This window comes from Schistocerca americana, chromosome 1 (genome assembly GCF_021461395.2).
Source record: "Schistocerca americana isolate TAMUIC-IGC-003095 chromosome 1, iqSchAmer2.1, whole genome shotgun sequence".
Taxonomy (NCBI): Eukaryota; Metazoa; Arthropoda; class Insecta; order Orthoptera; family Acrididae; genus Schistocerca; species Schistocerca americana.
The window spans coordinates 418,400,102-418,544,280 of record NC_060119.1 but is presented as its reverse complement, the minus strand read 5'-3'; the positions used below and the strand labels follow the sequence as shown (position 1 = coordinate 418,544,280).

The window sequence follows — 144,179 nt, the reverse complement described above, 5'->3', positions numbered from 1 at the left end:
CGAAAGATTTTTGCAAACACTTCTTATAATTATAGTAAGAATATATATTCTGTTATCACCTGTGTCACTTTAAGCCGTGTCAGTACGAGTGATTCGTGTAAAATCGGATCTTGCGTACGTTTTACGTGGAATTTTCTACCCCTGCGTCGTGGCAACGCTAAAACTTTGACTAAACAAATGGAGGACCGCTAATTACACGTATTTTTCTGCCTTAGTACAAAACTTTAACCGATTCGCACAAGTCTGAAACATAGAAGTAGCGCGCGTAAAATCCGAATGAAGCTGAATTTTTGAAAGTGAGTATCGTAAGAATGCGTTTTTTATTTACATGATTCACTTTAAACCGTTTCCGCGCATTCAACTCACGTAAGTACGAATTTTACGTGCTATATTTTGCTCGACTTTAAACCATTGTATCTCGACAACGGATAAATATCATTAGATAAAACAAGAATTCGTTTTGACTTTATCTATTTATCTGCCTTCGTGCAAAGTTTGAACTGATTCATACAGATTTCATGTATAGAAGTCATGCTCTTCAAAAACCTCCAGAAAAACGCGTTTTTTGCACCTAAAGGCCAAAAGTTGACCGAATCAGTCTCGCTCCAATCCAGAGTTATTTTAGGATGACTATTTTTGCGCGCAAAATTCGATCGGTGCACATTCAAACCGTGCCATTAGCAGAGCTTAATTTCAACCCAATTAAAATCTTTTGGATAAGGATTTAATCGATTCGCAGATTTTGCCTGGATGCAAACTCCGGTTCGTCCTTCAAATGCTTAATTTACTGTAACGTAGCTATAGTAAGATAGATATTAGAATAGCTGTATAAATGGACGCTGGTCCGGGCTAAACTAAAAACGTTTTACTCCATGTTTGTAGCCAAATAACAACCGAACACTGAGACTCCCCCCAAACCGCTATTCTGCGCGCGGCCTTTTCATGCAGAACACAGGCCAGCAGGTTACTAAGTCTCTAAGGAGCCTAGTCAGATTTTACTTGTGGCTGTTCACAACTAAATAAGCGGGTAAGTAATATACTTTTAACTATAATTATTATCATGTTTAAACATTTCGACAAACGAACTAACATACTGACTAAGACGATGCAGACACACAACATACAGGGTGACGATTATTGAACTATATGAATTAAACCGTCATAACTTCTCAAGGTTTGCGTTAGGACGCTCAAACAGCACGGCTGGCCGCGGGGCATGATGTGAATTAGTATGCGCATAGTTTAATTTGATTGGTTCGTCAATAGGCAAAACTGGTGCATTTGAGGGACTGAGAATCCGCATTTTGCGATCGAGCAGTCTCTTCACCTCAACGGGTGCAATGTCCAGTCACGGAAAAATCGGTGCGATATTCCTAGACGGTACCGTGTCTACCGAACGGTACATGAAGGCTTTCTGAGATGATTTCATCCCCATTATTGAAAGAGACCCTAGTTTGACAAGATATGGTTCACGCAAGACGGAGCTCGAGCCCATCGAAGCAGCAGAGTGTTTGATGTCCTGGAGGAGCAGTCTGGGGACCGCATTCTGTCTCTGGGTACCTAGAGGCCACTGACATGGGCTTCGATTGGCCGCCATATTCTCTGGCGCTGAACACATGCGACTCCTTTTTATGGAGCTATATTAAAGACGGGGTGTAAAGCAACAACCCCAAAACCATTGCTGATCTGGAAACGGCCATTCAAGAGGTCATCGACAGCATCGATGTGCCGTCACTGCAGTGGGTCATACAGAATTTCGTTATCCGTCTGCGCCATATCATCGCCAATGATGGCAGGCAAATCGGACATGTCATGACCTAAATCCGAATATCTGTAGTGACGTTTACATGTCGAATAAAGTTTGTGCACGCCGTAGTTTGTAACTAATTTACCCTTCTTTTCATATAGTTCAATAATTGTCAACCTGTATTAACTCCACTCTTGTCGATTGACTGACATAGATGATTGCGAGTTGCATGACGACTAGCAATTGACACTTGACTTTGGACGCGAAGCCTATTTAAAGAAGCGCATACGACAGGTACTACAAAACGTTAAAATACCAAGATGTTGTGTTTTAGATATTAACATAAAAAATTGAAATACTATAGACTATAGATTTACGTTAGGCACAGACGTTATTGCAGCTAACAAAAGGCTGAAAGTCCTTCAAATTAATATAAATAATAGCTCTGTTTTATAAGGCGGAAGGTTTTTTCGCTAGCTAGAATTTACAAAGCCCGCCAAGATTTTTTTGGAAACTTAAATTTACTAACTTGAATATTACGTACACTAACCCTTTGTTCTAGAAAAATATTTACTTTTGTGATACGAAAAATTAGGCTACAGAACGATTACATTTTAAAGTTCGAGCATTTTTGAATACGATAATTTTGAAGGCGATCAACTTTTGAATCAAACGATTTTCAGAAAAGGTAATACGTTCTCTACAAAGACGGGGATGAGGGCTTTTAAACATGACAAGTCAACGTTGAAACAGTTATTATTGTGATAGAATTTTGAAGTGCACCTGTTTTACATGATTCTAAAATTGTGATTTTTTCTTTAAGTGAAATGTTCGAATATAAACCAATTATACCATTAGCTTCAGTACTTCGAAGACTATACCGTGTGTAATAAAGCTTAGCAAAATCTAGCATAATAAGAATTTAGTAATTTTGTGCAATAATAGCATATGCATTATCCGTAGAAAATATATGGGCCAAGAAACAAAAAGTTTACTTATGGCGTGGAATGTAGGAAGTCGAACTACTCGACTTTGGAACATTTCAATCTGTTGTACGCCATTAGATTGAGGAACAGGGGAATGCTCCACACATTTCGCTTCGCCTAATCTACTTCTTTATGAGCATTTAATGCTTCGGTGAAATGTATTTAATTATGGAACCAGCTGCCGTATACTAACTACACTCATCATTGAACGGAACCACTGAATGTTTTCGTATGAGTTATGGAATTGCTGAGCTGATAACTCGCACATTGATGGGGCGCTGAAATTCTGTAAAAGGAAAGGAACTACCCGTAGTCACGTTACTGGCATTTAGCGGCGTAGTTTTCGCCCACGTACTAAAGGGAAAAGAACAATTCTCTGAAACCGCTGCTCATCCGACTCGAAGAAACACGTTTCGCTCATCTCTGACGTCGACGGGTGTCTGACACGGAAATAATTGCAAAGAAGAAAAATTGAGAAATGTTTTTCTGCAAGCTCTTTCAAGGTCTAAGTTAGTCAAGCGATAGACATCTCGACTGCCTCTGAGAAGTCACCGATGATAAAACAGTAAGTCTGTGAAAAGCACCGATTGAAATATCTGTGCGCTGGGCGGGTGACCGAGCGGTTCTAGGCGCTACAGTCTGGAACCGAGCAACCGTTACGCTCGCAGGTTCGAATCCTGTCTCGGGCATGGATGTGTGTGATGTCCTTAGGTTTGTTAGGTTTAAGTAGTTCCAAGTTCTAGGGGACTGATGACCTCAGAAGTTAAGTCCCATAGTGCTCAAAGCCATTTCAAATATCTGTTGCATAACTCAAAAACAGGTCTTGGTAATCACAACTAAACCTCAAGCAAATAACAACTTCTACGCAGACTTAGTGTCACCAGATCCTCCGTAATTCCAAGACGTGTAAACTTACTCAAAAGAAGTGTAATAAATGACGTGTGTTCCGCAAAGGAAGGTTCTATATATCTTCTGGTGTAAATTAACGCTGTAGAAGCCTTCCTCTAAATGTAGTAATATCGAACGTCCAGCGAACAGTTGCTTCATGTTTCCTTCACATCTAAGGTACGTTACGTTTTTTTGCCATGCAGCGAGTCTGCGAAAGAAGCAGTCTGGTAGTTCTTTTCTTAATACTGTCAGTGCTGATCGACATGGACTTGTCGCTCACCTATACGTCGCTTTCGTAAAGTTGCACAGCCTGAAGTGCTAAATAGTTTCTGCAGTAAGCATTCCATTTATTCAGCCTCGCAGTATTATGTAGAATGCAAGGGAAGCGATCAACTAGTTTCTCGCAGTTCGTCATCTTGCAGTTCGCGTCAAATTTCACGTTTCTTCCTCTATGAATGTACTGTAAGTATGGACGTCATACACGATGATAACACAGAGTACTTCAAACATCAGTATTTGAACTCGACGACCGTTTCCTTAGTTTCCTTTCATGAGAAAAATGAAAGAGGGTAATTCAGAGTATCGCGGCGGAAATTCCGGTTATTATTGGGATGCGGTAGATGTATAAAGGACGAATCTGTTACCTAACTAGGAATTATATGTAGATCACGTCAAAAGGTAACGTGATTACGCAACATTATGGCCACTATTTGCAAGTTGCTTCATCAGAATATATAGGGTGTTAATAAATTGGTGTCCAGAAATGTAGTTATGTGTTCCTGAGAGCAAAACATTGCTAAAAGCCAATACGAACATCCGAAAAAAAACCTTCGTCTTCGTTTGTGAATTACGGAAGGAATTCCCTGTAGTGACCCTGATTGCGTAACGCATCAAGAGCCTCTATTTTTACTTACATTTTTCTATACAGGTGGTATGGGCATTAATTTCAGGTCTGTTTGATTGTCTTTTGCCCTTATTTATCTCCGAATTTTTATTGGGAAAAACGTACCCACAGTTTCTTATAAATAAGATGCTTTATTTACTAGATAATTTACTTGTAGAAGTCACCCAACGGTGTGGTTCATGCACACTAGTGCCCACCTCATTTTAAGCAGTGGACGATGTTTCGATAATCATTCCCACAATCAATGGACTGGTGGAGAGGGATCCATTGTATGGCTTGCACGAGCAACGTCAGTTTTAAATACGACGGATTTTAACCTATGGGGACATTTGAAGTCCTTGATGTATTCAACTCTTGTACCTAATATCGATGTTCCGAGAAAATGAACCCAAAATGGATTTGACCAAATACGATGCACTCCAGGAATTTTCAACAGAGTACGGCAAAGCATGGAACGCATGGTCAGAGAGTGTATCGAACCATTTTTGTAAACGTACTCGTTAAATGCAAAACTTGTAACGTTAACCTAAACTTTGGCGTTGCCTAAGGAATGATTTTCGGACTTAAACTCATACGGACTTTTGTACTGTTATGGCTTCAGAAACGCGTCCGATATATTTATGGACATCCATTTATAAACACGTTGTATAATTATCTTGTTGAAGGTCACGTGCATTGTTGGCTGCAATGGTGATTCAGCATTTTAGAATGAGACACAGTCTACAATTCAGAAGATCTTTGTGGAAACTAATTACGATCACTTGAGACTGCGAACATACATTAACACCAAGCTGTCAGCGTTTGTCCGAAAATTTCTTTAAAATAGTGACGGGTTTTAACGAAATGTGCAGGGTACGTTGAAACTTATTCATAATTGTTTATGGCTGACAATTAATGCAAGAGACATGCCTGATTCTGGTAGATTGACGGCCATTTGCAAGAAGAAGAGGCTATGGCACAGACGTAAGAATCTAACGACCCTCCAATTTCTCTTTCTATACACTGTATAAGGGAACGTTGCTTGCGCAGAAAGGCGTTAGCATCTCTGCTTATATCTAGGTTGTCCCCTGTACGCAAGGGTCGACATGCCACGATGGGAAGTTTCCTGAACATGTCACAGTTGCATTAAAATTGCTGTTATGACCGGGTCGCTGACTCTGAGGACTTCAGTAAAACATAGTGGCAACTGTCAGCACGTCTCATACGCTACTGGTTTTAACACAAGGTTTATAGGTATTCTATTCACAAAAAACCTACATTAGCTGTTAACAGAAAGAGGGTAGCGGAGAACGGCACAGCTAAAAACGAAAAATACGGTGTCTTTTGTGACCTGGACAAATACAAGCAGATACTGAGGACGCAGATGTGGGTTTTGAGGAAGTTCTGTGGCGCGATGGCCAGCTGAGACGAGAAAACTCGTTCAACTTTGGGAACTACTTCACTGGCAATAGTTCCTTTTTGCGAAACGTTCATTTTTACTCGTTCACCGTTCCATTTTTATCTAATTGTGTGCTATATGGGTTTTAGATTAATTTCCCGAAAAAATGTCAAGTACGTACACATATTACTTCTGCACGGTAAATTCGTAGATTACCTAATGTAGACAGAGTGTTTACTTAGTTGTCCCTAACTGAATGTTTTCAGAGAGCATCACATTAGTTAGGACACGTGTTGGGTCAGTGAACGAAAGATAGGCGGAGAGAGCCCAGGACAAGATGAACGAAATTACGAATTACGGTTAACCTGTTCACGGCCCAGCACGAACAACCCTAATCGTCATTCACTTTCGAGGGAAGCTCTTAGTCGTAGCAAGTACAGTGTTTTGGTTTTCAGTCAGTTTACAGAGCAGAAAAATGTTCATGTTTGTATGGACATTACTAGCATGAAATAACTGGAACTAAACTGTCACATGTCACACCAATATTAATACTTTTTTGTACATTAACTACGGATCAAAGTGTGGGACTGCATAGGAAGTGAAGATTTATTTGGAAAATTAACGACTTGCGACACACGAACTGCGTACTAAGATTACAAGGTTTGTGTCAGCAACGGCGACAACTACATAAATATGCTGGGAGATAGTCGAAACTCCAAGAAGTGAAAAGAAACAAGACTTTTCTTAAAAAAAAAGAAAAGAAATCATGACGACACAGCAAGCATCAGTGCTTAAAATCAAGAAGATAACCAGTTTTTGATCAGTCAGCAGCTGAAAAGCGTCCCAAGGTACATGCATGGACTCAATCATCAATTATTTGAGAATGAGAACATCTGAGCGAACACAGGCAGCTTTTAACAGACGAGACTGAAACAATTACGAAAATCAACAAATCCGTAAATCACCGATTAATGTACTTAAAAGATGAATTTTACACGCAATTGTATTTAAAAAGAAACTACAAATTCACTACTAGTTCAATCCTGATAATTTAACGAAAACTTCTGTCGTTTAACTTACTCCGGCAAAGGGCAGGAAATTGTTACCCATGAAAGTCGCACTGAATGTCTCGTCTGCTAAAATACTAGTTTCTGTCCCAACGGTATAAAATACGACTCCTTTAATAGGTATGTGTATTTTGATTGAAAAAATTTTGGAAAAGATTTCTTGTACGGGGTTACTCAAAAAGATCTAAAGATACTTTCAAATGCTAGTAAAAATATTCGGAATGAGGTAAGGTATTGTGTGATTACATGTACAGAATCAGCAACACACGCAGCACACATTCAGTCCGTAGCCCAGTTCGACACACACTCGTTACAAAGCATTCACATCGATATCAGTCACAGCTGCCATGATACGCCTTTTTATCTTGTTTTTCAATACCTAATCGTATATGGATTGTATGATAGGTGCGGACTCGTTAACTGTGATCCTCAATTTCCTATGCACTGCATTTGTGGACTCGCTCCTGCAGAACTCCAGCACTAAAAGTACTGAAATTTTGAGCTCAGTTCCCTTGCTTGCAGACAATAACAATGAACTTTTTCAGCACACAAGTTATTGTTTTGTTTTAACATACAGGGCAAAAAAGTCATCAATGACCAAACAGCCTGTGCAACAAAGCACTATTCAATACTCTAAACGAAATATCAGACAATACCAAATAAAACACACACACACACACACACACACACACACACACACACGCTCGCAGAATTAAAACAGACGGAACAGATTCAAGGTTCCCGGACGTCAAACCAAAACAAAACAGTAAAGAAACGACAGTCGAAAGCGCAGCAGAAATACAAGTCTGTGCAGAGAAAAATGTGTCCTGTCGACAACAACATACAAGAAACAGTGTTCGCAAATGACCAGGAGAAAAGATGAGTAAACACTGGCAAAATACAAATAATAAGCCACGAATAACGAACTACATCAAATACTTCTCCATATCTAAACTTTTACAGATGTCCACAGGTCAGCTCAACTACACAGAAACAACAAAACGTCATTCAGCAAAAAAAAAAAAAAAGCCACAGCTGAGGACAAGCCACATATTGCAATGGTAAGGACAAAAACGGGCATATGCCATGATTTTTGCGGAACGTGGGTTTTAAATGTTGCATTGTAAACAAAAATTCAATGCAGACGATAGCCTAACAACTCTCATATTTGAAGATGACATGGAGTACTAATTTAAACCTGTGGGTGATTTCGGTTGGCAGCTGCAGGACATGTCCAGAGTAAAAAAATGGTAAAGTGTTTACATAATTTAACAACAAAATATAAGGTAACGTTTTTCTAGCCTCAACAAAATCTGTAAGTGTGTATTTCGCAAAAATAAAAGAAAAGATAAAAAACACTGCGGATGCCATAGCTGACGTGAAGCAGAACCCGTCCTTAATCCTTTTGAGTCATCAGTCTTCTGACTGGTTTGATGCGGTCCGCCACGAATTCTTCTCCTGTGCCAACCTTTTCTTCTCAGCGTAGCAATTGCACCCTACGTCCTGAATTATGTACTAGATGTATTTCAAGCTCTTTCTGCCCCTACAGTTTTTTTCCTCTACAGCTCCCGCTAATACCATGGAAGTTATTTTCTGATTTCTTAGCAGATGTGTTATCATCCTGTCGCTTCTTCTTGTCAGTGTTTTCCAGTCCACCTAATTTTCAACATTCTTCTGTGGCACCACATCTCTAATGCTTCGATTTCCTTTCGGTTTTCTTACAGTCTATATTTCACTACCACACAACGCTTTGCTCAGAAATTTCGTCCTCAAATTAAGGCCTATGTCTGATAGTAGTAGAGTTCTTTTGGACAGGAATTCCTTCTTGGCCTGTGTTAGTCTGCTTTTTATGTCCTCATTGCAGGTCGTGTAATTTTTCTTCACTTTCACTGAGGATAGCAATGTCATCAGCGACTCTTATCATTGATATCCTTTCATCTTGATTCTTTATTTTATTTCCGTGGTTGCTTCTTCGACGTATAGACTGAACAGTAGGGGTAAAAGACTGCATCCCTTTCTTACACCCTTTTTAATCCGAGCACTTCGTTCTTGGTTTCCACTCCTATTGTTTCCTCTTGCTTCTTATACGTATTTTGTATTACCCACTTTCCCTGTAGCTTGTCTCTATTTTCCTCAGAATTTGAAACATCTTGCGTCATTTGACGTTGTCGAACGCCTTTTCCAGGTCAACAAATCCTATGAACGTGACTCGATTTTTCTTTAGTCTTGCTTCCATTAGCAACCGCAACGTCAGAATTGCTTCTCCGGTGCCGTTATCTTTCCTAAAGCTTTACTGGTCGTTATCTAATAGATCCTAAATTTGATTTATCGTCCTTTTGAATATTATTCAAACTCGACGAGTGAACTGTTAAGCTGATTGTGCGATAATTCTCACACCTGACGGCTCTTGCTATTTTCGGAATTGTGTGGATGATGTTTTTCCGAAAGTCAGATAGTATATCGCCAGACTCATACATTCTACACACCTCAGTGAATAGTCGTTTTGTTGACACTTTCCCAAGTATCTTAGAAATTCTGAGGGAATGTTATCTATTCTTTCTGTCTTTTTGGTCTCAGGTCTTCCAAAGCTCTTTTAAATACTGAATCTAGCACTAGATCTCCTATCTTTTCAACTCCACTGATTATAACACTAGATCCCCTATCTTTTCTATTATCAACTCCCATTTCTTCTTCTGTCACGTCACGAAACAACTCTTCCCCCTCATAAAGACGTTTAATGTACTCTTTCCACTTATCTGCACTCTCTTGAGCATTTAACAGTAGACTTCCAATTGCACTCTTAATGTTAACATCCTTGCTATCAGTTTCACCGAAGGTTGATTTCACTTTGCTATATGCTGAGACAGTGCTTCCGACAATCATTTCTTTTTCGATTTCTTCACATTTTTTGTGGCATTTTCACCTTAACTTCCATGTACTTCCTATTTATTTCATTCCTAAATGGCTTGCATCTCTGTATTCCTGAATTTTCCTGAACATTTCTGTACTTTCTTCCATCGATCAACTGAAGTATTTCTTCTGTTACCTATGGCTTCTTCGCATTTACTTTCTTTCTACTTGTATTTTTCTTTCCAACGTCTGTGAGCGCTGTTTTTAGAGATGACCATTCCTCTTTAACTGAACTACCTACTGAGCTATTCCTTATCGCGATAGAGAATTCCAAACGTACCTCTTCATTTCTTTGTGCTTCCATACCCCACTTCTTTACTCACTGATACTTCCTGACTAGTCTTATAACCTTCAGCCTACTCTTCATGACTACCAAATTATGATTTGAGTCTATATATACTCTTGGGTACGTCTCACAATCCAGTATCTGATTTCACAATCTCTACCTGATATTGCTGTAATCTAACTGAGTTTTTCCCCTATTGCCCTGCTTTTGTGTGTGTGTGTGTGATCCTATGGAACTTAACTGCCAAGGTCATCAGTCCCTAAGCTTACATACTGCTTAACCTAAATTATCCTAAGGACAAACACACACACCCATGCCCGAGGGAGGAATCGAATCTCCGCCGGGACCAGCCGCACAGTCCATGACTGCAGTGCGTTAAACCGCTCGGCTAATCCCGCGCAGCTGTCCTGCTTTTCCCAAGTATACTTCCTCCCCCTTTGATTCTTGAAAAGAGTATTCACTATCATTAGCCGAAATTTATTACAGAGCTGAATTAGTCTTTCCCCTCTCTCCTTCCTAGTACCAAGCTCTTTTCTCCTATAACCCGTCTTCTACTCCGCGTATAACCGCATTCCAGTCCCACTTAACTATTAGATTTTCGTCTCCCTTAACGTATTGAATTACCCGTTCAATATCCTCATATACTTTCTCTATCACTTTGTCTTCACCTTGCGGCATCGGCATGTACATCTGAACTGTCGATGTAGGTGTTGATTTGCTGTTGATTTTGATGAGAACAACCCATCACTGAACAGTAACTCACTCTCTGTCGTATCTTCTTATTCATAACGAATCCTGCTCTCGTTATACGATTATCTGCTGCTGTTGCTATTACCCTACTGTCGTCTGACCAGAAATCCCTGTCTTCTTTTCATTTCACTTACTGATCCCTATTATATCGAGACTGAGCATTAGCATTTACCTTTTCAGATTTTCTGGTTTCTTTAAAACGTTCAAATTTCTGATATTCCATGCCTGACTCGCACAACGTTATCCTTTCATTGGTTATTCAATATTTTTATCATGGTTACCTCCCTCTTGGCAGTCCTCTCCCAGAGATTCTAATGGAAGACCAATCAGAAATCTTTTGCAATGGAAAGATCATGACACTTTCTGAATTACAGACCACAAGTCCTGTTGATACACATTATATGCCTTCAATGCAGTGGTTTCCATTGCCTTCTGCATCCCCAGGCCGTTTATCATTGCTGATTCTTCCGCGTTTTAGGGGCAGTTTCCCTTCCCAAGGGCAAGAGAGTGCTCTGAAACTCTGTCCGCTTCTCCGCCCTCTTTGACATGGCCGTTGGCTGCGTGAGGCCGATTTCTTATGCAGGAAGTGTTCAGCTGCCATCGCTGATGATTTTTATTCTAAATTTAAGCAGTGGCAGGGGTCGAACCCGTTACCGAGATCGTTTTAATTACTAACCAAAGACTCTACTTTTACCCTACAATAAAAAACAAAGAGCTATCGCTAGTCAGGCGTTGCCCTTAAGTGTTCCCAAATACACTCCCAAGGCAATAGACTCCATAGGTATATAATTTTTTGTTTAATTGGAAATTTGTGGTAAGGTCTTGTGGGTACAAACTACTGAGGTCATCGGTCCCTAAGCTTACACACTACTTGAGCTAACTTAAACTAATTTACGCTAAGGATAACCCACGCCCGAGAGAGGACTCGAACCTCTGACGGGGGGAGCCGCGCGCACCGTGACAAGACGCCTCAGACCGTTTGTTTAGTTATTTAGTAGTTTATAGATGGTTATAATTAGTAAACGTAAAAAATGAAAATTCTATAAAGTAGAATGTTATAAAAATGTGGAAATGGTAAACTAAAATAAGTTTGTATATTACCTGACGCTACTTCGGCTAAAAGAATCTTTCTTCACGAAATGGTGCAACTGGAGTTTTCTTGTCCAGTGCCATTGGCGTTTTCTACCTCCAACAACAACGTCTAAAATATCTGCAGCAAACGCATACTACACTGCTAATGCCTCAATGACTGCAGCTTTGCATGAATCAGCCAGTCTCTTTCTTTCCTCACAGTTGCAAATTAGGTCTCTTTGGATTCGATCTGATGCTGTGTGGAACGTCACACTGAGCCTGGTACTCCTCAAGGAGGGGGTTTATGAAAACATTGCAAAAATCATTTGCAAATAACGTACAGCACCTCGTTTTGCTTCAAGAGCGTTGTGAGGGTTTTGCAGGTACCACCAGAAATAAAGTTCCACTTTCTCCCCATCTTCAAAGATGTAGTCGATGCTGATTTCCTTGAACCATGTAAGCGCATATTTTGCGAGGGAAAGGGGACAACCATCCGGACACAGAAGGACCTGAGATTCAATAACGTCAGGTCTGAGATTCAATAATGTCAGGTTTTACACAGAGGTAATAGCTGTGATCATTTGTGTCAGTCGCCGAACGCCATACAACGACGTGCACGTGGGGAATGTGTCTCCAGAAGGCGACAGTCAGCGCAAAGTGGGGAGTCTGTCAATCGGACAGTAAGGAGTCAGTGTCTCGTGGCACATTTTTTTGGGTGACTGGATACCACTCACCCACTAGGTGGCCGGCAGAAAGTGGTGGTGTACGGTTTTCCACAGTCGTGGCCTATTGACAGTTGGATACTTGGTTTCTACAACATTAAGCATGATTGCCCGCAGAAGGGTGGTGTAAAATCATTGCCTATGGCGGGCGGGTTGTTGGAAGATTCGAGGTCACATAACTGTATTCCAGAGTAAAAGTCTATACACGGGAAAACTGTCGTGACGTGCTCCACTGATACTTGCGGGACAAGAGAGACTGGCATCAGGACCTTCAATAGACGACTTGTAAGATAGGCATGTCGTCTCGTCCGTCATTTCCACATATTTCTCATACAAAGAGCAGCTGCCTGTGCCCAGACGTTAACCAGTGACAGCTCCCCATCACGTAGGTGGAGGGTGAGAACGTCCTAAAGTACTTTAAATACTCGTTTTGGGGAGAGGAAATAACTGAAGGCTGTCTGAAGTCTTCGACCTAACACTGCCAGTGACTGATTTTTGACGACATGTAAATGTTCAGGTATTCCACAGGTTGCAGATGGTTCAAGTTTCGGAGCAGGTTCTTATGTACTATTATAGGTACAGTCTATAATAAGTGTTGATAGTTCGCATAGTTGTTCTGCACACATACTTTGTAAATGTGACTCCGAAATATCTCAGTTTAGTAACTGGCGAGAGGAGGCCGTCAAGATCCAGCCCAAGATTGTGTCCAATATACAGCGCTGTCCACTTACTGATGTAGAAAAGGCTGCCTCAACCTGTTCATATTGGTCGATCCAGTTTAGTATGCTGAAGACTTCATCACTGGAACAAAACGGCAGTAGCAGGTCGTCGACATACGCCCTATAGTGGAAGGTGATGTCTCACAGAGTGATGTCAGATAGCCTGTGGTTGAAACCCAAGAGGAGAATCTCGAGCACGACTGCATGAAGGTAGATAGAAAGGGGCAACTTTTCATAGATACTGAAGCCTGTTGACCTGGACCTGAGAGGTGGTTGTTGCCAGAAGGCGCTGCAAGGTGTCGATGAGCCTCAGCGAAAATCCCATGTGGTCCATCAACTGTAGAGGAAGTTATGGTGCACTCTATCGAAGACCACTCTCGGGTGGGATGCCTAAGCGATTGTTATTAAGTCCCTACGATTTTGACGATATGTGAAGGTTCAGGAAATCGATGGAGAACATCAACCCTCCCAGGTGGCACGACTAAGCGATTGCTATTAAGCCCCTACAGTTTTGACGACATGTGAAGATTCAGATATTCCACAAGTTGCAGCTGGTTCAACTTCCAGAGCAGGTTCTGGCACACCATCACAGGTACAATCTGTAGTAACTGTTGATAGTTTGTCGTGGCTATTCTGTACACTTCATTCCCCTTGGACGTCCTTCTCAGTTGAGGATAATTGGCAGAATTTTCGTAATGTGGTCTGCCAAAAGCCTGACGAAGATTTTGTAGTTGGCATTCAACATTGTAAGTGGCCGACAGTCATTCACTGATTGTCCTCCCAATGATTGTCCTGTACCGATATGAGAAGTCCACTGACTAAGGTAGGTGGTACGGTGCAATCGAGGGACATGAGTTTTCAGAACACTGTAACCCTGTGGAGCATCATGATGTCACGGAAGGTCTTGTAAAACTCGACTGATAATCCATTGGGCCGTAGAGACTTATTGATTGTACTCAGATGAGACTTCCTCTATTTATTCCATCGCTGTTACCATGCCGATAGTGCATGTCATCTGTTGTAATCCTTCCACTGTGACCTTGCCAACTACGTTTCATTTCTGCTAAACATGACGAAAATGATCTACCATGGCTTTCACTATCGTTTTTCGGGTCATACAGGAGCTACCGTTTCACGTCGTAAGGCGTATGATTAAAAGTCAGTGGTGTTGGTATACGTCCAGCACAATGAGGTGCATGGTGGGTACCTCCGTGGCCTTTTGGTAGTGTGATCATGAGCAGACTATGGTGCCTTTTAATCGGCATTTCCTCAACGACATTATGTGTGCCTTGATTTGGTGTCGTTCTTGTTGTCTGTCTGGCGATGGAGGTACAGTTCAAGTGGTTCAAATGGCTCTGAACACTATGGGACTCAACTTCTAAGGTCATCAGTCCCCTAGAACTTAGAACTACTTGAACCTAACTAGCCTAAGGACATCACACATATCCATGCCCGAGGCAGGATTCCAAACTGCCACCGTAGCGGTCGCGCGGTTCCAGATTGTAGCGCCTAGAACCGCTCGGCCAGCCCGGCCGGCGGAGGTACAGTGCTGGGGTCAATGAACACTGTGTAGTAGATAGCCATCAACAACTATTGCCACACAGATATGTCCTTGTGTAAGCGCATAAGTGTCTTGCGGATTGCCAGTTTGTTGCAGAAAAGCTATCATGCCGAAGTCGAGTGGTATCGAGACTGATGTCATTCACAGTTGGCCCATGTTGCAGCTACTCACCGACGGGAGTCCAAGTCTTCGTGGTGTGTAACACTCACCTTCAAGAAGCTGTTTCTATGCCAGACTCGCTGGCTATGGAGATGCATCGTGCAGATGTAGCCAGCCACTGTGATTAGAGAAGGCCAGAGGCCATTATTCGGAGGCCAGAGAACCTGTGTAAGATCTTGTGACATGTATATGTCATCCAACTGAATCACCAAATGGCTAGTAGGATGTATGTTTCTCACCTGTTGCACAAGTGAACACTGAATCTCCATACCCACTTCCAGACAAGGAGTATGGTGCTGCATTTGGTACTTGAGGTGAAGGATGCAATTAAAATCGCCAGCAAAGGCGCTGCGTTTGTGCTGTTCTAGGAAAAGGGAAGTGATGTCAGTGGAGTAGAATGTTTCCTGGTCACGATATGTGCTGGTGCCTGACGGGCAAAACATTAATGAATTGGGTCTAAAGTGCCATGACTGTTAATTGTAGTGTAGAGATACTTTATGCCAGTGGCTTCGACACTATCATGCTCTAAAATCTCACATCAGTGTCGTTGGGACAACCAGGAATCTTGCACATTGTGTAACCATAAAAGTTCAGGAATGCGTTCATTCTTCTTGAAAAAATGGAAAGTTGGGCCCTATGACAGGTATTCTTTCTTTCAGCAACTGGATCTTATCAGGAGAGCTAACCATGTTGATATTTCATCGTTGCCAGGTAGTAAGACTGGTTGAGAAATGGATGGGCAGGGGTATCCATGGTGATGGTGGAGAGAAGCAGACATCGTGAGTGACATCACACCCCACTAACCAAGGCCCTCCCAGTAATGTTAAGATCTCAGTGAGCCCTGGATCAGGATGCTGCCTGGTGTCGACATCCTCAGACTTTGATTTGGGGCGTGGATGTCTGTTCACGGTCCATTAAGGTCATGGCGGTTGATCGGAAGGGACCGAGCGGCATCGCAGCCTGCACTGGAACCTTCCTGCTCATCACTATCGCCACAGAAGTCTGGCAGACGGACACCACCCGCCCTGCCATCTGTTCTCCAGGGACTGAGACATTGGCAATGATGTCAGCTTCATAGTTGGTGTCTTGCAGGATGAGTTCTCCTTCCTCCTGTGAGTGGTAGCTGCCGTGTTCCGACATGCAACACCGCTTCTGGCGTTTCGGTGAACGTTAGTGGTGGGATAAGGCGGGGTATTGAGGACACCATTGATATTAATTTAATTAATTAGCATATCAGTTTGATATAAAAAGTGTCCTCATACTCCTATAACCCAATTGCTACTTCACCATTCCCTGTGCCAAAGTTAGATTCCTTAAAGGATAGTCCAGATCATTTTTCCTCCTTCTGTGAGACTTGTGAATATTTCTGCTATTCTCAAACTCAGATGCATTATTGATAATAAATTTCATAAGCCACTTGGTTATGAGACGGTGGTTCATATTATCAGGAGATTAAAGAGATACCTGCAGGATGTACAGTGAACTACAGACATAATTCTTATTACTTTATTTTGTGCTATGAATACTTTTTCCCTAGGCGGGCAGTTGCTCAAGAATATTATCCCTAAGTCCCCAGAGAATGAAAATATGCAACAAATGCTGTCTTACTAACTTCTATAACCCCAAAGTTGTAAATACTTACGGCAAAAGTAGCGAAACCAGTTTAAGTTTTCATAAGTATGCACTTTGAAGAACTTACAATTTTCTACCCTGTTTCTTATTATTGATGGTATACTATGTTAACGAGAATGAAGCTAGCAGGCTGGCTATAGTCTGATGCATTTAACATATTAAGAGTATTTAGTTTCTTTGTCGAGTGATTAGAGAACCATTTTGGTATATGTATTAGAACGATGAGGGTGTTGATACACAAATGAACGTTACGATATGAATGCGCAGGCTACTATTCCCCTCTACTACTCATACCATTCCGGTGAATGTTTTAGTGTGTTTCTACTTGCAGTGTGAGTGTGCTCACCTTATTTACGTCCTCTTGGGCGACACTAATGTGACGCCATAACGTGACTAGATCGTGGTGAATCCTTACCGAAAATCGACGCTTTTAGGAACCACTTTACTCGACCAAAAGCACTCGATCTCAAGCACTTTTTAATGTGCCATGACGCAGCACTGCTGACGCCCAAGTTTACCAGTTTAGATTCACAGTCAGTTAATTATTGAAAGGTTATATATGAGTCACAATTTTATTGAGAGGTTAGTCACGTTATTATTGCAAGATTACGGAATGATATACTGCTGCGAGGTTACACTAAATGGCCTGCACCTCAACAGGTATGGGAAGGGGAGGTTGGCAAAGCTTATAGGTGACAGCATAGGTGGGGTGGGTGGGATCACTCATGGGAAAATTCATGCAGTAGTGGGTGTTAGAGCTGCACCTTTTTTAGATTGAAGTCAGCTGATAGGTATTCCTGCTTAAGGGAAGTCTCCCTAACAAAGGAACCACTTTTGACAAAGCTTAGGTATCCGAGTAATGAGGGAATTAGTATATTTCATCAAAATATACAAGGTATTAGAGATAGTGAACTGCTTATAGATGGTGACTCTGAAATAATTGGTATATCTGAACACTTCTTAAATAAGGAGATAATTCAGAGGCTTCCTTTACCAGGATACAGGTTGGCTGGCAGCTTTTCGAGGAGCTCTTTGCGGTGTGGGTGAGTAGCCATGTATGTGAAAAACGGCATCCCATTTGAGTCAATTGATGTTTCAAAGTACTGCATTGAAAAGGTGTTTGAATGTTGTGCAGGTGTGGTTAAATTTAACGGAGCTAAACTTCTAACTGTTGTTATTTATAGATCCCCAGACTCCGATTTCACAACATTTTTGCTAAAGCTAGAGAAGGTTCTTGGTTCACTTTATAGGAAATACAAAAAGTTAGTTATATGTGGTGACTTCAATATTAATTGTATAAGTGATTGTGCAAGGAAGAGAATGCTGGTAGACCTCCTTAATTCATATAATCTTATGCAAACCGTATTCTTTCCAACGAGAGTGCAAGGGAACAGTAGAACAACCATAGACAACATTTTTGTTCATTCCTCATTACTAGAAGGGCATTCTGTTAGCAAAATGGTGAATGGCCTTTCAGATCATGATGCACAAATTTTACCTCTATAAGATTTTTGTGCTGCAACACGTGTTAAATATAGTAATCAGCTGTATAGGAAAGTTGATCCAGTTGCTGTAGAGACCTTTGTAAACCTTATCAAGGAACAAGAGTAGCAAGATGTTTATAGCGCTGATACAGTAGACGATAAATATAATGCGTTTCTCAAGACTTTTCTCGTGCTCTTTGAAAGTTACTTTCCGTTAGAACGTTCAAAACAGGGTACTAGCACAAACAGGCAGCCTGGGTGGCTGACTAGAGGGATAAGAATAGCTTGTAGAACAAAGTGGCAGTTATATCAAAACGTTAGAAACAGTCAAAATATAAATGCAGCAGCCCATTACAAACAGTATTGTAAGGTACTTAAAAATGTTATTAGGAAGGCAAAAAGTATGTGGTATGCAGATAGAATAGCTAAGTCTCAGGATAAAATTAAAACCATATGGTCAGTCGTAAAGGAAGTGGCTGGTCTGCAGAGACAGGTCGAGGATATAGAATCAGTGCATAGTGGGAATGTCCGTGTTACTGATAAGTCGCATATATGTACAGTATTTAATAATCACTTTCTGAATATAGCAGGTGAACTAAATAGAAACCTAGTCCCAACAGGGAATCATATAGCGCTCTTAGAAAAAAGTGTTCCGAGACTGTTACCTGAAATGCTCCTCCATGATACTGACAAGAGGGAGATTGAGTTAATAATTAAATCACTAAAGACCAAGAACTCTCATGGATATGACGGGGTATCTAGCTGAAGTATTGTTCTATGTATGTTAGCCCAGTACTTAGCCATATCTGTAACTTTTCCTTTAGGGGTGGTCGGTTTCCTGACCGATTAAAGTACCTCTTGTCGACCCCTATTCAATAGTCTGGGAATTCTGACATTGCCCTCACAGTATATATTTTCATTAATGTCGTTTGTTGTTAGCAATATTAGCCTATTCCCAAGAGTTAGCTGCTTTCACTCAGTTAATACTAGGCAGAAATCAAATCTGCATGTGGAATGCACTTCCTTGACTCTTGTGCAGAAAGGAGTGCAGTATTCTGCTGCATCCATTTTCAATAAGCTACCACAAGAACTCAAAAATCTTAGCAGTAGCCCAAACTCTTTTAAGTCTAAACTGAAGAGTTTCCTCATGACTCACTCCTTCTACTCTGTCGAGGAGCTCCTGGAAGAGCTAAAAAATTAAGCAAATTCCAGTGTTACATTGTTGATTTTCTTTATTTAAACTTACGACTTGTCACCTGAATACGTTTTTTTATATTTCATTTTATCTGTTTCTAATATCGTGTTATAATTTCATGTATTGACTCGTTCCATGACCATGGAGACTTCTCCTTAATTTGGTCCCACGGAACAATAAATAAATAAATAAATAAATTTTACTGTTGGTAGGTTACACTGAATGTGAATGTTATAAATGAAATTTTTTCTGTTGGGAGGTTACAAGGAAGAGAGCGAGATCCTGGCTGCCGACATCATCATCATCATCCACTTTTAGATCGTAAGTAGCACGGTCTACGTGAAACTTATATACGACACTAAATGCAACAGGGTTCTTCGAGACACTAAGCTAGGACTCTGCTTCTGCCATGCACACAGAAATGCAAGCAACGTTGAGCCTCACCATGTCAGACTGGGACTGTCGGCTATATGCATATTTTAACTACTCTTCGAACGCCCAGTGGTAGACGCCGTAGCGGCACTCCGCACCTACAGTACAGCAGATGAACATGTGACCGAAAAGAAGGCCCAATTTAAGATGTATCCAGTCCTCAATAGGACCTTTGTACCTCCTAGTAGGAAGCTGCTGGGTCACAGTTATTTACGACAGCCAACCTAATACGTGTTCCAGATGCGACAGGGAAGGTCACCTACATTCCGAGTGTCTCCAACGTCGGATCAACAAATTCTACCGCACGACATGGCAACTCCACCAACATCAACAATCCTTCCAGTAATTTAAGCGGCAGTGCTCACAACGTCTCCATTTGTCCAGACACAACAGACTGACGTTGCGGCACTGGAACCAAGCTCTGTAGACTGGAGTCTGGCCAGTCAGCGTGGCCAATGGCAGAACACCTTAGAACGCCATTGATACCACGAAGCACTACAGCCATCGCCAATAGCAAGATGACGATGTTTTAGTCATTGCCATAATATGACACAGATACAAAAAAGTGGGTTAGTATTGGGGTAAATTAGGTACGAGGACACTTGCAATTCTGGAGTAAGGGTGAAGCTGATGCAGTTCGCTTTGTTGCCAATTTTTTTCATGATATCATCTCTCCTTAAGAGTCCCCCCCCCCCCCCCCCCCCACTACCTCTCTGTGCGGCTTAGATGAGGCTATGTTTCACTGATGATGTCATTTGATGACATCATGGGCTTTTCATTCTTCCCCTCCCCCACTTGAAAATTGGTCGGAAAAATTGCTCAGTCTGTTCTGAGATGTTGGTGTGGGAGGACATAAGGTAATTTATTTTCTTAATTATGTGTGTTATCCTGTCGGAAAATTTTCTATATTTCAGCATTTTTGAACATAATAAAAATAATAATATACTCATTATTTATAAAAATTCAATTTGCATATCGCTGGTGTAGAAGGATGTAGTGTACTGTCGTCATTTTTGGAATACTGAAGCAGTCTAACTATGACATCAGGATCCAAGATGACCGACCTAGAATACTGGCACAGTCTAACTTCCCTCCTCCTATTGTCAGGAAATTCATAAATTGGGGAAATTAAACTTTTTCTTCTTCCTGTGAAAGATGGGAGTTGGAGGTGGATAATTACCACTGATCAAGTGCTAGAGAGTAGCTCTAGACAGTCTTATCAATAACTGCTGGATGTAGAGGGATATTTTCGCTACTAGTCTAGCACTATAGAATTACACCAGCCAGTCTAGTCACTAGCCTTATGTGGGAAGGATGGGTAATAATATTAACAGGACATAAAACTATCACTGAAGTGATCTACAAGTGAACAGCTGCGGGGAGGGACATAAGTATGGGTAATAATATTAGGACAGCTACCCACTCTCTCCTGTCCCCCCCCCCCCCCCCCTACCCACGCACCAACTATATATAGCACTCCCGCAGCAATAGCATTGGGAAATGAAACACACTTATACCTATTTATGAGTTGCATGTCGCATCTTAGCCAACAGAAATATGGGAAATTTTTGTACGATTTTTTTTTTGTGAGTGTAGTGCTCATTATCTTATTTGAACACAGCATCTCAAGACGCAAAAGTTGACCAGCCACTTCCAGTTTAGTGCAATGACATCCATCAAGCGTACTGTGTACCTGAAGAGCCGACGGGTCTGAACATTTCTCCGAATCCCACAAGAGGATCGGCTGTGGCTTCTAGTCGGCCGAAGTCTAATGGCCACTCCTGCCCTGGCCACGGCACACTGCGAGACAAGCAGGCACAGTTTGAACATATAGTTCTAACTGCAATTCCATCCCTGACAGAGACTCCACAGTTTAAAAAAAATCCGCATTACTCAAACCGAAATGGAGATGTTGTTGTTCGTATACCTCCAATTTCTCACGCAAAATGTAAATCCCACCCTTTTATACGAATTATTTTCGAATACAGAAGAAATTTTAGCGTACATGCGTTTTACTGCGTTAAAGTACTATTATTTGTTGTGAAAATCCTATGCAACAGTATGGTATAGGGTATATTTCCTCTAAGTATTCTTTCATCTGGTGAAAAAAATCTGTTCTTATCAGCTTAACATCAGTTATGGCCTGCAGCGCAGAACTAGAATATTAAACTCAATTTTGGCCCATGATGGAATGCTACGAGCATGCTGTAACTGTGTCACAGGATGCCTCATCACTTTCGAACTCTCTTAAGGAAACTGATTGTCTCGTGACCTACGAAGTTTCACGAGGTAACCAAACATCAACGTACAGTAGACATAAATATCATATTAATACTATGTATCACTTTATAAATTCGGTGATACCGCTGATTTTGTTACGATGGCCATCTCTCTCTGTGTACGTGGGAGATTGAAATTTCATTAAAAGATTTCACTGCAACGAAAAAGCGCTTGATTACTGCTCCTACTCGTGAATCGCATCCATGATACTCGCACTCCCTTCCACCTACCTGGCAGCATGTCATTGCTAGCAAAGTGATTGACTAATCAATGAAACTGGTCATGAGAGTCCCCTTGCAAAGTGAGTAACTTCTTTCCTGCAGTTGGACTACACTCACCAGGTATCCATTACAGATGTTTTTGTGCCACCACTGGGGGTTTCCCACAGTCTAGGTAGTAACTTCATCCAGTTCCAAAATTGGTGGTAAGTGTCATCAGATAGCTGAATGTATCGAACGCTAATTACGTTTTGTTTGTTGGCCGCCTTGTCTTGCAGGTTGAAGTAAGTCACTTTGAATACCGGTATACTGCTCCCGAATTAATACTGCCGAGACTTGGTCTTCTCCCCACCAACGTCGCCTCTGCCCCTCTCCCACTGCCGCCACTGTCACACGCGAACAGCTGCCACCAACATCACCAGGTCGCGGACCACCATCCATACTTTGGGGTCTTACTGCTCCCAGCTAGAAGCAATTGCTCAGAGTGCTAGGAACGTGTTAATGATTTTAGACTCACAAAACTTGTCCTATCCCTCTCAGAAGGAGTGGGCACTTAAATGTTCAAGGTGTTCAACAATATGCTTATCCTCCTGCCACCTGCGAACTCAATCATTCTGGGGTGTGTTTTCGAAATATGCCAGAAACGCTGACACAGTGAAAAAATAGCGAAATACGTAGCTGCTGATCACCCCATTCCATACCTGTACGAGCCTGCAGACATGGGTTTCCCTGAGAATACAGAACAGTAGAAGCGTTCCTATTGGCTTCCACTAAATTAGTGACAACTCAAATGGGAATCTATGGAGAGAAGACGAGGTTCTTTCAAGCAACATTATTGAGAAAATTTAGAGAGCTGACATTTGAAGCTGCCTGCAGAAGGATTCTACTCAGCATACATTTTCTCCTTTATCATATTTCACGAAGATAAGATGTGAGAAATTAGCACTGATGTGCATGCTTATAGATAGTCGTTTTTTTCCTCGCTCTATGTGTGAGTGAAATAGGAAAGGAAATAACTAGTAGTGGTACAGGGTACCCTCCGCCACGCAACATGTGATGGTTTGCGAAGTATGCACATACATGTAGATCTAAATTTAGAGTACATTTTAAGATGTTAGTCCATCCATTTATAGGCTCACAAAACTCCCAGAAGTATGTTGTCTTCTACTTAAAAAGTTGAAACTTCTGTTAGTGATTGTCTTTCTGTAAAATCCTTCGTATTAGCCCCTAATTTTCTCATCTTAGAAGAAGCGGTATGGTTTCGTCAGATTATCTCTTACCTGCCATATTCTCACGAATCTTCCAGTCTTCGAAATATATTATCTGAATCCACCTGATTTCGACCAGTAAGAGATGTCCACGGGCAAGTCACACACCCTTGCTAATTCTCTCAAAATCCCGTCACATTCCAACATTCCAACTGCACTGTTCAATTAGTTAGAAGGCTGTCTATTCCTCCACCAGACTAGGTAGAGAGCTATCACAACGAGAAAAATAGCACACTAACGTACAGGAGGAAAGTCACAGCCATGCAGAGTATGCATGGATTGTACAATGAAATTCAGAAGTATAACACCTACAATTTATCCCCCTATATGCATTGTAATCCCCTTTATCGTATTCCTATGGTTGACACGCTAGAAATACGACTGCTTAATAGTGTCAGAGACTTAGACGATAGCATTGAATCATTTACACTGGTGCAACAGGCTCTCACCTCCACTCATAATTCACAACTACTGCAGGAGTATGGGGAGATTTGAGACTTAATCACAGCATAGCTCATTTTTTTTATCACCACCTGCTGTTTGATGGTGGACTAACAATGATACTGTATTCCTTCTAGAGCAGAATGTATCCACATGGGTAGTAGGTACCGGTTGTGCGAGTTATTTATTTGGATGTAAGCTCAGTACATACTCCCTTGTATTATATGTATTGTATTATGTTGAACTGGGGACCTAGGAACGACGGAGAGGCTTCGTCCCACTGTAGTCCCCAGTGGTTCACAAACCCACAACAGACCACAGCAGTCCACCCACACCCTCACCGCCGATCTACACCGAACCCAGGGTTACTGTGCAGTTCGGCGCTTCAGTGGACCCTCCCCCCATCCCCCCCCCCCCCCCGTCCGCCATCGCCCCCCACCCCTCCCCGCCGCGCCCCGGTAACGTCTTAGACCAGATGAAAATAAATAGTGTAATCCCAATGTTGGCGTGGCAGACTACTTATGGTGTACACGTACGTGGAGACAGTGTTTGCGCATCAATCGCGGACAAAGTGTAACAGAGGCGGAATGAAGGTAACCAGTCCGCATTCGCCGAGGCAGATGGAAAACCGCCCTAAAAACCTTCTACAGGCTGGCCGGCACACCGGACCTCGACACAAATCCGCCTGGCGGATTCGTGCTGGGGTCTACTTACTCACTTACTCAGCAATTGTGCGTCGATAGCCAATTAACAAAGTATAAGCTAGACCAAGTCAATGTCAACGTTCCCTCCAGCAACAGCAATCATTTTAATACCTCCCACACCTTGATCCGAAATGAAAGCGCTATATCTACGTGATGTTCGGTCACTCGCCACCTACACAGTCATTTCTTAGTGTGCGGATAACATCTCCTTAAAAATCCAGGCAGATGAATTTGAACCAGATATTTTCTCCTGCTTACCTCATCGACTTGTCAATTATTAGTGTTTGGATTGCTTCCCTTAAGATTCCAGCAAATTAATCTGACCTAACAAGTGCGTTCTACTTCATCTCGCTCCAGATGCTTACTGGTAGGCTTTTCATGGCAGGTAATGCTTTCGATGAAAGTGTATAGGATATCTGGTCCTGTTAAGGACAAATGGATTTACTTATGTTCAAGACAAAAATGGTTGAAATGGATGTGAGCACTATGGGACTTAACATCTGAGGTCTTAGAACTACTTAAACCTAACTACCCTAAGGACATCACATACATCCATGCCCGAGGCAGGATTCGAACCTGCGACCATAGCGGTCGCGCGGTTCCAGACTGAGCGCCTAGAACCGCTCGGTCACACTGGCCGGCTGTTCAAGACAACCACCAACTCCAGCACAGGTGTTTCGGCATGCTTACAACAATTCCGTCACCTACAAACATCCCACATCTAAAACAAATACACTTTAAGCGGCCGTACAGCGCATGATGGAGGCTACATCACACCAGTATTATCGATTACTCTTCTGAAACAATCTCACAAGCTGATTGAGTAAAAAAATATTATATACTTCGTTAACCACCCTAATCCACCCTACGTTGCCGAGAGAAATACGTCGCCTCTTGGAGAGATTTATTTTTACATCACATATTCGACTGGAGTATGCCGCCCTACATGAGCCTAGCAGCATCCACACGGTTCTTTCGTTTGGCGGATCCGTCATGTAACACGAACGGATGTGGGCTCAGGAGTTCACCATAGCCTATCATATAACCGCAAACGGGTCTATGTATGTTAATTTCGGGGTAGCGGCTGGCAATGGCTTGAGGGCTATGGTGGAAATGGGGAGTGTGTGGTGGGGCCTCATCATGCAGCATCTGTAATGGTTATCTGACGAATGTAATCCGACTGCAAGAAAAAAAGAATTACTGACCTCGCAAATGGACTCTCATGATTAATTTAAGTAATAAGTCAATTTGACAGCAATGATGTGCTGCCAGGTGAGTGGAAGCCAGCGTGTGAGTACCACAGATATGATTCGCGAGTTGTAGCGGTAATCAGGCGCTTTTATCTTGCAACAGGTTCTTTTAACGAAATTTGAATCTTCCACCTACACGGAGAGAGATGCTCACCGTTATGAAATCAGCTATGTTTCCGAATTTGTAAAGTGATTAGTATTATTAACGTCGCATTTACAACTCCTCTGTGCTGCTATTTCTCTACCTTAAGAGACTTCATAGGTGACGACTACTTGGTGACCTTAAGAGATTTCTAAAGAGAGGAGACATCCTGTGACAGAGGTATAGCATGATTTTAGCTCTCTGTCATGAGCCAAAAATGAGTGTAATATTCTAGTCCTGTGTTACAGGACATAAAAACCATTAAGCTGATAAGAACGGATTGTTTTTTATCTGATGAGAGCCAGCACCGTACCACTGCACAGGATTTTCGCAACAAGTAACGGAACTTTAGTGAGGTGAAAATGGGTGTATGATCCAATTTCTTCTCTCTACGAAAATAGCTAGTATAAAAGGGAGGAATCTGCATTTCGTGTGACGTTTTAGATTGGGTAAAGTGGATTTTTTTCAACTGGGGAGTCTGTGTGAGGGGTGGAATTGCGATAGAGCTATATGTCAAACCCGCACCCACTTGTCTCATGGTTGCCACGGCCAGAGGCGGGCGTGGTCACGAGGCTGCGGCTGATCAGAAGCCACGGCTTGACCTCTAAAGACTGGCAGATACAAAGAAAGGCTCTGAACTGTCAGTTCTCCAGGTGCGCTAGACTGTCATTTTTTTCGTCTTGATATGCTGTGTTGAAGTAAGATAAAAGACACTACACTCACAGAAAATATCGTACGATTTATTTCCCATGTTTCTGTAGGCTAGGCTATGACTTGCGATTGATGAATAGGCGTAAGTGTGTTTCATTCGCCAACGCTGTTGCTACAGGAGTCCTATATATAGAAGTAAGGTTTTGTAGCCGCAATGGGACAGTGGGTAACTCTCTCGTAGATCAGTAGTAGGCTACTCGCCTGTACTTCAGTGATAGTTTTCTGTCTTAGTAATATTAATACCCATCCTTTCCACATATGGTTATCAGCTAGATTGGCTGGTGAATTCTCTAATGCTAGATTAATAGCGAACATATCCTCTCTACAACCAATAGCTATTGATGAGACTGGAAAGAAGTACATTCCAGCGCTCATCAATCGTAACTACGCCTTACCAACTCCCGTGCTTCACAGCCAGAAAAAAAAATTATTTCAGACCAATTGCTGGATTTTTTGACAGTAAGAGGAGGGAGGTTAGAGTACTCCAGAATTGTAGGTCGGCCTTCTTTGATTGTGATGTTCAACAATGAAAAATCCAGACTGGACTGTAACAATATTATGAAAAGGATAGTTACTAATAACCATATAACGGATAGGTAGAACAAAAAGACTGTCAGAAAATGAACTTTCAGCCAACAAGACCTTCATCGGAGATAGAACATACATACAAACACAAATGCAGCTCACACACACATGACTGCAGTCTCTGGCGGCTGAGGCCACACTTCAAGCAGCAACACATGATAGGAGTCGCAATCTGGTTGTGAGGGAAAGGAAGAGGCTGGGGTGTGGAAGTGGAGGGACAGCAGGGTAGGAGTGGGGGATTGTAAAGTGTTGCTTGTGGGAGCATACAGGGATGAGGTGGAGAGAGGGTAGGGTAGCTAGGTGCATTCGAGAGGATAGACAGGGGACAAAGGAGGGTTAGTGGAAAAGGAGAGAGTTAAAAACATGTGGGTGTGTTGGTAGAATAGAGGGAAGAATTTCCACCTGCACAATTCAGAGAAGATGGTGTTGGAAGGATTCAGATGTTTCAGGCTGTGAATCAGTCATTGAAATGAAGAATGTTGTGTTAGGCAGTATGCTCAGCGATGGGGGGTCCAGCTGTTTCTTGGCCATAGTTTGTCGTTGGCTATTCAACCGAACAGACAGCTTATTGGTTGTCAAGCCAACATAGCATGCAACACAATGGTTGCAGCTTTGCTTGTAGGTCACATATATGGTTTCACAGCTAGCCCTGCCTTTAATGAAGTAGGTGGTGGTGGCAGGATGTATGGGACAGGTCTTGCATCTAGGTCTATTGCAGGGATATGAGTCATGAGGCAAGGAATTGGGAGCAGGAGTTGTGTAATGATAGATGAGGATATTGTGTAGGTTTTTTAAGTGGTGGAATACCACTGTGGGAGGGATTTGAAGGATAGTGGATACACAATCCTCATTTCAGAGTACGACAGGAGGTAGTCGAAATCTTGGCAGAGAATGTGATTTAGTTGCTTCAGTCTTGGGTGATACTGAGTCACTAGGGGAATGCTCTTTTGTGACCAGACAGTGGGACTTTGGGAGGTGGTGGGTGATGGAGAAATAAGGCACAGAAGATATGTTTTTGTACAAGTTTGAGAGGGTAATTACAGTCTGTGGATGCCCCAGTGGGACCCTCAATGTATTTCGAGAGGGACTGCTCATCACTATGATGAGTGGCCACAGGTGGATAGGCTGTATGGAAGAGACTTCTTGGTATGGAATGTGTGGCAGCTGTCAAAGAGGAGATATTGCTGGTGGTTGGTAGGTTTGATATGGATGGAAGTTCTAAAGTAGTTATTTTCGAGGTGGTGGTCAACATCAAAGAAGGTGGCTTGTTGGTTAAGGTAGGACTAGGTGAAGCGAATGGCAGAGAAGGTGTTGGGATTCTGGAGGAGTGTCGATACAATGTCCTCACCCTCGATGAAGATGTCATCAATGAATCTGCACCAGGTTAGTGGTTTGGAATTCTGGGTATTTAGGAAGGATTTCTCTTGATGACCCATGAATACGATGGTACCATGCGAGTACCCATACCCCTACATTGAATTTGTTTGTAGGTAATGGCTTCAAAGGAAAGCTAATTTTGGGTACGAATGTCATGTGATTGTGATGCCATAGTTAGACTGCGCCAACATTTCGAAGGTGATGAAATAAAGAGAATATACTACATCCTTCCACACCAGCGATATGCATATTCAAATTTTTACAAGTAATTATTATATTATTATTATTATTATTATGTCTGAAAATGATGAAATAAAGAAAATTTTCCTACAGGATAATATCCAAAATAAAGAAAACAAGCTACCTTATGTCCTTCCACATCAACAGCTCAGTACAGACAGAGTGATTTTTCGCTCCAGTTTCCAAGTGAGAGAGGGCAGGGGAGGTGTTGGAGAGGAGAGAGAAATAGCCTATGATATTATCTGGTGAGGTCATCAGTGTCACTTTACTACATCTACCCCATAACATACAGGATGTGATGGTGTGACACACCCACTAAGAAATAACTGTGTAGGTGGTGAATGATCGAAAATCCCAAAGATATATCGACTTCAATTGGGATCGAGGTGTGAGAGATACTAAGATGATAGCTGTTTCTGGAGGAAACATTGACATTGACTATGTCTAGTTTGTACTTGGTTAATTGGCACTCAATGTACAATATCTGAATAGTCGAGTATGTACTGGACTTGCTTCTAAATAAATAACTAGCACTACACTTATGTACACTATCTATGTGGATACATTCTGCTCTAAAAGGAGTACAGTATAATGGTTAGTCAACTGTTGAACAGCATGTGGCGGTAAAAAATGAGCTATGTTGTAGTTTGCAGTAGCTCTGAATTATGTGTGGAGGTGTGAGTCTGTTGCACCAATGTAAATAACTCAATGGATAGTGTGTTGGAAGCTCTGTGCTATGGTTAGAGTCGTATTATGGAGCCATGTTCCGTTTGAAAAAAGGTGATATATTTCTCACAACACACAATGACATCATCGAAGTCTCTGATACCATTACGCTGTCGTTTTTCTAACGTAGCAATCATAGAAAAACAAATAAAGGAGACTAGGATGTATATAGTGGGATAAATTGTAGCTCTTATATTTCTGAATTTCTTTGTGCAGTCCACATATACTCGCATGACTGTGACTTTCCCCTATCATCGTGATAACTCTCTACCTAGTCAGTGAGAGGTGGAGGACTAGACAGCGTTCTATCTAATTGAACAGCGCTGTTGGAACATGATGAGTTTTCGAGACAATTAGCAAGGATCTGTGACTTGGCGGTGGACATCTCTTACTGGTAAAAATCAGATGAGTTCAAATGATGTATCTCGAGGTCTGAAAGATTAGTGAGAATATGGTGGGTAAGCGATACTCTGATTAAAGGAGAGTTGAGAGGTGAGCTCTATAACGCTTCTGCCAAATATTCTGAGGAACGTATAACTACCTGTCACATACGTCTTGCGAAGTGACTGCAATGAGAAAATTAAGGGCTAATACAATATTTTTACTGAGAGACAATCAGCTGCAGAAACTTCATATTTTGTTTTCTAGATAAATAATAAAATATTCTTCTGTAAGTTTTGTGTGTCTATAAATGGATTGACTGACATCCTAATGGGTGCACTAAATTTATGTCTACATCTATATGCATACTTTACAAGTCTCAGAAGATGGGTGACATAGGGAGTCCTGCCATCTTGAATCAATTTGGCAGCAATGGACATTGCGCCATTACTCTATTAGTTGAAGTAGGCAGTTATTTTTCTGAAAGTCTACTGTTTCTGAAAGTCTGCTTATTCCTTACACATGTAAGGGACTGGTACGGTTTCTTCCCCCCCCCCCCATTTAAATCCCTTGGCCAATGCTGCTAGACTCCATTGTAAAATAAATTCGTTATGCGGATCTGACACACACAGCGATTTCCACTCTTAGGTCTTTTCATAAACTGGATATGGACATCAACTATAAACTCTTTCCCTAAGAGTTTTCTAGCTGTTAGAATGAAATGCGGTAAAAATCGGGTAATACTGAATGTAGGACCTTACTGTGCCAAGTTAATTAAATTGTATGTCTATTCGATTTACGGTCACCGCCCTATCCAGGCAAAGAAATGGTTCATTTTTAGAAAAGCAGAAGAAGTAAATCTGGCCTATTTTCTTGCTGTTCCCTAGCATAACTTCACAAATAAATATAACTTTTGGGGATATGATTCTGAGACAGCCAAAGCAATCTTTTAGCTACTATACCCACTTACTTATATAATTTAGATCTAGAAAGGTGACAAATTTTTAATCATCACCATGTGCTAAAAAATTTGACAAGAGGGTCTTTTAAGTTTGCATTTTGTGTAACCAATAAATTAAATACTTAAATATTCTGACAGCATAATACACATTTAAATTTATTAGGCCACTTTGATAAGTACCTCAAATTCAGCAGTCATCATCCAAGGCTCTGTGCAACAATTTTGAGGCTAGGCTTGCTTGAGTGTTGCCTCTTTCACTAATAACTTGAACAAACATATAAAATTACATATACAAACATTTTTCATTTCATGATCTGTGACAAAATATTATTTAGTAAATTATGCATTTGACATTTTTATTTGCATAAGTTACATACATACATTAGCAAAGCACTAATATCACATGTATCACACTTACCATATAGCCTTTGCATATCACAACTATATTATGACACACTTTAAAGAAAAAAATTGTAAATTAGATGACTGATTCAATAGTACCATTATATATGGTTCTGTTTCAATTAAGTGACCTAACAGTTAAGCATGACTGAAATATACATGAAAACTTTTGTTCATCAGTTCATCTACTTTCAAGCATTGTCACCATGACATTTTGTAATTCTTATTCAAACTGTGTATATATTATATGCCGAAATTCCATTATAAAATATATCATAAAATCACACTTTACCTAGAAAACTTTTACACAAATTATACTATATTTATCATAGTATCAAAAAGTTGCTGACCCGTATGGATACTATGGCTGTTCTTTTGGTTCCTCTGCATATTGCATAAATTTCACTTTTTGGCTGCTTCTTTATAGGTTTATTGGCAGTCCATTATCTGCTTTACTTAATTACACTCTGTGTAACTTTGTTTGTTGACTACCTTTTTACCTTAACATATTTGGGCAGCCCTTTGGTGTCACAATTATATGTTTACTATGCACCTTAGGCTGCATTATTTCATTGAATAGTCCTCCAAGTGACACATTTGATTCATTTATTTCATCATCGATATTATATAAACACATCTTCAGAATCCGAAACCTGACAGGTATTACTGCAGGTATAACAATACTACATGTAACATACAGATTTGCCATGATTAAGAGTTGCTGTAATTTTTGCACTTTTCCAGCTATATACTTCTTTAGATCAACTTTATTTCTGATTCCTAATTGTTTTCTGGATTTAGGATATACCAAGATATATACATTTAGGTGTGGTATTCCTTGAATTTCTAGGGACAGTAGTAAATCATTTAAATTTGGATATCTCATGGTGTACCTCACTGGATTTTTCGTGAGCTTTCATAAGGAATCAACACTAATTTTTGTGAATTTTAATTTTTCTCCATTCCTTTTGACTTATACTTCTACTTTTCTTCTACTTAGCTCCTTTTGGCTAACCAAGTCTACTTCTTTGGTGGATGGGTATTCTGATATTTCATATATTAAACTCTTACTTTTTTAATCTAGCATAATTTCTTCAGGAGTGAAAACATTGGTTTCATGCTGTAATCAATTCATGATTACTTCAGATTTTGGAATGAATGTGTGCCAAGTTCTGTGATTTCGATGACAATATGTCCTACATAGTCTTCCTAACCCTCACAGATAGTGTGCCACAGGATTACTAGATGGCTGGTAAGCTGAAATGTGTTACTTGTTCTCTCTTTTCTTCCATACCTTCTAACTATAATTTAGCAATAAACTGTGGACTATTGTCAGGCAGTGCTCTCTTTAGTATTTCCATTTCATTAAAGTATTCTAGTATTTTGTTGAATACTTCTTCAGCTGTAGCTTTTCTGAGAAGATTACATTTAATAAATATCGAAAAATACATCTAAAATTACTAGTATGTCTGTAAAATTTCCTACAGTTCTTGGTAGGGGCCCATAATTACTTCGGTGCTGAGTTCTGAGATCGCCAGGGACTCATGTGTAGAAATACAACCTTTTGCTATAAATTCTATTACAACTTCTGTCTTTTATTGGTTTACTGTTTCTTCTAGCCACACTTCTATTTCTGATTCCTTGCTCAGACATTACGACTATACCAGGTTTGTGTTTTATGTGTTCGTAACGAGACTGAGATAAAGCACTAATTTGAGAGCCAGTGCCAAGTAATGCTGTAATTTTGTAGCCAGAACGCGTATCGGAATTATGGTTTGTTTGGTTGCTTTCACCTCGCAATCCTCTTGATCTTCCCACAGCAATTTTTTATCTACGTTGCATCTGCTCATGAAATGGCGTTCATTTCTTTAAATTCTGTGCCAGGTTGTTGTATTGGTATTATTCCTGCTTTTCATGGTTGGTCTTCTAGTGTTTTTCTTTCTTCTTGAACAACTTCTTCATGTTTGATATATCGCTTCAGCAGCTTTTCACATGGTATGTTATCATTTTACGGCATTATTATTTCTATTAAACACAGGTTTTCAGTAAGATCCGTTTCTTATATTTCGGAATCACTTGATCGAATGATATCTTCGTTTTCAATTAAGTCGGTATCTTCAGTATCACTGTCGAGTTCCAATGTGAAAGCTCTTCTTAATTTATTTGTATTACAGGTAATTACTAGTCTCATAGTTCATGCACTTCTGATTTCATTCGATAGTAACGAATCCCTCTTGATTATCTTCATTAGCAGTCAGACTATTTTCGTAAGTCTTAGTCTGTCTTCATCTGAACTATCTTCCTCATCTTCCCAGACATCATCAGGATGCGCCTCATACGTATTGTAATCTTTGTGGATTTCTGTCACTTGCACAAATTCATTTTCCTTTAACGCAGGCTTGTGAACGACAGAAACATTTTTCGCAGAATCGTTGTCACGGAATGACTTTTCAACAACGTGTAAACTTTTACCTTCCATTTCGCGACCACTCATAACCTAATCGTGTAACCTAACATCAGCTACACGTGTCCTTTGCGTTGTGCTTTTGGAGTCATTTACATTGGCCGACTGTTATTCATGTTCTCTTCCATCTGTCGCAGCGGCCCTGCTGCCCAGCGTCACATTTATAGCGGTGTCTGTGTTAAGAATTCTTCCTGTATTTGAGCCTGCTGTATCTTGTTCCCAGGTCATTCCGACCTTCCATCCTTCCGATCACTCAGTGGCACTTTTTTGTGTTTTCTCACATACTCTGTTATTGATCCTGATAGTTCAAATCAAAATGAAGTAACTTTGATTATATGTTTTAGATGAGTACTTGCTTCAGCAGTACATGTACTAAAATTGGAGAGATACGGATATTTTTTTATGAGTGACTATTTTGCTGTCGATATGTTATGACGCTACACTGTCTCATCTAGAAACACGACGTAGTTCCTCTTTTATATTCAAACTGTGTTGTTAAAAATAGTCTTTAGTTTTTACACATAGGTCAGCTTTCGATTTACTGTGCGTCTTCGTGCGAGAATATGGTAATTAAATGAACAGGTACTTTAACCTCTTGGTAGGTTATGTGCGAGAATGCTAACCAAACAGTAACTCAGTAAGATAGCGAGTTCCAAGTGTTGCACAGGTTGTTCTACGTTTTGGAAGAAAAAACTTTCCCATCCCCAATCTCACACGCAGAACAACTAGCTAACAAATGGTTCAAATGGCTCTGAGCACTATGGAACTTAACATCTATGGTCATCAGTCCCATAGAACATAGAACTACTTAAAACTATCTAACCTAAGGACATCACACAAGACCCAGTCATCACGAGGAAGAGAGAAAATCCCTGACCCCGCCGGGAATCGAGCCCGGGAACCCGGGCATGGGAAGCGAGAACGCTCCCGCACGACCACGAGCTGCGGACAACTAGCTAACAGAGTGAGAAGAAATATGTGGTGTGCTCCAGAAAAATAGTTATTCTTAGGATGAACAGTCTGAGTGATAAACTCTGATCTGATGGAAAAATGGGATAGCTGAAATGAAGTAGACAGACAAGCAATTTTTTTGCATGGCATAATTGCATTTTTGTGACACAGTTCTTACGTATTCGACGATGAAGAACGGACTCGTTGTCGTCTCAAGTGCGTAGCTGGTTCCACAGGTTCACAAACAAGTTGAGAGGCACTGAAAATCGTCTTCTCGGAACCGAGAAACATTTATGATGCGGTTTCAGGAAGCGTACTTGTAAGAGTACAGGTTACATACAATAACCAGTTTTATTGCTGTTCTCAGTAGCATTTGGGTCACTCGTGATAAAAGAACAGAGTAGAAGTTCACAGAGCGCAGTGTCTTCCGTATCCCCATATTTATTTCCGAAATTACTGTCATACTTTGCAAAAACAGACATAATGTCTGATGGGATACCGCAATCACTGGTTATATAATGTTACTTACAATCCGTCTTGATTGCATAAATGTTTATTCACATGACCGGATTATAAGTAGCATTATTACGGTCATAATATAATTCTTCCACGTTATACAGAACGACTGCGCTAAGCCAAATGGTTAACACAAATCCATCAGTGTTAGCTAATCTCATTGACTTCAACCTCTGGAATTCAGTAATCTAAAGTCGTTTTGAAATTGCGAAATAAACCAGCAATAACAAATAGAATATGCCTTTGTATACGCTGAACTGTACTATTTACAATGAAATACATCGATTTGGTGTTTCAGTTTATTTAGGCTTTTTACAAAACTCCAGTTAAAGATTTTTCAGCTCTCACTATAGACAAATGCATAATAAACAGTCATCTTGTCGTGTGCTATTTACTTGCTTGAGGCTCATTTGGATCAACAGACTTTCTGCGGTCGCTGTCATGAACTATTCCAGTAAGCCATTCTTCTCTTTTCAGTATTCGGGCCTAGTGGTCTAGTGATATGTCCGCCGAGCAGTTAGTTTGTAAGTAGGCTGTTTAGGTTTTTATGTTGGTAACGCCATGTAGCGCTCTATATGAAAATCACTGACTGTCCTGTGTGTAGTCTGTGGTTGGTTTGTATTGTTGGAATTTGCTATTGTAGTGTTGGGCAGTTGGCTGTTAACAGCGCGTAGCGTTGCGCAGTTGGAGGTGAGCCGCCAGCAGTGGTGGATGTGTGGAGAGAGATGGCGGAGTTTTGAGAGCGGAGGATCTGGACGTGTGTCCATCAGAGACTGTAAATTTGCAAGACTGGATGTCATGAACTGATATATATATATATATATATATATATATATATATATATATATATATATATATATATATATTTATTATGACTTTTGAACACTATTAAGGTAAATACATTGTTTATTTCTATCGAAATCTTTCAATTGCCAACTATGCCTATCAGTAGTAAGTGCCTTCAGTAGTTAGAATCTTTTATTTAGCTGGCAGTATTGGCGCTCGCTGTGTTGCAGTAATTCGAGTAACAAAGATTTTTGTGAGGTATAGGTTATTGTTAGTCAGGGCCATTCTTTTGTAGAGATTATTGAAAGTCAGATTGCGTTGCGCTAAAAATATTGTGTGTCAGTTTAGTATTGATCAGAATAAGTAAAGAGAGAAATGTCTTAGTACGTTCAGTTCCGCTCAGCTGTTTGAAGATCAAATAATGTAAGAGGTTTATCAGCACAGTAATTCATAAATTTTTCTGAGGGGACGTTTCAAGTTGTTCACTCATCCTTTTCACAGCAGCGTCGCAAGCGTACAGGAGTTTATAACTTCAGTGGTCTTTGTGCCTTTGTGTGGGTGACATCGACGTTGTCTCGTCTCGTCTCGTCCTTCGCTAGGTGTGTGTCTGACAGCGTCCTAGTCCTCTCCTGTTGTTTCTCAAGGCGTCCAAGGCTGTTTCATGTAAACTTACTGTGAGTTTTTCATTTGATAAGACGACGCGTATGCCATTCTGGATCCCTGGAAAACCATGACTGGTTAGTTGATACTTTTCGTGTTACTTCGAACCAAATGAATACCGCCTAATCTGACAACGAGATCTTTGCGTTCTTTGTAAAGTTCGTCGATCCTCTGCAAATAGACAAGTTCCTATATAATGATGGTAATCAGGTTCCCTTCTGGTGCAGAGATGGTTCGACCAGTATGGTGCTCATTCCCAATGCGGACATTGGATGTACCAATGTTCAAATATTCAGTCTTCCTCAAGACGTAGAGTATATTTATCTTAAGGAAGTTTTGGAGCAATGTGATGACGTGGGACGCATTTGCCATGCATGCTGTTCGAGTCAATACAGGCTCCAATGTTATACTGGTATACGTTCAGTGGAAATGTAATTAAAAAATGACATTCCATCTCGTTTGCAGGTTTGTGGATGTCATATTCATACTACGTATATTGGACAGGTGCACCATCTTCGAACTAACTGCCTGCAGAGAGTTTTTGCTGTATGGTCTTTCTTGGATCAGTACCATAAGTCAACGGTTGCTGTCCTTGTCCTCCCTGATAATGAACTTAGGTTGGCATTTTGTCTTGTTTCGGGTGATCCGACAGTCTTCCACAATCACTGCAGGTGATTATTCGCCAATGCAAATTATCCGGGACCCCGTTTCTGCTACTGCTTGGACAGCGGAGCACGCGATTCATAATAAGTGGCGCCGCCCTCAGGATGGTGGTGGTTTAGTAGTTCCTTCCCTGAGCTGTATTTGTCTTTTATTCATACAGTTAGCTCGTCGCAACACAGCCCTGGCGAGGGGTAGATCGAGGAGCTAGTCGCTGGTGTTTCTACTGCTGCAGGGATGGCTCCTTGGGCTCTGTTCCGGAGAAAGTGCATGTCGGAGTCGTGTCCTTTGCAGTCTCTACCACAAGTGCAATCGGTTATACAGCAATGCCCTCCCGTCACCTGTCCTTGACGATGGGGATCGTGATTTCCAGCCTATTGCGACTCCTGTTGTGGAAATTGTTACCGATGTATCTGAGCCTCTGTCTTTCTCTATAGATTTTACCCTCTGGAGCACCCCCCAGTACCATATAAGCTGTTTCCAGATGGTTCGAAACTGGCTCTGAGCACTATGGGACTTATAGATCAGTGTTTTCCATATATTCCTTTCCTTTTCGATTCTGCTGAGAAACTCCTCATTCTTAACGCTATTAGTCCATCAGGCGTAAACAATGTGCACAGCTGGTCCGCGCAGCGTCGTGCAAAACAACCAGGTGTAATCCAAAAAGACAAAGGCATACTGGACAGGAATAACAAAAGCAACCGAAATCACATCATGGTATTTAGCCACAGGGGTAATAGGGCGACTAGAAAGACAGCTCTGATACTCGCCGACGGTAGCCTCAGCGAGGCAAACATCATACGACTAAACCCCCTCTCCACTGTCCTATAATTCAAATTCAGTGGTGTGAGAAAACTAAGGTGATCCACAGTATTACGACCAAAATGTTTAGGTATCAACACAATTTTCCCCACCTTGAATGGAGCGTGCACGGCTCCCTCCCCTTATCGCCTCGTTGAGCCTGGGCGTAAATGTGACGCCCAACAGGGGCCAAAAACGCACGTAAAATTCCTTGGTAAGTCCATCCATACCTAGCGATTTGTGAGAAGAGGAAATAAGATCATATGAACTGAGGTGGCAAAATCCTTGAGATATCGATATGCACATATGCAGTTGATGGCTGTGTCACATACTCAAGGAGCAAAACGACAATGCATTGGCTGAGCTGTCACTTGTACTCAGATGATTTATGTGAAACGGTTACCGACGTGGTTATGAATCCAGTACGGGAATTAATATAATCTGAACGCGGAATAGTAGTTGCAGCTAGACGCATGAGACACTCCGTTTCGGAAATCGTTAGGGAATTCAGTATTCCGAGACCCACGGTGTTAAGAGTGTCCCAAGAACATCGAATTTCAGGTATTAGGTCTCACCAAGGGCAACGCAGTGGCCGACGGCGTTCACATCGCAACCGAGAGCAGCAGCGTTTATGGAGAGTTGTCAGAGCTAACAGACAAAAGAACACTTCTTCATTGATCAATTATGGATCGTGGGATGACGGCTCGCATGAACTTCTCGATGCAATAATTTACCAACAGCCGTACAATCTGTAGAAGTTTATTTTATTTTATGAACTTCTATGTGCTACCAGTTTCGGCATTACATTGATGCCATCTTCACGCCCCACTCGTCATAGTCGTAAAATCGCTATACACGGAAGTAGCCATATTACTGGATTTTGTGAAGCAATCGTCCTGCAACAGCTCTTGGTGGCCAGGCGACACAGACTGTGTCGCCTGGCCACCAAGAGAAGTGATGCAAAAAGTGGCGACGCTGAGCTTAACACCAAAGCCAATGGCATAATGATGTCAATTCCTCCAACACTAGTGATCGTGGTTCCAATCGCATCTGCAACCCTTTCGTCTGTTGTCACTTCAACTGCAACAACTTTGCTTTTAAAACATAATATTCTGCAATCCACAGCGGGGAGCGATCTGCACCATCGTGCAAGTCGCGCAAGAGACAATAATAAAATTCACGACCTAATTATTTTTCAAAAATTCTCAGAATTAAAGACCATGGTTTTAATTTTCTTGTTTACCCATTTAAGAGTTTCTCAGTAGGAAACCAAGAATTTAGTTTTGTTTTTCCCCCACTTAAAAATTTATCTACACATGAATGGAATTTCCATTTATTTAAAAAATATAAAACCTAATAATTTTTTTCTTTGCAAATAACTTATCTGAGATTATGTTTATCTCAATCAACAAACGATATTTGCATTTAACTGAAAAATCTAATAAATTTTTTCTTTATAAAAAGCTATCCAGGATCATACTTATCTATGTCAGTGAATGAAAGTTTCATTTATTTAAAAATAAAAATGTAATAAATTTTTCTCTTTATAAATAAGATCTGTCAAACCTTGTCTATCCATATCATTGCTTGAAATTTTCAAAGGTACATTTCAACTGTAAAAGTTTTCAGAAATTTAAAATGTATATTTTTTGTGTAAATAAAAAGCAAAAACACAATGTAGTCGGAAGCTGAGCTATTTCAACACTTAAAAACTATTATAATGAAAATCTTCGATTGTTGGGTTATAAAGACTTAGAAAATTATTACATAGGGAAAGGTTACTCAAAAGTAACTAGACAGGATTTAGAGGAATTATTTGTTATTTTAATATGAAACAAAACGAAGAAGAGAGAATTAAGATACAAGGATATAAAAGAACTATGAACAATTTGTAAAACAGAAAATTTGGAAGTTATTCTCTACTCAATAAAGAAATATTTACAGATCATATTCTAAATCATGTTGACAATTTTAATGATAATGATAATGCCATTGGTAAAATATTTTTAAGGAGACTTCGTAAAATCTGTAAAACAAAAAATTTAAAGACTTATCCAAAACTTAATAAACAACAATTAATCGATATAATCAAAAAATTCTAGGACAAAATTAATAATAATGGTAACAAATTGAATAAGAAATTTTTAAAAGAACATCATCAAATCCTTAAAACAAAAAAATATAAAAAATTATTCAGTCTTAATAAATGACAATTAATCGATCTTAGCAGTAGATCTATGGGCAATGTTTGTAATATCGATAATGAGAATTATTTTGAAAAGATTCTGGTAAATAAATATCAAGAAATTAAAAATTTATCAGAAAAATTTGTGAAGTTTCATTTTTCTGGATGACAACATTTTTTTTTGAACTACTTCAATGCATTTATAGACAAGCTTCTGTTTTTGAATCTAGAACAGTAAGTTATGTAATCAATAATAACGATAAAATTCTTGAACAATTAAATTTTTTAATCAAATTAAAAAAAGAAGTAATCACCAAATTAAAGAATATTTCTATACAAAGAAGAGCAATTATAACTAACTTGAAATTTTGCTGTAATATTAAAAATAAAGAGTAAAGACAAGAATTTAATTTTAACTCTTGGACTTGTGGTAGCGTTCTCGCTTCCCGCGCATGGGGTCCAGGGTTCGATTCCCGGCAAGGTCAGAGATTTTCCCAGCTACAAGATGATTGGGTGTTGTTGTGTTGTCTTCATCATCATCATTCATCCCCATTATAGTCAGAGGAAGGTAATGGCAAACCACTTCCACTAGGAACTTGATAAGAAGACAAATACTGTAATTAATGTTTACGTATAAAAAGAAAACTTTATTGTATATCCCTTTTATCATAATAAAAATAAATAATAAAAACACTAATCTTCTTTTAATATGATATAAAATAATTCTCATTATTGTTCGATAAAAAATCTATCTGGATTAATTACTTCACAAACAAGTGAACGCAACGGAAGAATTTCTTAGTTTGATAGGTATTGTAAAGAATATAAAGGTATAAAAGTAGATATGCTTGTAGAATGTGAAGAAATTGAATTTGGAAAATATTAGCTTTCATTTGTTTAGTCATATATCTAAAGGTGATTATGAAAAACCTATTATGAATACTTGTAAAAATGTATCAACAAAGTTCCTTGATATCCTAAAAGAAGAATCTAGAGAATCGCTAAAATATATGCTTGAAATATTCCAATATTACTGACTAATGAAGATAAAATAAATTTAAAAAACTCAGAAACTTGTTTTATATCGGAAAAAGAATTTAATGTGGGTAAAAGAAAAGTAAGATTTCATTGTCATTTAACAGGAAAATACAGAGAAAGTGTTTACAAATGTTGAAATCTTAATTATGGAAACCCTTTTATTCCTGTTAATATTCATAATTTAATAAGTTAGAATGTTCATTTGTTTATTAAAGAATTAGCAATAGATAATTGTGATATTGACACTATTCCAAATAATGAACAAAAGTATATTTCTTTTAGTAAAAGGGTTGGAGGTGAATTAACATTAAGATTTTTAGATACATTTGAATTTATGGTTTCAAGCATTGGTATATTATCTTCCAATCTTACAAAAGAACAATTTAGAGAAATAGTAAAACATTTTTTAGGTGGACTGTTAGATTTAAAAATTAAAAAAGAGTTTATCCTTATGATTACATGGATTCTGAAGAAAATGTATGAGAAACTAAGTTTCCTAAAACGAATACTTTTATTTGAGACTTAATAAAGTCAATATTTCTGAAGAAGTTCATAATTGTGCAAAAACACTTTGTAAAAAATTCAGTATTAAAAAGGTAGATAAATATACATGATTATATAATAAATCTGAAGGTTTAACAACGGCAGATATTTTTGAAAATGTAGGAATACAGCCACTGTGTCTTGTAACTCTTGATCTTTTACAGATCCTGATTTATCTTGTAAATAAATGTTAAAAACGACAAAAATTCAATTAGATTTATTTCTCGAGAAAGGAATTTCAAATGAATTTTCTGAAAGTATTAAAACGAAAGGTAAATGCAATAATAAATACATGAAAAATTTGAGCCTGAGAAACGACAAACTACACTACATATTTAGATGCAAATAATTTGTATGCTTGGGCAACGTCTCAACTTTTACAATTTAGTGATCTCAGTTGCTTAGATTGAAAATCTTCTAATTCTAAAAAAATTAACAAATGGTCATATATATATAGTTACATTTTAGAAGTGGATTTAGAATACCAAAAAAAGCATGATTAAATACAGATATCCCATTAGCACTAGAAGCAGGTATTTAATTGTAGTTATTAAATAATAAATAAATATATGTTGCATTTTATAGAAATGGTAACCAATATTTAAATCTTGGGCTCAACTTTACGAAAATTCATAGAACCCTATCGTTTGTACAATAAGATTGGTTGAAAAAATATAATGATTTTAAACAGAAATGAGAACTAATGGCCAAAATGATTCTGAAAAAGATTTCTATAAATTGATGAATAATTCAGTGTTTAAAAGGAAATGGTACACATTGGAAACAGACAGAATATTAAAATTTTAACAGAAAATATATTTCACAGCGAAATTATGAATATACTTCTGTATTTTCAGAAAATCTAGTTGCAATTCATATGAAAACAACAATCATACCAATTAATGAACCGATTTATATTGGCATTAGTATTTTAGATATTTCGAAAATAAACTGTATAATTTGTATTAAAATATTATGAAATCAAAGCATGGTGAAAATATTGATTTATAATATATGGATAGAGATACCTTTATTTATGAGATAAGAACTGAAGACTTTTACATACATATGAAATCTATGATGAACTAATTTGACACAAGTGATTATTAAAAGATAATATTTATGGAATTTCTACATTTGGAAAGAATGTTTTAGGAAAAATGAAGATGAAAGCTATGGAAAAATATTTTAGAGCATGTTGGCTTAATATCGAAAATGTATTCTTATAAAGTTGGTGATAACAAAGCAGAAAAACCTATAGGAGTTATAAAATCTGTTGCAAAAAACGTAATTGGTTTTGATGATTTTAAAAATTTTTACATTTCAAAATAAAACACTATAGAAAAATGAATATAAATAGAAAATTTAAACATTAGTTGTATACTGTTGAATGTAATAATATTGTTATAATTTCTGATTATGATAAACCTGTTATATTACATATAGTCATTATAAACTAAAGCCATATGATAATAGATAATAACAACGATTTCTTATGTGAATTAAACAGTTGTATAATAGATTTACAAAAAATAAACAAATAAAAAAATTATAAATGAAAAATAAATCAATTCTTACAATTTTTCATGATATGACAATTTTTATGTGTTTTCATGTGCATTGTACAAACAAATATTCCACAAAAACATTCAACTTTTTGATAACACCTTTCCTTACATTTTTGATAGCTAGGGATTATTTTCTCTTTTTTTGAATGATTTCAGTCACAGTTATGAATATATTTAGAAGGGTTTTTAAATAATTTTGTACAATTTTCACTAATAGACATTTTTATTCCAGTTATTAACAAGTTCTTTTATATAACCATATTTATTTTCCCTACGTTCTTTTTGTTTCCTTTTTATGCTATGAATACTATGCATTTTGAATATGTTTTCTGATGTGTTATTTTTATTTTTTCATGAATTTCTGTTTCTTAATTGCAAATGGAGAAATCATTTTATTTTCACTTACTATTTATAAAGAACAATTTTTTATAGCCCTTTAGATTTATGCAACTTCAATTATTGGAATGAAAATCATTTTTCATGAAAATCAAGAATTACTTTAAAACTAATGAACAATTACTTTTGTTGTAATAAATATACTTACAATAATATATACAGCATGTATACAATGAAAATACCATTATATCTATCAAACAAATAAATTTCCTTAAATATCTGTTTTACATAAAACCATAATCCAAATCTTCTGTCAAGGCACATGAATGCAGCTGTTCCTATAACAGTTTTTGCACATTGTTGCGCAATGTAGGTCAGCTTTCACACATCTGCACTTTCTTCCACACCCTTGAGTGCAGCTGCATGAAATCAGTCGCAGTATTATTTCTAGAGTAGGTTGTCGTTTCACATGAATCGGTGAGACGGATGAGTTTGATTCCCTCTAGTCCCACTTTCTGGGATCCAAGTTGTTCCCCAGACATGGCTGCACTTGTAAGTAAATTCGGTAAGAGTGGAGGCGTCCTGCATCAGTAGTGGGTGGCAATCAAGAGAGTATGACAGCACTGTCTGACCCACAAGTAGGTTACAACATTGAAATCGAATGGCATTTTAGTTACCATCAGGATTCTCTACTGACTTTGGGTAGAGAGACAGTATGACTTTCTCTCCTGCTTTTGCAGTGGTACCAGGACACGAAACAGGGTCGTTGAATACCTGTGGAATGTTATGAAGTTTGGGATAGTTGGTTGCAGTTTTCCTTCGCCAAACAAGGCTGAAGTGCTGTTGCAACCACTTACCCCACGAAGAAATCATACTGAATTCTTGCATTCATGAACGAGTGAAGAGTTACGTTTATCTTTAGGGCTGTAACACCTTGTTTTGATGATACCTTTTCTTTCCTTCATCTGGATTATCTTTGTGTCGTATGGTGCAAGAGCAATAAGTAGCACAAGAAGATTTACATCTTGACCCACTATAATCACTTGAAGGTTAAATTTTGTGGCATTTTTTGCTTTTGCAACAATTTCAACATCTGCCTCGTCACCCACAAACCTTGTTTCAATTCCGAAACTCTCTAGGTTTTTGCACAAGCTGTGTAATAAACATTTTCTTATTGCTGAGGTTAGTAAGAAAGGCACACTGTGATTCAACTCATAATGTCTCATCATTAAAGAAAATTTCACGTGAGGTCCACTTCATCATTCACCTTTGTTGTTCAATAGCTTTTACGTTCAGAGTTCTTTCTGGATATAGTCAAATACAGCAGCAAGATCATTTTTATAATGTCTCTGAATATAGGCTATTAAGACTTTGTAAATGTCACGAAAAGTTCCATTCTTGGGTCATATGAAATGGTGGATAAGAAACGCTCTATCTACAACAAAGATCTTCGATTCATCATTGTCAATATTTCTTTCAGATACTTGACTGAAAAGATTGTACAGTGACGATTTTTTTTTTGTTTTCCTCACCAAACAGAGATATTGGTACACTTGATAATTCGTACGTGAAGCAATCCTTTAAATCATCTGGTTAATGTAACGTGCAGTTCTTCTCTGAAATAACTGAGCTGTATCTACTTCAGTTACATTTTTGCAAGCCTAACAGTTGACATGCATATTGTCTTAACCATGTTGAATAGCTTAAGCTTCAGAGAACAAAATTTTGTTGACACAGTAACTATTGTTCGAAGAGTTTCTTCACCAACAGACGCAGCCTTGTGGCAGTTTACCTCCTGAGAAGCTACTAACCCAGAACCTAATGAGTACAATTGCTCCATATAAGTAAATTGAGTGTGTTGTGGCACCCATAGCCGAAATCTTCTGTGAATTTTCTCGCTAATTTCCATCCTCCCACTCCTTAGTTTAATATGTTGATCACTCGAAACCGAATGTAAATTGCAGACCTGTTCTGGGAATGTGATCGGCTGTTGATATTCAGCATATCCATCGGTTCAGCACTCTATTGGTGAAACCACTTCCATGTGAAACACCTCCAGCACTCTTAAGGTTCTCCATAAGTGTTTCTTCTATCGTCATGTTGGTTCATACTCCACACCAATACTTATCAGAGAGTGGAACTGTGAAGAAGCTGTCCTTGGCTAATTTATCAAACTCCGCGGGTTTCATGGTTTCTTTCACTGTTTCCATGCCCTGGAGGTACACATGACATGCCTTAGCATAAGGAAAGTGCCCAGTTGCATGAAATATTGGGAGCATAGCTCTCACACACTCTACACAGAGTTCCCAATTCCCCATACACTCTGCTCGGCTGAAATTCAATGCCAAAATAACAAGCTGAATATGTTGTATCCAAAACTGGGACGTTTCCCTCTTTGCTTAATACAAATTTGTGCTGACAAAATTATTTTTCAGCTTTTAAATTACTTGATCTTTTCCCAAATCGCCCAAAGATGCCACATTTCCAATCATATCGGGAATACAGTCTTTAATATGTCGCGTTTCTCCTCCATGACTGCCATTTCCTCCAGTATTACGGTGGAAAGAGCACACTTGACTGCAGAGTGAGCTTGAATTGCCCTTGCACATGCATGACCAGAAAGTATATGGGGAACAGAAGCTGCAGCATATACAGTCTCTCATTAAGAATCCTATTGCTCCTAGAAAACACATCATCAAGTGGAAGCCTCCTAATCGAATAACTGCATTAGTGAATAGCCCATGCCCTCCATTAGCCTCCACTGCAACTATACGTTTAGCTTTCATACAGCGCAGTTTATCAAACATCATGATAGATGTTTGCTGTGTGGTCTACATACCGTGGTGGCTTAAGTTAAAGCAGTTAAAATAATGGTATAATCTGTGGGTAAGCTGTTGACGAAAGGAAGCGCTACTACATTTGATTGCATATAAGCTTCTCCAGTTCTGATTTTCTGCATAAAACCTTGCCATGCAGGAATAGAAAGCTGTAAAAACTTTCCAATCATCCAAGTAAAATAGTGATTGGTAGGCACTGTTGCTTTAGAGAATGATTGTTTGGAGTAGACATTTCGCAGAACAATTTCTTCAATTCCAACTCTATTCTGCCTTTGGAATGTTAGCGGACAAATTTTTTCGGCACTTGCTGTTTCAGTAGAGTTCGGCATGACAGAGTGTTTCGTTACTTTCTGATGTTCTATCACTGTCCATGGAGTCACACACCTGATTCCACCCATAGTATGGAATGTATCTTTGCCTGTCATTGTTGCAATACTGAAGTCTGCATTATCGAAAACAAACTGTGAGAATGAATCATGTGAAGTATTTGGTTTTCAGAACTGAATGGCAGAAGTCTCAAATAAAGCCACAGTGCTATCTCAGGAGCAGAAACCCATATTCGACACAATTTCAACGAAGGTCTTTGATCCCACTTTACGAACCAAGTACACTGCTAGACCAAGTTGCAATGGGGACATAAATGAATAAGGCCTGGTAGCTGACACAATCGCATGGAATATTGCTGTACATTTTTTTTAAAGGGGACTGTTCAGTACCTTTCATTTTTGACATAACCACACCATCACAAATTCGTGTAAAGTGGCAGAACACGTAACTTCAACGATCTCTGTCAAGTCATTGGTATCTGGATAATCGGTAATACAGTTAGGAGCCATTCTTATATCTTCGTGGGTGAAAGCTGCTGCTGCTTCTACTGTTCTCCTTCTCTCATCTTTCTCATTAACAACTCGTTCATTGTACCACTGATTCAAAAGTTTTTGGCCATTGCCACAAAAACATACAATTGCTAGATTTTTTGACATTGTAGCAAACAAGATCCCATCACTGAAGTGTTAAGTCAGTTTATTTTTCATAGTTTTTATAGTCATTGTCTCTCCTTCTGGGAGACATGCACAAACTTTCTGGAATAAATCGAGCAGTGCAAATTGACAATCCTCTGACCTATCTAAAAATTTGCATAATTATTGAAAAGCGGCATCAGAGTTGGTATCTTGAGGGTGGCCTGTTTTTCGAATAGAAGAGGGGTTCGACAATAACTTACCATAGCAGTCTTGATGATAATGGGCTTCTGCAGCTACTAAACACAGAACACTCTTGATGCGTTCGGCAACCTTTCTATCGAAATCATCATCGCGTTTCTCAGCTTTCTCAAGCAGCGTATGTTTCACAGTTAAACACTCCACAGCGTTTGTGGAGACGTTTTTTTCGTTTCTGCCTCTATATCACACTTTTAAGCACATATGAAACAGTCTTTTTTTTAAAAAAAATTGAATGGCTAAGAGAAACAGGATCTCAAACTCTTATCTGCTTGTGCAGCATTCTGATCAATTAGTTTGATTATATTATGTTCCTTAATATATTGGCATCAACATAACTTAAGGACTTTAATCAGACCAGCGTTCTGTATAACATTATGAGCTCCATCCTTCTGTTCCTTGCAGACCCATATCAGAGTTTCCAAGCCCTTCGTGTACTGTGATATCTCTTTTTCCAAAACATATTTATCACAAATAAAACAGGTAGTATAGTGCAGCATTATTGTTTGCTCAGTCCTGACAAATGAAATGAAATTGAGAAGAATCACTTCATAACACCAGAAACTGATACTGTCACAAAAACAGAACTCCCTGGCACTACTTTGACATTTCACAACATTATCTCAACTGAACTGGACAGCGACAATAGAGTGAACAGAAAGGGGAACTTGACGTTTTCATTGTTGGCACGTACTCCTGATTTCAATAATACTGATAGGAAAAGAAATATCAACAAGTAGAATATATAGGCCACAAAATTTTTCCATACACTTAATTACAATTTTCATTTAAATACTTTGCTAAGCAACAAAAACTGCGAACTATTACACTAACAGAATTCTGTTCCAATTCTTATGTTTCAAATACCATTTGTATAAATGAAAAGATGCACAAAAGCTTTTTCGTGTACAATTTTGCGAGGAATATATTTACTAATAAGAGCTGTGTTCAAAAAATTAGCCTTTTGGGATATAAATTTAATATATGGTACAAATTGACTTTTGGAGTGGATAGAGGTGTCACTGCACCGCGTCCGCCCGCCCCCCTCCCCCCCATGAAGAGGAACTATTTTGTTTTTTATTACTATATCCCATATGAGTATTTTCCCAAAGTTTGAAAACTTTATAATTTTTCCCCCATCAGCTGATTTTATTGGGGCAGATGGGCATCTAGCGGGGAAGCGGGTTCCTCGAATCACAAGAGGTCACCAAATGGGCAGTGTAATTTTGAGATCGTCACTGGCCTCTGAACAATGCTGTCGGTCAAAATTCTCGTCAGTCTGATGGGAATATTATGCTGGTTGGCGCAATATATAATTTCATTATCAACAAGCAAGAACTTTCTATCCACCATTTTACCATTTCAGAAGCTTTTCCACCAGCACAAGTAATAAATATAACCTTACATTACATTTTTTAAATACCAGTAATACTACACACTACTGTTTTCGGTGACCGCCGAGATATCTACTTTTTCAGTCTGGAAGCAAAGCAAATACCTTGGTCTCTTCTTTTGCACTTCCAATGTCAATGTATATCGTATAAAATTCTATGAACAGTTTCGAATAACTGTCAAATGTCCCATCCATAAGAACAGTTATATTTTCTCTACTTCTTCACAACCATGCACAAGAATTTTTTTGTCACGTGTAGGCACATCGTCAGGTTTCAGAAAACAAATCTTCAGCTGATTTCATGTCTTCACTCAGCTGAATCTCAGAAGTAGCACTAGGTCTCTAGTTCGTCCCAATAGCTTCTCTTCATGCTTTACATAGAGAAGTATAGGCCTTTCTCTTTCACATCTTGAAATTTCTCTTTAGTTAGTTTCCTATGTCATGGGTGATAAATACGAGAAGTTGTTATGATGTGGAACGAATCAATTTATATTCACATAACACAATAATTTGTAAATATTTGCTGATAATTTAATGCAAGTTCTTTTTAAATGATATACCAATGTCAGTAATTCCTACCCACCACCTTTTACAAATACTATAATAGATATCCTTGTATGGAGTAGTAGGAGCTGCCAAGAAGAAACTTTTTCATTTTATTTTCAAATTTTACTTTGTTGTCTTTCAGAAGTTTTCTATTACTGGGTAACTCACCAAAATTTTTGGTTGCAGCATTGTGTTCTCCTTATTGTGCTAATGTGGAAATGTGGTTGAATTAAGTTGCTTTAGGAGTTCCATAACGTCCTTTTCCCAGTTTAAACTCTGATCAGTAGTGACACTTAATGATTTGGAAGTTTCTACACTATTTATTATTTCCTCACTATGTGTCACACTTATCAGTCGAGTGGTACATTTTCAAGTGCAAGACTAAATATGTTGTGCCCTTTTCAAATTGAAAGTGCAACCATTCGAAAAAACCCAGAACCTTGTGTACTATTTTTTCTGTTGTTGTATGTATGCTTAGAATGATTACAACGCTAGTGACATCAACAATAAACTAATCTCATTTGTTGTACATAAAGCTTTAAAAATTCGGAAAACCATCACTGTCTTTTCTTCATGGACTCTCTTCCTGCAGTTGCTATTAATCTGAACACCTGCTTCCTTAGGGGTTAAGAATTTGTTGTAGAGATATGATTCTGCTATTTGCAATTTTTAAATGACCTCAGCACTCCCTCCATTCGGAATTCATGAACAACTAGTTCACATACTCCATCACATTTTCTGTTCACATGACAGCAATGACTGATCTTTGAGAAGACACAGACTTCTTTTCATTTTTGTAACTACTTCAATTACTCACAGTGTATAGAACTCTAGTAGCTCAGGCCTACGAAACTACACAGAAAATAAGGCTGTCGGCGGGGCACTGGCTGACTGATGGTGGAAACACATCCACTGATTTCCAGTAGTAATCCTCTATATTAATTGTGGCTGTTCTGCAGATAATATCCTCTGTAGTACAGGTGAGTACGTGATGAGCCAAGGTAGACGCAATGGGCCAGAGCAGTGACCTGATGTTCGAGTAGATCCCCCTGGGGTCTGTGGCCTGATATTTCAGGGGAAGGCAAGGCGATCGCTAAGAGCACCAGACACCACCTTGGTTTTGTCAGAGCTGGCGACTATCAATCGTCTTTGGCGATTTATCTGGTAATAAATATTCTTCAAGATTTATTCACCCATGAACATGTTTTCGAGGCACTGCAGGCTCATCATCAGATGGACATGTTACAAGAACCTTATGTTGAGGACCAAGTGTAGCTAGATGCAGTGTTGATGTTGCTGGCGGAAATGATGGAAACTAAGTAATCGGTGACGAAACATTTACGTAATTTTTTTTATGTTTTAGATACTTACAGTGCACTGCTTTTGTGGTCTTCATATCAGATAGCTTCCTAAAATGTACATTATTAAGCCCGAAACTTATCCTTTTGTATGTAAGGAATGACAGTGCTGGAAGAACTCTTACGTTATTTGATTTTAAAACAGCTGAGCAAAACTCAACGTACTCAGACAGTTTTCTCTATACTTATCCTGATCATTATTAAGTTTACACAATATTTTTAGCGCAACGCAATCTGACTTTCAAAAATCCCTACAAAGAATGGCCCTGACTAACAATAATCTATACCTTTCATGAATCACTTAGCTCACAAAAATCTCTGTTACTCGAACTACTGCAATACAGCGAGCGCCAATACTAGCAGCTAAATAAAAGATTCTAACTACTGAAGGCACTAATTACTGATGGGCATAGTTAGCAAATGAAAAATTTTGATAGAGAACAAACAACATATTTACCTTAATAGTGTTCAAAAGTCGCAATACATATATAATTTTGTGTCAACCAATTAAACAAATTTCCTTTTTCTGACAGACACACGTCCAGATCGTGCTCTCATAGTAACCTCTCAAAACTCTGGCATCTCTCTCCCATCCACCACAGCTGGCGGCTCACCTCCAACTGCCCAATGGTACGTGCTGTTCACTTTCAACTGCCCAACGGTACACAAGCGAATATTCCAACAACGAGTACAACCAGCCACTGACTGCACACAATGCAGTCAGCGATTTTCATACAGAGCATTACGTGATGCTACCAACATAAAAACCTAAACAGCCTTCTTACATGGCCCCCATGCTCCCCACAAAAAATTTTACAAATTGTTTTGGGCAGTGGCCAATACTTATTTGCTAAAATGTTTTTGTATTAACGATAACAAATATATCAAATGCACACACTTATTGATACAATGTATGTCAAAAGCAAAAATTGTTCTCACAATCCATGAAGTTAGTCCTGATTATTTATCATGATAGTAATTGCAGTTTTTGCAAAAAGTCTGAGTAGTAAAAGAAAATGCACATGGAATCAGTGGATTTCCATGCACTCTTGAAGAAGTGGCGTTGTCCTTCCAACGGAAGGACAGTGCTGACTCTTGACAGGCAGACAGGTAAGAGGCCACAACACAGCAGAGTCAGTCAAAGTTTTGGGTAATATTAGCAAGTAGGTCATCACAGAGCAGACCCACAGTATTTCTTGTAGAGATGATAATACTGGTGGGCCACCAAAGGTGCAGATCCACTGTAGTCCTGGTAGAGATGGGCAGCAGCCATCTGTTGTGACTGTGCAAGTGCACAATCACCATTGAAGAGTCTTGCAGATAATATAGCAAGTCTATGAAGCACTACTTGTGCACTCACAAACTTTTGGAATGTCCTTAGAACAAGAAATGCTGTCAACCAGTCCCTTGCTAAATTATCAACCCTCGTGTGACCACTAACAGTCTTTTTTTTTTAACTTCTCACATATTGTGAATATACTGTGACCAACAGAAATGTGCGCAGGGAAATGAAACCCTACTATATACTTAATTTGAAGAACTGGTGTCTATACAATTACAAATTTATGGCATAAGAATGGATTTATAAAGGTACAGAAAACATAATTAAAGAACATTATAATACAGATAACATTTGTAGTAATACAGGCTTTATAAAAGAATAGAAATAAACATATACATCAGTGTTACAGGAATTATGATATAAGAAAATAAATATAAAAAATGAGAATATCTTCTGAAAGATTAACTTCACACAATAGCATTAAAAACATAACATAATAAATAATCTCTAGACATCTTTACAAAGTAAAGAACATCGTATCAATGCAAATTATATTTGAGGATAACAACATTCCTCATCATAATGAATGTAGCTTAGTATTAAAAAAATTCTGCAACATAACTCTTATCATCTAAACATACAAAGACAGGAAGAACACAAATACACAAGGATACACAAACACATAGCAGAATAACACAAAAGGAAAGGACAGGGTTCTTTTTCAGTGTAACATTTGGTACTGCAGTTCAACCCAAAACCTCATTTCATATATCTCTCCTCTTATTTCAACATTTGTTCCCGCAAGAAAAATCCTATCTAAGTACGCTTTCTGAATTTATATGTTCACACATTTCTTACCTCATTGTTTATTTTCCATTAGCTTATCTCAACATTTGTTTCCAAGAAAATCCTATCTAAACCTGTTGTCCCTAAACCCTACTTCTTTGTTCATATCCTCTTTCAAAATAATTATTCTTCATTGTACACTACTTTTTTGGCCAAACCTTTTTCTTATAGCTTCTCAATGCATTTCTTCCAATTTATCACAACTCATTCTCTTATATAGCCTACCCCCTTTTAAGCTAACTTAAATCTACTGAGCTCAGACACATAAACTAAGGGCCAAGGCAATGCCGCAGCACAAACATTAGCACAAACAAGAACGAGAAAAAATGCAATGTGACACAGCAAGCCTCAGTATACCCACATTAGCAAAGCAAATCCAACATTACAACTAATATGAGTCAATGTACAGAAAAGAAATCAGTAGTAAAACAGGCTTAGCAGGGTAATACAGAGTGAAATTCAGTAGAACTATGCCTTGAAAACAGCAGCAACAACATGACAAACCTCAAGCAGAAAAAATATTACGGTAAAGATAGCCATGCCTAATACCTATGTCACATCTTAACACTAGAGTGATGCATCACGATACCTTACTCCACCAAAGGGTTATGAAGTCACTGAAAAGATTATGTATGCAATTCCAGTGAAGGGAAATGTCTATTTGTGCTCCCTTTTTTAAGAAAGTAGATCATAAAATTATTATTTGGTGTATCTGTAAACAGAAAATATTTACATTAGTACATAAATTAAATTTTTCTTTAACCAATGCTGCAGCACAGCTAGAAACTAGATATTAAGCAAAATGAGCAAGTATATATGTAAAGCAACAGATGAAACACCATTCACTACTAATATGTCATCTCCTAAGCGAAAAAAAACTCTCAACTAGAAAGAAACTAGTCATAATCAGGTGTGTAAACGTAAAAGATTTCTCATCATTTCATTAGGCATTTCAGTAAATATCAGAAATGACGAGCTCCAAAGTGTACTCATATGTCTTCAAGATTGACCATGTCGTATTTGCGACTCTTTCTACAAAGAAATGTCAATAGCGAGGTTAATGGCTTCTTTTTTTCTCCACCTGTGCCTCTGAAAGGCACACACTAATGGCTTTTTTTTTCAGGCGACTGTTGTGCAGCTGAGCGCCCATAATGCATTACATCAAGGTCACCTACCTTCTTTATTGAAACATTTACGACAGCAGTTTCCACTACAGTGACAGTCTCATAAAATAAAAAAGTTCACAGGTTGGAAATTTACGTTATAAGAGTGTAGAAACAAAATCTCATATATAATAGTGTCCAAAATTTCTGTTAGCATAGTGGTACTCGCATTCACGCATGCACACACATTTCATAACTCAAAGTACGATTCTTGGTTTCTAACACCCTTCTCACAAACCAGAGTCCCTAACCTCTACTCATTATTCATATACATATGAACACATGATCACATTACTCATACAGCATCATCTTATTGACCATAAGCACACCTCAACAGCATAATACACATCATCATCGTAGTAACATCATCATAAAAGATCAATCACATCTCAAAATCGTCATAGTTTCTTTCAGTAATTTCAAAACTTAAAAAAACTTCTCTGCTCGTTTCAATAGTGTCATCTACCTCAAACATACTTCAAAAATCATTATCCCATACCAAATACATCATTCAAAGCTCTCATAGTATCACAATGGTTCCAAAACAATATTAATAGTTCACAAAGTACAGAAAAAATACAATTTCATTCGTGTGAATTAATTTAACGTTGTAATTATGTAAATGTGTGTCACTGACATAGAAAAAAATGTTTGTCTCCCTCTCTTAAATGATCAGATAGCTGCGTAATTCTGTGATAGAGAAATATGGTACCGATGTGTAAAGTTGTACAAGCACATTACCATATTAGCTAGGACTCCTAGCGCTTGCCACACGCTTAGTACACAAAGTAGGTGTGTACCCCCTGAGGTTTAATGTAATTATGCCTTCAGGTGTTACAGATTACAGCAATGGAATGAAATGTATCACCAAAAACCTTTGTATCTTTGTAATTCAAAAATCTTTCAAAAAAAATGTTTTAAGTACAAAATTTAATGACTCCAATACGTGTCCTGTAGCGCTAAACTGTGTCTTTTGCTGTAAGATAATTTCTGTCATTACTTAACGGTAAAATGTGCTAAGTGTCGTAGCTGTCGTCGTCCATAAGCAAAGTTCTGCAAAGGTCAATGTACTTACCCCGTCACAAACAAAAGCGAAAATTCTATGCATATAGATATCATAGCTATTACGCTCATTGCCATGATCAAGAAAGTACTGTAGTGTAATGTAGTGTTGTGGTACAGAAAAGGCTGTCTCATTGTAGCTATACCACAAAAGTTACTACTGAAACATGTTTTACTTTACAGAAGAATACAGAAAAACTGTGCAGATATAAAACACATATAGCACAAAAGCAATAATATAAATTGTGTCACTCATTAATAGTGTCGTGATATAATCGTGTAGCTGTCAAACAAACTAAATACTAAGTCATCTGTAATCCCTCAGAAAGTACTTTAAAAAAGGAATGTCTTTTCGAGTAAACCAAAATGTTGCATTAATGTTTCATGAACAGTATATGTTCTAAGTATGTAAGCCTTATAGTCGTAATGTAATCGTGCAACTAACACGCAAGAATGTATACACAATAATACTGTGTCATCTGTTCTCTATAACAATGCATTTGTAATTACTGTCTAAATAAGTTTCCTCGTTAACTTCAAAACAAAGTTGCATATTAACAGTTTCCAAGTGTGACAAAGCATTCTGGTAATGTTAAGTGAAAAATTTGTTGGCAAAGACTATGTTAAAAAGCAGATTATCTCTCAATAAACGGCTTTAAGTGTGAAATGTGGTGTAATCCTTTACTCTTCCTAGCATGCAGAGTTGCAACTTCAGCGCAATTGTCATGTGGTATACGTCGGATTTTGTAAGGTCCATTGTAAATCAGAAAGAATTTGTGACTCAAGTGTTTCTTCTTATGTGAGCTTTAACGAGAACTTTCTGACCAATATATAGTTTCTTTGGATTTGCTTTACTGTGTAGTTTGTTCCTTTTTTCTGCAGCAGAATTTATATTTTTAATAGCCAAATCAATTTATGTCTTTGTGTCGAAGTTTACGTGTATTTGGAAAAGGTACAAGCTCTCTGATTCTGTTCGGTGGTTCTTCATTCTTCAGTAGAAGAATAGGTGGTAAAGCAATGGAGTCATTAAGTATTTCATTCAGCACGTTGTGATGTTACAAAATAAAAGTGATGTTGCTATTCAATGGAAAGTGGGAAATTGAGATTTAACTAACTGTTTTATCAATCACAATTGGCGTAAGAATCATGGATTGACCATTGTCATAAAATATTGCATTATGAGATGTGAATAGTTTTTACTTGCGGTTTCGCGTGGCTTGAGGCAGTCACAACTAGCGTGCTATTGATTAAGAAGTTGCGTTATCGTCTTTCTAATTACTTCATGATCGTAGATACGATCATACCCGGTTGTGAAGTTATTGTTATGACAAAAAAATTTCCTAAGGGACCAGAAAGTTCTTAAGGGCGCAAAAACAACTGTAACATCACACAAAAGAGAAATTCAATATTAAAGCTGATGCAAGAAGACGATAAAACAGTTTTCTTTTTATCAAGGTAACACGCACATTGGACTGCTGATCTTGGAGTCTGTAATATTAGCACAATGCATAATTAAAATGAAAATAATACTGAGGAGATAATAGAAATGAGCACTGCTAAATGATTCAGTATTCCCAGAACAAATATTTATTATAACTAAAACATATATCGTACCTTAAGCTTAATACTACAATGACGGTAGATTTTTATGTCCATATCATGTCCATTGAGCGCTCTTTTATATAGCCATTGTCCTCTTGAGTCGCTCGTGCTTCGTCACGGTAAGTTACAACAGTTCTTCTTCCTACACTTCACTCAAAACTTAGACGGAACACGTTTTTATTTATTTAGTAAAAATAATTAGATCAGACCGCCACAAATCTGCGTCCGTCTTACTCGAGAAAAACAGTAAAAGTCTTCTTAGCGCTCCAGGCTTCATTTGTTCTCCAGCGAACAAAATAGTGAAGGATCGCATATCCATCCGTACTTTTCTGTTTATATTGCCGCCCAAAGACGACGAATTACATTATCTAGAAAATTCCACCGTCGCCATGCGACGCCTTATTATATATTAATCATTCTTTATAAACAAGTATTTGCCTTCTGGCTGAATTCGCTGTTTTAACGTTTTGAAATAAGTGAAAATATCTATCCCAATATTGATGCTTTCTGTGACAAAGTCTGGAAAGCTTATTGATTTCTTTCATAATCTATTCAGATGGGTTACAATGTAGTGAGTACAATGAAATAAAAACGAGTATGATTTTACGATTCCGAAGCATATGTGACCAAACAGCAGATCTCAATTGGGGTTCGTTATCTGAAATGATGTTAGCAACATGTCCAACTTCACATAAGAAATATTTAACAAAGGCGTTGGATACAGACCGTCCAGTGGCTTTAAGCAAATGTGTGAAAGTAACAATTTTTGAAGTAAGTTCAACAAACAAATTTTGAAGTAAGTTCAACAGCGACTAAAACGTACGAAAATCCATTTGATGTTCTGACAAGGGGTCCCAAGAAATCAACAGCAGCAAATTCCTTTATTTTAGAAGGAATGATAGGGAACAACGGAGCACGATGTGAGTTGGTAGATGGTTTAGCTTTTTGACAAAGTTTACAAATAGACAAGACTCTTCGAATTCTCTCTTCCATATTGTTAAAATAACAAGTCGTCCGAAGAATATGATAACATTTTCGTGGAACAAAATGTGCGTAGCTGAAATTAATGTACCAAATGGGCTTATTAATAAAATCGTCAGGATTGCAAAGTACCCATAGCTTGTCATCAACAGTGCAACATTTGAAGAGTATGTTGTTTCTAACCAGAAAATAATGCCGTATCTGCGTGTTTGTCCTTTCATGCCATTTACTTTTGATGGCTTTCCAAATCGGATCCTTACCTTGTTCATAAGCAATGTCTTTTAAGGATTTAGTGATGAAGTTTTCAAAGGCTGCTTTCTGAAAGTAAAGAATACTAAAATTTTTTCGAGGTTAGCTCCTCTGTTGTTTTTTTCAAGCCCAGCCGGTGCACCTGACAGTGCGTCCGCAACAATGTTCTTCTTGCCGGGAATGTAGGATATTGTGAAGTGGAATTCTTGCAGAAACAATGCCCAACGTTTTAACCTGTCATGATTTAATTTTGAAGACATAAGAAATTGTAGTGCACGATGATCACTGTATACTTTTACGTGTTTACCAGAAAGAAACAAACGGAATTTGTTAAATGCCCAAACGATAGCTAAAGCTTCAAATTCAGTGACAGAATAATTCTTTTCAGATTTTGTTAGCACGCGGCTAGCAAAAGCAATGGTTTTCTGAACAGTAGTGTCATTTTCTATGGCTTCTTGAAATAAGTGGGCACCAAGGCCGACTTTAGAAGGATCCATGCTAAGGCAGAAATCTTGTGACAGATCTGGATCAGCTAGTATTGGCGCGTTAAGTAGCGCTTCTTTCAAAGAACTGAATTCCAACTGTGCCTGTTCGTCCCAGTCCCAAATAGCATTGTTTCCAGTGAGAGAACAAAGTTTTGATGTAACTAGAATTTGCATATTCAGAAAACGACGGTAAAAATTCACGAGACCTTGAAAACTGCGAACTTGTGTTTTTGTGGATGGAACTGGAATGGCTCTGATTGTTTCTAACTTTTCAGGATCCGGTTGAATGCCTTCAGAAGAAATAATGTGTCCCAAAAACTTCACCTTTGTCCTACCGAATTCAGACTTTTCTAAGTTAACTGTAATTCCACAGTCTGCAAAAATACGTAACAGACTGTTGAGGATGCGATTATGTTGTTCCCATGAGGCTTCTCCTATTAAAATATCGGCCACATATAAGGTGATGTGACGTTTTAAGAACTCAGGTAATATGGAATTTAGCCCACGAATAAATGCTGCCGAAGAAATGTTCAAACCAAAAGGAAGTTTCCGAAACTGATAACAAACGCCGAAATCTGTGTATTTTCTACATTATGGATGGCGTTCGATCTGATAAAAGCTCGGTCTGAGATCAATAGAGGAAAAAACATTAACACCATTAAAATTTTGAAGAAATTCTTCCAACATTGGTGACCTATGTTTCAGGAACGATGATAGTACTGATTTGTCTCAAACCTAAGACAAATCCATTTTTCTTCTCGGCAACATGTAACGGATTAATGTATGAACTTGCTGTAGGTTCAATAATGCCCTCGTTAAGCAAAGGTTGTATTTCTGTTCTAACACGGTCCATATAATGTGTTGGTCTAACACAAAATTTAGTGTGCTCATGAACACGAAACTGATATTGAAATCCCTTGATTGTTCCTGTTTTGTGAGTAAACACTGTGTAATGTGCTTGTAAAATGTCAAAAACGTCCTGCCTATCAGTGTCATAACAGTTTTCAATTGTTTGAATTTTATTCTGAATTAAGTCATTAGTATGAAATACGTCGTCGATATCGTCCCTGTCAATACTTGCAGAGTGATTGTTAGTGTCAAGTTGCGTCGGAAATTCCGAACTGTTGTCTAACAAGAGGTAAAGCTGATTAATTTCCTCGTCATGATTTGAGAGCCAATCTTCAAATTTTAAAGCTATTGACTTACTTTCATTCCCTAAGCTTATTTCAGCATCATGAAAGTTTAAGATTGCTTTGCATTCATTCAAAAAGTCTACTCCCAACATATTTCTGTCGACAATAATGGAGCAATAAGAAAGTTCATAGAGAATCTGTGGTTTTGACAAAAGAATATAAAGTTGGTTTGTTTGCGTACATCCACACTTTTTCCAAAGATTGCACCTTGTAATAAAATCTTACGTAACGGAAGCGTGGGGCAATTGTTCGACTTGTTGAATTTTCTAAAAGCTGTTTCATTAATTACTGAAATGGGACTGCCAGAGTCAAGTACTGCTGTAAATTCTAGATCATTTATTGTAATTTGAATTACAGGATATGCAATGTTGTTATGTTTAACGTCATGTTCCTGGAGTAAGATGTACCTAATGTCTTCCATTTTTACGTAATTAATAGCCACAGCAGCTACGTCGTCAGCTTCATAAGTACGTTTTGTGGCAGCCAACGTTGTGAGTCATTGTCTACTGTCTCTTTGTTATCAGGCGTCGTTATTGGGATTTGGAGATCTAACCTCTACAATTTCAACTTATCGAGAGGGCCCTGCTCTGTTTGAATCCCGCCAGTTCTCATTAAATTCTGGTCTATTGTTAAGATTATATCGTCTGTTGTCATGTTGGTAGTTCCTGTAATTTCCCTTGTCGGTAACTTCGTGGAGAATTTCTCCCTGAGTCGTTACTGCGTGGTGAGCTGTTGCATCTGAAATTATTCTGTCTCCCTTGATAATAACAGTTCTGGTTCCCATATTGTCTGTTTCTATGATTGTCTCTGTGATAGTCATTACCACAGAGAGGTCATCTTTCCCTGTAATTATTATTACTTTGCCAACGGTTGTCATATGGGTGGTGTCTGTTTTGGTCACGATTTACGTTGTAAGAATAGCCTTGTCGTGTACAGTTATTTCTGTCTTCACGGAATTGTGATGGATATGACCTGTATTTATTGTTTTCCTGGTTTCGCTTCCCGCAATTGTCAGTGTCAATTTCCAGTTCTTGTAAAAGTCCCTGAAAAGCTTCGATGTCGTCTTTGCAACGTCCTGCCAAAATAATATGTGTTAAATGTTCCGGCAACTTAATTAAGCAAATGCGAATAAGTTCTGAGGGCTATATGGTTTTGACAGATACTGATTCTTGTGGAACATGTCTTCAAAATATTTGACGAGACTGGAAAATTCAGATTGTTCAAAGTGTTTCATCATTATGACGCAATGTTTTATTTGGTCTTGAGTAGCTTGAGACCAATGTGCTGAGAGGAAGTCTTGATAAAATTCTCCTTCAGTGTGACAATCGCGAATGACCGATCCCATTCTTATACCTAGTTCATTCTCTAAGTAGCCACACATAAATTCTAATCTGTGCTCTAATTTCCAGTTGGGAGGAAAACAATGAGGGAATTGATGAAGCCACGCTTGTGGATGAATGTCGTTGCCAGAATTCTTAAATGTTTTGAATTTACGCGTAGTAATGAACAGCTTATTGTCAAAGTCATTATGACGGCGAGACGCATATCGGTCATTGTTACGTCGTGTCGGCGGTTCCATCTAAAAATTTGGAGCACCTTGCCAATTTCTTTCAAAATTTCCGAAATGCCCTGTGGTATTATTTTGTGGCTTTTCCGTATTTCTAAGTCCCTCTTCACGTATTGGAGCATGAGTGTCCTCTGAAATACGTAATTCTTGTATTACTTGTGCCAACTGATCATGTACTTCCAAGATTTCTCTTTTGTGTTGCATTATAATTTAATTCTGATTTTGTTTGAATTTGCTGATTTGTTCGTACTCTTCTGTGTCAGTAAAGGCTACTGGTCTTTTGTCATTCAGATCATCGTCTACATTTGTAAATAAGTTAATGAACTGATCTGAAAGTTCGGCTACTTTCGTCGACAATGAACTGATTTCCTCAGTGTGTTTTTCTGAACCAAGTTTCAGAGTGTCCATTTGTGTTGAAAGCATATCTACCATGTCCTTTAAGTTTTCCTGAGTTTTTGCAAGTTGCGTAACCGACTCGGTAGATGCAACTGAGTGAGTTTTAGCTTCCAAAGTGTCGCGATTTTCATGAAGAATAGTTTGCAGTTCTTTTATAGCTGCTTCGTGAGTCTGTAATGCATTTTCATGATGCGAAGAAGTAAGTTGAAAATGCTCACAAAACGTTTTTACGTCATTACAGACTTTTTGACATTTAGATTCGATGTTATGTAACTCAGTAGTTAAAACTTCACGTGTTGGTTCAAGCGTTGTGTCTAACGTTTGAAGCTGTCGTTCCATTTGTTGCATTAATTCTAATAATAATTTGTGTATTTAATCGTATGGCTAGGGTGCCCGTCAGGCTGGCCGTTCGCCGGTCTTACAATGTGACACTACTTCCACGGCCTGCAGTCTATGAGCATGTTAGGATGATGATGATAGTACAACACCCAGTCCCTGGGCGTGGAAAATTCCCCGACTCAGCCGGGAATCGAACCCTGGTTCAGAGAACTGACAATCCGTCACACTGACCATTCAGCTACCGGGGGCGGACGTAATAACAATGCACTGATGTCTGAAACATGTTCCTCTCTACTTTTCGACTGTGCATTTGCACCGGCAACATTCGCATTTTGAAAAGCAGAAAATGGGTCTTGACTTGATTGAGAAACGGGTAATGACACAAAACCTGAATCTACAGTATTTGCAAGATTGTGTCCTGTCATTTCGCATTCCTGGGGCGAGCTGCTGCCAACCGATCGATCGACAATACTACCCTGTTCACAAGCTGTTTCACTGTCTACACCATTATTTATTGCCTAGTCCATTTCCCTATGCACGATCATTAAATTACTATTCTGAATATTTGTTAATCTATTAAATGGTGGTGCTAACACACTACTATCGTCTTCATTGTAATTTCTCAATTGACTTTGCTGCCTAGTGTTACGTTTTACACACGCCATAACTGCCAAAATACTTCACACAATAACACAGAAAAGCACAATTTGAAGAGCAAAATAAGAAAACTCATTAAAATAGCCCTGAAAATAATATCCAATTAATTGCAAGCGCGGCTGCGAAATATTTGGTGCAAATCTACATGCATGTCACAACTGTTTAACTGTACAACAGTGAAGAACAACAACTACAAAGGATATTGTCTCTACAACTGCGCACTAGCAATAAACAATAACTACACCAATTACACAAACTATAAGAAAAAGATCTGACGATTCCAGTGAGGTATCCTCGGCTAAGGGTCGACATATGAAACTTCCCGTTTTGTACGTAAGGAATGACAGTGCTGGAAGAACTCTTATACATTATTTGATTTTCAAGCAGCTGAGCAAAACTCAACGTACTCAGACAGTTTTCTCTTTACTTATTCTGATCATCACTAAACTGACACACAATTTTTTAGCGCAATGCAATCTGACTTTCAATAATCCCTACAAAAGAATGGCCCTGACTAACGATAACCTATACTTTTCATGAATCACTTACCTCACAAAACTCTTCATTACTCGAACTACTGCAATACAGCGAGCGCCAATACTAGCAGCTAAATAAAAGATTCTAACTACTGAAGGCACTAATTACTGATAGGCATAGTTAGTAAATGAAAGATTTTGATAGAGAACAAACAACGTATGTAGCTTAATAGCGTTCAAAAGTCATAATGCATACATAATTTTGTGACATCCAATTAAACAAATTTTCTTTTTCTGACGGACACACGTCCAGATCGTGCTCTCATAGTAATCTCTCAAAACTCTGACATCTCGCGCCACATCCACCAATGCTGGCGGCTCACCTCCAACTGCTCAACGCCATGCGCTGTTCACATCCAACTGCCCAACGGTACACTAGCGAATATTCCAACAATGAGTCCAACCAGCCACAGACTGCACACAGCGCAGTCATCGATTTTCATACAGAGCACTACGTGGCGTTACCAACATAAAAACCTATACAGCCTACTTACAAGCTATGTGCTTAGATATACACAATATTTAGCTACATTTGGTTTTACACTGATTCACAGAAAGTAAACACTCTATGTTTTAGCAAAGGATGTGGATATGATAGATCTTACACTAAACTACATAATTGTCTTTCGCCAGAGATACGTTGCGTTATGGTACAAATATTACTGGCACAGATTTTACATTTCAATAAATGTTGCTAGCTGCAGGAGTGTCTTCATATTAACAACAACATTTTTAATATGGATTAATAGTTAAACAGTAGGTAAACAGATTGAGCGAAATATTTAATACATAAGTAAAAACTTTTTGTAAGTTACAGAATACCATGTTATGGAACATATTAAAAATTTTATTACCAATATGAAGACACTCCTGCAGCTAGCAACGTTTATGGCAATCAGGTTACCTTCCATTCAGAAGGCTGTTGCAATTAGCGACTGTTATATTGACTTGTGAATCACAGGTTTCAGCTATCAGTCGTCCTTTTTAAGTTTTATTGTCAGACAGATTTCAGCTAGAAATTAGCCATTCTCAATGCACTATCATTTTTGACCAATGCATGTAATGCCTGTTGGTCGGGCTTCGTCCACAGTTCATTTATGGAAATGCAAAATCTGTACCAGTAATATTTGTACCATAGTATAAAGTATCTCTTGCCAAAGACCATTATGTAGTAAAGTGTAATATCTACCATATCCACATTTTTTGCAAAGACATGTAGTGTTTACTTTCTGTGAATCAGTGTAAAACCCAGTGTAGCTAAGTACTGTATATATTTGTGAACATAGCTAAATAATGCACATTATAGGACGCGATCTGATATGAAGACGACAAGGCAGTGCACTGTAAGTATCTAAAACATAAAAAACTTTCGTCACCGATTGCTAAATTTCCATTGTTTCCGCCAGTAGTACCATCACAGTATCTAGCTACATTTGGTTCACAGCATAATGTTCTTGTTACGACTCCATCTGATGATTAGCCTGCATTGGCTCGAAAACATGTTCATGGTTGAATAAATCGTAAAAAGTGACTGGTTGCATATTTATTACCAGATAAATCGCCAATTTAAATCACAGTCGCAATTCGTCATCCACTATGGACGTACTGAACTTCCCAATCGCCTTTCTGCAGCTTTTGTATAGTTCTATGCGCTTTTCTCAATATGGGTCCGTGGCTACATTCGCAGAAATAGTTAATGTGGCGTGGCAAGGATCTTCGCCCACGGAATCTCAGTTCCTACAAGCATGAACATTCGGGCAAAACAAACTTCAAAGGTATCCTTTAGCGCCAAGAAGTTACATTCTGGGAACGCTAGGCATGGGACAGTCAGTAATAGATAAACGGCGTTTTGGAGAAGTGGCTGGCCTTCTTTATGAACATTAATTCGTTTCGATTTGTGAAGCGTTGAGCCAACTTTGTCACTACTTTGCCTGAGGTGAATAATAACTGGCCTAAACCTTCCTAAGAGAGATCGTCATAAATGGTACAAATAGCTATAAGCACTATGGGACGTAACAGTTGAGGTCATCCGTCCCCTAGACTTAGAACTACTCAAACCTAACTAACCGAAGGACATCACACACATCCATACCCGAGGCAGGATTCGAACCTGCGATCGTAGCAGTAGCGCGGTTCCGGACTGAAGCGCCTAGAACCGGACTGAAGCACAGCAGAGAGATCGTCGTGGGTTAACATAAACAGATAACGAGTAAGGTAAATCTGGACACCAATTTCCGTGAAATGCGTGTGTGGAAGTGATCGCTTTGGCTAAAACATCGGGCTGGTTGAAGAGCAAGAGAGTAATTTACAATAGTTTAAGAGCAGCTAGCACAGGCCAGTAAAGGATAGTAAATTTAGCAAAACTTTTGGATCGAGGGAAGATTATTGTCTAGCTAACAAATGGATCACTGGCCAGCAGTTGTGTTTCAAATTTGGCAAGGAAGACATTTGTTCGAGGAACGACAGAAAGCACACTTTGATTGAGGTGGCAGAAGAGAACACTTGACTTAGAGAATTTATGTGGAGGTCCGATTGCGCTCACTTCGGATTCCACTACTGCCACGAGTGACTGAAGATTCATTACGACTATCGGAAATGTTAGCCGCGCGTGGAGTTCTTTCACTGATATGTCAAATTCAGGCAGTCACATTGCGATTACTGCGTAGTTACTTTCCGAGAATTGTTGTGTAGATAATCCTTGCTGAGGTATTCATGTGTTCGATTAGTATTGTTAACAACTGATAACTGTCTAACTCTCTGCATTACTTCTGAACACAATGATCCTGTAATAATTTGTAATTCGTGCATGTCAGGAGAGAATTTCGTAATAAACAGGGATCAATATGGAACACTGTTTCGTTTCATAGTTATATAAACACTCTGTTATCTTATAAGGCACAGCACCTGTGTCTCATGTTTGCTTGGACCACACCTGTCCCGTCTGTTATCTGGTATTAATTGTATATGAGTCCAACAGAAGTACGTCATTCTAACATCTGCAAGAGTATCTCGAAGGCTCAGCCACACCACAGCACCACGATTTCCGTATCCATTTTTCTCCATTCCCCATTTTACCTTGAGATCCACGTCTGTTAGCCTCATCGTCGGAGGGTCATTAAAAAACTCTTCCCTTAACAATGTAAGCACCATCACTAAACAGTTTCTTCACCTTAATTCCTACCGTAATAATGGTCCTAAGCATGTCTTGTTTAATGCTGGAAATGGCGTGGGCAATTTTGTGAGTATATCATAATGTCTGTAATTGACCATTGAGCTAATTCTGTTTTATTTCATTTAGATATGGGAGTCTGGTGAGCAAAAAAATAAATTTTGCGTTTCATTAATGAATAATAAACGTTTGCCATTCGCATAGATGGCAAGTTTTGTTACAGCTACAAATGTGCTTATGATTTCTCCTGAATGAGAAGATGGCCTATTGATCAGTGGTAATTTTTACTCAAATACTCATAAACTACACCCACAATGTAGATATTTTAGGTGGCAGCGTGTGCACTGTCTACACAGCACTGGCTTTCAGGTTATCACTTTCCCTTGAGCAGTGGGAACAACGGAAAAAAATTTGGAAATTTGTGAGAAGTTCCTATGGGACCAAACTGCTGAGGTCATCGGTCCCTAGGTTTACACACTACTTAATCTATGGTAAACTAACGTAAACTAAAGACAACACACACACACACACACACACACACACACACACACACACACACACACACACACACATGCTCGAGGGAGAACTCGAACCTCCAACGGGGGACAACAGAGCTACCTGGCGAGAAATCCTTAAGATCAGCAATTACCAGGCGTTGTTTGGTATATGACTTGAGCTGTGAAACAAGATATACTTTGACGTGTTTGTTTATAAACTATGAGGAACTAGAAATACAATCTATAAATGATGATACAGTTTACTCCAATGATTCACAAGGACAACAATATGAATTTCAGTTTGTAAAGTTCTCTTAATACTCAGAATGGTTTCAATGTTCAAAATCATTTTCCCTGATGGAAAACACGTTCATAAATGCAACCACCAATCGATGAGAAAGGAAACCAGAAGAGAATTTACGTTCTGGTAAGGTAAAAAAAAACTGTGTAAATTATTAATAACTGTCGTAAATAAATAGCTTTTCTGATGGAAGAAGCTACAAAAACAACATCAAAGCAATCCTGTTTTCCGTGATTTAAAAACTGAGTCTGCATAATTGGATGAAACACAGTTGTTGAAACTAGAACATTAAGAGGCTTGAGAAAGAAGGATAACTTAGTTATGTTGCTGTATAGAATAGTATGTTGCGTCAGGTGATATAGCAATTGTTATTATTTATCAAGATAATTCCTTTCAACTTTTGGTGTTTTGGTTGCTATTGATATTCTTATTTTGCAGATATCAAAACCTTACGAGATTTTACTGTTCACAGAATGGATCTTATTAAAAATTACTCGAAATTCTTACTATCACAATCGGCTGTTCAGCCCCATTACAAACATGTAGATCACGTGTCAAATGTATTTCAGTTTTCCTCCTTTAATGATACGTTGTTGTAAATGAAGTGTTTTCTAGACAGAAATCAACGACGAAGAAAAACTAAAGAATTAAATTAAAAATATCTTAAAGACGATGGTGAGAAATGGCACGAGAACAGATCCTGCTTTGACTTAAAATCTCTTAATGGGTAATATCGCAATTTTTTATTGTATTACTGTGAACATTAGGGTTTGAGAGTTCATGTACTTCGTCTGGATGCATCCAGTCGAATGGTGCATATGGCGATAGACCACAATGATGTGTTGTGGATGTGGTTTGGTGTATGACAAGTAAATGACGTTATGGCCGAATGGTGTCGAGTATCCACGTGAGGAAGGAGGAGACACGGGTGTAGACGTCAGGGTGGCCCACCACGCCACAATCGCGGCGACCGTACGAGTCGACTCCGATGAGGTAGGCCCTGGGGGGCTGGCCCTCTAAGGCCATGAGCGCGCTGCCGCTGTTGCTGGCGCAGGAGTCATCGCCGCCCCTGCCGCCGGCGCAGATCTGCGACGGCACGATGCGCCGGTCCCAGCGCGAGTACCTCTGCTGGCAGGTCTGCTCGTCCACCACCGGCACATCTATGTACAGCTTCACTGGCGTGGAACCACCTGCAAACCCCAAACAGGAATTTTGTTAACCAAAGCAAGTGCACGTACAAAATCTCCTTGAGACAGAGAAACTTCTTTTGACATATCCGCATGGATTTAGTGAGCATTGCTCATGGAGAACTCAGCCTGCCACTTTTTCGAATGGTATCCTGCGAACTATGGATGGAGGGCAACAGGCAGATTCCATGTTCCTAGAATACAGGAAAGTATTTGGCAGAGTGCCCCACTGCTGACTATTAACGAGCATCTGAGCATAATGAATAGGTTCCCAGATATATGAGTGGCTCTAAGACTTAAGTAATACAACCGAACATGTTGTCCTGGATGCGAATGTTCATCAGAGACAAGGGCACCGTCAAGAGTTCAAAAAAAGGTTCAAATGGCTCTGAGCAGTATGGGACTTAACATCTGAGGTCATCAGTCCCCTAGAACTTAGAACTTCTTAAACCTAACTAACGTAAGGCCATCACACACATCCACGCCCGAGGCAGGATTTGAACCTGCGACCGTAGCGGTCGCGCGGTTCCAGACTGAAGCTCCTAGAACCGCTCGGCCACACCGGCCAGCCCGTCAAGAGTGTACCAGGGAAATATTATAGGACAGGTCTGAATGAGAGATGAGCTGCAATATGGGGCTGTTCCCAGAGGATGTAGTAGAGTAAGGAAAAGCGTTTTCATCAAGTGACTGGGAGGATACAGCTTGATTTAAACAAATTTCTATTTGGTGTATTGAATGGCTACTTGTTCTAAATGTTTAAAAATGAAAATGTGGATGAATCGAATAAAAAATCCTGTAATGTTCGAACGCAGTATTTTTGTGTTGTGAATTGGCAGGAGCCAATTCACGGAGTTTGGAGGAAGCCGAAAGGCACGCGTTTAAGCTCACGCAGGCTGGCGTGAGGTCTGGAACAAGGTAAAGTAATTATCCTACCAAGAAAAGAACGTAGTTGCTTGAATACTTAACTTTAATCCATAATTGGAGAACATCGCTCTTGTTGATACATTAATTACAAATTCAATATAAACTGGTAATGGCGCCTTGCTAGGTCGTAGCAAATGACGTAGCTGAAAGCTATGCTAACTATCGTCTCGGCAAATGAGAGCGTATTTGTCATTGATCCATCTCTGGCAAAGTCTGCTGTACAACTGGGGCGAGTGCTAGGACGTCTCTCTAGACCTGCCGTGTGGTGGCGCTCGGTCTGCAATCACTGACAGTGGCGACACGCGGGTCCGACGTATACTAATGGACCGCGGCCGATTTAAAGGCTACCACCTAGCAAGTGTGGTGTCTGGCGGTGACACCACAATTTGGTGTGCTGCTTGATACAGTTATGTCGATTAAATGTCGAGGCGTAACGTTGCAAAGGGATATAAAATGGAAACAGCACGTAAGGTCGGTAGTTGATGTATTCAGAGAATCCTACGAAAGTTTAATTCGTCTACAAAGGAGACCGGATGTAGCACATTAGTGTCACCCATTACTAAAAACTGCTGTAGTGTTTGGGATCTACACCAGGTCAGATTAAAGCAAGACATTACAGTAATTCAGAAGCGTGCTGCTAGGTTTGTTACTGGTAGGTTCGATCAACACGCGACTGTTACGTAAAAAGTCTGCCATCTGAAACTTGAATCCTTGGACGGAAGTCGATGTTCCTTTCACAAAACACTACTGAGAAAATTTAGAGTACCGGTATTTGCAGATGACTTCAGTACCATTCTACCGTCGTCTACGTACATTTCGCATAAGGACCGCGAAAGGAGAATAAGAAAAATCTGGGCACGTACGAAGGTATATCTACAGCTTTTCCACTCTCTCCATTTGCGACTGGGACACGAAAGGGAATGACTTACTAATGACACAAGACACCCTGCACCGCATAGAGTCTTGCTGCGTACCGGAGTATGTCGTAGACGTATATTTAGATATGAGGTACAAACGAAATCTGTGACTGGACTGAGGTTTTCTTGGTGAAGACGACCCAGAATGTTATCTTGGATGATGAGTCATCAATAGATTAGACATAAGTTCAGAAGTTCCCAAGGCAAGTGAGCTGGCACACTTACTATACGTGTATTATATTAAATGACGTGGCGGACAATGCTGATAGTACCCTAAGAGAGATTTAGTCGATGACACTGTTACCTATAAAGAAATATTGTTTGTAAAAACATCACTAATCAGGCAGATATTCTGCTTGAGACTTTCCAAACCTAGTAAGGGCTTGGAAGCTTATCGGGAAAGGCATCAGTTGCTGTTGTAGATACTGTACAACATTTATATGACGTGATACCTGATGGTGACTAGCAGCTGTCTTGTAGCAATATTGTGCCTTTTCCACTAAATCATCCCATGTGCTGTCCAACTACTTTTGATTCACACTTACAGCTTCTTGATAAGATTTAAATGTCGTGCAAAGATTAGCAACTTGTTTTAAATAAAAAAAAAGTAACATTGTGCAATGGAGGAAATGCAAAACGTTTTTAGCTCTTTACAACAATATCAGTGAGTCACAAGTGCCATCAGTCAACTTAAGCTTGAGTGTGATAGTTTGTGGGGACGTGAAATGAATTGCACAAGCTCAGTCGTGCGTAGGAAATTTGGCATACGTGTGTAATGGAAATGTTAACAAATCAGAACTGGCAGATAGTTTAACATAAACAACTATCCCGTCAAAGTTTACTAACGTAGTTTCAAGAACTACTATTAACTGAGGAAACCGGGAATATGCTGAAAACTCCTACTTTGTGCTCCCTTAGGAACAGCAAAGACAATGTTACACGAATTACAACGTGTACATAGACATGTAAGGAGTCATCTTTCTGCCCTCCAAACGCGAATGGAGAGACAAGAAACACTAATAGGCGGCACAATAGGATATACGCTCTATCATACACTTTAAAGTGTTCTGCAGGCTATAGATGTAGAAATAGACATTACTACACTATCCAGAGATAACTTAGTCCTCAGACAACTCTTTGTTATCCTGGACCTGAGAGATTACTTTTACAGTCTTGCTACTGACATTAAAGGTGAGACGTACATCAAAGACGCAGATACAGTTTTAATTGTGTCATTGAAAATCTTCATTTCACTCAAGATTGTGATTCAAAATATGTAATAAATATCTCAAATTTGCTGTTGTCATCTGAGAAAAGAACATAAAGGGTGTAACAAAACGACACCAACCGACTTTGACGGGTTGTAGACGTTGTCTTGAGAAATAAGAATAAGAACCCGAGCCCGGAACGTCTGATGCTGCCACAGAACGTAAGAGCAGAAGTTTCAAAGCTGCAGGCTACCCATTCTGCAGCTAACGTGGTTTTTTCGCTGACAGACCTAATCGCAACTCCTCGCGAATGGGCTGCCAGTATTCAAATCGTTAGAGAGCAGCTGACGTGTCCACGCCTGTCACCACACTGCGGAGCATGCAAACTCTCTTTAGTCGTCAAAAGTTGACTTTGGAGTACCCTTTGGCCACTGTAGTTTGGATGAATTGTAGCGTCCTTAGATGACGTTTCAGACGTGGGGTTCTGTCCGCAGTTTGGTTTTCAAAACACACTAAACAATCCCTCGAAGTTTGTCGGTGTCGTTATATTCCACTCTCTGCATAACTTTATATAATATTTTAAACAGAAAAAAACTAAACGGAGAGTGTAGCTGAAGCATTTACAAAAGATACGAGAACTACCGGCAAGAGGACCAATAAGAATTGATTTAGGAAATATATTTGCAAATGCTTTATATGGAACGTAGTTACAAAGGGCAAAGGAAATTGAACAACACAAAAACAAGACAAGAAATATCTTGAAAGCTTTGAAATCTGGCTGTGGAGAAGAATGGAGCAAATAAAATAGATAGGAAGAGAGACTAACGAAAGATTAAATGCTAAAAAGAAAAGAGAGGAAGCAAGAAATCAAAATGGGTCGGATATATTCCAAGGGAAAACTGTCTTTACAAAAAATATCAAAAGCTTTGAAGAAAGAGAGAACTTACCAAGAACTGCAGAAAACTGCAAGGAACTGGATTTCGTGGAAGATCAATTCCAGCTGAAATCAGTCTTTTGGTAGATTAATGTATCATGATAATTTTCAGTAGTACTACATTAAAGTGTGAGACTGATAACGTATTGATTTGCTTTGACTACTGAACTAACCCCACGTTCTTGTGAACGTTCGGATGTACGAAGAACATCTGCTCTTTAACTGCAGTTATGACAGTCCGTAAAACATACAGTGACGGCATTTAGCAAACTTTTACGCTACGAAGTAATTAGAATAAAGCGCGTATAAAGGTTTTGTCAGAAACAGCCTTGGATAGATAAGCTAGTTTCCGCAGGAGAAACGATGCTTTGGAGTTGACGTTTTATTGTATTATTTAAAGGGCGTCTACACAATCAAACTACCGCGTTATTGTTTCTAAGTGAGCACGAAACGAATCACGAAAGGTTTTACGATTCGTGGATTCGTTTTAGCGGCATTGCTAGCATTAGAAGAAGAGATTCTAGGTAACAATGTGTACATGTAACCACTGCTTTACACCCAAATCCTCCTGCTCACATGGGGAGTAGTGGTTCTGTGTCACTGTTTTAGTATTGTTTTCATCTACTGTAGACAATGAAGAACATGTTACGTTACGTAATAAAGATGAACTAAACTTTGCCGCTGTTGCAACTACTGCCTAAAGGTAACAATAACAAAAGAGCGAGTGCAAGCTGCTACGCTTAAAGAAAAATATAAAATGTCTTTGGGCTAGAGTATGCTAATCGCATCCACGCATATACATTATCACATATGCTCCCATTTCATTACGAAACTGCTTTTCGTAACAAAGTTCTTCCAGAAATTTGTTTCTACCCAAGTAATTTCGCATCCAATGAAAACAAGTAACGTAACCAGAATGTCTACCAAACATCACTATTGTGGTGTTCAGTCCGAAGACTGGTTTGATAAAGCTCTCCATACTATTCTATCCCGTGCAAGCCTCATCTCCGAATAATTACTGCAACCTAAATCCTTTTGAATCTGCTTCTGTATTCATCTCTTTGTCCTCACTACCTTTTTACCACCCCCTCCTCCGCCCCCGCACACACTTCGGGCAGGTACTATGCTTGTGATCCCTTGACATCTTAGAATGTAATCTATCAAACAATCCCTCCTTAAGTTATGCCGCAAATTTCCTTTCCCACCAATTCCTTTCAGTTCCTCCTCGTTGGTCACACGATCTACCAATCTAATCGTCAGTGTTCTTCTGTAGCACCATATTTAGAAAGCTTCTGTTCTCTCCATGTTGACCTGTTTAACCTCCACGTTTCACTTCAGTACGAGGCTAACCTCCAGGCAAATACATGCAGAAAATACTTGCTAACACTTAAATCTATATTTGATGTTCATTCTTCTTCACAAACGCTTTTCTTGCCATTGATATGGTAAAGTTTTTGACCTCTATTTAGAGGATCACAAGTTACCTTACTCTCCAAATAGCAGATCTCATCTACTACTTTTTAGTGTCTCCTTTCCTAATCTAATTTCTTCAGCATCGTCTTAGATAATGTCTCTACACCCCATTACCATTTTTTATCTTTTAGTAATATTGATCTTATATCCTGCTTTCAAGATACTGTCCAGTCCATTCGGCTGCTCTTCAAAGTCCTATGCTCTGACGAAATTACATAGTCATTGGCTAACTTGAAACTTCATGTCTCTTCTCTCTCAGCTGTAATTTCTTTTCCAAATTTCTCCTTTGTTTCCTTCACTGTTTGTTCAATGTACAAGCTGAATAACATCGGAGGTAGGCTAAAAGCATATCACACTCCCGACTCAGACACTGTTCCCTTTCATGCTCTCATATACTTTCTGTACAAGTTGTACATAGTCTTTCGCTCCCTGTATTTTACCCTCGCTAGTTTCAGAATTTCACTCTATTCCAGTCGATACAGTCAAAGCTTTCGCCATCTCTGCTAATGCTATAAATATTGGTTTTCCTTTCCTTAAGGTAAATCATGTGATCAGTATCTCCTCATGTCTTCCTATATTTCTTCAGAATCCGAAGTGATCTTTCCCGAGGTCTGCGTCTAACAGTTTTCCATTATTCTGTAAATAATATTGCAACCATGCCTCATTAAACTGACAGCACCTGCTACCTCTGGAATTGGAATTATTACATTCTCCTTGATGTCTGAGTATGTGTCACCTGTCTCATACATTTTACACGACAGACGGGAGAGTTATGTCATGGCTAGCTCTCCCGAGGCTATCAGTAGTTCTGACGGTATGTCGTCCACTCCAGGCTCCTTCTTGCGGTTCAGGTCTTCCAGTTCTCTGTAACAGCTTCTCGCAGTATCATATGTCCCATTCTATCTTCATCTACGTCATCTTTCCTTTCTATAACATTGCCTTCAGGTTCATTACCCTCGTATAGACCCTCTATATACTCCTTCAGACTTTCAGCTTTCTCTTTTTTGCTTAGTACTAGTTTTCCATCTGAGCTCTTGAAATTCATACAGCTGCTCCCCTTTTCTCTAAATCCATCTTTCCCCTAGTGATATGCGCTTCTATATTTATAAAATCTTTAAATTTGTGCTCTAGCCGTCCCTGCACAGCCATTTTGCACCCCCCGTCAATTTCATATTTTAGACATTCCGTTTCACCTGTTTCATTTGCAGCATTGTTATAATCTATACTTTCGTCAATTAAATTCAACATCTCGTGCAATATCTCAGGAGTTCTACTAGATTATGTCTTTTACCTATTTGAAGCTCGGCTGCCTTTACTGTTTCACTCTCAAAACTACCCTACGTCGTCGTCTGTATTCCTTTCCCCTGTTTCAGGCAATCGTTGCCTGACACTCAAATTCTCAACAACCTCTGAGTCTTTCAACTTATCCAGGGACCATCTTCTTAATTTACTACTTTTCTGCAATTTCTTCAGTTTCATTCTACAATCCGTAACCAATAAATTGTGCTCGGATACCACATATGCCCAGGGAAATATCTTACAGTTTAAAATCTGGTTTAGAAATTTCTCTCTGATTATTGTGTAATCAGTCTGAAATCTTCCGATGCCTGCAAGTCTCTTCCACGTATATAACCTTCTTTCATGATCCTTAAATCAAGTTTTAGCGATGATGAAATTGTGCTCTGTTTAAAATTCTGCCAGGCAGTTTCCCCTGTCATACTTATCCCTCAGTCCATATTCACCTACTATTTTTCCTTCTCTTCCTCTTACTGATTTCCAGTCCCCCATCCAAATTAAATTTCCGTCTCCCTCAGCCGTCTACACAGTTTCTTTTGTCTCATCACACATTCTTTTCATCCCTTCATCATCTGTGTAGGTTAATTGGCATATAAACTTTTACTGCTGTGGTGGGTTATGGCTTTATGTCTATGTTGCCCATGATAACGTGTTAACTCTGCTGTTCACAACAGAGTACCCTCATTCCTATTTTTTTAATCATCATTAGACCTAATCCTGCATTACTCCTACTTGGTTTTGTATTTACAGCACTGTACCCTCCTGGCCAGACAGCCAGTCTACCCTGCCACCGAACTTCGCTAATATACCACTACAGGTAACTTCAACCTATCTATTCCCCTTTTTAAATTTACAACTTACCTACCTACCAAATTAAAGGATACAACATTCTGTTTTGGTTTCCCTGGCGATATTCTTCTAGGTAGTCCCAGCCCATAGGTCCGAACAGGGGACCGTTTTACCTCCAGAATATTTTACCCGGAAGGATGCTAGCATTTAACAACACAGTAGAGCTACTTGCCCTTGCTTTCAGCCATTCGCTGTGCTACTAGTACAGCAAGGTCATGTTCGTGGACGTTACAAAGCCAGATCAGTCAGTCATACAGACTGTTGCCCCTCCAACTACTGAAAAGGGTGGGGTCCCACTTCAGGAACCACACATTTGTCTTGCCTCACCGCAGATACTTATAACTGCTGTAACGTAATATTTGAGTGAGCGGGAATTACAGAAACATCCGCCCTACAGTCGACTAAAAATTGCAATCCCGTTTTTTGTCGGTTACAAATAAGCGGGTTTTGTGGCAATGGACTTGGGCAGCAGAACTTGCAGCTAACTCAGCTGCTGGGTCGCGTTTCCCTTTTCAGTCCAGCTACATGGAGGTGTGCATTTTTCCGGCTTGCAGTCCTGCCCAAAGCGAAAGTGGTAATAACAGTACTTGCCCTTGGGGTTTTATTTATTTCGAGACTTACTACGACTTCTTTTACATTGACGCTTACAGCTTCTGTTACGAGACCTGCCTCGATGACCAGTTGACAGCGCGGCAATTTGTTGCTCTAGCCCCGAAATTCTTGTCATCAAGTCACTCATTGTTATCGAAACATCCTGTTGGCTACAAGTACCACTTTTTGTGATGAACAATTCGTTACGGGGATTTATTTCTGTTATTATATCAGCCATTATAGCCACATTTTCGAATCCCTCGTCATTGACAACTAAAAAGTTCCTTATTGAATCCGGACGTTTTTCTGACACATCTACACCTGCCAAGGCTTGCATTTTGCGTAATAACTGACTAGGTTTTTGGTCTCCCAAATCAATTCCAGTAACTAATCCCGTAATAAGCTTATCTTCACTTTCTTTGAAAATATTCAGTAGACGTTCCTTAGCCAACGAATATTTATTCGCATCTGTGCCGCAAATAATGTACCAAATAATCTCCTTGTATTTTGGTTCTAATTGTGACACTAGGTGGTTAAATTTAGTTTCTTCTGTGACAATTTTGCAAATCCTGAACTGTGCTTCTCCTTGATAGAACCAAATTTCGGGTTTTTCACTCCCAAAAGGCGGAATTTTGATGCTAACCTTGTTTGCTTCAAGGTGATCTTCGGAAACGCTCCCGTTTGTGGTCATATCTTCTTATTATCACGTCGGGGTCACCAAATGTAATTGCTGTAACGTAATTTTTGCGGCAGTTCCCAAAAGATGTTGCTTGACGATATTTAGTCTAATTTTAAATCACCAAGAACACACGCCACTTGGCCTGCTTAGGATTCTTTAATTGACTTTACTTAACAGCTATCCCAGAATCATCACATTTGCTACCAAAGAATAAACAAAAAATAAAATTTTAAAGATATTACATCACGTTATCAGTAATGAACTATAAATATTAACGGTCTTGGCAACTTCATAAAATATAAAAATTTCATTTAGATTTCATCACTGTTGCCTTTACAATTACTATTCACCTTTTTATTTTGATCTTGGGTTACAAGGACCATACAGTCAACAAAGATTATAAAGTGCCAAAGAAACACAATCGCAAAAAAGCAGAATGACATAAAATTATGAAGTTAGTAAACAAACACACTCTTAAAGTAAAATAAAAGCGAAGTTAGACAAACACTACACAGCCGGCGGCAGTGGACTCTGGAGTGGAATTACAAACAGCAGTAAACAGCATCATTATTGTTCAAAAATGTTCAAATGTGTGTGTGAAATCTTGTGGGACGTAACTGCTAAGGTCATCAGTCCCTAAGCTTACATACTACTTGGCCTAAATTATCCTAAGGACAAACACACACATCCATGCCCGAGGGAGGACTCGAACCACCGCCGGGACTAGCCGAGCATCATTATGACGAACATGCATACGCTCTTATAATAAAAGACAAAACATGGAAGGTCAAACACAGTACATCATACAATAAGCACAACAATAGCCGAAGAACAATAATGCAGATAACATCATACAACAACGTGAGGAGTGTAGTATGCACACAGACGTAGTTAAGATAAAAGAAAAACTCAAGATGGCAAACACAATACAGGCAACCGTACGTACAATATTGCCGGTAGAACGATGACATAAAATGCACAAGAGAGTAATAATGAAAATCTAATGTACAAATAGAGGTCTGTACACAAATTAAAACACTTAATTACGCACCATATTACGAACCAGGCTGATACCATGTGACAGACCTCTATTCGTACATTAAATCTTCATTACTGCTCTCTTGTGCATTATATGTACCGTTGCTTGTATTGTGTTTGTCACTTTCGTGGGGAGGGGGTAACTTCTCGCAATCAGTTCCTTATAAAAATCTGATGGTGCAGTCTTGGAACACGCCAATATGATGCGGTTAAGATTCGCTACTCTCATTGTGTCCTTATCGCAGTGTCCAGACGTGATAATCTTGAACCGATGTAGGAGCGTGGGGTAACACCTGCGTCCCAGCCTCATGAGAATGGTAGAAGTCACATGACGTCTACGAAGCTCCACAGAGGCGAACCACGATCGACAAGAGGTGTTCGGTTCCATGACCGCTAGGTGGCCGCCCTTCGAGTGAGGAGAGACATGCCATTTACAGTTCCAAGCGTGAGAAGCAGTCATCCGTATCGTCGATGTGAGATCCGTATAAGGGATCAGCGTTGGGTGTAACTGGCCTTCTGTAATACTCCTCTTGGCCAGGCGGTCAACCGTTTCATTGCGAAGAATACCATGATGTTCTTTAATCCAGATTAACTGAACGGCAGTTCTGAGATCTGTGCATCTCTTACGACCGCCAAGACGTCCAGATCATATCTCTTGGTCTGTTTTTGAAACGGGGGATGTTGCAATTTCTGCAACACACTTTGAGAGTCCGTAACTATCAGGAAGAACTTGAATGTCCACGTACCATAATGAATAGCTTCCTTGATGCTCAGTAGTTCCGCCGTATGCATAGAAGATTCAGGTGAAGCGCAAACATTTGGTAGGCGCCACTAGAAGGGCAAAGGAAGGCGTACCCCACACCGGCCTTAGACTTAGAACCGTCCGTGTAGACGTGAGCGCTCTGCCGCCATTGCATGCTGAGAATATACTCCACGTCGCGAGTGATGATGTTCTCCGTCCGGAAATCGGACGGCTGGTATGCCACTGGGGATGGAGTGAAGAACAGACTAAACGAAGGATGAAAACAGGGGAGTTATGTGTCCTGTAGAACGAGTGGAAAGAGATGGCGCCATTTCTCTTAGTTGAAAAAACGTTCAAATGTTTGTGAACTCCTGAGGGACCAAACTGCTGAGGTCATCGATCCATAGACTGACACACTACTTAAACTAACTTATGCTAAGAACAACAAACATACCCATGCCCGAGGGAGGACTCGAACCTCAGGCGGGAAGGGCCACGCAATCCGTGACATGATGCCTCAAACCGCGCGGCCACTCCGCGCGCTCGTAGTTGCAAACTAGTAAAGGAGTTCCTGTCATTTGTCGTCCATGAGGTGACTGTATGAGTCTCTAGAATCGAACCAACGCCTTAAGAGAGGCCCAATCGGATATCGAAGTTCGTCTGAGGAGAAAAATGTCAGACAACATCTACCGTCTTATGGTCAACGGCATGACGGATGCTTCCACGAGCGATGATTTCATGGCTCCGAGGACAAGAATCGCTCTATAATGGACCACATCAAGGCTTGAGCAAAGCTAATTGTGTTGCTGTGCCGTAGACAATTCTACAATAATCCAAGACAGAACGGATCAAAACCTTTCAAGAGCTTAAACGGTTCCACTCCCTACCACAGTCGGGCAAGCAAACGCAAGATAGTCATAGCGTTGTCCACCCTGTCCTGTCGATGAGCTCCGCAGCAAACTTTCAACAGGAGTGTGCACAGACAAAGCGAGAAAGCGATTAGGTGGACGCATTGTCCTGTGAGTTCGCTGTCGAAGTAGATGACAAAGAATTTAGCTTGTGCCCGAACAGGAAATGTTTACGGGCCAAGACGAAGTTGGGATGAGAAGTTATTACGCTATTTCCTCGTCAATATCACAACAACTGATTTATCAGGTGACAAAGTGAGCCCACTTTTTAACTCCCATTCGACCAGAATGTCATATGCGTCGGTAAGCCATAGGCGTGTTACCCAAAAGCAGGACGAGTGAGGGTATATATAGACGTCATTCGCATACTGCAGAACTTTGAAGGTGGGGCTGAACAAAGTCTCTAGGTCGACAACATGTAGGACATATAGTAAGGGATTCAGTATCGCGCCCTGCTGGAGGCCACAAGACACATACGGGGTCCATGCAACACTTTGTCCTGATCGCTGATATGTACGGTACAGCAACAAAGCGAACTGTATATAACCCGTACAATCACCGCCGGGGGATGCAACAATTGCAATTTGTTGATAAGTTCAGGTATAAGGACATTGTCGTACGATCTCGAAAAGTGAAGAAAAATGGCCGTTAAATACCCGCTACCGTAGAACGTGTTTTCAGTGCCCATCGCAAGCGAGGTAATATTAGCATAAGTATTTCTTCCCTTACGGAAGCCGTATTGCGTCCGCAGGAGTAAGTTCTCATGTTCCAACGACCATTCTAAACTTGAGGAGACGTTCGAAAGTGATACACACGTAGGGTAGTCTGGCGATACGATGTTCCTTGACCAGGGTCTTTCCCTGGCTTCAATATGGGCACCAATAAGTAAGTCTTCCAGTCATCAGGAACGTTCCCACCCCTCCAGACGTCATTAAAGATGTTCAGAAGAACACATTTTGCATCGTCAGACATACTGAGAACCATGCAGTAGTTTATCTGGTCATACCCGGACGATGTGTCAGGGCCCTATTGATTTCCACGAGAGAGAATGACGCGGTTATACCATCTCGGAGATCGATAGCGGCACCTGTATCCGCGAGATCGATGGATTCTGGCATGGTAGTTGTGGATGCCACAATAGCGGCAAACTCGTCTATCCAGATCTGCAACCTCTTGGGAGGTACCGGTCTCCGTTTGAGCGAGTTCACCACCGACCAAATACTTTCAACAGGAGTGTGCACAAATAGTTGTTCGCAGAACTTATTCTTGTGTTTTGTTTTGCGGGGCTTGAGAAAGCGCTTAAGTGGACGCATCAATCCGTTTCTAGGCAGCATTGTTCTCCGAGTGGTATGTCATTTAAGATGACTACAAGCCAATCTCCGGCGCGCCACCCGACTCTAACATTCTGGGTCCCTCTAGGGAATCGGGCATTGGCTGGTGCCAGTCATCATCCTCTTCTGTGGAGCAAAATGCGATATGCTACGTTGATATAATTCCTAAAGCTAATGTACCTTGCTTTCGGGGACACCATGGTGAGGAATGACGATAGTTGGGCATCCATTATTGCTCCATACCGTGACCAATCTGCCTGCATAACGTTCCATTTTTGGGATGGCCTACTGGTCTTCGATATAAGAAGAGCGTAGTGGTTAGTAAGGAAGAGTAATCCATGTAGAAAATGGAGAAAGTGATGCCTAACGCAGACTCAGATAGACAGCTGGGGGGTGTTTGGCAACCAAATGGTCATCAGCAACGATAAATTCCCAACACTGGGGCAGCACTCATCGGAACAGTAAAGACAACCAACTTACTTACTTGGATTGTAACAATGGCGCCACGGCTGGCAAAAGCTTTGCCCATTGTCTGACATTTTGTAAGTCTGCGAGCGTTCACAAATCCAAATACACTTATAATCACGAAAAAAAATCTCTTTCTACGCGACTTGACTAACGACGACAATTATGTAATATGTATAAAGAAAAAGCGTATTTTGCCGTAACTGCCGAGCCGCCTCTCGATACGTCCCCTCCCTTCTGACCCCAGCTGCGTTCTCCTGGAATATTGGAGCGTCCTCCTCCCTGCAGCCCCACCAAGGCGATAATGACATCGTGCTAGCATTTCTCATAATTGTAGACGTTTTTGACATTACAATACCTTCCGTCGATAGCGCCACATGAGGTCCTTACAGAATGATATCTGCCAGAATTTTACCCCTCTTATTACAGTCCGTAACTTTATCAAGACCTATTTTGCCCCTGACATTTTATGTTAATATTGACTGATCCACATGCTAGAAAAGAAGGGGTAACCGCTGCTGCATACTACACAGTATGTTTGTTTAGGACTCTCTACGTATCCATCCGTCAGTCTTCGAACTTTCTAGAAGCTGTGGCTTTGCCCACGCCCCAGTGACTTGCATTTCTCGGTCAACATCACCCCAATCCGCGACCTTGGCGGAGCCCGTCTGTTTCGGTCACTCATGAATTACGATCAGTCATCTTGAAGTAAAACTCGTGATCCGTTACTCGTATCAAGTTGCGGGTTTCATCTCCTTTATTCTGATAAAATGTTCTTCACGGGTAAATATGCTTATACTAGCTCCATTCTTCTTTAATTACTCAAATTTGCCCAAACTGGGACGAGCAGTACTGGGAGTGTGGACAGAGGACGTAGACACCACTCCCACACCTCAACTAGAAGGCCGGCCTTTGTGGCCGAATGGTTCTAGGCGCTTCGATCCGGAACCGCGCTGCTGCTACGGTCGCAGGTTCGAATCCTGCCTGGGGCATGGATGTGTGTGATGTCCTTAGGTTAGTTAGGTTTAAGTAGTTCTATGTCTAGTGGACTCATGACCTCAGATGTTAAGTCCCATAGTGCTCAGAGCCATCTGACCCATCTACTAGAAGTGAGAACTTTGGTCTCTTCACAATCTATACATATGTTTGCTTTTCTCTGTATTTGTTGCTTTTAGGTACTCTTCATGTGCGAGAATTAGCAGTGCATGAAAACGACTTCTTGATTCATAGAAGAGCCAGGTATATTCGTCGTAATGTTTATGAAATGACAGGAACGGTTGTGCCACGATTCCAGACGTCAACACCATCTGCGACAGCATAACGTAACTACCGACCAATCAGAAGCAGTGTTTCGGCTGTATTAGGCCACCACAGCAGCAGGTTTTGCAGTCAGTTTCTTTTGACGAAGACGATGATGGAAATCGCCGAAAGCTCGAGATTTTATCCTGAACTGATGAGGCAAGAAGTCCGAGAACATTTTATGCAACTACCACACTTCGTGTGGTTTGTGAATAGTTTCCACTTACACAGTTATCAGATTAGTCTCCTGAAACGATGTATAGCGAACTGGAAAATTTGAAATCAATTTGTCAGGACTTGTGCACATCCTTCAATTTCTTGGCATTTCAATTTAGCAGTTTTGTAACCCCAAATGCTAATCAACCGACTGGGCAAGTGATTAAGTTCAGAACATACTTAAGCAACAGACTGCTGTATTATCTATCAACCTGCGGTCTTACATACACTTTGAGAAAACTGTTTCGTTTACAACACCTGTATCATTGTAGTACCCCATTAAGGCGCCTCTTCAGTTGTCCTTAAAAGGTTGAGTGCAATCCTTTCTACTTCAGTCAGCAAGAAAAATCCTTTACGGTACCAGGAAACAAACTTCGGCGTCCCAGTTAAGTGTGCTAACTACTCAACTGACTGAAGTACCCCATTTAGAAATTTCCGTATTCCTTTGATTTGTTTCAGCTTTCGTTAATATAGGACTTTTTTATCTTAGTATTTGTCACCCACATGAGCCATACACCTTGTCACGACAGGGTATCTTCCGAGCCTCAACGATGCAGATAATTGTACGCTATGTGAAACCACAATGGAAGAGTATGTAAAGGCAACAGTGATGAAATCTAAATGGAATTTTTATATTTTATGAGGTTACCAACACCGTTAATAGCTACAGTTCATTACTGATAACATGATGTAATATCTTTAAAATTTTATTTTCTTGTTTATTCTTTTGCAGCAAAGATGTGATGATTCTGGGACAGCTGCTAAGTAAAGTCAATAAAAGAGTCTTAAGCAGGCCAAGTGGCGTGTGTTCTTGGTGATTTAAAATTAGACTAAATATCGTCAAGCAACATCTTTTGGGACCTGCCGCAAATATTACGTAACAGCAGTTATATAATAAAAAAAATCACCCTGGCAGGTACAGTTTCAAACATTAGAATGAGGGCAGATTTTTAATGTGCGTTCTAGTGGAAGTAACTTGTCTTGCATATCATTAGTGCCGACCCGAGAGTAAACGTTACTTTCGTGAGTGCACTGCGACTTCTAATCGAAGCAGCTGGAGCTTAGTGCCACCGCTGTAACGAATGTAGATTCATGAAATTGGAGGACAATGGGCCTCGTCAATGCATCAGGGTATTAACACATTTGTCTGTGGTTTGTTTACGAGGGTAACCACTCCCCAGGAGTATTATTTTCGTAGTACTTTCGTACTCAGAACTCGCAGGCTGGTATGCAACATGCTTTGGGCTGACCTGTGGGCACATCAGGTAAGTCTGACAGGTGTGGAAGGTGTAATTGGACTTCAGATTTGCAAAACCACATAGGCAGATCTCCTAAGCACTTGATCCATCCAGCCTTGCTAGACAACAGCGTCCTGATGCAGACAATCTACAGCTTGTATGTTGTGGCCAGAGTCTGGTACTTCATTATTTTCTCTTGTAGGATACCGATGCGTGTTATGTTATTTGACCTGACAAAGGTAACAAGTCAAATTTACGTATAATACGAGAGGGAAGACCGACTAGGTTACTGAATTGTGTCTTTCAAGTTATGAAAAACAAGAAATTTAACGGTAGCTCGGAAAATGGTCTTCAGCGACTTCGAGACAACTGAATTATGATTCAGAACACATTCTGATCCTCAACCCATGAAAATATGAAACGAAATATTTTTAAAGGCCGATTAAATCTTCTAGGTATCTCATTTTATAGCATATAAATTCCTTAACAGTTGTAATATTAACTATGAGAAAAGATATCTTATCTGAAAAGAGGCAGAATTTAATCATGCACTATTTTAAAATAATTTATTAAACTTTTGAAGAAGTGAGAGCTATCAGACCAGGCATTTGATGCTAATATGTATGGAACACTTGAAAAGATCGATCACAGATTATTTGCATCTATTTCAGCACCATAAAGTCTATTATGTCAAACAGTGGTCGTCATAATATAAGACAGCGTTTTAAGATGGCTGCACAATTTGATTTTTCAAACCAGGATCAATAAAATTGATCAGGAACTATGCTGAATGGATAAAAGTAAGAAAAAGGGTGTCAGTGAACAACCAACCACCATCACGGCAATCTACGATGAAGCTTTACATCTTTGACACAAAATAAACTAAGAAGTAGCTTGCTGTTTACTGTACGTTGACAATAATAGCTTAGGAATGTATAAAAAGCCCACTTTATTTTTAATGGCGGTATTAATGGGGAAAAGAGAGAGAAAAATGAGAATCGTTTTAAAATTTGTGACATTTGTTACCGATCTTCAAATCGGCGACACACAGTATGTGGGTTTCTTTGTTCTTTCAATCAAGAAATGACGTTTGTGGGTGATGATTATCTTAGCTACCCGAAAATAAGAACGTCGAGGTTCACCAAGAAGACTCTACACAATAATATTGTTTCAATATTGAGAATACATTTTTGACAGCAGTTCACACGCGGAGAGGCTTACCTTTTTCGGTTCTACCCCATCCAGCCAAAACAAGATTCTTCCCGACGAATGTTGCTTGCCTCATCTCAGGCGTAATCGGCAAGCATATTGTTCTAATGAAAGCTGGAATTTAAAGAAACGGGTCTCTTACAAAATCGATTATAACAAGATTGAGAATAAATTATTAGCAAATATGACATCCTTAATTATACAACAATTCTAAAATTTATCAATACAGCTTAGTAAACAGGAAAAGTGTTAGGAACTAACATGACTGCCAATTTTTACAAATTAAAAAATAAAAAGAAAGATGGAAACGAAAGCTACTGAGGCCCAGTGGATTATCGACATCATAATCATTGTTCCAACCGTAAACAAACAAAATTAAAGCACAGCCAGCCTTGCACACACAAAATTGGTCACAATGAACAGTTTTAGAACTTCCTTCGCGCAAATAACCTTCGGGTATAGTTATGCCTCAATTCATCTGCTCTCATCTTTAATGGTGTAATAAGGGAAGAAGACTTTTTAAAATCCTTTACTCACGTTGACTGATTTGGACTGGTGATGAATCGCGAAGAAAGAATTTTACGGCGTTACTGCAACCTTGTTTATTCATTTGAATATATGAAACCATAGAAACTATATATATATGTACAAGGGCTGGACAATAATAGGGGAACACCACGAGAAATGCATGCTTGAACACAGGAGCAGATGTTGACCAAGCCTGCTGTTGCTTTGTTCTATTTGACCATGACGTGGGTGTACATCTGGACCTGTGCATTTTTCTCAATAAGCTGTAAGTGTCAGCCATCGTCAGAATAGTGTTGTGTGTAGTTCTGAGTGCATTAGGTTTGATCTAAGCGAATTAGAATGTGACAAATTACTGGTTCTCGTACGGTGAGTGCTTCCTTTACCAAGAGAGCGGAAGTGTCTTGAGTTTGAAACTGATGATTTACAGGGAGAGCTTAAAAACATCATCCGCTAAGTTACAACTCGGACGAAAGTGTGTGCCGAGTGATCGTGATTGACGGCCGTTGGAGACGTTTGTGGCGAAAAATAAGAGTGCGACAGCTGAAAAAGTCACTGCAGAACTGAAAGCTGCGCTCACGAATCATGTCAGCACCAAAAAAACACGAAGGTAGTTGCATAAGCGGGAAATTGCAGGTCGAGCTGCCATTCAAAAACTGCGAATGAGTTATGCAAATGCTGTTAACACGAAACCGTGGTGCCAAATCCATAGAACCTGGAGTATGGAAGAACGTCATTTGGTCGGACGAGTCTTGTTGGACATCGTTTCCAGCTTCTGGCTCAGTTTACACCCCAAGAGTGAAACATGCTGGGGCTTCGATGATGATCTGGGCAGCCATACCATGGCCCAGCGGACACCGTGGAGGTTCACACTGTCAAGGATTATGTGGCCGTTTTCGGTGATCAGCTTAATGCTATGTTATAGTGTTTGTTTCCCAACAGAGATGATGTTTTCCAGGACTACAGGGCGCCTGTTTGAACAGCTCGCTTCAGCCAGAATTTTTTCTGAGCACAAGGACAAAAGTCTTATCCCTCCTGGTCATCACAGTCATCAGATCTCAATACTATTCAGTCTTTATGGTCTGCTTTGGAGAGAAGATTGCATCATCGCTGTCCACTTCCACGCAGCTTGCCAGTTTTGCAGGAAGAGTGATATGAGGTTCACTTGAAAACCATACAAGACCTGTACTTACCCATTAGGAGACAACTGGAAGCTGTTTTTAAAACCAACAGTCTTCCTGCCCTGTTTTGTCATGATAATGTGTTTTTGGTGTTTTCTTATTTTTCTTCACCCCCTGTATTTGTTCCGCAGATATAGGTGACACTTGCATTATTTTTTAGTATGTTCTGACACTGCAAAAGTAAAATTGTATTGATACAATTGCATGTTCTGCACATTTTGAGGTCTGGCCAATACTGTTCCCAGTGACTCATCGTCAATAGTGTGATAACACAACAGCAATACATTGTTTTGGTTATTATTGCAAACATTCAGTGGTTTGAGACGTATGTGTATTAGGCCGGTCGATTGAGTATTCTAATTTGGTACGATAGTCACTTCAGGGTTTATCTGTTTTTGCAGAAACTACTGGCAATGGGCATGGTGCAGCTTTTATCTCTGACACACTGTACTCGTGTGATACGAAACGTTGTATTCTTCTGCTCGGCAATACAGCTACATAATTGTGGTAAAGAGCAGCAGAGAGCGGCACACTCACGAGAATTGGGGACGTTGCGGTCGAGTCTGAGCAGCGCAATGTCGTTGGAGGCGTTTCTGGAGGACAGCGGCTCGTAGTGCGGGTGCGGGATGACCTCCTCGATGCCGTAGTCCTCGGCCGGCGGCGCGCAGAAGTCGCCGTCGCAGTCCACGTCTGTGCGCTGGTCCCAGTCGCCCAGGCGTACACTCAGTCTGGCGCGGAGAAGAAAACATCAGTCGCTGCCATCATTCAAAGCGAAACACCAGATACGAACGTCCTCCGTTCTATTATCTTCCTGCTAGATATCAAATTCGCTTGCTGTTAATGGTGACGCCAGTACATTATTTCTCAAAAGAAACTTATTATCTTTGAGTTCTTTTCGATGTTCTCTTGTCTCTTAAGGATAGTGTTTAATGGTGACGCCTGTACATTATTTCCCAAAAGAAACTTATTATCTTTGAGTTCTTTTCGATGTTCTCTTGTCTCTTAAGGATAGTGTTTAATGGTGACGCCTGTACATTATTTCCCAAAAGAAACTTATTATCTTTGAGTTCTTTTCGATGTTCTCTTGTCTCTTAAGGATAGTGTTTTAGTTAAAAATGTATTAGTCATGGTGGACTGATTTGCTCGTAGGCAAGTGCTATATAACCTACGAATTTCTTAGCAATGCCGCGTAATACCTCTGTGATTACTTTGGTTATAGGAACGTAGATACTCAAATCTGGATGACCATATTGGTTTCCGTTCCCTACGCTATATTTAAACACATTTCTGTTAGAGAAATATGCACGACAATGCTTTTGTTTCTTAAGTTAAATGACAGACAAAACATCTCTTTACAAACGGACACAAACAACATGCTAGTAGTAATGTGTGTGTAAAGGTTGCAACACAGCGATTGCAGAATTCCTTAAAACATGTCGGACTGCACAGGAATTTCTAAAGTTTTGGCCTTATTTACATGTTAACCTGTTATTGACATCGCTGAAAAATATCTTTGTGTATTCTCATGAAGTTGTTTTAAGAGTATCTTTGTAGCTACCTCCGTCATTGGTGGTGCACAAAGTTCCTTTTTTTAATGATTTACTTACTAACTTTGATGTATAATACTCACAAATTTCAGATTTATGAATCAGCAAGTTTTTTTTAAGTGTTACAAGATAATATTAAGGAATCACCTCATCAGGACATGAAAGGTAATAAATGAGATTACAATATATTATTAAACATGTCTTCTAAGTAGCTTTTTCTGGTTGTGTTTTTTGGACCATGTAACATGCACCTTTTGCCTGTATGATGTCTCAGCTATCAAACAAAATTACACAGATGGATAGCATACTGTTACTAGGCACACGCCCAGGGCTGGCCCAAGACTGGCCTCTTAATATCGTCTGAAGCAGCTCTAGGTCTAATACTGTCAGAATTACATATGGACAGGCCAGACTTGTCCTCACAGACTGTGATGGAGGCTTCAAGAGCTATCACCAACAGATGAAACGTCACTAAGGTTCCAAGAAAAAACTCACAGGCAGTGGGCAAATTTTTACAGGTCATTGACGTTATGGGTATTTAATAAGACACAAGCACAATTTTTTTTAATAATTATTAATTCAGTAAGCTTACAATATTTACACCCAGGATACATAAGTGAGTATTTTGACATGGATTGGCATTTCAAGCGTTTGCAACTTTTCTGAAACCCGCAGCTCACAGTCTTCACTACCACCGGCACTTACAAAGTTGTTGAACATGACAAGAGCATTCGAAAAATGCAAAATAGTGGGCTACCACTGAGAGATTTTTGCATGTATAGCTTTTGTTCTCTTTAGCATTACGTGGAAGTTTTTACATTAATGTGAAGAGGGTTTCATCGCGCTTGTGGGGAAGTATGGCCGCTCCCTCCCCGTAAATTAACTTGTTGATCTTGAATCCGACTGGTTAGCGACTATTACTGGATTTGTGTCGGCCATTTATATAAAATTGATAAACAGTCAGCTATTTCACCTGGAACTGTCTTGATTGTACTTCCCTCAAGTCCAACCCTGCCACTAGAAGAATACCCGTCGTTTGAAGCAGTCAGAGAATCCATATGGTGCTTATCTGATGCGCTACCATAAAGCAGACCATCCATATGATGGATAGTCAACCAACTATCGCATACGAGACACCATAAACTAGCCGTACGTCATCATGTCTAACAGTGCAAGCCCTGCATAGGATGGAAAATTGCACTCGCTCGCTCTCGCTCTCTCTCTCTCTCGCTCTCTCTCTCTCTCTCTCTCTCTCTCTCTCTCTCTCTCTCTCTCTCTGTCTACCTACGTACTTCCGATAACTACATGTTGCTGGGAGTCAGTATGGAGAGGTGTACTCACAGCTTGTCGGAGCCGAGCTTCCTGCCGTTGACGCAGTGGGAGACGGTCAGCACGTAGCGTTTGGTGATGAGCGAGCCGCCACACCGGATAACCAGGTCACTGCCACCTGAAAACGTTAGGCCTCACAGTTCTAACCCAGCAAAACATCTAAAAATTATTTCACTAAGAGTTTTATCTGTTCCTTATTACTACTTTATCTTCTGAGTTGCCACATTGTTAGGAGTAGATTGTTTTTGTTTTAGTAATGTTTCTTTAGTTGATCACTTATAGCCAGTACCATACACATTAAAAATACACTGCTTGGGATAATCGGTTAGAGCAGCATGGCTTTATTCTTATTTCCATAAGCACAATTCATCCAAACCGAAATACCATAGTAACAAACAATATTGGATTGAGATTACATCTCACTCATTCTCTCTTTAAAATTAGTGGGTCGTATTTGGTTGCAGTCTTAAGTAGAAAGCATATCACAAGTAACTACACTCCTGGAAATGGAAAAAAGAACACATTGACACCGGTGTGTCAGACCCACCATACTTGCTCCGGACACTGCGAGAGGGCTGTACAAGCAATGATCACACGCACGGCACAGCGGACACACCAGGAACCGCGGTGTTGGCCGTCGAATGGCGCTAGCTGCGCAGCATTTGTGCACCGCCGCCGTCAGTGTCAGCCAGTTTGCCGTGGCATACGGAGCTCCATCGCAGTTTTTAACACTCGTAGCATGCCGCGACAGCGTGGACGTGAACCGTATGTGCAGTTGACGGACTTTGAGCGAGGGCGTATAGTGGGCATGCGGGAGGCCGGGTGGACGTACCGCCGAATTGCTCAACACGTGGGGCGTGAGGTCTCCACAGTACATCGATGTTGTCGCCAGTGGTCGGCGGAAGGTGCACGTGCCCGTCGACCTGGGACCGGACCGCAGCGACGCACGGATGCACACCAAGACCGTAGGATCCTACGCAGTGCCGTAGGGGACCGCACCGCCACTTCCCAGCAAATTAGGGACACTTGCTCCTGGGGTATCGGCGAGGACCATTCGCAACCGTCTCCATGAAGCTGGGCTACGGTCCCGCACACCGTTAGGCCGTCTTCCGCTCACGCCCCAACATCGTGCAGCCCGCCTCCAGTGGTGTCGCGACAGGCGTGAATGGAGGGACGAGTGGAGACGTGTCGTCTTCAGCGATGAGAGTCGCTTCTGCCTTGGTGCCAATGATGGTCGTATGCGTGTCTGGCGCAGGTGAGCGCCACAATCAGGACTGCATATGACCGAGGCACATAGGGCCAACACCCGGCATCATGGTGTGGGGAGCGATCTCCTACACTGGCTATACACCACTGGTGATCGTCGAGGGGACACTGAATAGTGCACGGTACATCCAAACCGTCATCGAACCCATCGTTCTACCATTCCCAGCCCGGCAAGGGAACTTGCTGTTCCAACAGGACAATGCACGTCCGCATGTATCCCGTGCCACCCAACGTGCTCTAGAAGGTGTAAGTCAACTACCCTGGCCAGCAAGATCTCCGGATCTGTCCCCCATTGAGCATGTTTGGGACTGGATGAAGCGTCGTCTCACGCGGTCTGCACGTCCAGCACGAACGCTGGTCCAACTGAGGCGCCAGGTGGAAATGGCATGGCAAGCCGTTCCACAGGACTACATCCAGCATCTCTACGATCGTCTCCATGGGAGAATAGCAGCCTGCATTGCTGCGAAAGGTGGATATACACTGTACTAGTGTCGACATTGTGCATGCTCTGTTGCCTGTGTCTATGTGCCTGTGGTTCTGTCAGTGTGATCATGTGATGTATCTGACCCCAGGAATGTGTCAATAAAGTTTCCCCTTCCTGGGACAATGAATTCACGGTGTTCTTATTTCAATTTCCAGGAGTGTATATTTACAATATAATAACATTGTTCTGCCTGAGACTGAATAATGTTTATTGGGACACAACCGCTCGTTCTCTTCTATGCAAAGATAGGCGCCTGCAGGTTTTCATATCAGTAGGGCAAAACATTTTCGCCATTCATATGTTTAGAAATTTTGTGGAAATTGTTGTCTGCTCATCATGACAGGCCCTTGTACCATCATGACAGGCCCTTGTACCATCAGACATGCCTCAATCACTATCAGCCATGAGGTGCATTCATACCCAACTGCTCTTAATATATGATGTCAGGAATAAAGCTGCTATGCCTCTCCAAAAGTTGGAAGAATGAGACCACTCCGCAGTCACCGCCATATATGCCAAAGAGTCATCCAGGATAATGCAGAAATGCGATTCATCGATGAAAACAGTGCGATGCTTTTCATCAGCAGTCCATGCTTCTAGATCACATCATCACTCCAAATGCAGCCTTTTGTATTGTGTTGCTAATGGCAGCCTACGCGCAGGACAGTAACTGCTTAGTCCCTCTGTTATTCTTATTACTATCCGCCAATGGTATGTACGTGTATGAAGTTACATAGATATCTCACCATGTCTTTTGGATGCTATATTTTTTTTGGTCAGGGACAGTAACTGTTTTTCCACCATAAAATGTTTCGTACTTATTTCGTTCCCCACGGTTTACTCGTTTGAACCACTATCAACGTTTCAACATCGATTTTAAAATCGATTTACGTGGAAAGTGATCTCTCGATTATGTCTCATAAATGTGGAGCAGGACACACACAACCTGTATCATAATGTTCAACATACAGTGAGGTGACAAAAGTCATGGGAAGCCTCCTAATATCGTGTCAGATCTCCTTTTGCCTAGTGTAGTGCAGAAACTCTATGTGGCATGGACTAATCGTTTGAAGTCTCCTGTAGATACAATGAGCCATGCTGTAAAGAGCCTCCTCTTTCCTTCCCTTATCAGTCCGCTTCATTTTCAACATTCGTCAGTAGCACCAAATCTGAAACGCTTCAATCCTCTTCTGCTCTGGTTTTCCTCACAGTCCATGTTTCACTATCATACAACGCTAGTAGTAGGATAACACAGCACCAGTGCATTACGTTAGTGCAGGTTGCCTACATAAGTGGCAGGTATGCACTTGGGGAAGAACCTATTGTTCCCCTTTGATTGACGGGTCATTAACCTATTGTTCTCCTTTGATTGACAGGTCATTAACCTGTTATTCTGCAAAGTGGATACTCTTAGAAGAACAGTAGGTGAAAGACCTGTCAGTCAAAGGAAAATAATAGGTCAATCACTTGTCAATCATAGAAGAACAATAGGTTTGCCCCTGAGTGCATACCTTCCGCTGATGTAGGCACTAATAAAACGCACTGGTGCACCTGTTGCCCTACTACTAATCCTGTGGTCAAAACTTCCATTCTCCGAAATTTCTTCCTAAGGCCTATGTTTGATACTTGTAGGCTTCTCTTGGCCAAGAGTGCCCTTTTTTTCCAGCGCTAGCTTGCTTTTGATGTCCTCCTTGCTCCGTTCATCATTGGTTATTTTGCAGACTAGCTTTCAGAATTCGTTAACTTCATCTGCCTCATTTCCATCAGTCCTGATGTTAAGTTTCTTGTGTTCTCATTCCTGCTACTTCTCATTACTTTTGTCTTTCTTCAATTTACTCTCATTCCATATTCTGTACTCATTATACCGTTCATTCCATTCAGCCCATCATGTATTTCTTCTTCACTTTCACTGTGGATACCAATTTCATCAGCAAATCGTATCATCGATATCCTTTCACCTTGAATTTTAATTCCACTCCTGAATCATTTTATTTCCATTGTTGCGTTTCCAAGCTACAGATTGAACAGTAGGGTTCTAAAGACTACATCCCTGTGGTACACTCATTTTAATCTCAACACTTCATTCTTGGGTGTCCACTCTTATTATTCCCTCTTGACTTTTGAATGTGTTGTATACTACCCATCTTGCCCTATAGCTTACCCCTATTTTTCTCAGAATTTCGAATATCTTTCACTATTTTACATTGTCAAATGCTTTTTCCAGATGGACAAATCCTATGAACGTGTGTTTATTTTTCTTTGCCCTTGCTTCCACTATCAACTGTAACGTTAGAAATCCCCCTCTGGTACCTTTGCCTTTCCTAAAGCCAATCTGATCGGTATCTAGCGCATCCTTAATTTTCTTTTCCATTCTTTTGCATTTTATTCTTGTCAACAACTTGTATGCATGAGCTGTTAAGCTAATTGTGCGATAATTCTCGCACTTGTCAGCTCTTTCAGTCTCCTGAAGTGAGTGCATGTTATTTTCCTGAAACTAAAATGGTATGTTTCAAGTTGGGCGTCTATGATTCTGCTGTGTGCATACAAAAACTCTGAGTCTGAGATATTACTATCGTGAGTAGTAGCAAGTGAGCAGTTGTCGAGGGGAGTCGGAAGTTATTGGATGCAGGGTGCGGTGGAGAGAAGCCATGCAACATGAGAGGTCGCAGCCTGCTGTGATCGTGCTAGTAGCGTCAGAGGAGATTATGATACTAATTGAGCATCTATGATACTTTGCCTTTCCGTTGCATGTAGTTGTTGGTTGCTTGTGTACTGAAGGGATTTTGCCAGATTTGTGTATGGATACACTCAGAGTCATATTCGTATCTCTGTAGTGGACAGAAACGTGTTTACTGAAAGTGGACATGGTGAAATAATTAAAAGTCTGTGTAAACTCTGTCAGCATTAAAATTATCAATTTTCTGAAAATAGTAAATTAAAACATTTTTAAAAAATTAACGCTATCCCATGACTTTGGTAACTTCTGTGTGAAATGAGCAAGGAGATAATCATTTTGTGGTCGAAACTCTACCATTGGACACGTTTGCCTCCTGATACATAATAAGGAAATGTGTTTCTGCTTTGAGAAAATAGTTGTTCTTGTTTTAACATCGATAAATACATCAAAGAAGTGAACATCACACAAACATTGAAACAGTTCCACGCCGATGTCCTGTAGAAGCACGAAAACGAGAGATCTACAGAAAAATGACATACTGGAAGGCACTAATTGTAACTGTGCTGCAGATACCAAACAGACTTGTGAACACCAGTATGTAATAATAAAGTAATAAATAAAACCCACTGAATTTGGGGAAACTTCTTCACAATATGTATGGGTAGTGAAACAAGAAAAATTGTTCGCTCAAGCTAGAATTACATCTCCTTATTACAAATGCACTAGGAGGTTGGAACTGAAAGAATAAAGACGATAATTAATTCAAAATATCATTACTTGAAGATCTACGAAAACCGTTGTATAACCACCTTAGAGCTATTACACTATATGACGGCACGTAGAGATTCTCCTAAGTGAGAGAAAGTGTGTTGTCGGACAATACGTGCTTCTAGTTAGAAAATCTTTCAACATTTGCTGAAACAACTGGAATGTACACTTCGATTTTTCTTTTAGTTTCCAAAATGAGTCAAAAACTTCGACACACAAATATCGATATTTCACAAACTGACATTATGTTTGGCACAACACAGATATTTTTGTTTCAGTACCCACACACAGTACAAGTTAAAAACATTGACGTGACTATGACATTAAGCAGATAAACGTCAATATATTTTCAACAAGTAAGAATTTATTGTTGAGCAATGTAGTTGTGTTTTCCCTAGAGATAATGCATTGTTCGTTCTTCCCAACATTAAAAGATGGACTGTTTTGTTATAAATAGATTTTAAACACAAACATTTAAAAAACCTTGAAAATGCTTTCATCCTTTACGATTAATATAGTACAGTATCTATATGACGATAGTGCCAAATTAAATATACATCTCTATACAGCTAGAATATTCGGGATTTTAGTACTTGTGAATAACTTGCAGCTTATAAGAAAGGATATGATTATCGGAAGGACAGACTCAATACGCAGGAAAGTCAAAACAGCCTTAGGTGACATTAAAAGCAAGGGTGATAACAGTGAAAATGCAGCGGGAATTCCACTGTTAAATGCAGAGGAGAGAGCGGATAGGTGGAAAGAATACACAGAAAGCCTCTATGAGGGGAAAGATTTGTCTGCTGTGATAGAACAAGAAACAAGAGTCGATTTAGAAGAGATAGGGGATCCATTATTAGAATCAGAATTTAAAAGAGCTTTGAAGAACTTAAGTTCATATAAGGCAGAAGGGATTGATAACATTCCATCAGAATTTCTAAAATCATTGGGGAAGTGGCAACGAAACGACTATTCACTATGAGTTCGGCGACATACCAGATACTTTAGGAAAAGCATCATCCCCACAGTTCCGAAGACAGCAAGAGCTGACAAGTGCGAAAATTATCGCACAATCTACTTAAGAGATCATTGATCCAAGATGCTTACAAGAATAATATACAGAAGAATGGAAAAGAAAATTGAGGATGTGCTAGGTGACGATGAGTTTGGCTTTAGGAAAGGTAAAGGCACCAGAGAGGCAATTCTAACGGTTCAGTTGATAATGCAAGCAAGGGTAACGACCTGGGGAAAGCGTTTGACAATGTAAAATAGTGCAAGATATTCGAAATTCTGAGAAAAATATGGGTAAGCTATAGGGCAAGACAGGTAGTATACAATATGTACAAGAGCCAAGATGGAATAATAAGAGTGGTCAACCAAGAACGAAGTGCCGAGATTAAAAAGGATTTAAAACACGGATGCAGTCTTTAACCCCTACTATTCAATCTGTACGTTGAAAACGCAACGATAGAAATAAAAGATTCAGGAGTGGAATTAAAATTCAAGGTGAAAGGATATCAACGAAATGATTCGTTGATGAAATTGCTATCCGCAGTGAAAGTGAAAAAGAAATACATGATGGGCTGAATAGAATGAATGGTCTAATGAGTACAGAATATGGATTGAGAATAAACTGAAGAAAGGCAAAAGTAATGAGAAGTAGCAGAAATGAGAACACGAGAAACTTAACATCAGGACTGATGGACATGAAGCAGATGAAGTTAAATTCTGAAAGCTAGGTTGAAAAATAACCAATGACGAACAGAGCAAGGAGGACATCGAAGGTAGAGTAGCACTGGCAAAAAGGGCACTGTTGGCCTAGAGAAGTCTACTAATATCAAATATCGGCCTTAATTAGAGGAAGAAATTTCTGAGAATGCACGTTTGGAGTACAGCATTATATGTTAATGAAACATGGACTGTGGGGAAAAAGGACAGAAGAAAATCGAAGCATTTGAGATCTACAGACGAATATTGAAAATTATGTGGACTGATATGGTAATGAATGAGGAAGTTCTACATACAATTGGAGAGGAAAGGAATATGTGGAAAACACTGATAAGTAGATGTAACAGAGTGATAAGACATTTGCTGAGACATGAGGCAATGATTTTGTAAGGTGGCAGAATAAATGAAGGTCAGATTTGCACCTTACATGAGAGCTTTATACATCACAACGGGAAGGTGAATGTGGTACCTAACTTAATTCTGCGGTTATGAGAAAATTTGCCTATCAGTGTGTAATGCAAAACAGGGATAACACTCAATTGACGATAATTAACATATTGTTCCTATATAATACATGTCTATGAGCAGAAGGTGCAACAAGCAGCAAGAGGCGTTTTAGTTTGGAATTTCAGAGGGGTGAGCAGAGGCAAGGCCACGCTACAAGGTGTACCACGGAAACCACTTTCCAGGCGGAAAGTCAATGACAGACCAGGTGACTCAGATGGGAAGAACGAGGATAATGGCCATCTGAGGGAGGGCAGGGAAGAAAGCGTTTAGAAAACTGTGTTTCGGAATCCCAAAGGGATATGAACAAGACCAGTGTCACATTTTCGATCATTTGTCCAGTGAGTGCTACACACATGAGAGGCAATGTATGCATTTATCCGTCTGGAACGAGCACAAAACGTCCAATTGGCGGAAACGCGCTAGGAAGGAAAAAAGAACCAAAGTTTCGACGCAATTTAATGGTAGGAACCTTTCGTTTGGTAGAGAGAATTTCCACAATATGAGAGGAATGCTCCTATTGGTCGAAAAAAAGCCGTGACATGAAGAATAAAAGAAGCAAGATGGGGAGACAGTTCAGCTATGAGTAGGACAAGACGGAAATTTAAGGAGACTCTTCTCTGAACTGGCATCAAGTGCAAAACGGAGCGCGTAACGCTCTGTACGATGCAGAGGAGTAATTTGTGTGAACACTGCGTTCACAGCGGCTGACATACAGCTAGAAATTAGCTGTAGCATCGTTTAGCTCCAACTATGGAGAAACAAACCAGCCATTTAGTTAATTGTTCTTGCAAGAACTGAAAAGGCACTATAATATGCACGCTGCTCCAGCCATGCAGGTGTATATCGCCACATTCTAAGACTAGGGATGAGTACATGTTCTCTCGCCTGCAGGAAAATTCAGCGAAGATTTTATTTGTTTTATAGGAATTTCAGTGAAAGAGAGCTGCCTAGCAGATGACATCTCAGGTAAATACCGCGAGCAGAGGCGTAAAACTGTTGGTTCACCAGCTTGCGTCCACTGTAAACTCGAGCGAACTTGGGTAATCTTTCGCTCAATTTGTCACACAACTAACTATCCACCACAGACTTTATTGGCATCCTAAAAATGGTAACGAACTTTGATCCGGAATCGGACGATTTTTGTAGTACCGACCAACAACATAATGTAAGCGTAGGAATAATTTTGTAAAGAAACTTCTAGTTAAACTTTAATATTGTCGTGTTTAGGAAAATTTAACCTTCTGAGAGTTAATATTTAATATTGTTGTGTTTAGGATTATTTCACTTGCTAATGTTGATAAGATGCGTTATCCTGACAACTGTTTTTTGTTGTCACAATGAAAAGTGTGTAAAAGCGTGTATTTTTGTGCTAATATTGCAACATTAAACATGTCATTTCAACTTACACAGTTGTCTTCAATCGCAGAATAAGTAAACCACAAAATATTGCACCTTACAAATGGCGACCCTGCCTGGATGGCAACTGGTCTGCCTGGAAGTCGATTGGTCCGCCTGGATGGGTATTAGTCAAATTAGTAAGAAAAATAAAAAGATTTTGAATTTTGAAAGAAAAAAATAACTTTGGTTTTGTTTTGTGACGAGGTTAACCAATGTATGTAAATGTATAGTGGACTGAATACTGTAAATGTGCGATCCAAAGTTTAGAAAAGTTATGTTAGCAAGTAGAAGAACATTTGTCATTGTATAGAAGTAGCTTGTGCATGACCGTGCTGGCGCGCGAAGTTATTCACGGCGTTGTTGGGTTGGGTTTGAAAATACACAAACAGTGAACAATGTTGCTCATGACGTGTACATAATCTAAGAAACTTTCCATGATATTTTGGAAACGTGTAAGATCATATAACTTGATGTTAACGAGAGCTCAAGCTCGCGCAAGTCGACAAAGACAGAGGTTAGCGAGACGATCAGGCATGGCGGAAGAATGGAGAGTATCGCAGGTAATTATAAACTGAAGATCTTGGCAACATAGAGATAGACGTAGAACAAACAGTATCGAGTGCGAGCCACGGAACGGTACGTTGTGATAGTGCAGAGGGAATGACAGCAGTTTCACGAGTTGTATCACAGTTGGAGAATGCACAAAAACGAAATAATGATGGATGTAGTGGGTCAGAAATAGAACCAGAGGATGAAGAACTTCGGTACGTCGAACCGAATATAGTAATTTTGAACCAAACAGGACAGTTTCTAACAGAAATAATGTGTGTAGCTGCGTCCGCACTTTGCACGGAAGTCGGTGAGACGCCACGCGAAAGACGCGAACAGCAAAAATTTCATCAAATGGTGACAGGTGACGATGGCAAAGAGTCAGACAGTGTGTTTGCAATACTGAAGCAACTCACTATGGTCGTAAAGCAGACAAATGCAGGGTTAGCAGAATTAAAAACTGAAACAGCAAATTTAAAAACCGAAACAAATACAAGGTTAGATGACTTTAAAACCGAAACAAATGCAGGGTTAACGAATTTGAAAACAGCAACAGATGCAGTGTTAGTGGCATCCAATGCTACCTTAAGTAGTTTCCAATTTGAAACTTACGCTGGGTTCGAAAAAGTCCGCGTAGATCAGCAAAAATTACGAACGGAGGTTAATGAACAGTTTACTGAAATCCGGAGGGAGGCGAGAGACTCGCGGGAGCCTATACAATCGTTAATGGCCGACCAGAAAAAGAAGCATTCTGACGTTGATCAAGTGCAGGATGCAGTGTCTAACGTTAATCAAAGAATGGAAAGAATGGATAAGTTAGCACGTAAGACGTCTGGTAAGGTGCAGTAAATCGTGGAAGAGCTCAATGTCAGAAAACCTGTCAAGCGAGCCGCATTAAAACGATTCGATACACGAATTGAAAACATAGTGTCGAAAAATCAGAAACAGTATGAAGACCTTCGTACAGAATTGAAACAGTGTATTGAGAATCGTACAGAAAACAGTAGCGAAGCAACGGAATCAGTAGTATCATCCAACATAGTGATGGATAGAAATCCAGAAATAAAAAAGTCAGTTGTGCAATCTTTCATAGCAGTAGCGGAAACACAAAAACGTCCTGAAATTCCGGTCGTATATCCACAAGAGGTTGCGTCCCTAATAAAGGAATCGAAACAAAAGTAAACAGGAAAAGAGCAGTTAACACAGCTGAGCGAAGCAGGTGATGATCGGTCACAGCAGACAAGAGAGCATGAAACGGTAAAAGCTCGCATTCCAACAGAGCGGCAGCCGGCCCTCCGAACGTACGTGAGTAAAGCGAGAACAGAGCAAGTTGCGGCGACACATGTACCAATTTCGCGATTTCCAAGTTACAGTACAACAGGTTATATACCCCAAGACAATATGAATATAATAGAAAGGCAAACACTGTTCCATTAACGGGAAATGTAAACGAATCTTTCAGTCCGATACACGAGGAACGGTACGGCGGAGATAAATGCACACCACTGCGTAGATACGATGCTAGATGGGACATAAATACGTCATATCAAGACCCAAATGTGGTAGAACGAGTACAAGAGAACATGACACAGACGAAGGGAGCGAGTAATGTTATGAAACCACAAACGTCGTATGGCGAAAGAGAAAAATTTGACAATGATCACTTTTTGAGTCAGAAAATTCCAACATTACAAAGAAAACGGGAAAGGCTTACATCCACGCACATTTATAAATCAATTTCAGATCGTTTCACTTGAGCCCTGGTCACTTAGCCATAAACTTGACTTCATTTGTGGACATATGGACGGCGCAATAGCGGAAACCATGCAAAGAGTAGCTGTAAACTGTCAATCGTATGAGCAATTTAAATCCTCATTCTTGGAGCGATACTGGTCCATAGGAACACCAAATAGAATAAAGTATCAGTTATTACAGAAAGAGTTGTTAGAAAATTCAGGAGAAATGAAAAACGTTAGATTTTTCGAGGAAAGACAAAAAAGAATCAGTGTTTAGATAATCCATACAGTAATGGGAACTGATACGGATGTGCACAATGAAGTTACCGTTACGTTATCAGCAGTCATTGGTTGGTAGGACAGGAGACAATATACAGGATTTTAAAGGGATGCTAAGGGAACTTGAATTCATTTTCAGTGAAGAAGACGCGAAGAAACAACGAACGGCGAGAGAAAACAATAATAGGCGAAATAACAGCAACCTATCAGGTTTTAATAATAATAATTCCAATGCCAATAATAACGCAGGAATATGTAATGGTTTTGGAAGGAGTGGTAATCGCCCATGGGATTACTATAATAATTATGGTTTTGGAAACGCACAGAGGGCAAATAACAATTATGGTTTTGATGGGCCGCGGAATTACAGTGGTGGATTTGGTCCTAGAAACTATGGTGGTAACTATGACCCGAGATACAATCCCCGTGCGAACGAAGGCGGAAGGTTTAGAGGTTCTCAGCAGCAAAAATCAAGGTTATTCAGGTGATAATGAAATGGCCAGAATGCAGAAAGGTTGGGAAAATCAAGCTTCAGCGGGACAAAACACGCGAAATTAACCGGTAGAAGAAGTCGAGTTGAGGGCACCAAACCCAGATAAAAAACAGAATTCACGATATGAAGGGTAGGAAGACGAATAGGAATACCCAAGTTAGAAGTGAAGTCCAACCAGTACCTGAAGTAAAACATCGTCATTTTATAAAATTAGCACGAAGCAATAGGAAGGTTACAGCGTTGAAAACAAATTCTTTTCGATATACAAAGGCCCCATGGAAGTAAGTAAAGTAGTCCATAATAGTGTAGTCGAATTGATGAAGCAAAACACAGGAAACTCATTAGGTTTGCACCATGTGAGTCATTTAAGAGTATATAAAGGTTAGACAAAAGAAAAAAAGAGTAACTACACACAAGAATTTAGTTGTATTAAAGTCCAGAAACCAAAGACTATGAAAGATAGCAAAATGAACACAGATAAAACTTTTAACTTGTACTTATATCAGTTAAATAAATAAAATAAAGGTTGTTAGGAAAGTAAAGGGAGACTGATGAAGAAATGACAGGAAAATAAGAACGAAAGTAACTCTTCTACAAACGAAGTATGTCCTGGGAAGCAGTAAAAAGTAATGAGGAAAGTAAACATCAGCATAGTTTGACGGAATAGTAGTAGATTCTCTCTTAAAGACGTAGTGTGAAGGAGGAGGAAGTTGATTTTTGTAGATGAAAGGCAGTGAACCAATAATTGAGGAGATATTTTGGGGGAATATGAGAAGCTTACATGATTTTTGGAAAGTAACAAAATCTGATATTGAATGAGAGACATGAAGGAAATAAATATTAGAAGTCGTTAGGAGGTAATAATTAGGAAAGAGAATTGAAGTATGCAGTTAAGCAAAAACATGTTATTTCGTAGAAGAAGGTAGACAGTGGGAAATAAGATTGACCCAGAAAATATTTTCAATATGGAAGAGCATGATGAGAGAAGAAAGGAATATAAAAGTTTACTATCGATAAAAAAGGAGAAAGGGATAAGTACAACTGAGAAAAGAAATTTTAAGCCTTAAAATAATGCGATAGATGTATAAAGAAGATTTTTGAAAGGCAAAAGAAAAATAGCACAGAAAGTGTATTTTGAAGTTCTGTTACAGCTAAGGACAAAAAGAAGGGCTTGCAGAGAAAAAGACGCTGGAGTCGGAATCAAGGTGCGAAGTTTTCAAAATAACATATTATACTTGTAGTTAGAAAACTAAAAATAAGAGGTAATGTGCAGTCACTAACTTATTAACCGTCATTACCTTCAATCTCACTCTTACTATCCATCGTGATGAAGATGAGGAAACCATGACTTTTATCTTAAGGAAGAATTAAGTAAATGGGCAAAAAGGAGGAAGACAGTGATAAGAAATACATTTTCTTTATAATTCTTTTCGTAAAGTCATGAAAAGAAGGTTAATGCTTGTAAAGTTTTAGCGTAATTTAAGAGAGAAGCATTCAATTAGATGTAAAGTCGTAAAGTTGATAGCGTAATCTAAGGGAGTGAGGGTTAGAGTAATATAAGATAAATAACTGAGGAAACAGAACGTACGTAAGGAAGTAAGGAAAGTAAGATTATAACATCAGCGACAAACTCTGTTTTAGATATGAAGTCATCAGATAAGGTGGTTCATCATTGCGGCCAGATCGACGACAAGACTGAGGAGAGCAGTTAGGCGTGAGAGGAAGGGACACTGAGTGTGACTGCCTGGTGCGTCAGCTAAGAGATGATGAAAGAAGAGGCCTTGGTGGAAGAATGTTCCTAGATGATAACTCCTCTACGGAAAAGTTTGGAGAGCTATAACGCATCCTGAATACAATCAACATGTACCATGACGTGAGATTTATTCATATGAAAGCCACACGCAAGTGTTATAACAATGGTTTTGCGGAAGTGTTCGATACATGGCATTTTCATCGCGAACTATTGAAAGCAGCATATGAAGAGATAATGGATATCCACAGAATCGGAACGGAGGCGGACATATTATGGCGGGGACGAGCGGAGGCTTAGACTCACCACAAGAAGAAGAAGAAACGCATTTCTGTAACTCAATGTGCCGAATAGCGGAAACTGTCATCAGATCGTACGAAATTCGACAACTGCGAAACAATCTCTGAACACTCATGGGACGGAACAAGAAACGGATGGAAGGCTGTTCAACTTATCTAGATGAACAACGGATTACAATGAAAAATACACAACAATTGCAAAGAAGACGCCAGAAGAACGGATTAAACTAGAACGAGGTTAAACAGATCTTCAATCCTAATTCCCAGTCCAGAGAAGAGCGAAGATACAAGTGAGAAGACAGCAAGATGCACCAAGAACAGAAGATGCAACGCAGAAGATTTGGAAGAAGGAAGAGCCTGGACCAGAAGATATTAAGACACCTTTTCAAATCCCTCCCCATACAAGACCATTATTGCATTTAACTACCACCGAGAATCCAATTTAACTGTTCTAGCGATATAAACATCCGATATTCTTTATGGCAAATTGCAACACCTTCAGATGTCATACCGGAAAATGGGAGATAACAAATCGTATGGAAACCTAGAGACGAAGTGACCAACGGTGAACCGGAATAAAAACTCGACGAAAGATGATCCCAAAAAAGGGATCTCCAAAACAACGTCAATATGGGCATATCCAACATGAAACAAAGGCAACCACTCACTCACGACATGCTCAGACCTTCAGCAACCTTTCTCTCTTGCGACCGTCATTCCATACTGAACGGAAACGCGGCGAGACGCATATCAAGCGTCGTTCCATGCTCAACATACACCCGACGAGGCACACAGCCGACCATCACTCCACGTGCGACGGAGACACATCGAAACACATGAAGAAAAAAATGACTGTTGTAATGAACCATGGTGAAGATGTAGGAAAAGAACTGTCTGTGACAGGCTACTATCTGAACAAAAGGAAACAATTAAAATTTTTGTTTAAAAATAATTTGAATTAGAAAGCTTTTGTCATTTAGCACCAGATTTTACTAACAATGTTTTTTTATCTTGACATATCAATAATATTTCCTTGAATTTTCTATTTTTCAACATGTTTAAGTTAAGAAAATCTAATATTAACATTTTTGGAGAGTTAAGATTCTAGTGTAATGTGTTCATTAAAATATAGGATAGATAAATATGAAGGGATTAGCTATTCCATGATGTCAGTTTAAATACTGTAAAGTAATTAGTGGGATTCGAAATTTAATAAGTTAGTGAAAATCAAATACGAAAAATTTTGTAAAGTTATAATGCATAGAGTTAAGATTTTTGGGGAATATAAATATGTTGATATATAGGATTATGGCTGTGAAGTCATAGGACTGGTTGAGTTATATATCATAAAGTTTTACTGTAAGAAGTTAAACTGTTGTTGTTGTTGTGGTCTTCAGTCCTGAGACTGGTTTGATGCAGCTCTCCATGCTTAAATTATAATTGATATGAAAAAAAAAATTATATAAGGGAGGATAAGGTCAAATGAAGGATTCCTCAACTTCAATACATATCCATCATCATTTAATAGAAATTAGGTAACCAGAACAGATCAATTTCAAAATAGAAAAACTATAGGGATGATACAAATTTATGTATCTACTCAAATTTCTTGAATTTAAAATTACAATTAAAGTACAAACGCGGGGTGAGTTGGGCAGCTCGTAGCAGCTCCGGCCCGCCGTGGGACGGAGGCCCACGAGAAAGACAGGCCATGGCGCGTGGCACTTCTGGTCTTGCGAGGGCCAGAACTGTCTCCAGCGGGGAGCAAGTAACTATTGCACACGAGCTTAATAATACCTCACTGCGTGTTTAAATGCATGCTATTTCTCGATAGCACACGACAAAGTTAAGATCTTTTGTGGGTATCTTTTCAATGAAACATTGATTTCCCGTAGGCCCTGCACGGAGCCGACCATTCGCAAAGTGTTGCCGACGAGCTGACTAGTGTGACGTCACAAGTTCGTTGCGGTTTCCGTACATCTCGGTGGCCCTGCACGGGTCCAAATGACGTCAGGTGGCGCGAGGGGCCGGCGCCACGTTTGAAACTGCCGCTCCCGCCTCCCTACAAGCCTTTGCTACCTTTCAGTATCCCAAGATTCTCGCATTTTCAAACTGTGTTTTGTGTCCGTTTTTCAGGTAATGCTCAGCTATGGGCGACTTGTCAAGCTCCCTTTGTTTTATATATCGCTTGTGCTCGGTGCAACACTCTACAACTGAGCGAATTGTCTGGCCTATACAGATACTGCCGCATTCGCGAAAGACTTTGACGACACAGTACCAGAACGATTAGGAAAGTAATGTCCGATCGGTCGCGAAATGGAGACCCTAGAGAAAATAAAATATCTTTTATTTGCAACAGTTTCCTACATCTTCTAGATACTTGTCTGCATAATCGCCGCTCCGATTTAGGCTCAGCGCAAATTGAATCGCGTATAGTCCGTGTGACGAGACACCGCGCGACGCGCACTTTTAATACGCGACATGCGGACCTGCGCATATTGAGACGCGCATGGCGAGTACGCCACAGGCGTGGTGATGCGCACTTGCCGGATGCCAGTTACTGACCCACTGCTTTCCAAACTAACAGTGCGTGATTCGCGACTAAAAGAGTTATTATTGTTGGACTTGAGTTCCGAAGCAGATTCAAATACTAACGCTGAAGACGAAGTGTTGCTTTATTCGTTAATGAATAAAAATTCAAATAAAATAAATATATTTAGTTTGAAACAAAAAGAGGTCGACAATTTCAAACTAAGACTAACATGAGTGGTCCTGATTTTACAAATTAGTTCAGAATGACTAGAAAGCAGTACATGGAAGCATACAGTACACAATTGGCTGAAATAGGATGCAGTGGAAAGGATCCGTTTGCAATTGAACAAAAACTGGCAGTATTTTTGAGGTGGTTGTGTTGCTCTTAGGCCTGCCCTCTGGTGCAGGAATTTCACAGCCGCGGCCAGCATTCTTAATGGTCACTTCTCCGGTGTTTTCAATCAGTCATGAGGCTGAAAATGTATGTAGGACAGAACACCAGTAGCGAGTGCACACTATAGTGAATCGGCTGCCCCTTCTTGCCGTCTGAAAACATTGTGGCGGCAGAAGATATAATCCTAGTCGCTAATGGCTCAGTCGTTATTTAACCGTGCGTGACAAAAGAAAAGAAAATACAAAACAAAAAAACTGAATAGATATAAATAACTGGAAAGTATAATGTACTAACAAAAAAGATGGAGTGCTTAATTGGTGAAAAACGAAACACTACTCAATGTCAATAAATTTCAGTATACAGTAAAGCAGTATTTTTCGGACGCCCAGTACTATCACTGTCCACAGGCGCCATGCCGATGTGAGCATATGGCAGGACTGCTTTGCCTCACCCCTCCCGTAGTGCTAGCGCGGAGCGAGAAACTGTGTCACAACCAGAACGCCGCGTTCCCGATCGTGTCGTGTCCCAATTTACCCCGTCACATTTGAACCTGTAAAGTCACAGAAATGCGCGCTGTCCTGCGCGCATCGTATGCGCTATACACGTCTCAATTTGTGCCTATCATTAGACATCTGTCGTAGCATTGTACCAACTTTCCAATATACTCTTCTAGAAGGCAGTGATTCATCTGAGCAGAGATGAATATCAGAGAGAGCTATATGGTGGGTGCTCAAATACTTGCCACCGCAAACGCTGCAGGAGCGACCTCATTACCCCTGCAGTGTACGGCCGAGAATTGTCATGAAGATAGAAAATGAATGACAGGTCAAACTACGCAGCGGACACCCGTAGTTGGCGGAGACGCCATGCTCTAGCCATGTTGTTGTTGTTGTTGTTGTTGTCTTCAGTCCTGAGACTGGTTTGATGCAGCTCTCCATGCTACTCTAACCTGTGCAAGCTTCTTCATCGCCCAGTACCAACTGCAACCTACATCCATCTGAATCTGCTTAGTGCATTCATCTCTTGGTCTCCCTCTACGATTTTTACCCTCCACGCTGCCCTCCAATGCTAAATTTGTGATCCCTTGATGCCTTAGAACATGTCCTACCAACTGGTTCCTTCTTCTTGTCAAGTAGTGCCACAAACTCCTCTTCTCCCCAATTCTATTCAATACCTCCTCATTAGTTATGTGATCTACCCATCTAATCTTCAGCATTCTTCTGTAGCACCACATTTCGAAAGCTTCTATTCTCTTCTTGTCCAAACTATTTATCGTCCATGTTTCACTTCCATACATGGCTACAGTCCATACAAATGCTTTCAGAAACGACTTCCTGACACTTAAATCTATACTCGATGTTAACAAATTTCTCTTCTTCAGAAACGCTTTCCTTGCCATTGCCAGTCTACATTTTATATCCTCTCTACTTCGACCATCATCAGTTATTTTGCTCCCCAAATAGCAAAACTCCTTTACTACTTTAAGTGTCTCATTTCCTAATCTAATTCCCTCAGCATCACCCGACTTAATGCGACTACATTCCATTATCCTCGTTTTGCTTTTGTTGATGTTCATCTTATATCCTCCCTTCAAGACACTGTCCATTCCGTTCAACTGCTCTTCCAAGTCCTTTGCTGTCTCTGACAGAATTACAATGTCATGAGCGAACCTCTAAGTTTTTATTTCTTCTCCATGGATTTTAATTCCTACTCCGAATTTTTCTTTTGTTTCCTTTACTGCTTGCTCAATATGCAGATTGAATAACATCGGGGAGAGGCTACAAACCTGTCTTACTCCCTTCCCAACCACTGCTTCCCTTTCATGTCCCTCGACTCTTATAACTGCCATATGGTTTCCGTACAAATTGTAAATAGCCTTTCGTTCCCTGTGTTTTACCCCTGCCACTTTTAGAATTTGAAAGAGAGTATTCCAGTCAACATTGTCAAAAGCTTTCTCTAAGTCTACAAATGCTAGAAACGTAGGTTTGCCTTTCCTTAATCCTTCTTCTAAGATAAGTCGTAAGGTCAGTATTGCCTCACGTGTTCCAGTATTTCTACGAAATCCAAACTGATCTTCCCCGAGGTCGGCTTCTACCAGTTTTTCCATTCGTCTGTAAAGAATTCGTGTTATTATTTTGCATCTGTGGCTTATTAAACTGATTGTTCGCTAATTTTCACATCTGCCAACTTCTGATTTCTTTGGGATTGGAATTATTGTATTCTTCTTGAAGTCTGAGGGTATTTCGCCTGTTTCATACATCTCGCTCACCAGATGGTAGAGTTTTGTCAGGATTGGCTCTCCCGAGGCTGTCAGTAGTTCAAATGGAATGTTGTCTACTCCCGGGGCCTTGTTTCGACTTAGGTCTTTCAGTGCTCTGTCAAACTCTTCACGCAGTATCTTATCTCCCATTTCATCTTCATCTACATCCTCTTCCATTTCCATAATATTGTCCTCAAGTACATCGGCCTTGTGTAGACCCTCTATATGCTCCTTCCACCTTTCTGCTTTCCCTTCTTTGCTTAGAACTGGGTTTCCATCTGAGCTCTTGATATTCATACAAAGGTCTCTTTAATTTTCCTGTATGTAGTATCTATCTTACCCCTAGTGAGATAAGCCTCTACATCCTTACATTTGTCCTCCAGCCATCCCTGCTTAGCAATTTTGCACCTCCTGTCGATCTCATTCTTGAGACGTTTGTATTCCATTTTGCCTGCTTCAATTACTGCGTTTATATATTTTCTCCTTTCATCAATTAAATTCAATATTTCTTCTGTTACCCAAGGATTTCTACTAGCCCTCGTCTTTTTACCTACTTGATCCTCTGCTGCCTTCACTACTTCATCCCTCAGAGCTACCCATTCTCCTTCTACTGTATTTGTTTCCCCCATTCCTGTCAATTGTTCCCTTATGCTCTCCCTGAAACTCTGTACAATCTCTGGTTTAGTCAGTTTATCCAGGTGCCATCTCCTTAAATTCCCACCTTTTTGCAGTTTCTTCAGTTTTAATCTACAGTTCATAACCAATAGATTGTGGTCAGAGTCCACATCTGCCCCTGGAAATGTCTTACAATTTAAAACCTGGTTCCTAAATCTCTGTCTTACCATTATATAATCTATATGAAACTTGTCAGTATCTCCAGGCTTCTTCCATGTATACAGTCTTCTTTTATGATTCTTGAACCAAGTGTTTGCTATGATTAAGTTGTGCTCTGCGCAAAATTCTACAAGGCGGTTTCCTCTTTCATATCTCTCCCCCAATCCATATTCACCCACTATGTTTCCTTCTCTCCCTTTTCCTACTCTCGAATTCCAGTCATCCATGACTAGTCATATTTACGCCATATAGGGTGCTCATGACTGGAAAGAACGACGCGACGCCATTGACGGCCATACTATGGACAGTGCCTAACACACCTGTGCAAAGCGTCATCGCATTTTCACTGTCGTTTCCATTTCGCGATCTGTCGGACCTTACTTTGCGAATGGCCTTCGTATACCATTACCTGCAGTGCGCTGCTGCTACCTCGTGCAGTGCACTTTATTTCTAGATCGTTATAATATCAATAGAAAGAAAATTCAATTCGTTGTCTTTGCAATTACTGGCGCAGTTTCATTACGGTTCTGGAGGGTCGCCGTGAGGTTTTTATGTGGAAAAGATTCGCTTATACAAAAAGGTTGAAAAGCACTGTCCTAGGGAAAAGGTCTATTTTCCAGTCCAAACTAGACTGTAAATAAGATGTCCTAGCAAACAGCTGCTGTCAGCTCATCGATTCCTTGCGATATCTGCAAGTTTAAAATAAGAGAGCATTGGAACTCGCTTTTGATCACTTAAAGATTGAACTGAAGCATCTGACTATTTCCCCCGATGTCATCGCAGGACTTGGCTGTTTTAAGTGATGCTGTTGAGGTATTTAGTGTGCAACAGTTGACCGAATACGTCGTGATGACCCTATGTGGAGTGTAAATAAATTTATACATGCTGCCAGTGTCAACCACCTCCTGACGATAAGAACGAAGGACGTTGTCAGAAGCTTTCGTTGTTATTTAATACTGACCAGAGAGAATTTTTGCTCCCGTATGTCATCGACATGAACTACGTTTCCAGGACCTCAGAATCCGTTCACCTTTTCAGTGGTAAGCAGAAAAGTACTGGCAATTGTCGTCAACAGGAAATGTGTGGCGAGTAAGAGTGAGGCGTAGAGCTTACCTGAGGAGTAGATGAGCAGCGCCGTCCACGGGTACTTGTTGATGGGAGCCACGCCGGCGGTGATGCGGTCAGAGTAGTCCTGTCCACATGTGTCCCTGCAAAAGACTGAAACGTCACAAGCCACCCGGCTAGCCTCCTTCCATTTATACGCTACATTCATCTGCCCATTGTCAAAAATGGTTCAAATGGCTCTGAGCACTATGGGACTTAACATCTGAGGTTATCAGTCCCCTAGAACTTAGAACTACTTAAACCTAACTAACCTAAAGACAACACACACATCCATGCCCGCGGCAGGATTCGAACCTGCGACCGTAGCAGTCGCGCGGTTCCAGACTGTAGCGCCTAGAACCGCTCGGCCACCCCGGCCGGCGCCCATTGTCACGACTAGCTGTAGGTAGGACGCTTGCGTTTCATCATGCTAAACTCCCATAACGTTATTTAATGCTGGGGAATGTATTTTATAAACCTGCAGTGGTTGTCGGTCGAGGCTTGTAGTTCCATTTTAGGGAATCGTGAGAACCGCTCAGTTGGCACAGAACACGTGAAGATAGACACTCTTAGTTTGTATGTGGAAGGTGAAAGGTCGCTGGCTTCAGACGTCGAGGACAGAGTTCGGATGGTGGACGGGACTTCACGGTATCCGTGTTCTGACGAGCGAGATTGTGGTTTTTCACATGCGAACACATAGTGCCGACTTGCCGCCACAGAAGACTGTAGAGTATGCATCACCAACCGCAACAGAAGGGCGTTGATGTTCGAAAATGGGACGTACCGTTGCCACAGTATCGTTAATCCCGGTTCCAGTGAGAGTACCGTTTTTACTTATTATTCAATCAACCACCGGATTAATTAAAATGTTTCGTGGGTTGCATTTGTATTAGTCAGCCCTTCCCAGTTGGTTCATACCTTGATTGGAAACACTTTTAAGAGTCAAGTCACTGAGTCTCATGCCGTGTCACTACTCACCACCACCGCCACCACCACCACCACCACTATTACTCGAGTGCGTAAACATAATCGTTCAGTAGGATTTTGTAGCAGTTCCCCACATTAAGATTCCTTATTAGCGGCATTTTTGGGACGGCGGTTCTGTTGGACAATTAAAGTGCAACATAGAGTCTTAAGGAATCTGTGACAGTCTTGAAAATTCCATCGTTCCGGTACGGCTTCACATACACCCACCGGGGCTTTGCAAAATGAAAACACCACCTAAGGAACAAAACTTTGCCTTCTCCTTAGAGGCAAGTAACGAGGCTTGCACTGGCAACACACATTCTTCCATATCTGAATAGCGTAATTATGTTATTTCCTTTCATGAATTTAAGAATTGACAAATAACTACCTATGACATTTCACAAAATGTTCAAGTTAAATATTTTCAAGTTAAAAATGTTCAAGTTAAAAATTTTCTGCTAAGGTCATCGGTTTCTAGACTTTCACACTACTTAAACTTTCTGGTAAGAACAACACACACACCCATGCCCGAGGGAGGACTCGAACCTCCGGCGGGAGGGGCCGCGCAGTCCGTGACATGGTGCCTCTAACCGCGCGTCCATTCCGCGCAGCAAAAACTTGCACAACTTTTGAAATTAAAGAACAAAGAAAAATAGTGCAGGTATTGAAGACGTGATGCTATCGAGCAGACATGGGAAAGAGACGGTGCTACTCACGTGGGCAGGAGCCGCAGGTTGGGGTGCTGCAGCGGGCTCTGCGACCAGACGGGACCCTCTGGTTGCGGATGCGGCTCTGCAAAGAGTAGCGAAGGAAAAGACACATTTTAATAATAAACATCTTACAGTGAACTGTCATATTATAGCATTATTGTAAAAATTCTCTGCACAGAATTTGTCATGGACGCTTTTAACGTCTTCCCGTGCATTGAGCACACCTCATCGATTTTCTTGAGATGCGGATTCAGCTTTTCCAGGTGGAACAATGACACAACATGAATTCAATATAATGATGTACCCACGAGCAAGGTTCTAAACGTCTCTGCAAATCTACAGTGTTTGTCAAAATGAATGATCTGAGCTTGGATGGTAATAATTACGATCCATAGGACTTGTTGGAAAGGAAATGTGTGTTGTTTGAATTGGCGTGACCTAGAGTTTCAGAAAATCGCCGTTAGATGTCAGTCAATTAGATGGCGCACGTTCAACAGTATTTTACAGTTTGCATAGCGTGAGTCAGTGCTCTCGGCCCGGCGTGCTTTTCGTCGGCGTTTTGGCTTTGATCGCCTGCACCCAAAAACATTCGTCGTTGGCATCGCCAGTTTGGAGTGACAGGATGTTTGTGGAAAAGTAAGAGGCCGGATCGACCTCGCACTTCCAATGACATGGTGGAAAGTATTCGGCAAACGTTTCAGCGGAGTCCGCGGAAGTCTGCCCGCCGCGTAAGCACAGAACTGGCATTTCCGCACACGATTCTCTGCTGAGTGTTAAGGCGTCGTTTGGTCTGTCAACCATAGAGACTACAGTTAGCGCAATCTATTCGGGTTGGTAGTAAAAGGAAACGGAAGACGATACACGTTTACCATGCTTAATTTTCAGAGATGAAGCAACATTTCAAGTTCGCGGTTAAGTAAACAGACTTAACGGGAGTATATGGAGGCTACAGAACTCTTATGACGCTATTGAGCACCAAAGAAACACACCTAAAGTGAACGTTTTAGTGCCATTTGTCGTGAAAAGGTGTCTGGTCCTTTTTTCGGGAATGAGCTATTTTGAAGTGCTGCTGAACGAGCTTATTCCACGGTTTCAAGAGGACTCCGATGACTTAATTTTCAGACAGGATGGAGTTCCGCCACACTGGCATAAAAACGCACATCAGTTTCTCAAATACAGTCTGCCACAACGCCGGGTATGGCGCACGGGACCCGAGACACGCTCTGCATTCTTGGCCGCCAAGATCGCCAAGTGTGACTCCATATGAATTTTTTTGTGGGAATATGTGAAGGAAAGGTTGTTCATCTCCCCGCTAGGTCGTGACCCAGGAGAAGTGAAGAACAGAATAAGAGCGCCATAACGTCTGTAAAAGCAAATATATTGTGTAAAGTCTATGACCTATTTAGCTATCGTCTAGATGTCGTTCAGTTTCTTGTGGACACACAGAGCATTTGAAATAGTACGTCTAAAACGTTAAGACTTTATGAGTACCTTGCAATTCATCCCATGTTTGTAGTATGTTTCATCTATAAATATCGAGTTTTGAAATTAGATAATTCTTTTTGGAACGCCCAGTATATAAAAACACTGTACGCAATGCATCAAAATCAACAACAAAAGATGTTAATCTACACCTATGTTAGGTAATAATTTTGTATGGTGAATTTGGAAACAATTTTTTTAAATTAACTTTCCCAATGACATGTACGATATTTCTTAACTGTTCCGTAGATGAATAATGAATATGCATAGTGTATGGAGCCCAGGATTAATGTCAATAGAGTCATTTGCCATTCCCAGTATATGGAATGTGCACGAGTTTAAAATCTATTAACTTGCTTAGGAAACAGCATTTAAGCGGCGCTAACTTTACTAGTAATCTTGTGATGGTACGAATAAACAGCGACGAAAGTAATGTGACATTTATAATACTCTACATGAATTCGCATCTGCGTAAGGGGACAACCATCAGCTGTCGAATGAAAATTTGTGCCGTACTGGGACTCGAATCCGGATTTCCCACTTATCGCTTGCGGTCGCCTTACCATTTGGCTACCTGTTCACGACTCACGACCAGATTTCCATACGTCGTCAACCATGCGTCTGCGGCCTGTACTCGTGCATCCATTATGTATACTCCCGTACAGATCAGACGCTGCGCTTGAAAGTCACTTGCCCGGTATTGGCACACGGATACTCAGTGAATAACAAAACGTTGTCTAAAACTCACTTTTGGTTATTTTTCTCCCCATTACACCACTGAATATCGTATCCAAATATACATTTACTGATACATTGCAAAACCAATTTACACAAATCAACAACTGTGGCTCAATGAAGACAGCATTTCGGTCTTACCTGTCGTTTCATTTTATATAATGACTGATTCTTAAGCCAACTGTGACTCATTTACTAATTATTTACAAAACAGTATGGAGGTATAATCTAAGGTTGAACATTTTGCGAAGAGGAAACGTAGATACATCATCACGGTTAACAGTCCAAATAAAATAGACGAAGGTAGCTGTGAGAACTCAGATTAAGACGATTTTTCTTCTGAATTTTGGAACTGTAATAATGCCTATGTACGTTTCCGTGAACGGGTGTGTAAGTTTCTGACTAGAAATTCGGTGGTATATGGTTCAATCTTTAGTGAGTCCTGCGGCTGTTTCTGCAACTTATCGCTTCTTTAATTTCTCACAGTGATTGACATGTTAGCGCTTTTCCAGTAAACAAATTTCATACAGTTGAGAAACAACGTTGAGAAATAATTTATTCGTTTGCCTTTGGTCTCTTGTGTTGTGCTTTGAAAATGTTTGGTGTTTTGATGAATTTCTGCATCTTCATGTGGAATATTTGCATTTTTCCAGCACTGACACCGATGGACGCCGAAATTCGTTGTCTACGGTTGTAACATGATTTGTTCTCACACTACGCCAATATCGATTTCATCAATGTCGAGGAGAGGTCAGTGGTAGATTTCATGCGCACTGTTTATTGCTTACTTGTAACGTACGTTTTCTAGAATGGGATACTAAGTGTTGCCATTTGAGCACTCCTATTTCGCATCCTTTATTCACTTGTTTACTTTCCACCAATTGTCATCGCTCTTTACACTCTTGCAGCGCCTGTCTGTGTCCTGTGTATGTCCCGGTCTGTTACTGTCATTGCTACGGGAGCACACAATCATCTGGTAACTAATACACAGAGACTCTACATTGTCCATTCACATTAATGTGACCACCCGTCAGAAACAAGGCTAACATCTCTTGCAGCGCGGACTGCTTGCGGGACGTGCAGGAAGATAGCCAATGAGGTTTTGGAAGGTACTGAGTGGATGTAGAGGCATGTGAATTCCAATCCCGTGGCCAGATGCACTTTGTTAACAGCCCGATCGAAGTGGTCCGACAGATCCTCGATTGGTCTAACTCCGGGGTATTTGGTGGCCAGGGAAGTACTGTGTACACTGCGAGCTGTGTAACACATTGCATTGTTCTGCTGGTAGATGCCAATGTGGTGAGCAGAAACTAAATGCATGTAGGGGTGGACCTGATCCCCAACGATACATGCATACATGTGTTGAACCCTTGTCCTTTCCACAATAAAGATAGCTCCTAGGAATGGCGAGAAAACATCCCCCAGACCTTAACGCTCCTACCTCCAGCCTGGATCCCTGCGACCATTGTTTGAGGTTGTTTACTTTCAGAATTTTCACGTCGTACTCATCAACGGCCATCTGTCTGATGGAAGATAAAACGTGATCCACCCTAAAATACCATCTGTCGCCACTCAGTGGACATCTAGTTGCGGAGAGAAACGAGGGAGTGAGAGAGAGGAGAGATACGTCTAGCTCTCCAGTACAACCAGCAGGCCGGTGTGGCCGAGGGGTTCTAGACGCTATAGTCCGAAACCGCGCTGCTGCTACGGTCGCAGGTTCAAATCCTGCCTCGGACATGGATGTGTGTGATGACGTTAGGCTGGTTAGGTTTAAGTAGTTCTAAGTCTAGGGGACCGATTACCTCAGATGTTAAGTCCCATAGTGCTCAGAGCCATTTGAATCATCCAGTTCAACAATTCCACTAATCTTCTCTTGTACATTGTGAGGTGTGATAAAGATCGACTCTTGTGCTCCTTCCGCAGAACTAGTATGGCTTTTCGGCGCAGGTCAACAGATTTGAACAAAGAACTTAAAATGTTACTTACAAAAACAACAATCATGGAAGCTTCGAGTTTTCATACCAATAGTTCACAAAATATTGCCATATTGGCAACAAATTTAGCAAAATGTGATGGCACATACAATTTGGATACAAGCTGTTAGCGGATGTAAATAGCGAAAGTGAACTATATATAGTATCACGGTGCTTCCAGCCTATGACCCACACTCTGTATGAGTGTGAAACTGGAAAAGTAGAACCATTTTCACAGCAAAGAATCTCCGGTATCTCCAACAGTTTAACCATCCCTACGCATAAATGGATTTTTCTGATGATAGGACACTTTCGTACCAGAAAACGTAAAATTAACTGTGAATGTTATTGGCTATTTATGTAACTTAGGTAGCTCAAGGTAACACTGAAGTACCAAAGATAAAGATATGTAGGCTACCATTAAAACTAATTTCTAAAAGATAAATACAGTAGAAGATACGTAAAGCAAGAATAGTCTGTCACTGAAAGCACAACACCGTGCACTGCATCTCCTACTTCAAAACTTTGATCTTTCCAAGAGTGCTTCAGTCTGAGGATGATTTTTTTTCCATCTGATTTTTCGATAAATTAGTGTAATTGATGTCCTGATTTCATTTCTTTTTTGTTTCATGTCATTGTGTTAAGAAAACTGTAAACAAATATCAATGTGAATATTAATGTTTATGTCAAATGTCAAGCAATATTGTAATAGAATTGAAATGTAACAAATGTTGAAACTATTGTAAGATGTTTAAAATTGTAACTGTGCGTCTGGTCCATACGTGGGCAGTGTATTAGGATATGTAGAATGCAAAACCTCGGGTGAATACCCTGTCTGTAAGGGAGCGGTAAAAGGTGGATGGCAGGCGAGCGCGGGAAAATGCACGCGGGCGCTGTACGGCACAACGGGCTCAGCAGTGGTAGTTGGAGTTTGGTATTGGTCTGAGCAACACGTTCTGGATCGAGGAGGCTCTCCTAGAAGACGTAGTTTTATTGAGCCTCGGGTATGCTGTTCCAACGCCCATGCAGCATGGCAAAATTCCATAGGCACTAAACGGAAAAGTATTGCGACGCTATGAAGAAATAAAGTGCCGGTACGTCAAGAGCCATAGCTGTGTTTGTGTGTGCTCTGTGCCTCGCCATCTCGCCGCCTGCCAACCGCCGCATCGATTCAAAAAGGTTGAATCTTTTAGTACTGTATTCGTATGGACCAGTGTTACTTTTGTTCCATACTGTTCAATAACAACTTAAATTTTACCAGAACTTTCCCATCATTTAATTATCCTCACAACTAACCTAGATAGGGTCCTTTCCAAATGTTGTGCAATCCGAGTGTCCCGAAATGAGAAATTTAATTTTGTGTTAATAATAATTACTTGCAGACCTAACTATGTCAGAATGGTGTTTAAAGAGCTGTTTTGTTAATGAACCAGTAAATGAATAACGAAGGTCTGATAAAGTTGGAAGATAACTTTAATATTGATTTAGTAATGAAGTTTAATTATTTCGAGACAGATATAAAGGTATTTAAATGAGTAGGAAATAAGATAAAGAGAGTAGTAACTCATATATTGGAAATCTTGAGCGCATAATGGTGTCAGTAATTAATTTTTTTTAATACAGTGATCATAACAGTTTCAAGGCCCCCCCCTCTTTTTTATTCATTTGAATTCTGAAGTGCTCTAAATTGATTTGACCAGCAAAAGTTAAAGTCAATGTAAAAGTCAAAATTTATCAGTGTTTTACCTTTATCAAAATTGACATTGTGTGTTTGATTCGAAAGTGCTATTTCTAGGGTAACCTATCCCCGATTTTAATCAGATCAATAGACAGTACGAAGTTTTGTAGTATACATTATAGTGTAGTGTTATGTATTTATGGTTTTTCCATATTAATACAGAACGTGAAAGTATCAGTTCAGTAGATTTTCTGGTTCTAAAATTCTTCTATATTATGCAGTATTACTACTTGTTGCTTTGCACGAATATCTGCCAACTAGTAAAGGGAAGAAACTCAGTTAATGCCTAATTAGGCTGGCGACCGTATTATTAACAACTGATAGCATCTTCTGTGTTGCTTTTTGTCCGTCCTGACGTGTAGTTGCATTTCGGACTTATTTGACGTATCATTGTTAATACAGAGTGGGTGTAAGTCTGATTTGCCACCATTCAGGTACACGCGGTCAATATATATACAAAAATCCTGTCTCGTAAGGTGAACCCCACTCACTTACTACAGTACAGGCTTTAATGAGTATCGTGCGCCCCACGCGCACTTTACAGTGGGGGTGATAGCATGGTTAAGTCCAGAAGCGCCTATGGACATACGAAGTGCTAATGTCTCACTAAATTCTTTCTAATATTTTAATATAAAAACATTTCATACAAGGCACGTAACATATTGACGAATGGATAAAATGGCGAGCATCATGTTATTCTTGAAAATGTCGTTTTGAGTTCCTGTGGCCACCATCAGTGATACTTCTGGCGCCACAACAAAATCCTGTATCTTAGAAGAAGTACTAACTGCTGATCCACGAGAACAAGCAGCTTATTTATTGACGGCTCTCTTGTTCATTTACACTTAAAACCTGCCACTTTACAGACGCTCATCTCCAGATTCGAGTTTCACTGTTTGGTCACTAAAGTTTTGAACCATTTTGTGAAATGCTCTGTATAATGGAAAAAAATACCAAACCCACCTTGGAACAAGCTACAGATTGTAAACATGTGACAGCTGCAAACGGGAACTGAGAAGCAAACTGTCGCTGATAACGAAACGAACAGCCTGCTAAAGCTGTGGTACTGATATCGAGTCCCGCCTTGTGCACTGCTGAGAGTTTCCGATGTGCCTTTATATTCCAGTCAACGAGGGTAGAAAATTCGTGTAGTCACACATTCTTCTACAAAGGTAGAAAGGAGTGCCATGAGGAACCTATGAAAAAGTCCTGAGCGGCGGGATGTAAGCTTTGGGACATGTGGGGAGTGGGATGCGTGGTGTTTTTTGAATGGCACCTTTCTGTGTTTTTCTTGATAACTGGAAGGCTGCGCATTCTAGTGAAAATGTGACACAGTAAAAAAAAAAAAAAAAAAAGTTTCAAATGGCTCTGAGCACTATGGGACTTAACATCTGAGGTCATCGGTCCCCTAGAACTTAGAACTACTTATACCTAACTAGCCTAAGGACGTCACACGCATCCATGCCCGAGGCAGGATTCGAACCAGCGACCGTAGCGGTCGCGTGGTTCCAGACTGTAGCGCCTAGAACCGCTCGGCCACTCCGGCCCGCGACCTACCTTCCCTCGCACATCTACCGTAGAGCCCCCTCCACACTGCCGTTAACAAGGTTCTGGTGTACTTACATGTGATACACACATTTAATATGTTATTAACCCACTTGATTTAACAATAAACATCAATTTTATACGATTAAAATACTGTTTTTGACAACACGCGATTCTGCATCCTCTGCAACATGAAAACTATTAGTCCTAGAGGAAAAAATCGGCAGTGGAGAGTTTAATTTTTATTGGAAAATGTTTTTGCTAGAAGCTGCGGATATCGGTTTGTTCAACAAAAACGTAACAGGTGGCCTTTAAACATCCCCTCCTATCCCCCTCACCCCCCGTCCTCGTCGTCCCGCCCCCAAATCCATCGCTCACACTCCACCGGGCAGGATTTTTAGTATATGGTTCATGCTATGTTCTTCTACCACTGTACAAAAATTTGCAATTACATGATGACTCCACTTTTTTAGTATTTGTTAACTGGGCTATTATTTTGTAAGGTGAACTAGGCGACAATTTTTTGTGCATGTACACATCGTGCCAAAAAATCATTTTATTTTTCCGTCTTCAGTATTCTGACCGCTTTGACGCGGCCCGCCACGAGTTCCTCTATACATCCTCAGTTAAATTATTTGCTAGATATATTCAAACCTCTATCTACCTGTGCAGTTTTTATCCTATACAATTCCGTCTAGTACCATGAAAGTTATTCCCTTACGCCTTAACACATGTCCTATCATCCTATCCCTTCTTTTTGTCAGTGTTTTCCATACATTCCTTTCCTCGCCGATTCTGCGCAGAACCTCCTCACTCCTTATCTTATCATTCCATCTAATTTTCAACATTCTTCTATAGCACCACATCTCAAGTGCCTCGGTTCTCTTCTGTTCCGTTTTTCCGACAGTCCATGTTTCACTACCGCAAAATAGTGTGCTCCAAACGTACATTCTCAGGAATTTCGTCCTCACATTAAGGCCTATGATACTAGTATACCTCTGTGGTCCAGGAATGTTCTATTTGCACGTACTAGCCTGCTTCCGATCGTCATGTTTTATTCTGCTGTCTAGAATTTCTTAATTTCGTCCACGTCGTAATTCCCAATTCCGATGTTAAGTTTCTCGCTATTCCCATTTCTGCTTCTTCTCATTACCTATGTCTTTTTCCGGTTTACTCTGAGTCCATACCCCGTATTCATTATATTGTTCATTCCATGCAACGAAATACACCGAGGATACAAGTTTCAGATGAGAACTGTATTTTTGTTATCCTTTCATCTTGAATTTCAATCCCACTCTTGAACGTTTCTTTTAATTCCGTTGTTGCTTCTTCGATTCAATCCGAGCACTTCGTTCTCGGTCTTCCAGTCTTATTGTTCCGTCTTGGTCCTTGTACACATTGTGTATTAACCGTTTTCCTCTGTACTTTGGTCCTTTTTTTTCTCTCAATTTCGAACATCTTGTACTATTTTACATTGTCAACCGCTTTTTCCCGATCGACAACTTCTATGAACGTGTCCTGATTTTTCTTAGGCCTTGCTTCCATTATCAACCGCAATGTCAAAACTGCATCTCTTGTGCCTTTACCTTTCCTGAAGTCAAACTCATCGTCGTCTAACCATTTCGCAATTTTCTTTTCTATTCTATTATTCTGTATATTCCTCTTGAAAGCGATTTAGTTGCATAAGCTGTTACGCTGACTGTATGATAGTTCTCGACTTGTCGCCTCTTGCTCTCCTCGGAATTGTGTAGGTGATGTTCCTCCGAAATCTGATGGTATGTCGCCATTCTCACAGTCTCATACATTCTACACACCATCGTGAATAATCTTTTTGTTGCTACCCCCAGTGATGTTAGAAACACCGATGGAACGGTATTCATCCTTCTAGCCTTATTAGATTTTAAATCTTCCAGAGCTGTTCAAATTATGCTTCTAATACTGGATCCTATATCTCTTCCCTGTTGACTCCTATTTCTTCTTTTATCATGCCATCAGACAAGTCATCGCCCTTATAAATGCCTTCACTGTATTCCTTCCAACTATCTGCTCTCAAGTCTACATTCAGTAGTGGATTCCCATTGAACTTGGGATGTTACTGCCCTCGCCTTTAATTTCAATTTCATCGAATGTTGTTTGGATTTTTCTGTATGCTGAGTCCGCCCTTCCAGCAACCATTTCTTTTTCGATTTCTTCACGTTTTTCATGCAGGCATTTCGCCTCAGCTCCCGGGCAGTGATGGTGCCGACCGGTGTTAGGCGAGCAGTGGTAGTTTCGATGAACATTTTGTCTCCTTCTTCTTTCGTCGATCAACTGAAGTATTTTTTTCAGTAGCTAATGGTTTCTTTGCAGTTACTTTCATTGTACCTATGGTTTTCTTTCCAAATCCTATGGTGGTCCATTTTAGAGATGTCCATTCCTGTTCAAGTGAACTGCTACCAATCTGTTCATTATCGCAATATCTATAGCCTGAGAGAACTTCAAGTATACCTCCTCCCTCCGTAGTACTTCTGCGTCCTACTTCTTTGCGCACTGATTCTTCCTGACTAATCACTTAAAATTCACCATACTCCTCATCATTATTAGATACGCCTTACAGTCCAGTATCTGATTTCGGGATCTCATGATGTAACCTGACGGAAATCCTTTCATATCTATCGGCGTTTTCTAAGTACACCACCTCATCTTGTGATTCCTGAACAGAATATTCGTTGTTACTAGCTGAAATTTATTGCCGATGTCATTTAGTCTTTCTCGTCTCCCGTTCCTAATACCAAGCCTTATTCTCCCGTAATTCTTTCTTCCATTCCTTATCCTACAATCGCAAACCATTGTGCCATGCCTGTTAGGTTTTCATTTCCCTTTAAGCACTGAATTATCCGTTCAATGTCTTCACATACATTCCCCATCTCTATCTTCTGTTTGCGACGTCGGGAGGATTATCTGGACTATTATTGTCGATACTGTTTCGTTTCGATTCTGATGAGAACAACGCTATCACTCAACTCTTCACAGTAATTGACACTCTGCCCTGCCTTCCTATTCATAACGAACCCTACTCCCGTTATGTAATTTTATGCTGCTGTTGATTTTACCCTATACTCATCTGACCAGATGTCCTTGTATTCGTTCCATTTAACTTCATTGACCCGCAATATATCTAGATTGAGCCTAGATTTTCTCGCTTCCCTACCACTTTCAAATTTCTGACATTCGACGCCCAAACTCGTAGAACGTTATACTCCTGTTCGTTATTGAATCTTTTTGTCATGGTTACCTTCTCCTTGGCAGGCCCTCCCGGAGATCCGAATGGATTCTCTTACCAATGGAGAGACCATCGTAACACTTTTTCAGTGACAGTTCACATGCCCTATGGATACACATTATGTGTCTTTAATGCAGTGGTTTCCATTGCCTTCTGCATCCTAATACCGTTGCTTATCGTCGGTTCTTCCGTCTTTTAGTGGCAGTTTCTCATCCCGAAGGCAAGAGACCTGCAGAACCTGTGCCCGCTCCTCCGCCCTCTTTAACACGACCTTTGGCAGAACGACGGTGAGTTATTATGCCAGAAGTTTCGAACCCGGGACCCAGAGCGTTTTGACTACTAGTGAAAGGAAGTACACTTAGGATACAGGCACATGTTAAGGCATATCCGTTAAATTCGAATATTGATTTTATGTCTTTCACGTCTGTACACCGAGTGTTGGAATTTGATTCAAGCGATTACGTTCAAAACGGTTGATTTTTCCTAAAAAAATCTGAAACATAAGCCATATAAAGGAGTTGGTTGCAGTCCTGTTTTCATGTAGTATAAATTCTTCCTATTCTGTTTGTTATTTCATTTCCCTGTCTGTAGTGAACTAATCCCGAAGATGTTAATTGTTAACAAAGGATGTATGCCTTATAAAATTTTGTCGAGCTTCCAGACGCGTTAAACGGTTTAAAATCCACTGGATTTTAAACCACTTGAAGCGGCTGAAAGTTCGAGAGATTTTTATCAGTACATGTGGACGCAAAACCATGTATTCATGTATTATAATGCCTGCTTTACTTTCGACTATATTCCTACCGAAGTCAATGATATAGTAATTTAGGTCTCGCTGCATCACTGGCCGAACAACAACTTGCTCATATTTTACACTTAGTTACATCTGCAAACTAGTATCAAGCGAAAAAAAAAAAAATAAGTAGACAGCAATCATCACGTTGCGTCCAGAGATTTAGCAACGCTGATCTTCGTCTCGGTATGTGGCGTAGCCGCTTCGAACACAAATGTAAACAGCATAAATTATCTGGACAGATTTCTTGTATACAGTGCAGACATAAGATGGGCAGACAAAGTGACTCATTTGTACTAGGGATCAGGACAATTATGGCAACGTTAACACCCAGTTGAACCAATTACTTGAAGTCGTGGAAACCATGTGTACCGAAAAAAATATTAAAAAGCTTAAAAGAATTTTATTGATATTGATGAACATAGATGAAATGGCAGACAGTCTGTCCTGCTCTAAAAATTAACATTCTTAACACGGTTGCTCTTCTGGGCCTATTATTGCTTATCGGATAAACGTAAGCTAGCATGCTGTAAAAAATGGCTCAAATGGCTCTGAGCACTATGGGACTTAACATCTATGGCCATCAGTCCCCTAGAACTTAGAACTACTGAAACCTAACTAACCTCAGGACAGCACACAACACACAGTCATGACGAGGCGGGGAAAATCCCTGACCCCGCCGGGAATCTAACTCGGGAACCCTGGCGCGGGAAGCGAGAACGCTACCGCACGACCACGAGCTGCGGACCTAGCCTACTCTGATATGTCTCTTCGGTACTTCGCATTCTCCCGCAAAATGATCCAGTTGCTTTTAAAATGGTTTTCAACATCTAAGATCATATGGAAACATGCAGATGTGAGGAGTAGAATGCATCATTCGCTCGCATTTCAAGACAGAGTGCAAGAAAAAACAGTTACCAATTGCAAAAGGAATTTATGCTCCAATAAACAAGATTTCTACGAACAAAATATTACTCATACTTAGTGACATCAATGTACGGTCGACTCTATGGGACGCAGGTAGAACAGACAGTAGGGGACAAATAGTAGTTGATACAATAAATGAACGCAGCATCTTTGTTTTAAACATAGCAGGACAAACACCTACTTACTTAATGGAGGAGGATCCAGCAATGTTGACATGTCACTAGTAAATGCGAAGTCCATAAAACACGTAACAAATGGGAAGACTAGAAAATGCCACATGCAGTGACCGCAACGCCATACTCACCCACACAAACACATACATGGAGACACGATCTTCACAAGAACAAAAGCAACGACTTCTTCTAAACAAGGCTGACTGGTAAAAATTGAGGGACGTATTTGAAGAATTTTCCCTCCATCCAGTCAATGGTTGTTTGGACTATAAGGGTCACATCCTGACGGACCTGCTTCAAAAAGCATAACGATTAGTTATCCCAATGAACGACTGTGCACCGAAACCGAAACTCCACTGGTCAACTAAGATAAAATCTAAGGAATGACGCTGGAGACAAAAGGAAACATTACCAAAAACCAAAAACAGCACGAAAGAGGGTGGTAAGATTGGAACCATATCGTGATGCAAAGCAAAACCATAAAATGAAATGAGACAAGACCTGACAGGATCACTGGTACAATTTTGACAAAACTCCGCTACAAAACAATACATGGGGGAACCATTTAAACTTTTAACAGATTAGGTAAAGACGCCGGCAACTCTTAGGCCCACAGACGGCTCTACTATAAGGGGCTGGAAATGTCCAACGCAGTACCTGCTGAACAAGCTTCTCCCTGATGACGAAAAGGCGAATGACCAGCAACATCACACAGACTTACGAAGACAAATGAAGGACACCTACACAAATGGCTCCATTACTGTCCCATTCCCCCAAGAAGAGGTAGCGTTAGCAATAAAACAATTAAAGAATAGAAATCGCGACCGACGTGGCGTACACTCAGAAACACTAAAAAATACCGTTGCCATGTCACCCACTTTCTAACAGAGTTATTGAATGAAGCACCGCTACAAGGTAGAGTCCTTGCCATCTCCTCAAAATATCAGAGGATCGCGACCCAAACGACCGAAAAACTAACAGGTCTATCTGCCTCTTGAACACTTTGGCTAAGGAGCAGGAGAGGCTCCTGTGTAATCGACGACCGTTACACAGGACGTTCTTCTGCCTTAGTCCAATCAGAATAGTTTTAGGCCAGAAGGCTCAATAGACTATGCCGTTAACAGCATTCTGGAAATAATACAGGACACATAAGAAAAAATCGCAGTAGTAAAAGCAATAGATATAGCAGGCGCCTTCTACAATCTATTGTGGCCTGTCTTGTTCGTACCGCTACAAGAGATGCAGACACCAACAGTCTTATGCAAGAGATTACTCGATTCTTCAAAGATAGGGTGGTGTGTGGCTAGCAGGAACACAAAAGGTTGTCAAAAAAATAACAAAAGAATGCCGACAATGCTCAATCTGTGCGTCAGTTTTCTGGGATATTGCCATTTAACCCCTCCTGAACAACTTGTACGAAGTTGATAGGGTGAAGGGTATAGTAGCCTATGCTGATGACTTGCTGGTAGTAGTAACTGCAAACTTGAGAACGGAACTCTAAAGCAAGGCTGCACTCCTTATAAAAATAAGTGACTGGTTCAGCCATAAAAAGCTCACAACTGCGGCAAACACGACAGTATATTTACTGATCAAAGGTGCCCTGCATAGAAACCCCACCATTAGATTGAACAACATTAGCACACATAGGAAAATAACAAGATACCTAGGCATACACCTCGACGGACGACTGACATTCAACGAGCACGTATGACTTACAAGAGAAAGTGACAAGACTAATGCACAAACTCGCCAGAGTAAACTGAACTCATTACAGACTGCTATTGCTGACACTGCAAATGTATCATACAGGCATCTTTGAATCTATAATGTGTTTCGCAGCGAATTCCTGGACACATCGACAGTCACTCACGACCTGAGAAACCATTGTGAGGCGAGGACAAAGATGTGTATTGCCAGAATGTCAGGGGCATTTGGCACCACGTCTGTGGAAGCCCTACGCATTGTACTTGCAACATACCCTACTGAATAACCATTAGCCACAGAGCACCAGCATACTGGCTTAAAGGGGAAGACTGGATGAGGTATGTGAGATACCAGGGAAGCATATTATAGAAAAACGCCAATTAAATGTTTGGAAGGCTGAAACATGGCGAAAGGACTGGGAATCATCTGACAAGGACCGTCGGGTTTTCTCCTCCTTCCTGAATATCCAGGAATGGTTGACGCTCAGACACGTTGACCCAAGTCGCGGGCGGGCCATGGCCATGGCCCCTACCCTACACACCTGCACCGCTGTGGCCTTAGTCAAAGTGATACGTGTGAATGTGAGCAACGTGGATCCCCCGAACAAATAAAACTGAAATGTATCACTCACATATAAGGCCGCCGATCTCAGAAATCGAAGACACAGGACAAGCTTTAAGAGATCCAGAGCATGCTTAACCGCATCACTGATGAAATACCGAAAGCGCTACACACGACTTATAGGCAGCAACAACCATATACAAGATCACTACCCGAAACACACCCTACACCGCAATATGATGCGTGGGACAACAGATATCCAAACACTGGTATGGTAACAGTTGAAAGTATAGACACAGATGACATGAGACTCCAATATCACCAGATTCGTGTACGCCCGGCCGGAGTGGCCGTGCGGTTCTAGGCGCTACAGTCTGGAACCGAGCGACCGCTACGGTCGCAGGTTCGAATCCTACCTCGGGCATGGATGTGTGTGATGTCCTTAGGTTAGTTAGGTTTAAGTCGTTCTGAGATCTAGGGGACTGATGACCTTAGAAGTTAAGTGCCATAGTGCTCAGAGCCATTTTTGGACGGTCACTCTGCAATTAATAAATAATAATAATAATAATTATAATAATTCATGTGGTAAAACTGTAACTACATCGTCCTGGTGAGCCGCCAAAATCCCAGCGTGGTCTTAACTTGACGTGAAGGAACATACTGATGACTCGTGCCGTTGCAGGCTACGTGCACAAGGCGCTGTAAAAGTGACACTACCGGCATGTTTTCACTGCCAATTTGCCCGGTTTCTTCTGTCATCCTGAAATGTATACAAAAACATATTACTTTTATCTATTATTTATATTATAGTGATGTAAGGACAGGAGGAACTACACCGACATGATAAACATACGAAATTTTTGCAGGGAATGTCTCCTAGTCTTTACTTATGTCGACAAGAGCTTTTTTAACTCCTGACTAATGGCATTAAATACTATAGCTATATCTAGAGATTAAGTTCTCATCGATTTAGCAAAATATTCATAGAGATAGGATGAACACTGTGCGCTCACAGGCTGTCCTTTAGAGTTCTTGAGAAATGCACGACGCTTGTGCCACCCTGTACCGTAACGGTTTACTGCTGTTAGTTTTCGAGGTGGATGTCTTCGTATCTCCCGCGGGAGAACTGTTACGCTTGCAGTGACGTCTACCGTTATCTGGAAACCTATGCCGTTTCAGTTACGTACAAATCTTCTGTCCCAACACACTGTTCTCCAGTTTACAAGTACTTGCTGCTTTAATCATTGTCGCTAACGCACTTATACAATGAATTTGTGTATCTATGTAATATGTGACTACTTTCACTTCTTTCAAAGGCTTGTAAGTCCGCCATGACAAGGATACTTAGGAGGAAATAGCAGGTCGCCAATTTCGAGTGTGTTGCCCAGAAAATGTGCGTGTTATATTAGGTTCACATACAGTTTTGAAAAGCAGACTGGAAAACTCACTGATCAATTTAAAGTTCATATGCGTTTCCCTAACCCTGTAGAGTGAATTATCCGCCTGTGACAGTTTCCAGTTGTTGGACAATCTGCTTCATTATAACTTAAAACTTTGCAGAGCGTTTATGAACAGTCGAGGGCTATCACATGACACCCTATATTGAAAAGGTAGCAGTAGGAATAAATACGTTGCTCTAAAAACTCATCAAGCATCCACCTGGCTGTTTTGGGAAACGGAAACTGCTGGTGCCTCCGTGGCAGCGTCATTTATCCTGGGTGTATCATAATAAATGGCGTAAACGCATACAGTTGAAAGTACACGACACTAGAAGCAAAAAAGTCTCAGTAAACATAGAGTCGAAAATGCATACCTTAAGAGCTACTAGCAATTTCTCATCTTCGATACTGTGAAACAAATCTTTTCTACTGCAAGTACTTTGCTTTCTATATTTTGGGAAGTAGTAGTATTGACCGAAATAAGGAAAAAATGACCAGGAAACATGTGCCCTAAAACGCATAACTTAAAAGTTACGAGCACTTGATCATTAGAAGAGTTGAGTTTCAAAGTAGCAAAGATGAACAAGTGCTCATAGCTCCTAAGGAATGCATTTTAGAGCACATGTTTTCTTGACTTCTTTTATTGTTTTGGTCCATGCTACCGGTTCCCAAAATACGGAAAGCAAAGAAATTGCAGTAGAAGAGATTTGTATCACAGTATCGAAGACGAAAAATTGCTCGTAGCTCGTAAGATATGCATTTTCGACCATTCGTTTACTGAGACTTTTTTGGTTCTAGTATCGTGTCCTTTCAACTGTATGCGTTTACGCCATTGATTATGATACACCCTGTATAAAAAATTCAGATATTAACACTAACAAACGTGGCGACGGCATTTTTCCACTATTCGTGAACGACTGGAAAGATTTTGTGGATGTCAAACAACATTTTGTGAGATGCTGCCACACAGAGACATCATGCAATTAGACGAGAACTAATTTCAGTATTTTAAGATTACCAATTCCTAGGTTTTCCACAAGGGTTTTCCCTGCAGCATCATTTACGAAACAGTTTCGAAATTATTTGTGTGCGTTGGTTGATTTGCCAAATTCATCATCTTTCGGTTTTCATTAGATAGCATATACGAACTTGTCCACCAATTTTATTTCAGTAGCAACCTCCTGAAAGGTGAAAGGTAAAGGATTCCTGGCGTGTTCCGACGATATTTAACCTAGGAAACAGCGCTCACTCACTGGAGGCAAGACGTGCATGTAGGATGAACTGAATCTCTTTCTTCGTTTACGATGCTGAAAGAATCTGTGTCTGTATCGTATTGCTCCCTGTAATATAATTCTACGTGGCAGGGAGTTTCATCTTCTAGCTTTGAACGACATGAATGTAAAGACTGCTGCGGATAAATTTATCGTTTCCTTTCTTTTTTGCTCTTTCAGGAAACTTACCTAGAGCAACTTCTTTTCTGATATTTCATCCTTTCGATGGCTAGTCCGCACCATTCGAAATGGATATACACAAAGACTGTTTGGACCTTGTTGGGGCGTAGATCGCTATGTGCCTAGTATGTACAGCGTTTCTCGTGACCATTACAACGGATTGTGAATAAGATACTTCACGCACAGTGATCAAGGTAATGTGCAGATTCTGCTATTAAATTTGGGAGATAACTTTAGATGACCCCTCCCCCCCATCCCCGGCTATGTCCCCTGAAGCATGAAAAACTGAAAACAGTATTGGTAAGTGACTAGAATAGGGCCAGTGGGTACTTACGTGTTCCGCTCAGGACTGTTGCCACCGCGTGCCGTGCGGTATGAGGGAACAAAGTAAAATGTGTAAGCTGTTTGTGTTACGCAGAAAACGAAAGAGCAGCAAACAGACGATGTATTTTGAATACATTCGGAAGAGAAATTTAAATATTGCTGTAATCGTGATTACAAATGCGATGGAGAGACAGCGTCGCTATCCATGATGTGTTCAAAAAACACTGAAATATTTCTCTGCCCTCTGCTGCTACGCAATTGATTGCGCAAGCGCACTGAGTAAGTGGATCAATGGTTTTGAATTAAATAATGGGAGGAGATATGTGGATCAATACTTTCTCAGGAAATCATGGGAGGACTGCCATGAAGTAGGATCAAGAAATGTAATTGCATGTTGTTTGAATGCTGTGAATAAGTAGACAGAAAAAACGGTAAGTGCAACAAATTTTATTCATATGGATTGCAGACTAATGTATCAGCCCGCAAGGACATAAACCAACTGTGGATCTTGTTGATTCTCCTTCCTCCACACATACCCAAAGAAGTAGCTGTCAAAGAAAGTTTTGCACTACCTCGCGCCGTGGAGGGACCCTTCAGTGGAGACCCATGTACCTTCTATCGTATTTATATGGGCACTTGTCCCGGGATCCTTGAAACAGTTTATGATTCATCTGAAGGTGTAGGAAACCTTCATTTTTCAAGCATCTGTTCTTTGAAAAACAGTCGGAAGTAACTACTGTCCTGGCAAAATATTTTCTTTAATAAGTTTCGAAATAACTGCTTTTGAGTGTCTTGGCACAACTCGAGAAAAAAAAAACCTCGTACATACTTCGCTGTATAGCTCCATACATCCATCGATGTGTTTTCTTGTTTCCTCCGTCAAACTTCTTTCCGAAATGTGATTCGTCGATCTCGACAATATCTCCTTCGCCACCTAGTTTGTCATTTTGTCTGTGACAAATCTGCACGCAAACTTCTCAAAAGAATTGTCGCCAGTCGACCAGAGTTTGCTTTGCTAAATCTAATTCTCCAGTTATAAATTTATATTGGCTTTCATAAACCCATAAGTATGTGAATGGCAAAATCATGCCAATTTGTAGCTCACTAAATGAAAAGCCGGAATTCTTTCTAATACAACACTTCGACAAGTGGCTGCTTTTGGTACACTTCAGACTCCATCAGTACAAACCTTTCGCTCCTCAAGAATCATTTCACTCCCACATTTAATACACTTCCATGTCTCTGCAATGAATCCGTGACCCATACACCAACGAACGTCGTCTACATGTATAATTAAATCTGTTAAACCACTCCACTTCTTACCATTCGCTGACAATCACGGAATACTACTCTAAACTCGTTAACGCACAGAAAAACAGCGAACAGGACAATGGTTTCAATTTCGGTGCTGGAAATACATTGCTTTATCCTCGCCTCTCACTTGTTATTTGAAAGTATTATCCCATTACCTAAGCGAAACTGACGCATTGCCAATTTATGAGCAGTAGATGAGTACCGCCGTGAATACCACTGGCCCTGATCTAGACTTTCGCCAACAATATTATTAAAAGATAAAATTCATTGCGAGTGAGCTGCACTTTGTACCAGGACCTTCAGGTCCAATCAACCCCCCCCCCCTCCCCTCCCAAAGCTTAACAAACAAGACAAGTCATAGCCACAAACAATGCTTACAACACCCATGTATTACAAAGATTCAACCAAAACAAGCAGATGACGCAAATACAAAAAAAAAAAAAAAAAAAAAAATGAAAAGAAAACAACAGACGCTATAGCACATACGGAAACATAAAGCAGTAACACAAACGGAAAGAAATGGTGCACTTTCCTATACAAACACAAATCAACACATACTATAGCATGTATATTAATGAAACAGGGATTACACATTGCTTACAGAACAAGAAACACACACCAGTCAAATTTACAAACACAAACAACAGAGAAACTAGATAAATACCACGGAGGACGTATATACCAGTTAGAATGCCAAGAATGTGAATCAATATATCTTGGGATGACAGAGAGAACTTTTAAAGTAGATATAAAGAACACATAAGAAGCTCGAAGTATGAAAATAAGCATTCTACGGTTGCCGAACACCCGATGAAACAGGGACATGAAAATTATTAGAGTGAACGATCACAACAAAAGACTCCTGACATTACAAGAATACTTTCACTTACAAAGAACCATTCCAATGAAATCGAAGTAATCAGTGGCCAAATCAATAAAGGAAATAACTCACTGATCATGTTCGAAAATCTGAAACATAACCAGAGTAAATAATTAAGGAATCTTCCTACCCTTCTCTCCCTGTCCCCCTCCCCCCTCCCCCACTCTCTCTCTCTCTCTCTCTCTCTCTGTCTCACACACACACACACACACACACACACACACACACACACACACACAACAAATGGAAAAGATCGGATCACACATAGCACAAACAAAAGATGAAAGACGGGTCACGGGTCGTGCGGCTGCCCGTGTCGGAGATTCGAGTAGTCGGTCCTCTCTGGAATGCGCGCGTGTGTGTGTGTGTGTGTGTGTGTGTGTGTGTGCGTGTGTGTGTGTGTGTGTGTGTGTGTGTGTGTGTGTGTGTTTTCCTTAGCGTAAGTTTAAGTTAGATTAACTAGTGTGTAAGCTCAGGGACCGATGACCTCGGCAGTTTGGTCTCATAAATTTCCACAAATTTTCCAAAAAAGACGAAAGATAAACACATAGTGGCTGTTGGTAACACTAAACATTGTAAACACACACATGTTGATCACAAAATGGTAAGTTCAAGTGATGTGTTGTGATAAATGTGGGGGAAATGGGCCAGGTCGAACATGGGAACCGAATGAACACATCTCCAGGACCACATACAAGGACTAACGACACTGGGAAATCTTTACACCGAACGATAGTTGAACCTCAAGAAATTTGTGCTACAAAAGTTGTTTTCAATTTGAAAAACAAGAGAAAAATATGACAAATCTAAGATAGTAACTATTATATACTACGTTTATTACGTATATTAAAAGAAACATGTATTACAGGCCACTGAATATGCTAAATAAATAAAAGAAGCGAAACGCGTACGACAAAAGACAAACTGCCTTTCATTCAGCTGCAAAGACGGAACATAACTCGACGAATTTGAAGTAAATAAGAAACAGTTTTGCAGAAGAGTGGGAAGGAATAATTAAAATCATTATTCGTAGGTTCACAAGTGGTAATACAAGACTCAAAAATATTAACCGCAGTAACTAAAAAGAACGCCGGCCGGTGTGGCCGAGCGGTTCTAGGCGCTTCAGTCTGGAGCCGCGCGACCGCTACGGTCGCAGGTTCGAATCCTGCCTCGGGCATGGATGTGTGTGATGTCCTTAGGTTAGTTAGGTTTAAGTAGTTCTAAGTTCTAGGGGTCTGATGACCATAGATGTTAAGTCCCATAGTGCTCAGAGCCATTCTAGGGGACTGATGACCTCAGATGTGAAGTCCCTTAGTGCTCAGAGCATTTGAACTAAAAAGAACAGTTTCACGATATTAAAAAACAATTATTCGAATGGTTCAGTCCCCATAGCCACATTGTTGTAGAGGGTAAATTTGAAACATCGTATCTGCGTCGTAGTCATAGGCATAACAGACGCTTTTGTTTGCGTTCTTACGGCATGGACACTAGATAAGAAACTTGGGCAGTTCCCGTGCGCTTTTCTACGGTTTGCTAACATCAAATTACAGCTACAGAAAGCCTTTACAAACAGCAGATGGAACACACTGGGCATCGGTCAAGAGTGGCGTAGTTTCGAGCTGAAATACGAAGACCACGCCACCCTTAGTAAGGCGGCGGCAGTGTACTCACGGGCGCCAACTGCTGCTGCTGCCGCGAAAGCTGCCAAGACGGCGACGGCGCACGCGCGGTAGGCGAGGCGGTCTCCTCGTCTGGCCATGGCTGCGCTGTGGGCTCTGCACACGCACTGGCGGCCCACGGCGCAGAGCTCCGTTATAAATGAGCGACGATCGCAGCCCGCTGACACGCACCGCACGCATCGTCGCCTGCGATTCCGACACCAAACCAATAAATAGCTCCCCGGACTCCCCCAGACAGCCATTGGTCACCACCGCCAGATCCCCGTTCGGCTCCAACCTCTCCTTCCCGACCCCACCGAACACCTGATCCTTAGTCTCTTCTTCCCCGGCCTTACCGTTACCTGCGCCACCATCTATGTCCGCCCCAACGCTCCTATTCCCTTCGACTTCCTCTCCCACGTCGATCGTACCTTTTCCTCCTACGTGATCGCCGCCGACCTCAACATCCATAGTCGTTCCGCTGCCCAGTTACGGCGATGGCATCGGTTCCTCTACACCCTTCAAGGTGACCTCGTCCCCATCCCCCGGCATACCCGTCCTGAATCCAACTCCACTCCTGATGTTATCCTCTCCTCCCCTAACCTCCTTGGCCGCATAACGGTGGATGTCCTGGAGCCTATTGGTAGCGACCATCTCCCTGTCCTCCTCACCGTTTCAGACGGTCGTCGCCCTCGCCCCGACCCTCGTACTGACCCTCCCCCTAAGTATGTCCACGACTATTCCCGAGCCAACTGGAATGCCTACCGGGATACCCTTTCCACCCAGGTCGATAGCCACCCTCTCACCTACCACCACCCTGACGATGTCACCCATGCCGCCTCCTTTCTCCAGCGGACCTTGTCTGAGGCCGTGGAGGCCCACGTTCCTACTGTCGCCATCCACCCCCACCGTCCTACCTTACCCCCACAGGCCGTTCTCCTCCTCCGTGAATCCCGTCGTCTCTACTGTGCCTTCCTCCGCACGCGTGACCCGGACACACTACGACGCCACCGGCAACTCCAGCGACACGTTCGTAATTTGCTCGCGGCTAAGAAACGCCGGGACTGGCGACAGACATGCACCCGTTTAAATGCAACCCTACCAATCAACTCGTCCAAGTTCTGGTCGGCCTTCCGTCGCCTTACCGGAACTAAACCCTCCCCCTATTATCCTCTTCTCCAAGATGATCACCCTTTCCCTGACTCCCTTAGTAAGGCCAATCACTTTGCCTCCTACCTCTCCGATGTATTTTCCGTCCCCGATGATCCCCAGTTCGATTACTCCCTCTTCCCCGATATCCGCGATCGAACTGACACCTCTTCCCCTCCCCTCGCTCCTGGCTTCCAGTACTTGGACAACATTACACACACGGAACTCAATGCCCCTATCACTACACAGGATCTCATTGCTACACTCCGCACAAAACGCAACACCGCTCCTGGTCACGATCGTGCCACCTACCGTCACCTTCGTGAAGCTCCTGTCTCTTTCCTCTCCACCCTGGCCAGGCTCTACAATGTAGTCCTGTCCACCGGTTACTACCCCGACCTGTGGAAAACCTCCCGTATCCTCATGTTCCTTAAACCTGGCAAACCGCCGTCCGCCGTCTCCTCCTACCGTCCCATCAGCCTTACCTCGGTCTTCAGCAAGGTCCTAGAATCTATCCTCACCCGCCGCATCCACCAGCATCTCCGCCAGCACCGCCTCCTTCCCGTCACCCAGTGTGGCTTTCGGCCATCCTTCTCTTCCGACGATCTTCTCCTTCACCTCACTCATCTCCTTTCCGAACAGCTTAATTCCCGTCGCTCCGCCATCTTCCTCTCACTTGACCTCGAACGCGCTTATGACCGCGTCTGGCATTCCGGTCTCCTCTTCAAGCTCCAAACCTTTGCCCTTCCCATTAACTACGTCCGTCTGATCGGTTCCTTTCTCTCCCGCCGTCCTTCCTATGTCACCATCCATAACACCGATTCCTACACCTTTTTCCCCTCCGCCGGTGTGCCCCAAGGCTCCGTCCTCTCCCCCCTTCTGTACCTTTTGTACACGGCGGACATGCCGCCGCCGTCGCCCCCCGTCCCCTCCTCCAGTTTGCCGATGACACCGCCTTCCTCGCCCTTGCCCCCACCCTGCAACGCTCCCAACGCCTTCTCCAATCCCATCTTGACCGGTTCACCGCTTGGTGCACCCAGTGGTTGCTCAAGGTCAATCCCTCCAAAACCCAGGCGATCATTGTAGGCAAAACCACCCCTTCCTTCCGCCTCCTTGATTTCTATCTCACCGTCTATGGCCGTCCTATCGCCCTCACTCCCACCCTTAAGTACCTTGGCGTCACCCTCGACCGTCGCCTCTCCTGGACTCCCCATCTCCAGACAATCCAAGCCAAGGCACGTTCCCGACTCCGTCTCCTCAAGCTCCTTTCCGGCCGCACGTGGGGTCTGGACCCCTCCACAATCCTCCACACCTATAAATCCCTCATCCGCCCTATCCTTTGTTACGCCCATCCAGCCTGGATCTCCGCCCCCCCTACCTTCTATAAATCCCTCCAAATCCTTGAACGCCATGCTCTCCGCCTTGCCTATCGCATCCGTCTCCCCTCCCCCACGCGGATCCTGTATGATCTCATCCCCTTCCCCCACCTCCTCCTTTTCCTTGAAAGGATACGTATCCTGTACACCTCACGTAAACTTGATCCTCCTCACCCGCTCATTTCCCCGATCCTCTCCCACCCCCGCCCGCTGCCGCGCCTGTATTCTCACGTCCCACCCGGTCTCCATCTCTCCACCCTCCATACCCTCTCCCAAGGTGGCTTCCGCCAGCTCCCTCTCCCTGATGATGTCCTCGTCCCCTCCATCTACCCCTCCTATCAACTCTGACCCTGCCCGGCCCCCACTTCCCGTGTCCTTTCCTTTCGGCACCCTCCCTCCCTTCTCTTCTCTTCCCTTCTTTTTCCGTCTCCCTGTCCCCTCCCTTCCCCCTCTTCCCCCGGGCTTCCTCTCCCCCTTCCTCCCTCCCCCCTATCTCCCCTGCGCGTGGCATCTCTGCTCTCCCCTCTCGCTCTCCCACTCCCCTTCCTCCTCCTCCTCTCTTGGCAGGTCCCCGGACTCGCACACGTCTAGTGAACATTCGCGCGCCGGAGATCGTCGCCTTTTGTGTCTCGTGTGTGTGACGTCATATAGTGTTTTTGGTGTCCGCCGTCCCACTCCTACGTTCACTTGTGCCTTCGGACTCATCAGTGTTTTGTGCGCCGTGCCGACGTGTTTTCAGTGTTGTTATCGTCACATGTGAACGACTCCGTGTTTTTTATGTCTCTGTGACCTCTCTCTTTTGCCCGTCACTTTGTTCATTGTCATTCACCATGTTTTATACTCTTGTAAAACGCTATGGCTGAAGAGCGGCGTAGTGTGCCGCTGCCAGCCTACCTGAGTTGTACAGGTTTTAAAATAACAATAAAGTAAAAAAAAAAAAAACCCCAGACAGCGGCCATGAGGGTTAATCTCACGCGACTCACTGCAGACGCCGCAGACACGGTAGGCTACTGCTCCGATAGGCACACAGGCTAAAACATTATTCATGCTTTCACAGAAAATTAATTTCAACAGTTAGTTCAGTAGCTCACTCTAAGTGTAACTGGCTGCAAAAACAAACTTGAGCTCTTACCAACAAATAGTCGTTAACAGATCAACATAACAAACAATCGTGAACAGATGGGGAGCATCATAACGGTTACAGGGATCACCAACCACACGGTTGCCGTAGCGAGACTGAAAACTGCAACATTGAAACCCACCAAAAATAAACGAAAAGTATATCTGTTTAAAAAAGGAGATAAAAAATAGGTTGATGTCTTTCTAAGGGAAAGTCTCCACTCCTTCCAATCTGACTATGTAAGCGTAGAACACATGCGGTCTAATTTCAGAGAAACAGTATCGACGGCAACTGAGAAATATATACGAAACAAATTAATAAGAGACGGCACTGATCCCCCATACCACACTAAGCAGTTCAGAATACTGTTGCAGAATCAACGAAAATAGCATTCCAAATTTAAAATAACGCAAAATCCCCAAAATTGGCAAAATTTTAAAGACGCTCGAAATTTAGCGCGAACTTCAATGCGAGATGCTTTTAATGGTTCCCACAATGAAACCTTGCCTCTAAATGTGATAGAAAACCCTAAGAGATTCTGGTCCAATGTATACTACGCAAGCGGCAAGACGCAATTACGCAAGCGGCCACTGCTAGATAACAATGTTCATGTCATTGATGACACTGTCATCACCGTAGTTATTAAACAGGCCCCCCCCCCCCGAAATTCCTTCACCAAAGAAGAGGAAGTAAATAGTCCAGAATTCGAATACAGAAGAACTGACAATATGAGCAACTTAGAAGTAGATATTCTCGAAGTAGTGAGCCTCCGTAAATCACTTAATAATAGCAAGTCTGCCGGGTCAGATTGGATACCAGTCAGTTTCGTTTCAGAGTATGTTGGTACAGTAGCTCTACATCTAGTAATTATGTACAAGCGCTCGCTCATCAAAAATACATTCATAAAGACTGAACAAGGCACACAAACCCTAAGGACGGAAATAGGAGTAATCCACTAAATTACAGACCCATATCGCTAAGGCCGATTAGCAGTAGAATTTTGGGACGTATACTGTGCTCGAATATTATGAATTATCTGAAGAAAAAGATTTACTGACAAATAGACAACATAGAATAACAAAATATCATTCTTGTGAAACACAAATAGCTCTTTCTTCTCGCGAAGTAATGAGTGCTAACGACAGGGGACGCCAAATGGATTTCATATTTTTAGATTGCCAGATGGCTTTTGAGACCGTTCCTCACAAGCGACTTCTAATCAGGTTGCGTGGCTATGTAGTATTGCCTCATTTGTTATACTGCATTAATGATTTCTTGCCAGAAAGATCCCTGTTCGTAATACTTAACGGGAACTCATCGAATAAAACAGAAATAATATCTGGCGTTTCCAAAGGAAGTGTTATGTTATAGGCCCTCTGCTGTTCCTGATCTGCATAAGGGACGTAGGCGACACTCTGGGCAGCCTGTGGGTTCTTGTTGCCTCTCGGTGGGTGCGCCGGTGGCCCTTAAACTGAAAATTTCCGTGGCAGGATTGTATCTATTAATAAATAAAAAAAGAAGTGCAGTGGTTTTTTTCAAATGTTCACATGAAATCACTTCACATGTTTATTTACGGAATTTAAGTCTTATCGCTAAAGGCCAAGCCCCTTCTTCTTTTTTTTTAATTATTAGTCTTCTAACTGTTTTGATGCGGAGCGCCACGAATTCCCCTCCTGTACCAACCTCGTCATCTCAGAGTAGCACACGCAACAGCATCCTCAATTATTTGCTGGATGTATTTCAATCTCGGTCTTCCTCTTCAGTTTTTGTCCTCTATAGCTCCCTTTAGTACTAAGGAAGTCATTCCATCATGTCTTAACGGATGTATTGTCATCCTGTCGCCATTTCTTGCCAGTGTCTTGCACATATTCTTTCCTCTTGGATTCTGCGCAGAAACCTCATCATTCCTTAGCTTACCAGTCCACCAAATTTTCAACATTCTTCTGTAGCACCATATCTCAAATGCTTCGATTCTATTCTGTTCCGGTTTTCCCACTGTCCATGTTTAACTACCACACAATTCTATGCTCTAAACGTATATCCTCAGAAATTTCTTCCTCAAATTAAGGCTTATGTCTGACACTAGTAGACTTCTCTTGAACAGGAATGCCCATTTTGCCAGTTCTATTCTGCTTTTGATGTCCTCCTTGCTTCGTCCGCCATTCGTTATTGTACTGCCTATTTATTTCGTGACTGATGTTAAGCTACTCGCTGCTCTTATTTCTGCTACTTCTCATTGCGTTCGTCTTTCTTCCTTTTTCTCTCAATCCATACTCTGAACGCATTAGACTGTTCTTTTCATTCAGCAGATCATGTAATTCGTCTTCATTTTTGCTCAGGAGAGCAATGTCATCAGCGAATTGTGTCATTGATATCCTTTCACCTTGAATTTTAATTCCATTCCTGATCCTTCATTTATTTCTACCATTCCTTCTTCGATGTACAGACTGAACAGTAAGGGTGAAAGACTATATCCCTGTCTTACATCCCTTTTAACCTGGCACTTTGTTCTTGGTTGTCCACTCTTACGATTCCCTCTTGGCTCTTGTACATACTGTATATTAACCGTCTGTCCTTACAGCTCGTCCCTATTTTTCTCAGAATTTCGAAAATCTTTCCTATTTGACGGTATCGAACGGCACTCCCGTAACACCATTTTCTGCACCTGTTGATATTACCGTATATTCATCTGACCAGAAATCTTTGTCTTCTTTCCATTTCACTTCACTGACGCCTACTATATCTAGACTGAGCCTCCGAATTTGCTTTCTCAGATTTTATAGCTTCCCTACCACGTTCAAACTTCTGACATCCCACGCTCCGACTCCTTTCGTTGACTATTGAGTTTTTTCTCGTAGTTACCTCTTCCTTCACGGTCCTCTCCAGGAGATCCAAATGCAGGACAATTCCGGAATCTTTTGCCAACGGAGAGATCATCATGACATCTTTTCAGTTACATGTTACATGTTCTGTGGATACACGTTATGTGTCTTTAATGCGGTGGTTTCTACTGCCTTCTGTATCTTCATGCCGTTGATCATTGCTGATTCTTCCGTCTTTAGGCGCAGTTACCCATCCCAAGGACAAAAGTGTGTCGTGAACCTCTGTCCGCTCCTCCACCCTCCTTGATAAGGCCGTTGGCAGAATTAGGGTGACTTCTTATGCAGGAAGTCTTCAGCCGCCAGTGCCGATTACTAATCATAATTTAAGCAATTGCTGGTTTCGAACCTGGGACATAGGACGTTTTGATTACTAAAATGTAAATGCCGTGTGGCTAGGGCCTCCCGTCGGGTACACCGTTCGCCTGGTGCAAGTCTTCCGAGTTCTTCGGTGACTTGCGTTTCGATGGGGATGAAATGATGATAAGGACAACACAACACCCAGTCCCTGCGCGGAGAAATTTTCCGACCCAGCCGGGAATCGAACTCAGGCCGTTAGGTATGACAATCCGTCGCACTGACCACTCAGCTACCAGGGACGGACCTTCCGATTACTAATCAAAGACGCTACCCCTGCACCACAGGTGTAACCTTCACGCATCATTACAGATCAAAAATGTTTATGCAGGTCTGCTTGTACTCACACTTGGCGGATAACTTTCAGTTACATTCCGCCAAAAGGATGACAATCATGAATTAATTGTCGCACAAAATAAAGTACAGCTGATCAACAAACTGTCTAAAAGGCACACAAAATGACGACAGTAGCTCGCTAACATGGAAGTATTATGGAATGGTGAGATACGATTGAAGTTCTCTAAGGCCATAGATACAGCAATAAGGAATAGCTGAGTAGGCAGTATAGTTGAAGAGGAATGGACATCTCTAAAACGGGCAACCATAGAAGTTGGACAGAAAAACATAGGTACAAAGAAGTTAACTGCGTAGAAGCAATGGGTAATGGAGGAAATACTTCAATTAATCTATGAAAGAAGGATGTTAAAAAATGTTGTGAAATTCAGGAATATAGAAATACAAGTCACTGAGGATTGAAATTAACAGGAAGTGTAGAGAACTAAAATGAAATGGGTGCATCAAAAATGTGAAGAAATCGATAAAGAAATGATTGTCGGAAAGACTGACTCAGCATATAGAAAAGTCAAAACATCCTCTGGTGAAATTAAAATCAATGGTGATAACATTAAGAGTGCAACCTAAATTCCACTGATAAATGGAGAGAAGAGAGCGGATAGGTGGAAAGAGTACAAGTTGCTTACAAGACTAACATACAGAAGAATGAGAAACAAAATTGAGGATGAGTTAGATGGCGATCAGTTTGGCTTTAGGAAAGGTAAAGGCACTGAAGAGGTAATTCTGACTTTCCGCTTGGTCATGAAAGCAAAATAAAAGTCAAGACACGTTCGTAGGATTTGTCGATCTGAAAATAGTGCAAGATGACCGAAATTCTGAGAAAAACAGGGCTAAGCTATAGGGACAGACGGTTAATATACAACATGTACAAGAGCCAAGAGGGAATCATAACAGTGGACGATCAAGAGCAAAGTACTCGGATTAAAAAAGGTGTTAGAAAGGATATAGTGTTTTGCCACTACTGTTCAGTCTGTACATGGAAGGAGCAATGATGGAAATAAAAGAAAGTTGCAGGAATGGAATTAAAATTCAAGATGAAAGGAATCACTGATATGATTCGCTGGTGGCATTGCCATCCTGAGTGAAACTGAAGGAGAATTACATGATCTGCTGAATGGAATGAACAGTTTAATGAGTTGAGAATAAGGACTGAGAGTAAATCGAAGAAAAACGAAAGTAATGAGAATTAGCAGAAATGAGAACAGCGAGAAGCGTAACATCAGGATTGACGGCCACGAAGTACATGATGTTAAGGAATTCTATTACCTAGGCAGCAAAATAGCGAGTGGCGAATGGAGAAAGAGGACATCAAAAGCAGGGTAGCAGTGGCAAAACGGTCATTCCTGGTCAAGAGAAGTCAACTAGCATCAAACATAGGTCTTAATTTGAGGAAGAAATTTCTGA

General features: G+C 40.6%; 1 protein-coding gene across 1 annotated transcript; it reads right to left on the bottom strand.

Moving 5' to 3' along the window:
* Nucleotides 1–68,543: 68,543 nt before the first annotated feature.
* Nucleotides 68,544–135,641, bottom strand: LOC124555809 (CLIP domain-containing serine protease 2-like). The gene is made up of 7 exons (XM_047129908.1): nt 135,554–135,641; nt 113,588–113,663; nt 111,915–112,009; nt 90,860–90,965; nt 88,509–88,699; nt 86,278–86,379; nt 68,544–68,951 (listed from the first exon to the last, which is right to left on the bottom strand). The coding sequence occupies exons 1-7, from the start codon at nt 135,639–135,641 to the stop codon at nt 68,641–68,643; spliced, it is 969 nt and encodes a 322-aa protein (XP_046985864.1). The 3' UTR covers nt 68,544–68,640.
* Between the last annotated feature and the right edge of the window lie 8,538 nt (nt 135,642–144,179).

Coding starts and splice junctions, on each gene's coding strand:
- LOC124555809 (XM_047129908.1), bottom strand. CDS start 135,641: ATGGCCAGACGAGGAGACCGCCTCGCCTACCGCGCGTGCGCCGTCGCC. Junction 113,664..135,553: donor AGCAGCAGCAGTTGGCGCCC/GTGAGTACACTG, acceptor TACTCTTTGCAG/AGCCGCATCCGCAACCAGAG. Junction 112,010..113,587: donor AACCTGCGGCTCCTGCCCAC/GTGAGTAGCACC, acceptor AGTCTTTTGCAG/GGACACATGTGGACAGGACT.